At 37.2% G+C, this 144,179-nt stretch overlaps 1 protein-coding gene across 1 annotated transcript; it reads left to right on the top strand.

The window, feature by feature from the left end:
* Positions 1–21,542: 21,542 nt before the first annotated feature.
* Positions 21,543–103,742, top strand: SLC7A11 (solute carrier family 7 member 11). Its single transcript, XM_043568379.1, has 12 exons — positions 21,543–22,391; positions 26,161–26,287; positions 31,101–31,216; positions 39,173–39,298; positions 42,790–42,889; positions 50,668–50,712; positions 77,987–78,110; positions 80,008–80,111; positions 81,001–81,097; positions 82,606–82,755; positions 84,010–84,187; positions 96,344–103,742. Exons 1-12 carry the CDS (start codon positions 22,115–22,117, stop codon positions 96,409–96,411), a joined length of 1,512 nt encoding a protein of 503 aa, XP_043424314.1. The 5' UTR covers positions 21,543–22,114; the 3' UTR covers positions 96,412–103,742.
* The last annotated feature ends 40,437 nt before the right edge of the window (positions 103,743–144,179 follow it).

Below are 144,179 nucleotides of genomic sequence, written 5' to 3' on the forward strand. Positions count from 1 at the left end.
TACAGAAAGGTTAGTCTTCTTATGCGCCATGTGGTAGACTGAATAATATGCCCCAAAGATGTCTATATCCTAGCCTGAAACTTGTAAATATGTTATCTTCCATTGCAAAAAAGAACTTTGAAGATGTGGTTTAGGATTTTTAAGATGGAAAGATGATCTGGGAATATGTGGGTGGGCCCAATGCAATCACAAGTGTTCTTACAGCAGGGAGGCAGGCGATCAGAGAGGAGTGTAGATGTGATGACCAAAGCCAATAGTTGGAGTGAGACAGAAATAGCCATGAGGCAAGGGAAGCAGGTGGCCTCCAGAAGCTGAACAAGGCAAAGGAAATGGCTTGTCCCCTTGGAGCCTGCAGAAAGAACCAGCCCTGCTGACAACTTGAGTTTAGCCCAGTAAAGCTGTTGAACTCACTTCTGACCTCCAGCAATGTGAGGTAATAAATTTGTGTTGCTTTAGCCAGTAGGTCTGTAGTAACTTGCTGCAGCAGTCATAGGATACTAACACACTCCCTTATTTCCCTCCGGTTTTTGTTTCAGTGTCTTCTTATAGGTGAGATTTTCCCTGAACTCCCTATGTAGAAGAGCTACACTCTTCCTACCCACCTGCCATCTCTATGGCACCTTTCCTCTTCATTTTACACTCTGTTGTTGAGTCTCTCCTTAGTACAGGGTTTCATCTTGGAAGGTAGCTTCATTTGGTTAGTTTCAGGAGTCCACAGGGTCTGGATAACTCAGCACAGTCACACGTTACTATGGCCCCTTTGTTCTCATCCATAGATTGGAAGCTGAAGAGCTCCCTTGAAGTTTTGGTGGCTGCTTACAGCTGGCTCTACTAAGCTTTTCCATGAATACCTCTTGGCAATATTTGGTTTCTCCAGTTCTCAGGGCCCTCAGAACCCCCTGTGCCTTACCTCTATTTTCTGCTTAATAGCTTCTGATGTTATGTGGTTCTTTCCACTTTGGGTGGCTTGTGGCCAATGACTCATAGTTTGAGATTTATAAGGATATTCTGTCACTTAATTTTGTTGTAGATATTGTCTGTGGGCTTTGAGTCTTTGCTTGTTGTTTATGGGGGATTTAGGGAGATCCCAAAACTATGCCACCACTGCTATCTCTTCCCAGAATCTTCTAATATCATTTAAAATATTTGAAAATCTTGGAATGGAGTGTTTTTTCTTTTTCTTTTTTTTAAAACAGGTTTTGGATAAATACAGGAAAAACAAATATACATTACTTACGGATTTTGAAACTAGAATTGTTAATGAACACTTAATAAACTACTGTCCCAGTACAAACTTATACTTAACATTTTCTTAAGACAGACCTCTCTTATTTTGAAGGGAAGTCAAAGCTATTTCATTTACTGTATATCAGGCACTGTGCTGAGTAATTTGTGTCCATTTGGTCAAGTATTCTAAATAGCCTTATGAGGATATGTTAGCCACATGTGACAAATAAAGAGCCTGGGGCTGAGTATATTCGATTTGCTCAAGGTAGTAGGTGAGATGCTTACAGAACCCTGGCTTCTGAGTGTGATGCAAAGACAAGGGCTCACAAGAAAGACACAGTCATTGCCGGGCTCTAATTATAGCAGAAGAGAAGATGTGGAGGAACAGATAGAAAATTACTCATATGGACTGGGCTAGCATGTTATGGGGTTGGAACTTCAGTAACAGGATGGACCTGTGGATGAACAGGATCTACTCATACTGGCCTGTGGGGGAAATGGGACAAGACTTTCTCATCCTAACTCCTTAGTAAGTGAGGCTTAAAATTCACTACCTGTCCCGAGTAGCACCTGGGTTGATTAAGAGAGGGAGGAATACTGTGGAGACAAGACAAGGCCAGTATGGGACAAACAGAATGATATGTTGTTGGTTTCTAGCAAGTTTAACAACGTATTAGAAAATCTATTGAGGGGCGCTTGAGTGGCTCAGCCAGTTAAGCGGCTGGCTCTTTATCTCTTCATCTCAGCTTAAGTCTTGATCTCAGGGTTGCGAGTTCTAGCCCTATGTTGTGCTCTGCACTAGGCGTGAAGTCTACTTAAAAAAATCTGTTGAATTGTTGTGTAATTACTCTTAAAATACATGGAATAAAACTACTCTATCAGAGTAAGCGAGGGGTGCTTTGGAAGTTTCCATGCCAAACAAAAGAGCAAAAACAAACAACAAACAAAACAAAAGGAAAACCCCCAAACCAACCAGACAAATAGATAAAAAGACCTTCCTACACATACCATACTATCAGTTGATTTTAGTTAGAAAATATGCCTTTGATGTTTGGGCTTGTATCAGCCCGGTTCATACTTAGTATGAGTGTCTCCAATACGATTGCTTTTTTTGTTATATCATACTTAAAAGAATGGCCATTTTCATTGAAGAAAGGGTTATTTTGTGTTTTGGGACACTTTAGTGAAAAGTGGATTTAGTTGGGGGATTTCAATAGACCAAAAACAAAAACATTTGAGCTAAAAGGAAGGCAAAGGATGACTAAAGGATGCCAGCAATAATTTTTTCCCAATTTATCATTTTCCTAAGTGTGCCACTGGAGCTGTTCTCTCGGGAAGGCTCTGTATGCCACAGATTGCCTGTCCTTCATCTTTGAAACCAGCAAAAATATTTTGATACTACCAAAATAATAAAAATGGTTGATTACAATTTCTTTCCCTCTTATACTTAAAATGTGTCAGAGGAAAATGAGTTCTTGTAATTGGACACTTTCCTCGTGTGGCATTCTCAGTTCAAATGACCACAAAACACGCAGTCGTGTGTATATTTTTAAAAGGATGAGTTTCTTCTGTCTTTCTTCCCTCACTTCTTCCTCCTCTTCCTTTCTTTTCCTTCCTTGCTTCCTTTCCTTCCCTTTCTTCCTTTCTGCTTTCCTAAAATGCAAACTAGTATTGACTCAGTTTATTCGAAAATGATATTTGACACCAACAGGAACAGCTTGAACCCTTATTTCTTTGGCATGTTGAATACCAAAACTTCCAAGCTATAATTGCTCAAATTTTCTACCATTCTTATCAAGAAATCTAAATGACCAAGATGTGGTCAAATAATTAGTTATGACAAATGCACTGAATGTTGCAGACATTCACTAAAATGGCTACGTTTTGACTTGACGTTCGTGGAACGAAACGGTCTCTTTGCCAAATTAAAAACTTGCTTCCAATTTAGAGCTTTGCAAATTTAAGTTATTGTCAATCAGGCTGCATTTGAGTGTGTAATCCTAAGCGTAGCGTAACTACCTGCATTATTTCAAAATTTCAAACATGCTCTGAGTCAGCTTTACTCTCTCATCTTCCCTTCCTTTTCAGCCTTCTCATGAACACCAGTAGAGTCTTGATACTTTTTCCTGTAATTTTTTTTTTTCAAAAAGTGTTGGTTCTGGATTCATTGACACTTTCCTAGGACAGGATATATGCTTTTGGTTAGCTCTAGCCTGGCTTTCTTTCTTGGTTCTTCCACAAGACATTATGCATTTGATCATTGTAGGGTTGGATGGGACAGACTGCTAGGTTGCAGTTTGCTCATTAACTTGGCCAATTAATCAGTCAAATTTCTCTTAGAGTTTCCATGAAGGCAAAACGAGTGCACCACATTGATATGTTTTGCATGATTGTCGCTCGAGTGGCTACTTCAGCGGTTCTCATGTTTACTATCCTTGCCTTTTCAACCAAAACTTCCCTACCCCTCCACACATAGACTTACACAATATATTTAACTCTCAGGGGTCATATCTATGCCTGTATTCCTGAGGTTTCTGCTTATGTGTGCCTGTTAGCCAAAGACTTACCATTCTTTTTTCTTTGTCCTCACATTGTGTTCTGCCATATATTAGACTTTTATTACTATTTTCGAAACTGATTGGTACACACACACGTATACTGTTATCTATAAATTTGTATTTGTTGGAGAGAATTCCATTATAATTATTTTAATAAAGCACTGTTACTATAAGGTACTAGTCAGAACTTTTAAGCATATTTATGACAGCACCTTTCACCTTTCAACATTACTCCTTTAAAATTGATTTCTTCTGTTTGTTTTTGCTTTATTTTTATTTACAATAATGCTTTCCAAATTATAGTTAGGAGGAAAAAATAAACTGTTAGCTTAAGAATTCCTCTTCGGGGAAACAAATGAATTTCTTAAGTGTTGTGAGGAGTCATTTGGTTTGTGGAATGATGTCTCTTGGTGTAAGAGTAGGCTGGGCTAGGAGTAAGGCAAAAGCAAACTAGTTGCTCTGAATGGCAAATGAAGAAGTTTTAATTTCTCCAGGCAGCCTGACAATGAGAGAGAAGATGAAACTAAGTGAGGGGAGACAAGACAGTTAGCAACTTCCTACACAGAAGGAAGGTAGCCAGGCAAATTCTCCAGTGTCAAGAATGGCTAAGAGATTGTAAAAACGGGTATATCTAATGTTTAATTTCAAGTTGTTTTCTATGTTGCCCTGATAGGTAACCCCCACCTCCAACTCTGATTGCACCAAAATTTCACTCTGGTCTGCTAGACACATGTAAAATATACAAGTTTGAGAGGTTGCCATTTGGGTGTGTGTGAAAGGGTTAGGGCAGAGTCCAAATGGGATGAGGTGAAGAGGGGAGGAGAATCAAAATAAAATAATAAGCAAAAGAAGGACAGTAATATAAAATTCAGAAGAATAAACAGTGCTGATGACAGGTGGCAGAAACATAAGCGCTTCCTTCGTCTCATTCCAAATCTGTAACATACAGAAAATGAGAGGTTTGGTCGGTTTTACTTAAGGGACCAGATGACCTCAATACCATGAAGCACTTACTGCATCTGGGGGCTGACTATTGCATTGCTGTGCAATCTATGGAGGAAGGATCTCTGATTATATTAATACCATGATATAAGTTTTAAATTTTTCATGTATGTTTACTGAAAGCCACAGGAGATAAAGACGAACATGGGGAAAAGGTGAAAGGAAGAAGGGAAAGAAGAACAATGAGAGCGAGGAAAGGAATGTCAAAGTTCTCCTATGCTTTTAAAATTGATCATGAACTTCCTGGTGATGTTCTTCTCCTTTTCCTTCTTTTTTTCTTTCTCTTCTTTCATTCCCTCTTCCTCTGTGCCCTTCTGCTCTCATTTTCTTCTTTGAAATCAAAGAACACATTGACAGGTCAGAGTTACATGTAAGAATGTGGGGGAAAAGGTAGCTTGCCATTGGCAATTACTGCATTCTCTTTGGTTTTACTTATATGACAGAAAAGAACAGCACGAGTGCCCATTATAAGTCTTTGTATATTAAGTGGATGAAGTATATTTGCCAAAATTTGGAGCTGGAGGCCAAGTATGGGCTCACCCGTAGAACAGATTAGGATGTGGGAAAGAAAGGGGTAAGAGGGAAGAAAGGGCTGAGTAAAGTCTATAGGGGAACAGCATTGGCTTCCAGAGACAAGAAGTATTACACAACTGGAACAAGATAAGGTGATTAGTGGAAACTAGGAGTGTTCCTGTGCCTTCTCAGGGACATCATCCCTGAATCTCAGATCATCTCCCTGTCATTTTGACTCTTATGGGATTCCTTTTTAGTATTTATTATCATTATAATCAATTTATTAGTTGTTTCTCCCCTACTAGTTTGTAAACTTCATGAAGGTAGGGATTGTAAAGTGCTTATACAGTGCCTGGCACATAACACATCACCATCACCATCATCATCATCATCATCATCATCATCATCATCATCCACTAAATATTCTCACCTAATATAATGTGCAGCACATGGTAAATATTTACCAAATATTTGCTGAAGGAAGAAATGAATGGACAGAGGCATGGGAGAAAAGCATAGACTGAAGAGGTCAGTGAGTTGTATTGGGTCTTCCAAAGTGGCTGTATACAGTCAGGACATGACTTTGTATTTCATTTATATGCCTCCAAATGATGTTCAAGTGGAAAAAGTATTTGTTTTGCAAAATTAATTAAAAATTTACTAACAGAGGGGCGCCTGGGTGGCGCAGTCGGTTAAGCGTCCGACTTCAGCCAGGTCACGATCTCGCGGTCCGTGAGTTCGAGCCCCGCGTCGGGCTCTGGGCTGATGGCTCGGAGCCTGGAGCTTGTTTCCGATTCTGTGTCTCCCTCTCTCTCTGCCCCTCCCCCGTTCACGCTCTGTCTCTCTCTGTCCCAAAAATAAATAAACATTGAAAAAAAAAAATTTAAAAAAAAAATTACTAACAGAAACAGATTTGAAAAGTAATTCAATTTTAGCAAAAGAATTTTATGTTTTTTTGATTTGACTACTTTTTTTTTTAATTTTTTTTTTTCAACGTTTATTTATTTTTGGGACAGAGAGAGACAGAGCATGAACGGGGGAGGGGCAGAGAGAGAGGGAGACACAGAATCGGAAACAGGCTCCAGGCTCTGAGCCATCAGCCCAGAGCCCGACGCGGGGCTCGAACTCACGGACCGCGAGATCGTGACCTGGCTGAAGTCGGACGCTTAACCGACTGCGCCACCCAGGCGCCCCGATTTGACTATTTATTTACTGTTCTTTGTGACACCTGCTATAGTGAGTCAGCCATTTTATTGAACTTGTTTTATTGAACTTCTGGCCCTAAATCTTACATTGAGATTTCCATACAACTCATAATTGAATGAACTAGGTTTGAATTCAGTTTGTTAGTTGTTTTGTTTAATAGATAAAGTATGTGAATTTATTTATGTTAGAGACAGGATTCCACCCTTTCCTCCTTTCAGGAAAACTTTTATTTTATTTGCAACTATTCTCTGGCAAATTCCTTTAATAAGCCTTTTTTTTTTTTCACCCCAGTAAAAGTATGAGATACAGGGCCTCTAACAAATTATTCTCATGAATGTTGACATAAGTCATATTACAGAGATGCTGTCAGTAGTAATGAAGGGTGTATCCTTTTCAGAGATTATAAGATTTCCTGCTTCTTAAAAGGACAAGGAGTGGAAATCCAAGTTGAGACTTGCCTGTAGCTATGTTGTGATGACTCATTATCATGATTGAAATCAAGGCACATGATTTTTTTTTATAGTGTCAATTCTTGAAATGGAAATACCATAAGAATCATGGTGGTTCAGTTGTATATCTGACCCATATTTAAATGTATAAGTTATATTTATAATTTTCCTTCATTGATTCTGAAATTTTCTCTGGAGCTGAAACATTCTATAAAAAATTGCAGTACAAAAATCTGAAGATTTTAAGTACCCTGGGTGTTTTGGAATTGCTCATATATGAATGATTTTTGTTTGTCAACCGTCTGTTACAAAAGAGTACTCTCTGGAATTCCCTGATGATTGATAAGAATTTACATTATAGAACATTAAGTACTCTTCCCCAAATCTCTTTCATGTTACAATTTAGGCTTAGTTGAGTAAAAGAGTTACAGGCAAGACTGGACACATCGTATTATTCCAAAGATTCCAGTGATTCCCTTATGTGTGTGCTATGAAATCTTACTGGAGTTGATGGTGCTCACTGGGACTTTAGGTAGAGTCTGAGGTATGAAAATGTTTCGTTATATAATTCAATTAAATTTTATTGTTGAAATAATTCAAATCTACAGAGAAAGTTAGAAAATATATAATAAATATGGGATGCGATGTATGATTTAGATTTAACAGATATTATTTTGCCATGTTTCCTTAAGTTCATACCTTATTTTTATTTGAAAGAGATGAAACATTAAAGATCCCCACAAAACCTCATCCTTGTAACCCTTTTTTCTTTTGCCTCCTCAAAGGTAACCATTATTCTAGAGTTAGTTATATCCCCATGTGTGTTTTCATTCTTTTACTACGCATGGAATAGATTCATAAACAGTATGCAAAATTGTATTGTGTACTTTTAAACTTTACATAAATGGTATCACACTTTGTGTATCTTACTGCAACTGCCTTTTTCTCATGTGAGCTTGTGTTTTTGAGATATTAATGCATGCAACTTTAGTTCATACTCTTTCCAGTTGTATTACGTTTTATAGGAATAAACTACAATTTATCCATTTCCTTATGATGAATGCAGGAGGCATTTCCACATTTTTGCAGTTGTAAACAGTACTGCAGGGAAAGATCCTTGTACTTGCTTCCTTTGAGCAGTTGCATGGGAATTTCTTTAAGACAGATTTCTGGAAATAAAATTCATAACTCATAGGGCAAGTGCAACTTTAACTTTTCTAGATATTTCTACATAGTTCTCTGAAGTTGTTGTATAAATTTACACTCTCAGATCAACATGAAGGTTTATTTTCTCTCATATCCTCACCAACATGTGGGTGTTATCCATCTTAAATATTTGCCAGCCTGGGAGGGGTGAAACATGAACCCCTCTTTCTCTCATTTCCCTGCATAAAATAGCTGGTTAAGATTTGTTACTATGACACCAGAAGGTACAGTTACGTTCTCTTATTTCCTTGAGGATCTCAAGCAGAAGGAATTACATTTATCATGTTCCTAGGTTCATGATACAAAATCATTAATAGTCCATGCATGATCAGATTTTTATTTGCCTGTTTATTTATAAATAATGCCATGGACACCCTTGAACTTTTAAACCTCTCTCTTTGCATCATATAATCCTGAATTTTATTTTTATTTAAAAATATTTTTTAATGTTTATTTATTTTTGAGACACACACACACACACACACACACACACACACACACACACAGTGTGAGCGGGGGAGGAGCAGAGGGAGAGGGAGACACAGAATCTGAAACAGGCTCCAGGCTCCTAGCTGTCAACACAGAGCTCCACTTGGGTCTCGAACCCACAAACCACGAGATCATGACCTAAGCTGAAGTCGAACTCTTAACCAACTAAGCCACCAAAGCGCCCCGTATAACCCTGAATTTAAAAGTGTTTATCATTTCCTTGCTTTTTTAGGAATTGTGTATTTGTGTGTGTGTGTGTGTGTGTGTGTGTGTGTGTGCATGTGTGTGTTGTGTGTTTGCTTTTTGAACTTCACGAAGACAGTATCATATTCAGTGATTGTGGAGACTTTATTTTACTTAACATTATGTAAGCTTCATCCATGTTGTTGCAAGCAGTTTATAGTCTCATCATAATCACAGTCCATTGTGTGAAGAAAACATAGTTTTTAAAAAAAAATTTTTTTTAACGTTTATTTATTTTTGAGACAGAGAGAGACAGAGAATGAACAGGGGAGGGGCAGAGAGAGAGGGAGACACAGAATCTGAAACAGGCTCCAGGCTCTGAGCGGTCAGCACAGAGCCCGACGCGGGGCTCGAACTCACGGACCGTGAGATCATGACCTGAGCCGAAGTCGGACGCTTAACCGACCACGTCACCCAGGTGCCCCAAGAAAACATAGTTTTTAAAATATTCTCCAGCAAAAGGAATTTGAATTGTTTGTGATGTTTTGCTTTCTGATTGTTCTTATGGACATCTCATAGTGCACGTCTGTAAGCCTTTCTCTTAGCTAAATTGCTATGAGTCAAATTGGTGGGTTGTAAGGTGTGCAAATTGGCAGCTGTACTAATCTTTGAAAGCTTTTGTAAGACTCACTTGGAAAACCATGTTGATCTGTGTTACTTTGTTATGCTTTTGCAGCGTTCCAATTTCTTTAGTAGTTACAGTGCCATTCAGACATTTTGTCTTCACAGGTGAGTTTTGTTAAGTTGACTTTCTCGAAAAACTTGTCACCTAGGTTTTCATTAAGTTTGAATAAAGTTGTTGATAATAGTCACTTATTTTAAAATTTCAATTGCATTATTAGTATTCTGTCTTCTTTATTGTCCATATTATTTACGTATTCCCTGTCTCTTTTTATGCCTCAGTATTCCTGGAAGTTTGCTTTTATTTTGTCACCCTTCAAAGATCTGACTTTGGGTTTATGGAAGTTCACAATTACATGGTCCTATTCGATTTCATTATTTTAATGATCTTCTTTACTTTCTTTGGGCTTGTTGTTTGTTTCTAATTCTTTATATTAGACACTTTTTAATTTTGTAGCCTTCTTTTCCAACATGAGCTGTTAAGGCCATACATTCTCTTCAGTGAGGCCTTAACCCCTGTGTCTAAATTTAAATACAGCATTTTGGGGGTGCCTGGGTGGCGCAGTCGGTTAAGCGTCCGACTTCAGCCAAGTCACGATCTCGCGGTCCGTGAGTTCGAGCCCCGCGTCAGGCTCTGGGCTGATGGCTCGGAGCCTGGAGCCTGTTTCCGATTCTGTGTCTCCCTCTCTCTCTGCCCCTCCCCCGTTCATGCTCTGTCTCTCTCTGTCCCAAAACAAATATAAATAAAACGTTGAAAAAAAAAATAAATACAGCATTTTGATTTTTATTAATCTTTACGAAGTTTAAAATTTCATACCATGCATTTTGTGACCAATGAGTTCTTAATGGGGATTTTATTTTTTCCTGCTTTCAGCTTCTAACTTAATTTTGTTGTGGGCAGAGAACATGACCTGTATGATGCCTTTTATCTGAAAAGTTGTGGGGTTTGTTTTATGGCCTAGTGTGTGGTCAACTGTGGTAACCCTTTCACATGTATTCAAGAATAATGTGTTTTTCTTCTGACTCTATTTTGAATGAGACTATGTTAGCCTAGGGTGGGTGAGGAAGTTGGGTGAAGTTTCTTCATGTCTAGGCATAATGTAGGTAAATTGCAATCAAATTGTAGATTGTATACTTCTGAGATTGATGAGATAAACCTGGCCCAGATGTGGTGGTTTTGGCACTTACCCAGATTAGTTTACATGTAGAATTACTCAGGATTATTTAGGTCAGGTGAGGTCTGGAGAGTAGATGTCATGCTAACAGAAAGTCAGGGGGACCTCACTCATTTATATGTTATGTTCTGCAACCGGGCAACTAGAACCTCCACTGGTGCTGGAGAATATAGCTAAGATCTCTAAGGAATGTCTTGAGTATACTTGCTTCCTCCTCTATGCTTCAGGTAGGTAAACCTCATTTGATTCTTCCAAATGGTGCTGGAAGTGGCAAATTTCTTATTGCCATTTGTCAGTAAAGTAGTCATGTATCTAAGGTGGTACACATTTTCATGTTTCTTGCCAGTTAGATTTTCTTTTCTGTGTATAGTTTGATTAAATCATACCTTTGTTTTCCTTTTCTTATAGATTTGCACATATCTTTATATATTCTGAACTTGAAGTCTTTCTCTGATGGGGAATATAAAAGATCTTTCATATATGGCCTATTTCTACATTTATGAAGACTTTTACAGAAAAATTTCAACTCACTGTGGTAAATTTAGAAATCTTTTTCTTAATTTTTAAATAATTTTTGTAATTCTACAAATGTGATTGACAGCATACTGTGTGCTAGGTACCTGATCTTGGGTAGAGAGGAGTGAACACAATAAAGTCCCTACTCACATTTGAGCAGTGGTATAATTTCTATGATGACAAATAAAGCAGGGTAATAATATAGAGAATATCAAGCATCAAGTATGAGGACTAGTACTCTACATCTGGTGGACAAAGATGGCCTTAACGATAAGGTGACATTAGAGCAGAGAACTTATTAGGTGAGAAAACAAGTCATGTAGATATCTGTATTGTGTAAGAAATCTGTCACTAACTGGTGATACAAAATTTACTTCTATATATTCTTATAAAAAAGATATATATTTTAAATTTGCTTTTCATTATTTAGGGATATATCTGTCTAAAGTGTGTGTGTGTGTGTGTGTGTGTGTGTGTGTGTGTGTGTGGTGTGAGGTAGGGGTATCATTTAAACTTTTTCTGCATGGACATCTTTTCCTACACTGTGCCTTAAATAGGCCACTCTGTCTCCGCTCTTCTGTAATGCTGGCTGCCATATGCCAGTAGCTCCATATATAATTAAGTCTTTTTTATAAACTCTTTGTTCTCTTCCATTGGTCTACTTATTATTATTATTTTTTTTGGAACTAACATCACATGAATCGAATTACCTTGTTATTATAATAAGTCATGATTTCCAGTTGGTTGAATCCTCTTCTTACTAACACTTTTGTTGATTGTTCACTAGATGGAAACAATATATTTTTCCATATATTAGCTTATTTAGTTCTCTGCCGCAGAGCCATCATTTAGCAAGTTTCAATTAATGATACTATTTAAAAGAGTATATTTTATAATTCTTTATGCTTAGAAATGTAAACTTTTTATATAATGATTTCCTATACAGCAACCTTACTAAAACATTTGTCTTACTTTTAATATATTTATTGGTAGGTTCTCTTGGGCTTTCTATTTAGATAATAATGTCATCTGTGAATAACAAAGATTTAAAAAAAAAAAATTCTTATACTTTTAATTTCTTTTTCTGTCCTTTTCTTGTTGGTTAGGAATTCCAATAAAACATTGAATAGAATATGTATGTGTTTATTTTACTATATATGCATATGTAAATATAACATATATAAAGGAAATGAAATTTATAATTTTTAGCATCCACTAATTACATAATTTAATAATTGCACTGATTTTTCATTGTTAAACTAACTTTATATTACTGAGATAGCATGGCTTGATTATTATGAATTATTAAATACATTGTTGACTATAGTTTAATAATATTTTTATGATTAATGTGAATACTTTAGCATGCACTTACCTGTTTCAAGTAAAACTGGACTCTCACGTTCTTTATTTTCACTGTCTATTTTTTGATATCAAGACTACACTAACTTATAAGAAGAGTTGAGATTTTTTTTCTCTTTTGCTACTTTGGGTAACAGTTTGCTTAAGACAGAAAATGTGTTCTTTGTAGATTTTCCTACAAAATTACCTTTATATTTTCTATTCATTTCTCATATATGAGTTTTTAAGCTGTTAATTAGATTCTAACTCTTAAAGAGGTCAAAATTTCTATTCCTGAGTCATTTTGGTAATATTATAAATAATATTTGGAAACATAATTCAAGATCATGTGAATATTCTCTTTTTCAACACGGTTTCACCCAGTGGTGATCTTTATCTGAATCAATTATTGCATTGAATTGCAAAATAATTGATTTTCTAATTCTTCACCCTTTTTACATATTTTAGCTGTGAGTTATTAAAGAAAAACTTTCCTTTTTTTCTCCTCCCTCTTCTCTCTTTCTCTCCTAGGAAAGCTATACCATCATTTTTTTTAATGATTTAAAAATTATTTAAAAATGTATTTTTCCTTGCCATCATTATATTTGCTGATGCTCAAATTATTCCAAGTTTGGCAAATAAGAGCTGCTTCAAGAAAGCTTCTCTTTTTGATCAGCTCTACTTATCATTGAATACATCCTTGATTTATGGAACTGCATTTCTCTCAATATGAGTAAGCTTGAGCATCTTTTCATATGTATGGAGGCATTTGTATTTCCTTTTCTGTGAGTAATTTATTAATAGCCTTTGCTAATTTTCTGTTGCATTGGATATCTTATTTTCCTATTGATTTGTATAAAATTATTAAGTTTAAAGAGATTAGATCTTTAGCTGTAATATTAAATATATCATCCCCATTTTAGTTTTTGACTTTTTGATTTTTTTGTGACATGGATTTTAAAATTTGTATCTTCTTAATATCATCATTTTATGGCTTCTGAATTCTGTGTCAGTTAGATAAACTTTCTGCACTCTTAGATTCTATAGAAATTATACTATGTTTTGTTACAAGACTTCTGTGATTTCATTTTTACATTCACATACACCCTGGGACTATTAGGATTTTATTTCTGTTTATGGTGTGTAGAACTGATTCAACTTTATGTTTTTCTAAATAGATATCTAGCTTTCTTTGCATCATTATTGAATTGTTCATATTTTCATCTCTGGTTTGAGATGACGTTTTTATCATGTGATAAAGCTCTGAATGTATTTAGGACAATTTCTGTGTTTTATATTCTGTTCTATCACTGTATTTTTAAAGTACTAATGCCTCAATTTTTTAAATTTATTTATTTATTTTGAGAGGGACAGAGAGGGAGAGAAAATCTCAATATCTTTTTATTTGATCAAGCTGATTTTTTTAAATATAGGTTTTACCAATTTCTTGTTAATTTCATTATTTGGTTTTAAACTCGTTATTATAAATGACATAAGTACTTTGGTTATTTTATAAAATTGTTTACATATATACATATATATGAAATCTGCTTTTCTATGGATTTATTTTTGTTCATTACCTTACATGTACTTTGATTATAGTACGGATTTTTCATTGTTGTTGTTAAACATTTTGTTTTTTCCAGTAATTATAAAATAGTGAGAAATTTTCCTTTTGATTTTTCGTGTTTTTAATGTATGAGTTCTTTTTTCTTATCTAATTGCAGTGGCTAGTACCAAACAGATAATGTTAAATGATAACAGTGACAGTGAATTTCTTTGTTTTATTCCTGACATTAAGGGGAATGCTTCTAGTGTTCTCAAATACCAAAGAGTTTGTGCAAGGCAGTGCATCCCTTTCCAACTGGTTTTATCCCAGTTCATCTCAAATGAAAGTCTTAGTAATTGCAATACAGCAGCCTGATAGGGGCTATTAGGACTCTACTTGCCACTAGTCTTGGGGTCCTTACTGCCATTTGACAGGTGAGTGAGTAAACTACAAATCTCTTTCTTAGAGTTTGCATTATAGACTACTTTCAATACCCACCATCTTAGGTCAGATTCTCCATAAAAATACTGTAAGATAAAGAATCATATGCAAGTGATCTACTAAAGAATGTTTTAATGACTACTTGTAAGGGAATACAGAAAGCAGGTCAGAGAGAGAAAAGAAAACAAAGATACAATTTCATGTAAAGTTCCAGCCTGATCCTACAGGAAGAACTCTTAAGACTCTTAAATAACTTCTCTAAGAAAGGATTACTTATTTTTTGAAATTTTGGTAGGTTTTACATGTAAAACAAAGGCCTAGTTTTTTCATTTTTGTTTGTTTTTTATTTTTTTTCTTTTTTTTTTTGAGTCAAGTGTATCCTTGAGTACCACTTTTAATTGTTATTCATTTTTTCAATTTTTTTATTTACTCAATTTTTATATTTTTTCTAGTGCCATTTCAGAGTCCAATATTTGTTTTCCAGAAATATGTCCATTTATACTAGGTTTTCATATTATTTGGCACATAGTAATTATATCTCTTTATTACATAAAAACTCTCTAGTTCTCTAAGATAGTTTCTCTTTTTCATTATAGATTTAATTAATTCCCTAATTTTTCCTTGCTCACTTTTGTTAGACTTTTATCTGTATTAGTTTTTACAAATAATTAAAATTTGCTGGTGGAAATGTTTCCTATTACCTTTTTATTCTTACGTCCCTGCCTCCTAGAATTATCATTTTTCTTCTTTGAATATAGTCTTTTTCTCTCAAATTTTGTGTTGGATAATTGGCTTATTTGCCTAAATCTTTCTTTTTAATTTTTAAAATTTTATTTTTTATTAAAATTTTTTTCATGTTTATTTATTTTTAAGAAAGAGAGACAGAGTGTGATCAGGGGAGGGGCAGAGAGAGAGGGAGACAAAGAATCCAAAGCAGGCTCCAGGCTCTGAGCTATCAGCATACAGGCTGACATAGGGCTTGAACCCATGAACCGAGAGATCATGACCTAAGCTGAAGTCAGATGCTTAACTGACTGAGCCTCCCAGGCACCCTTAATTTTTAAAAATTTTTAAACATTTTAATTCCAGTATAGTTAACATACAGTATTGTATTACTTGTAGGTATACAATATAGTGATCCAATAATTCCATACATTACTCAGTGTTCATCCTGGTAAGTGTAATCCCTTTCACCTATTTCACCCATCCCCCCTTCCACCTCCCCTATGGTAATAAGTTTGTTCTGTATAGTTAGGAGTCTGGTTTTTAGCCTCTTTTTTCTTTCTTCCATTGTTTTGTTTCTTAAATTCTGTATATGAGTGAAATCATCTGGTATTTGTCATTCTCTTATTTCACATGGCATAATACTCTCCAGATCCATCCCATGGTGTTGCAAATGGCCCAATTTCATTCTTTTTTATGGCTGAATAATATTCCATTGTGTGTACATATTATCTCTTCTTTATCCGTCTGCTGATGGGCACTTGGGTTGCTTCCATAATTTGGTTAATGTAAATAATGCTGCAATAAACATAGAGATCCATATATCTTTTTTGGATTAGTGTTTTCATATTCTTTTTCAAAATTTTTAAAAAATATTTATTTATTTTTGAGAGAGAGAGACAGACACAGTATGAGTAGGGGAAGTGCAGAGAGAGAAGGAGACACAGAATCCAAAGCAGGCTCCAGGCCCTGAGCTGTGGAGCACTGAGCCCAACCTGGGGCTCGAACTCATGGACCATGAGATCATGACCTGAACTGAAGCCGGACGCTCAACCGACTGAGCCACCCAGGCACCCCTAGTGTATTCATATTCTTTGAGTTAATACCCAGTAGTGGAATTACTGGATCATATGGTAATTCTATTTTTAATTTTTTAAGGAACCTCCATACTGTTTTCCACAGTGGCTGTGCAAATTTGCATTCCCACTAACAGTGAATGATAGTTTCTTAATATTTTGATTAATGCAACTTACAGCTTTAAATTTTCTTCTTATAATTTTTTTACTGAGTCTCACAAATTTGAACATATATCTATTATTTAATTTTAAGTATTTTGTGATTTTTTCTTATGTTTCTTCTTTAATGTAATGATAAATTGATAATATATATACACACACATATAATGTAAAGATAAATTGATAATATATATATACACACACATATAATACACACACATATATATGCGTGTGTGTGTGTATATATTTTTTTAATTTCCAGACATGCAAGATGTATTTTTTTTAGTTTTATAATTGTTATTTTTAATTTTGTTGCATTATGGCAAGGGTGTATAGTATGCATGTTAATTCTTTGGAACTTATTAGGATTTCCCATGTATCTTAGACATGGTTTTTTTTATGAAAGCTTTATATATACTTCAAAATGGTTGTATTTTCTATTTTGTGGACAGGAAGTTCTCTATAGAGATACTGTCCTAAGGTTGTTAATCATATTCTTCATATTTTCTGTAGTTTTGCTTATTTGTTTGCTTGGTCTGCTTTTGAGAGGATATCATAAAATTTCAACTAAAATGTTTGTTTTAATAAATTGAATTTTTATATAAATAAAGTACAAAAATATATGTGTACAGTCCAGTGAATTATCTCAAAGTTAAAAAATGAATGTAATCACTCCACAGGTTGTTAAGTAGCACATTACCAGGACCCTAGAACTGCTTTTGTGCCCTCTCTCAATCACTAGAATCCACTTATCTCCAAAGAAAACCATAAGAGTTCTTACCCATAGAGTCATTTGCTTGTTTTTAAATAGTAAATTAAGTCATATAGTATGTATCTTATTTTGCATGTCTCCTAACATTATGTGAGAGTTATCTATATTGTTGTACACAGCCATTGTTCCTCTTTTATTGTTGTCTTGTATTTTGCTGAATAAGTAAAGGGATACATCTATTCATTCTACCCTTTATGGACATTGGTGTTATTTTCATTATTGGCTATTATAAATAAAGCTACTATGAATATTTTCATCTATGTCTTTTTGCACATGGATATCCTGAATTTGGGAAATGGAATTTATTGGTCAAAGAATACGTGTATGTTTAACTTTAGTAGATTATACTAAACGATTTTGCATAATGAATGCAACAGTTTGTACTCCCACCAGCAGAGTGTTGCACCACACTCTTAACACTCTGGCTATTGTCACTCTTTCTTATGTGAGCCACTATGATGATAGGAATTAATATCACATTGTGATTTTAGTTTTAATTCCCCTAATGAGTAGTATGGTTTTGCAGTTGTTTTAAAAATACATTGAACGGGGCGCCTGGGTGGCGCAGTCGGTTAAGCGTCCGACTTCAGCCAGGTCACGATCTCGCGGTCCGTGAGTTCGAGCCCCGCGTCGGGCTCTGGGCTGATGGCTCGGAGCCTGGAGCCTGTTTCTGATTCTGTGTCTCCCTCTCTCTGCCCCTCCCCCGTTCATGCTCTGTCTCTCTCTGTCCCAAAAATAAATAAAAATGTTAAAAAAAAAATACATTGACCATTTTATCAACTGTCTGTTCATGTTTCTTGCCCATTTTCTATTGGGTTGTCTGTCTTTTCCCTATCAATTTGTAGGAATTTATTATTTATTCTGAACATGAGATCTTTGCCAGTTGCAAATACTTTCTCTTATTTTGTGGTTTGCTTTTGTAATCATTTAATCATGTCTTTTGATGAGCTGAAATTCTTAATTTTACTACATTTAAATATATCTTTCTTTTATGATTAGTACTTTGTATGTCCCTTTTAAGAAATCCCTGCTTACACCCATTGAAGAATATGTTTTATATTTTCTTTTAGATCAGCAGTGTCTATTAGAACTATAATGTGAGCAAGAAATTTATACCACATATATATATTTTTAATTTTAAGTAGCCACATTAACAAATAGAATGAAACAGGTGAAATTAATATGAATAATACAATTATTAAGGAGATTATTTTGTTCTTTTTTTAAAAACAAGATATAAAATTCTAGTGGATATTTTACACTTACAGCACATCCCAGTTGGACTAGCCACATTTCCGATGCTGATAACCACATGTGTCTAATGACTATCATATATTATATACCAGCCCAGTTTAGAAGCTTTAATGATACGCCATTTACATTTAGCTACACCATTCCTGTTGCTGTGTGTGTGTGTGTGTGTGTGTGTGTGTGTGTGTGTGTGTGTGATGAAGTAGCTTATCTAACAAGGAAACTATGTAGCTTATAGGATTGAAGAAAGATCTTCAGGATCTAGAGCCAATCTGGGTCCCTTAGGAACTATACCTGGCCTTGATGATGCTGGGATTTTGTAAGTGTCTCTTATCTCTGCATATTCTCTTTTATGTCATGAGGATTTACTAAACATGGCAGGACACATGGCCACCAGTTGTTCTGGGTCACATCTTTACAACTTTCAATAGTTGAAAAAAGATAAATCTAATTTTGTTTAATAATATCCTGGCTCAGGTCACATTCCTAAACCCTCTAGCCAGGAAGGGTATTTTTTTAACTTTTTTTTTAACGTTTATTTATTATTGAGACACAGAAAGAGAGAGAGACAGAGCATGAGCATGGGAGGGGCACAGAGAGGAGGAGGCACAGAATCTGAAGTAGGCTCCAGGTTCTGAGCTGTCAGCACAGAGCCCCACGTGGGGCTCGAACTCACACACCACGAGATCATGACCTAAGCCAAAGTAGGACGTTTAAGTGACTGAGCCACCCAGGCGCCCCTAGGATTATTTTTTGCCAAGTCATTACGTGTCCATATTTATAATCATGAGACAGAAATTATTACCAGAAAAGGGAAGCTACCACAGTATATCACATCTGCTTCTTATATAAGATAATTTAGAGATCTGGGGTTATCCATTGTATACAAAAAGCACTAAATAAATATTTGTAAATAGGGATAACCTGGGATAACCTCCTGATTTGACAGGAATGCTTAAAATAAGGACTGAAGCAGGTGGAAGAATATAAATGCATTTGCTTGGAATTCGTTTTTATGATACACACATATTTGAAGACTATAAATTTTTAGTTTATAAGTTTAGGACTGTTGATTATAAGGGTTTGTTAATATTGAAGATAACTTAAAATTTACTGTGTAACCTGAATTTTCTGCAAATTTGTGGGTGGCTGGATGAGGTATGCTCATGTCTGCAGCTTTGCAGAATTTTTGAATATGACTTTCTTACATGACAGTAATAATCCTTTTGGCCATTAGTCTGACTTCAAGTTTTCTCTGTACATATGTTTAAAATACTGAAAAGGAGGAGAATGTTATTTAATATTGAAAAAAACATTTTTTTCTTCTTTTAGAATTTGTCGAACTTCCTGTCTCAGTGGGATCTTAGTCTCAGCTTTTTAATTCAGTCATTTAGCACAAAATTTAAAATTGAAGTGTGGTTTGGTGTGAGGTACAGATAAAAAGTTATTCCCTGGGATTTCCAGTGTTCTACTTGTAAGTCCTATTTCTTCAGCACTAATCTATTCTCCTTTTGGGGAAACAAAAAAGCCTCTCCCTTCACTTGTGTGAGGGGAAAAAAGGTAGGGAGGAGGAGGAGGAGGAGGAGGAGGAGGAGGAGGAGGAGGAGGAGGAGGAGGAGAATTTTCCTTTAGCTGTCTCTTTTAGGGATATCAACAAGGTTAAATGAGGGAAACTACCCATTTTGACTTTATGAAAGGCATAACGACAGGGAAAAACTATTTGGGCTGTATAAAAACCCTGACTTGGGATACCTAAAGCAAATTATATAGGAATTAGGTGGAAAATATGAAAAGGAAATGATACGGCTGCCTTCTTTCTCCACGCTGCTTTCCTAGTGGCTATTTCTTTCTTGCATCCTCTGGACCTCCCACCCACCTCATCCCCCACCTCTTGCACACAAGTTTTTTTGTTTGTTATTCTTGTTCAGACATTTCGAAGTATATTTGATGGTGTTTGTAAACGTAGCTTCAGGATAATGATAAGGTCAAATTCTTCCCACTGCATCTAAAACCACCTACAACCACAGCCAAAAGTTGACATCTAGAATGAAATCTGGCCATTTGCAACAATATGGACAGAACTGGAGGGTATTATGCTAAGCAAATTAAGTCGGTCAGAGAAAGACAGATACCACATGATTTCACTCATATGTGGAATTTGAGAAACTTGACGGATGATCATAGGGGAAGGTAGAATTCCTTTTCTGTTGGTATTTGTTTTAGGGACACTAGATTCAGAAAGTTAGTAGGGTTTTAAAGTGTTTTGCCTTTCTTACCATTTTAAGTAAACATTTTAATCTTAGCTTATATTTCCAATTCATTTTAAATTTATAATCATGATATAACAATACTTCATACATGTTAGAAAAAAAATCATACCTAATAGCATCACCTTCCCAAACTATTATTCTGTGTGTTCTTTTTTAAGTTTTTGCTATATGCATAGTTTTATGTCATTGTAACTACTGCTTAATTTTAAAATTACTTTTTTTTTTTTTTGGTAATTCAATGAAACAACATGCAAATGAAGAATATGTATCTTTTACTTTAGGACAACACCTAGAGCTGATGAGAATCAGAAAACAGCTGTTTTCTGGAGTCACTGTGATTTTTAAGTTTGTCACACTCAGGTAGTGACTTTAAATACAAGTTTACTACTGGTAGCAAGAAATAATTTTTCTCTTTTAATGTTGAATAAGTCTCACAGTGGTATGTCTGACAGCAACCATACAGAATCAGTCTCGCTTGACTGTATTGTTCAGAAACCCAAAGTAAAAAAAAAAAAATAAGCAGAAAACATGAAATCTCAAAATGTTTTTGTTATAAAGAATGCAGCTTTGGGTTATGCTCTATTATCAAAACAGCTGCGCGTGACATGTCTTTATACGTAAGTTAAAAAAGAAACTCCTCGCAAAGCAGTGATCATTTCCTGTTTCATTTTTCATTTTCTTTTCGCGCGAAGAGCTTTTGTCCCTCACTAGGAGTTGCTTTAAATCTCTGGGAAGGTCTGTTCCGAATTTACTCCTCCTGGATTGGTTAAGATCCCTTTTAAGTGTGTGCTTTGTTCTCTGAAAAGCTGAGGTCAGTTGAGCAACATGCTGCTAATGTTTGGGGGAAAAAAAAAGAGCTGAGTAATGCTGGAGCCTTCTCATGTGGCTGATGCAAACCTGGAGAATTTGCATCATCATTAAGCTGGAATAAGTTGGTGTGACAGGCAGGAGCTTAAATACCAGCCCATGAGGAAGCTGAGCTGGTCTGTAATGATAGGGCGGCAGCAGCAGCAGCAGCCGCAGAGGTAGAGTCGGAGGTGGTGGAGGAGCGAGAGCACCATGAACACACAGGTGTTTCTGAGCAGTAATCAGAGAGCTGGGAAGGAGAAAAAGGCACCTTTGAGTTTTTTACCTGTGAACACAATAGCCCTGAGAGAGACAATCTGAAAGCAAAGAGGAAGAGATTTGGTCAGTCACACCAAGAGAGACCAAAGTGGAAAGTTTTGGGTTTTGTTCTTGTTTTTGTTTGGTTTTGTTTGGTTTTGTTTTTTGTTTTTTGTTTTTTTTTTTTTCTCCTGTGTTTCCTTTTTCCCCGCGTGTCACTACAATGGTCAGAAAGCCCGTTGTGTCCACCATCTCCAGTGGAGGTTACCTGCAGGGGAATGTTAATGGGAAGCTGCCTTCTTTGGGTGGCAAGGAGCCACCTGGGCAGGAGAAAGTGGTGCTGAAGAAGAAAATCACTTTGCTGAGGGGCATCTCCATCATCATTGGCACGATCATTGGAGCAGGAATCTTCATCTCTCCTAAGGGCGTGCTCCAGAACACGGGCAGCGTGGGCATGTCTCTGATTATCTGGACAGTCTGTGGGGTCCTGTCTCTGTTTGGTGAGTGCAGCTTCTTCTCTGGGGGGGTATGTCTGTGGAGCCGGGCAGTTTGCTCTCTGGGAAAGCAAAGAGTACTTTTTAAGGAGTGAATGAATGGCAAAGGCTACGCCAGAGGCTCTGATTCTTGTTGAAGTATGCGAACTACCCAAACACAGCGTCCACTGTTGGCAGGATCCTGCATTCCACCGACTTGCTTCCACAGCCCCTACTCTCTTCCCCTGACTCCGGCAGACTCCTTTCTGACTTTTCCCTGTGGCCATGAGAGCAAAGGCTCACTTTGATGACCCGGGAAAATAGATGCGAGCTTTCTGTACCGGGCAGTTGTTCTCAGTGACTTGTGTTTGAGGGATCTTGGCAGCTGGCCCGCCGAATGAAACACCTGTGAAGTGAAACCCGGCATGGCCTATTTAGACACAGAGCTTAGTATTCAGCAGAAGTTTGACGGTGTTTTGATTGGCAAAATAAACCGTGGGTGGGGGTGGGGGGGGGGGAGAAGGCAGTCGTCTTCTTTTTAATTTTTTAACTTGGCGTGCTTGTCCATTGCTGCTATTATTTCAAAAGTCCTTGCCGTGGAAACACGTGTGGTGACACATAACTCAATTCCTGTGATAAGTGGGAATATTGCAAGGGTCTGAGCGCATTTCAAAGTTTTTCAATCTCTCGTCTCTCCCTGTCACCCCTAAATGTTTGCAACATGAAGAGTAAAACCGGTACTGGGTGCTAGTGTGCTGTGCTTGCCCAGATCTACTTTCTTCATTTATAGTTCAGTGGGTCTTCGCGGACGTAGATAACTTGCCCGCCGGTTCACTGAGTTACCCTGCACAGAACTAGCAGTAGAAGGATGACTATTCATTTTGCTTCAAGTTCTAGATCTCTTTTGTTGATTTGATATTGCCAGCAAAGAGGTAATAGATACCTTTCGCGGGGTGCGCAAGTTACTAGAAAGCTACCTGAGTTCCTTACGAAGGTGACAAAAGCTGGCCAGTGGTCAAAAAAAATAAAATTTTATCTACACTATGGGGGAAAATGTCCAAGATGCATCTGCTCTTTCGTGGCAACCAGTATGTTTTAATTCCAAAAGGCCCTGCTCTTTAAAGGTACTAACAGAAAGCTTTGTCCTAACTCTAGGACTAAGTACTAACTCTTGGTCCTACATGTACCAATCCATTCATTCTTAAGGCCTTGTGGTGTTTTAGTGCATTGGGTTGGGGATTCATCTAGAGAAGTCAGATTTCCAACAGGAAGAAGTAAAATTCATTAAAACAACGCTGTGGTATAGAAAGATGTGTAGAAGAATTATTTTAGGCTTTTAAAAAGAGTTGGTGGTATTCTGTATGGTTCTGGCATGTACATTTATAGACAAAGAGAAACCTATTCATTGCTCTTCTTAACTGACTTTGTGCACCCTCAGTCTTTACTCTTCTACAAGTACTTGTAAATTGAGAATAAATCAATGTCTGATAGGAAAAACCATAGCCAATTTCCTGGACTTTTCATACTTCTATACATGCAGCTCCCACTATGTGATTCGATTTTTATACATAATAAAAGGTTATTCACAGATAGTAAAATGAATTGCTGTGAGGATTGAACTAGTTAAAATGCTATTCCACTAGGAAAATATGGTTCTGCGTAAGTATATCAACTCAAGCAGAAGCTCAGGTAAAAAAAAAAAAAATGTTAAAAGGACTAGCTCAGGTTACATTTGAGTTGATATTCTTTGATTACTAATCCCAGGGAGCATGCTCCTGTATTAATCTTCTTATCTGTATTTACATTTTATTTGTCACTTAAGTTCCTAGGAGCTTTTTGACAGGAGTGCCTTCCTAACAGGAAGCAAAGCAAAATGTAAGGAAAACAAATACTTTCTCTTAGAACTCTAGAACTCGGTGACTACGAGTAAAGAATCTGTATATTTGGTTTACAATTTTTTTAAAGCCGGGGTCAATACATGGATTTTTACATCTTGTTTTGAACTTTTTTCATCTGGGTAAAATGGTTATGGAGCTTGAGACTTTTAAATGAAAATCTCATTCCTCCCGAACTCAATTTAAACCTAGGGCAACCTTCCTGGAGTTTCAGCAAAGCAGACACAGGTCTAGGTATTGATTGTCTGGCAATAAATTCTGAGGTACTTAAGACTTTCCAATAACATTTTATATGGGAAGCTCTTTTATACAGGCTACCAACATGGGGACTGGTTTCCAACAGAGTGGATTGCAACCAGTTACAATTAGTTACAAATAGGCAAACTATATTAGTGGTCCTCAAATATTAATCTGCAGACTAGGTGTTTTAAAATCATCTGTATAGGGGTGCCTGGGTGGCTCATTTGGTTAAGCATCTGACTCTTGACTTCAGCTCAGGTCATGATCTCATGGTTCATGAGTTCAAGCCCAGCATGGGAGTCTCCTTGGGATTCTGTCTCTCTCTCTGCTTCTCCCCTGCTTTCTCTCTCTCTCTCTCAAAATAAATAAAAAACTTAAAAAAATAATAAAATCATCTGTACAAAATTTAAAATAATAGACTTGTTTGGCTCTCTCTGTTGGAGAGTTTGGACTGACTTGGTAGCGAACAAATTGTAGGGTATGGCCTTAGATTCTGTTTTCGTGTGTATGCTTTTGTGTGTGTGGAAATTTACTCTCAGGTGATTCTGATACAGAGCTAGGTTTGGGAATAGGATCAACGATACTAAGATATAACTGAATATCCAAATTTTATACATGTTGACAATTCTGCATGAAGCTTTACTATAATAATTTCCCACACTTCTAGTCTCTGAAGTAGTTCAAGCAAAAATTTGTGTTACATTTGAGTACTTTGCAGAATGAATAGAATTTTTCACGTAGTACCAAGATGTATTTTTCATTTTCTTGGTAGTTCATTGCTCAAATTAATAGGCGTATTTCATGAGGTATTCTCAATGTATCAGGCCCAGTACTGTCCTTGGAGCCCAATATCGCATTTATAAACACAACTCCCTTATGAGGTAAGAATTGAGATCTCCATTTTATAGATAAAGAAACTTACATTTGGGGAGGTTACATAACTTGCTCAAGCCCATGTGGATTGCATTGCTAAATGTTAAGATGGCTAAATGTTTATAATTAATTTTACCTAATATATATATAAGTTATAGCATCTCTTTTTAAACAGTATGTTCTTTTAACTACTCAAAAGTGTAGTTTTCAAAAAATATCCAAGAAAATCTTTTCTAGAAATAGAATATTGGAGTCAAAATTCATTTTCTTGACAAATCATATCCTACAAATTAAATGAAGTCTTGCAAGGCCAAGTGTCTATACTTTTCTGAAGCACAAATAAATTTTGTTAATTTTGATGTGCAACAGAAATACTATTTATTAAAAGGATTCTTAATATAATAAGGTCAATTTGGGATAATTCCTTGTCTTGGTGTGTAGTTCCTTTAAAAATAGGTTGGTATTATTGGCATCTATCTTCTCTTTTTCTCAGGTTTGAGATTCATAATTCTTCATATGATATTATTTTAGAAGTTTGCTTTACCATTTCAAATAAAATTACATTGTTTGAACAGAATGAACTAGATCTCAACCATGCGGAAGTTAGAAAAGGAATTTGATGGCCCCTAACAATCAGATGACTGTTACTTCTCTTGAAATAAACACCTCACTCAGACCAAAGGATGTAGTAACATGTTACCTAAACATAAATATTGTTTACAACTCTACCTTCGGATGACTAATTAATATTTTAATTTTGTACCTTTTTTATTATGAATACTTCACAGGAGCCTTGTCCTATGCTGAACTGGGAACAAGTATAAAGAAATCTGGTGGTCATTATACATACATTCTGGAAGTCTTTGGCCCATTACCAGCTTTCGTACGAGTCTGGGTGGAACTGCTCATAATACGGTGAGAGCATAGATAAGAAAACAGTTAAAGAAAAATAAATCCATTCATTACACCCTTCTTTAAATCATCTTAATTGTTTTTAACTGATTAGAAATATGTGTGTCATGTGACTATATTGTAAACATGTCTATTTCAGGATGTGAAATCTATGATAAGATACCTCTCTCAATGTTTTTAATGCAGTTTTCTCACTGGCAATAGTTCTCCGTTCCTGCCAAACTTTTAAAGTGTCTGATTTTCTTTAATATTCAATTATCTTCTGACATTTCTAGAAAGTATGTTGACTCGAAAGGATATGAAGCATCAAAATCCACCTTGATAAATCATGCGTTTTGACTGGCCAGACAAAATTAAATGTTATGCTAGTAGGTGGAGTTTTTCTTCTTGTAGATTCCATTGTCTTTTAACTTTCCTCAATTGTCGTGACTAGGAAACTTCTGTGCCTAACAACCTAGTGTGTCACTGAGTTTTATACTTTGCACACAAAAATGACTTGACATGAATGACTCATTTCCTCTTGTTAAGCAAATCAGCCAACTATAGTTGCCAAAAAAAAAAAAAATGTTTTATTGCTGTAAAAAATTGTCTTCGTTTAAAATCCAAACAAATATTGCTAAGTCACTCTGAATAGCAAATTTCCTTTCACATTGTGGGAAACCTGTGATGTCATGTGTACAGTTTAGAGTAACACGCTTCCTTAAGGTAACTGCTGCCATAAGATGTAACTTACACATCCTGATTGTAGAGCTTAATGGTAATAACTGGAGAAACTTGTTCTTATTGTAAACTTAATCAGACATACACAGCTGAGAGCGCCAGTGAGCTTTTATCCTAATATTTGGGGCATAAGTGGCAAATGCAGAGCTAATAAGTATCAATTTAACACTAGCCATGATTTTTATAGTCATAGGCATTTATTTTTTAACAAAGAGCTTAGATTGGTATTTACTTCTCTGTTAAGTCTGTTCTCATTTTAGACAATTCTGCATTATTTCAAACCTGTTGTAACGAAAATAATGTTAAAGAAGTATTTTGTTCCTTTTCTAAAGTCTGGGATTTGCTTAGGATGTACCTTCTGCTCTTTTTTGATTTATCTGAATATTACTCTTCAAAGGTTAGCCTAAATCTTACCTTTTCCACAGTTAATTTCCTGGTTACCCTAGTTTCTATTTCTTTTCTCTCTTAATTCTTCTGAAAAAAATTCAGTCTCCCATTTTTATTTGGCATTCAACATATCTTGTGTTCTTACTTAATATGTCAGGTGTCTTTTTTTTTAATTTTTTTAAACGTTTATTTATTTTTGAGACAGAGAGAGACAGAGCATGAACGGGGGAGGGTCAGAGAGAGAGGGAGACACAGAATCTGAAACAGGCTCCAGGCTCTGAGCAGTCAACACAGAGCCCGACACGGGGCTGGAACTCACATACCGTGAGATCGTGACCTGAGCCGAAGTCAGATGCTTAACCGACTGAGCCACCCAGGGGCCCCAATATGTCAGGTGTCTATGTTCTATTTACCCATTAGAACTACAGGCATTTTAAGTGCATAAGACCAAGCCTCACACTTTTGAAACCATTATATTTCTTAATCAGTGTCCTGAGCATTACAGACAGTAAATTCTTTTTGAACAACAATATTAAATTCTTTTTGAAGAATTTAATTGTTTTTGACTGAAAGTTTAAGGTTACAATATTTTGGATTTGACATTCTCAGCATTCAAATGAAGACACTTGGGGCACCTGGGTGGCTCAGTCGGTTGAGCATCTGACTTCAGCTCAGGTCATGATCTCACAGCTCACGAGTTCCAGCACTTTGTTGGGCTCTCTACTCTCAGCAGGGAGCCCACTTCTGATCTTCTGTCTCCCTCTCTCTACCCCCTCCCTTGCTCTCTCTCTCTCAAAAATAAATAAGCATTAAGTGAGGACACTACTTATTCAGGGTGCTGGGCTGTTAGGATGGTGGGCTTTGGAGCCTGATATAGCTGCACCTGAATCCCTCTTCAGCTAGGTATATGTGGCATGGCTTTAGCTAATTACTGGGCATTTTGATGAATGTGATAATTGTGTTCACAATAGCACAGATACAGTGTTCATTCACTTATTTATTCATTCCTTAAACAGCTACTGAATGGTGAATGGTAAGTTAAAGAGACTGTAAATGGAATGACCCACAATTCTTGCTCCCAGGTAGCTCATAATCAAGTGTTATTTACATTGCAAGACAGCTGCTTCATGGGGTGTGTGTGTATGTGTGTGTGTGTGTGTGTGTGTGTGTGTGTGTGTGTGTATGTACTGACAGAGGAAATTATCCAGATATACTCTAGAAGCTTTTTTTAAAGGGTTCATATATTCCTTTGTAATAAGAGACTCCCATTGCCTGGTTGGTCTTCTAAATAAACAGAGTAATGAATGACTTGTGGAGTGACAAGATACCTAGGTACTTTAATATTTCTCATCTGCTCATAACACCCAGGATGCCTAAATACTTAAAATTTTGCTTCAGGGTAAGTCACTCTTGTCAGAAATAATCTGTAGAACACAGATTTCAAGAAAATAAATACCATATATCAGTACATAGCAGGGTCATTAGATGATTGAATTCACACATTAACCATATATTCAATGTTTATTTGGTTTCTACTTACGATAGATACTATACTAAACACTGGCAAATAATGGTGACTAAGATGGACACAGTCTTGAACTCATGATCCTCAGTGTCATGCTAGGGAAAGAGTTATCAATCAAGAAATCGCATAGTGAAGATAAAGTTGCTACTGTGATCAGCACTATGAAAGGGAAGCCATGGGCCTTCGTAAGGGAGTATACTCAGAGACCTCTCACCCAACCAGAAGGGTAAAGGAATTTCCCTGGGCCAAGAAAGACTGAACAAAGGTATAGGGTATAAAAAACTACCAATGAGTTGTAGGGGCTCCCGGTAAAGGGTGTTCAGCTCCTTCCAGTGAGAAGAAGCAAACTAAGAGGAAGGGAACACATAGACTAGATGGAGCCTTGACGGAAGGATTTTGCATATTCTGAGCATGTTTTGAAAGCACTAAAATGAGGTGATCAGATTTTAATTTATACATCAAAAATTTACAAATGATGAAGAACAGGAAAAACAGTCTTTTGTTGGGGTAAGGGAGAAGAGGGGGTCCTTGGGAAAAAAAGAAAATGAAAAAAAAAAGTGTGGTACTATTGAGTACAAGCAGGCCAAGTTTGGAACATAGTTGTGGTTGGTTTTCTGACAATCTAAGGTGTTGGGCAACTATGGGAAGAGAAGCTGAAAGAGAAGAATGGCATGAGAAACTAGATAATTTCATGAACTTGCCTGTGTATTTAAAGAATATATATTCATACATACATGTATTTATTTATTTATTTATTATTATTTTTTTCAACGTTTATTTATTTTTGGGACAGAGAGAGACAGAGCATGGACGGGGGAGGGGCAGAGAGAGAGGGAGACACAGAATCGGAAACAGGCTCCAGGCTCTGAGCCATCAGCCCAGAGCCTGACGCGGGGCTCGAACTCAGGGACCGCGAGATCGTGACCTGGCTGAAGTCGGACGCTTAACCGACTGCGCCACCCAGGCGCCCCTCATACATACATGTATTTAAAGGCACATGTAATTTTCTCATAGAAATATTTGAAGAATTAAAATAGAATGGTTTCTTACCTATTTACTATAAACCTGCACTTATTTCATTTTCTCATTCATGTTTTCTCAGTTGTATAAAATTACAAGAGCATTTTTACTTTTTGACTTTTACTTTGCATCTAAATATTTCTAAGAAATTAAGAATAATCACTTGCCTCTTCACGTTTTTGTCTGTACTAGAAAAATAAGAACGTAATGTTAAGGACATAAGCATGTATTTTCAATGAATACTTATTAATACTAATTTTTAAATCTGAATTTTGGGGGCCCCTGGGTGGCTCAGTCGGCTAAGCATCCGACTTTGGCTCCAGTCATGATCTTACGGTTTGTGAGTTCGAGCCCCGCATTGGGCTCTGTGCTGACAGCTCAGAGCCTGGAGCCTGCTTCTGATTCTGTGTCTCCTCCTCTCTCTGCCCCTTCCCTGCTCATGCTCTGTCTCTGTCTGTCTCTCAATAATAAATAAACATTAATTTTTTTTTTTTAATCTGAGTTTTGTATTCATTTTCTTGACTGGGCTCCAACTCATTAGATCTACACCCTTAACCCATTCATGCTGTGGCTGGAGTTTAGTTGTTGACTTATTATTTTTTTTTAATGTTTATTTTTGAGAGAGACAGAGAGAGAGACAGAGCATGAGTAGGGAAGGGCAGAGAGAAAGGGAGACACAGAATCCAAAGCAGGCTCCAGGCTCTGAGCTGTTGGCACCGAGCCCAATGTGGGGTTCGAACCCATGAACTGTGAGATCATGACCTGAGCCGAAGTTAGACGCTCAACTGACTGAGTCACCCAGGCACCCCCTAGTTGTTGACTTATTAAGAAGACTGCTACTTGTATAGCCCAGTTCTGCCAGGATCTCAAATAATAAACTAAATTTTTAAGGAAAAAAAAGTCAAATATAGGAGAGCAGGGGCAAAAGTGATAGCACCCAGTCTTGCTTCCATGAATATGTGAAGTGTAAGCTAGCCACCAAAGTTATAGGCAATATTTCATTTGGACTATCTGTGACAACCTAATCAAATGTGGAGTTTGGAAAACTATAGGCTTTCCTATTTAACATGTTCTATATGTTGAATAACATTACCTCAAGGTAGAAAAAGTTTAGCAAAGATGCTATTTATTTTTTCCTTTGTTAACCTGAATATTCTTTTCCAGCCCTGCAGCCACTGCTGTGATTTCTCTGGCATTTGGACGCTACATTCTGGAACCATTTTTTATTCAGTGTGAAATTCCTGAACTTGCAATCAAGCTCATTACAGCCGTGGGCATAAGTGAGTATCATAGGTCTAAATATGAAAAAGAAAAAAAAAAGAGCAAAAGTGATTGATAACAAAGCTTCTTTAGACATATATGATGGGACTGCTTTCCACATCATGCTCTTTTCCGTTCAGTTCCTTGCCAAATTTATGTTGGAAAATAAAGAAAAGATTAAGGATTTGGAGTGATCCCTGGTATTACATTACATGCCAGTTTTGCATTGGGTCAATAGATATGATGGCCAATCTTCTGATATAGGCAAACAAAAACCACCTTATTAGTAAAATAACAGTTCTCGTGGAGAACATGAGAAGAGAATTTTACAGATGAAAACCCAATTATTTCATGGGTTTTTGAATTAGAATTTTATCCTTTCTCACTGATAACATGTTACGTGATAACTCATTGTCACGGAGTGCTGTTCATGTGTAGGGTGTGTGCATTGTGTTGATATATTTTATACTGTTAGCAAACTGTCACGCTCAGTGTTATGGTTTTAGCTGCCCGTTGATGGTCACGATAAAAAGTCTTCTTTTTCATATTCGCGTACTAGTAGCACTTCTCAAATTGGATCTCCAAGTTAGAAATTTGTTCACGTTTATCACTGTGCCCAAATTCTGGATAGTGTTTAAAAGAAATGGAAAAGGGGAACATGCACAACATTACCTAAGCGATATGAAGCCAAACCTTCGAATAGTATGGGAAACAATAATACTTCCAGATGCTAATTGACTCAGTTTGAAGAATCAACATGATCATGTTTGATTAAGTTTGAACTATTTGGAAATAGCAAGCAACGCAGGAATAACTAATTGCGTACTTATGAAGAATTTTCAGTTAGGCGTGTCTAAGGTGTTTCAGTACAACGATGAAGAGAACGATGTACGGTGAGTGGTTCGTTTGCAGGAATTACACGTGAAAATATCTCTAGTGTAGATACATGTATTTTTGAACTTAGGTTCATCCCGGATTTCCTACTTTATCCACCAAACATGTACCCATTCTTCTTCTGTGAAATCTCTGAAGAAAGACAAAGAAAAATACTCAAAGTACATATATCTGAGTTTGGGAGAGGTAATGGCAAGCTGAACTCATCATGCCCTTCATGCACACTGTAGATGTGAGACTCAGGGACAAATCATTTAGCCTTTCACATCTCAGCATTCTTACCTGCAGATCCTGTGGAGTCTCAGAGAGTGTTTTGTGAGGATTAAATGATATTCACTGAGACAATGTATGTGTAGTGTTTAGGTCATGCCCGCAATTTATTCAGAACAATTGCAAATGGTAGCTATTTAGACTCTTGTGGGAAAACATCATTGGAAGTTCCATGAGACCGGGGGCCCTTTTACTGCCATATTTCCACCCCTTCTCATGGCTCCTAGTATGGCGTTTGTGTTCAATAAGTATTTGTTGACTGATTTTTATGCGGAGAGATCTACGAAATTTTCTCTAGCAGAAAAGTCTACTCGTTAAACCTGGAGGATTACACGTCTTCAGTTTTCTCACGCAGCAGGACAATGGTGGGAAATGAAATACACTTTGCTCAATGTGATATTCAGAACTAATACCATGAGCTTTTGTGGGATGAACTATCTTAGCATAGTAGTTACAGCTTAGGCTTTGAAGGCAAACAACCTGGAGTTGAAACTTAGTGTCACAATTTCTTAGTTGTGTGATTTGGAGCTAAATATTAAACCTTCTTAAGCATTACTTTTATTTATTAGTAAGATACCTGTGAAAAGATAATCTGTCTTGGATGGCTGCGGAGAGGTGAAATTACGCCAGGTTTTTAAGGCCTTTAGCGAAGTGCCTTGCCCATAGAAAGTACTTAATATATCTGGTGTCCCACTGAAGGATTGGACTAATAGCCATTGTTGTAACCATTATATTCTTGTCCCTCAAATAACTGAGGCAGAATCATACCGTGATTATTATATTTGAAAAGAAGACAGAGGTCATCTCTTTGAGAGGTTTGTAAATTTACAATAAAAGTTTTAAAAGGTATCTCTCGTGTGGGCGTACGTATTTCTCAACTTAAATAAAGGTTATAATTAGCACGGGTTCAGTAGATTTTACGTAAACATAAATCTATAAATATTACCTGCTTTGGACTTGAAATGAGATAGATAACAGCAATATATTAGTATTTTGGTAAGTCTAGATGACTCTTTTTCCTTATCCCAATGCTATTACACTTTTTTGGAGGGAAAATCTGTATTTTGGAGGAGGAAATGGACACTGTACAGACCAAAATTTTGTCACTATTATAGGGAAGGATAACTACGTGTGTTCCAGTTTACCAAACTCCAGTAGTAGAGATTGGTGGTAAAATAGTTCACAAAGCCTGTGTTAATCTTGGATGAACCTAGACATTTTCTTCCATTTTTGCCATTGTTTATAACATCAGCTTAAAAGTTTTGATGTTCCATTTGCAAGCTTGAGACTGTGAGGAATAGGGTTCATATAATTTGGAGATTTAACTGAAAGAGAAAACAAGGTATTGTTATGACTCAGTGGTAGGTAATGTAAATCAGTGGTCTGTCTGGAACCCTGAAACTAACTTTAAGAAGAATTTAGCTTTAATGGGGCAACAACCAGGGGTGGAGATGGAGACAGAGAAGGAGAAATGTACCGGGGGGCAAATCTTTCACATTCCAGTTGTTACATGTGAGTATGTGCTAAGGGTGGAAGGTTGGTGAGATGTAGAAAATAGAGTTTAACTGCATGAATTGCTTCCGTGTATTCTTTAGGGAAGGAAAGAGTTTGTGATCATTTGGAATGGCTAGTTCAAGTGTAGAAAAGAGAGGAAACCTGAAAGATCTTGCTACAATCAAGTCACAGAAAGAAAGATTTCAAGTTTTGTGAAATGTTTATCAAGCATTTGAGAAGAGACGCTGGGGTAGGGGTGGGCAGTTACTGAATGCTAATCGATCTGCCCTTTGTTTAAAGTACTGGACTTCCTTGCAGCAAATTAATAAAAATGAAAAGGTTTTGCTTATCCCAAATCCTTTCCATTCGAGTAAACATGTCAGGCACAGGGAAGTCAAGCTGGGAAATCTTAGGCATTCGCATCAGGTGCTCTCTGCTAGCCCAGTGTGACATTACTCCCTTCTGTGCGACACCATCAAGTTTCGCTGTCCTTGTGGCTTTGGTAAAAATTGAAGGATGTTCAATACTTAAAATGATATCCAGTCTTTTGTTCTGGTCTCCTGAAACTATTCCCTATGTAGGTATACAATTCAATGGCAGAATATTATGGCAAAAATACTTTCTTTAAAATATGAAATCTAGTGCCAGATCCATTCCTAACAATCTTCAATCCCAAGCTCCTTCCTGGCTTAGTGTGTATAGGTGAGTAAAGAGCCCCACCCTGCTTCTCATACCTTGCGGGAATAATTAGAGGAAGGAAGAAAATAACACCGTGAGCGCATTATAAGAACAAATTAGCCACTTCCATTACTATATGACTGTACTTTCTTTTCCCAAACTGTTTTCCTGCCATCACTGGATTGCATGAAAGAAAATCCAGGACCAGTTCTGAGCTAGCATTTCAAATATAGCTTGTGGAGTGGTTTTGCTTAAATGTTCTGAAGACTGGCTATGCCTACACCTTTTTTCACCATAGCTAAATTGCCAAGACAATGAGTTCTTAGGTAGGTATACATGGTATTGATATATATAAGGACTGAAAAACAATAACCATATCCTTCTGGAGGATGACAAACAAAATGTGGGAAATTGCTGCCAAGGTAAACATGAACCTTAACAGCGAGAGACAGAGCCACTAGGAGTTTGAAAGGACTAGGTATATTAGTGAGATCATGTGTTTTGAGCTATTTATTCCTGCATTATCACCTGTGAGCTAGGGGTAAAAGTGTGGACTCTGAGGTCAGTTTACCTAGGCTCCAATCCTATCTTCACACTTACCTGTGTGAACATGAGCGAGTTAAATGCTATCTCAAGTTTCAGCTGCCCATCTGAAAAATTATGCCAGCAATGATGGTGACCACATCATAGAGAGATAAGGATTAAATAACATTATCCACGTAAAGTCTTGGTACATTATCTGCCATATAGTAATAGTTTACAATTATTTGATGCTTGCATTTTTATCCCAGGCATTGAGATTCTAGATCTCTCTGGTTTTTAAAGATGTTTATAGCTAGAGGGGCTTATCCTCTCAGAAATTAGTACGTTCAGGCAATGAATGCTAACAAAGAGAGTGGTAACTCAGGCAGATGTTATGAAAACCAGTGGACTGATCGACTTTAACTCACCATGCAGCATCCCTATATTTTATCGATTTAGCGTGAAACAGTCAGAAGCCAGAAGCCAGAGAGAACCTAAACCTGAGAGAAAACCCAGTATACCCAGCTGCAGTAATCTCACTCTGCAAATCCAAAGATAGACGTGAATAGAGAAGTACAGACAGAAAACCTTGTCAGTCCTTAAATCCCAGTGTAAGTTTTGCGTTCCCCTAAACATCTTCTTCAGATACAGCTCCCTTCTAAACATGTATTTCTTATCTCCAGGGCCGGTTGGTTGGTGCGTCGGTCAGTTGGTCGGTCGGTCTGTCTGTCTACCTATCTATCTGTCTTTCATTCTTGCATTTCAGTTCTTAGCAGACTGCACTATAAGTAAGTAAATAAAAATTATATATCACGGTATTTTCATTTGGGCAAGAGAAAAAGCCAAAGTTGATATAAATATTTTCTAATTGTGAAATTTACAATTATTATTCAAATGAAGTAAAGCTAGGTAGGACCACAGAACTTACTCAAATTTCTTTTATTACAATGTGGGTAGATAGTCTGTATAAAAACAAAGAAGGTATGATGTGTTTCAGAAACACAGAAAGCTCTTGCATTTAGTGAATCCCAAATCCCCTTTTCAATATTGTTGGATAAGCAACATATGTAGACTTAAATTTCTGTGTAAAGACACATGATGAAGCAGCATTTCTAGACACTTGAGGACCTTCACAGTGCCTCTGTACTTGCTGCCTTGTTACTTGTTAAGCCTTATCCTTCAGGGTCATAAAGGTACATCTCAGCTGGAATTTGGTGTACCAAATAATGAGTGCAATGTCTGCATGTTCAGATAATGTGAGGTTTTGAGAAACCTTTGAGAGAAATCAGTTTTAACCAGAATTTTTTCTTCAGCTGCCTGAGAGGAAAGCAAGGTGAGATTATCAATTCATAAGATTGCTTTGATTTTTCTAAGAAAACTTTGCAAAGTATAAAAGAAAACCCCAAATGCTCACTTTTTTTCTCTTTCAATAGACATTAAGACTTACACTCTTTATGAAAGTAACAAATCCTCTTTCCTCTTCTCAGATAGAGGTTCCAAAAATAAGAGTGCCTCTTTCTCTCTCCCCCCTCCCTCTCTTTTCTTTCCCTTTCTCCCTCTCTCCTTTCTCCCATCCACCTTTATTTTCTCCTTCCTCCCTCCTTCCCTACCTCCCTCTTCCCTTGTCTTGTCTTGTCTTGCCTTGCCTTGCCTTACCTTGCCTTCCCTTGCCTTCCCTTCCCTTCCCTTGCCTTCCCTTGCCTTGCCTTCCCTCGCCTTCCCTTGCCTTCCCTTGCCTTCCCTAGTCTTCCCTTGCCTTCCCTTGTCTTCCCTTCCCTTCCCCTCTTTCTCTTTCTCTTTCCTTTGTACTTTTTTTCCCCCTATATACAACTCTTTTCTATTGTGGAGTACTTTCAGAAATAGTGTTTCAGGTTTTAGGAGCTCTATTTAAAAGAAAGCAGTGCTCTTTTGTTGGTGGTAGGAACATGAGTCCAGTTTTTTTTTTTAGGTCAGTGTTGTCCCTTTAACTAAATAATGCTCTTCATATGATGACTCATTTATCACAGTCATTTGTATAGAAAAAAAGAAAGGGATAAGTGGATGATGAAATGGGGAACAGAGCTGCATTAAATTATTTCCAACATATAAGTGCTTTATGTTGGAGAAAGAAAAATAATTTTATTTTTTATCCTTCCTCTGACAAAGTAATGCACTCTGCCATTAACAGTGGACCTGCTTTTCTTCATGTTTTTAGCTTCAAACATAGGTAAAATATTTCCCTTAGCCTCGCATGGATCCTATATGGGGTTCCAGCCTTCCTGATCATTCTTATCATTACTCCTTTGAGACATTTCTTCATTAGTAGTCTCCTGTTTAACTTTGTGTGGGATCTCCTGATCCCTTATTTTCCCATCTTTGAGATTTTTCAAAAATGAAAATTGCTTTATTGATTTTCACTTTAAAAAGCTGCAGGTCCATTATAAAAATTATTACATGTAGAAAAAGAAATACAAATTGAAAATTACTGGCTATTCCATCATCTATAAATACCTTCTGTTAATGTTTTGGTAAACACTGTTTCAGATTCCCCCCCCCCCCACCTTTATATCTCTCTGCCTTTGTGTCTCCATTCATCCAACCATCCATCCATCCATCCATCCATCCATCCTTCTCTCTGTAACTTGCTGTATTGGTCAGAAATATATCATGAATATCCTTTCGTGCAATACATATTTAACTGCATCATGATTTTAAATGGTTACATAACAAATCATTAAAAAAAGTGTACTTTAGTCTTCCTTTAGGGGTCTAGGTTATTTTTAAATTTTTGCCATTACTGTATATGTTGTACGTCGATAACATTTCACTGATTCTAAAATTCTGAAATGAGCTAGTGATTATATGAAGCAGTGGAAACTATGGAGATAACCGATTACTGTAGAATATGAATACTTCCTATTGCAACTTGAATTATAAAAATCCTGTGTTTTGTTTTATCCCCTGAGAAGTATATTCATACATTTGTGTTATTTGCTTAGGAGGGATACACCTTTTTAAAAATAAAGCTTAAAGATAATAACTGCAAATATCAGGTATGAAACAGCTTTGGAGGGGTGGCTAACACTGAATATTAACTATCAGAAAGAGCATAAAGTTGAATTCCATGGTCTAGAAGAACCTCTAGAAGTTATTCCAGCAGAGGATAGTAGGCAGAGTCTTAGAGTATCGTCATTCATTTCATGCATTCTTGCCTGAAGGTAGTTTTTTTTTTCTTTTTTCTTTTTTAACTAAGGATCCAACTCAATCATTTATTCAATAAAACTGTGTTGATTATCTTTCTGGGTCAAGTATAGAGTTGAACACAAGCAATACAGAGATCAAATATACTTGTTCTAGTCTCCAGATTCTCATGGTCTACCACATGGGAAAAGTGGATAGTTGAGTGCTACTCAGGAAACTAGACAGCATCAGTAAGAAAGGGAAATTATGCTGGCTTCAGACCCAAGGTGTGTCCTAGACTGGGCACTCTTTTGGACTCATTAACTTACAACTTATTTTTCCAAGTCCCCAAACACATTTTGGAAGCCTGTATTTTTAAGGAAGGTTGAAAGTCAGTCGTTCATGTGCTGATTGGAAACTGGAGAGGAAAACCAAAGAATGCTAGATAGGGCTAGTTTTGAGAGTGAAGAATAGAGTTGTAGCCAACTTCTTGACATCTCACCCCTTCTTGAGTGGTTCCATACTGGCAGGTGCATATGGGTAACATCATCACAGGAGGAAATAGTTGCCTGACCTACCAAGCTAGAAAGTCATATTCAGCAATTTGATTGAATATTGTGATGACTTCAGGGTTTTGTTAGAAGATACTTTTATCTGATTTTTAGGAAGCTATAATATATGCCCAATCTTACTGACATATACAAAAAATGAGATAAATTTTTACTGTCCATTGGTTTTATTCAAGCATCTCAAACTTCAATGTGCATAAAACCCACCTAGAGATCTTGTTGAAAGGTATCTATTAGGTCAGGGGCAGTGCCTGAGATTTCACACTTCCAAAATGCTTCTAGGTAATGCCAACTTTGCTGATTAACGGATGGCACTTTGAATAGCAAGGTCTTCATGTCTTCATGCCAATGAGAATTCACCTTTTATAACTTTCATTTATTTGTTTGCAGCTGTAGTGATGGTCCTAAACAGCATGAGTGTCAGCTGGAGTGCCCGGATCCAGATTTTCCTAACCTTTTGCAAGCTCACAGCAATTCTGATAATTATAGTCCCTGGAGTTATGCAGCTAATTAAAGGTATGGACTGGAAAGTAAATGCTTTTTAAAATACGTATCTGCTTTTGATCTCTTCTAGCCCTAACTTTTGCTTGTACTAGCAGAATCCCTTAATTAGTCTCTGCTTGTGGAACTTAGACTCTATACTGTCATCTAATTGATTTGAAAGACGGTTGCATTGGGGTGTGTTGGTATTTACAGCTGAATGGCAACAAGAAGATTAAGACCGGGCCAAGCAACAAAATAAGGCATTAGTGAATTCTCTCCATCTATAAACTCTTTGGAGTGAAACTCGAAGTGGAAAAAAAAATTGCAATTAGTTTTAACTACAGATGCCTATATCCTCTTAGTTTTACTTTAAAATAGTTCAATAATAGTAATGAAGACTAGAGAAGAAAGGATATCTGGAAAATGATGAAAGATGACCAATAATTCTCTTACTCTATGGCTATTACTGCTTTTATCTTGAGAATAGAGTCTTGACAGAAAGGGAGTCAGATATGGGACTAGCATTCCTAAAAACCAAATATTATCTGACAAAAAAAGTTGTAAAACTTAATTTTTATTGTTACATTAACAATAATTAGGAGCTGCTAATTGTCCATTTGTGAATAGAAGATCTTGGAACTGTCCTGGCTCAATGTTTGCATCAAATCCAGCAACTTCAGCCAACTCAGAGGAGATATGATAAAGATTTTAATGCCATGGCTTACACTAAAGAAAGAGAAGACATGAGCTCGCTTTTCCAATTCACATTGGTCCCCATAGAGCTAGCCTGCTCATTTTATCTGATCAATTAGAAATGCAGAGAAAATAATCTGTTTTGTTGCTGCTTTCTTTTTCTGGGCTAACTCGTTAGTCTTCTGTAAGGGGTTTCTTCCATTTGTGGAAAGTGCAGAGACTCTGAGTTGTTGACCCTACTTTAGTGCTAGTTTAGGTTCCAAAAGATGATGTACTGTCCTTTAAAACTAAGATCTTTTTTTTCTTTTTGGTGTAATATAAGACTATAGTCATTTTATTTTCCACCTATTGATATATGTATGAAGTGAGGTTTTCCAAAGGTTATTTTATTGCAAATTCCTTAAGAGCAGAGATCAGAGTGTATTTTTTGGATCGTTTTTGACACTTGAAATAGAATGATCTTTTAATTAATACTTATGCTATCAGTGCTTAATGTGAACAGGCTTCCTCTTCTAGTTCACCTAGTAGAGAAATACCATAAGAATATTACTACATTTTAAGTAAATTTTAATATTTTGGAGATCATTTGTAGCAAGTGTATTTACTCTATTACTACAAAATGTTGATTTTCTTTCTAACTTAATCACATATTTTTCACATTAATTTGAAACTCCAGGAAGAGAAAAGCTTTATTGATACAGATTATGCACTTATTTCCACTCTAATAAGATCTTGAAAATATTTGTGTGGTCTATATTTATTTATGAGGATTAGGTAAACTTTCCTTTGAATATTATGATTTTCATATTCCTGAGACCTCTGTTATGCAGCCAAAATATTCCTGAAGTTTAGAAAAGCCTGTCTTTTGTAATATTTTCAAAATGACATTTTTTAGGATTTATGCTTTAGGACCTGGTTTTTAACAAAGTTTAGTTTCTCTTCTTGATTATTCAGTACTGTACTTTTAGAATATTATCTCTTTTGGCCAAGGAGACAATAGGTCATGATAAAAGAATATTCAATAGATATTTTTATCTGAGCCCCAGTATTTATATTTTCCTTCTATGAGGTATTCCTAAATTCACTGTGTCATTAACTATATTTTGGAACTGGACACTTTGAGGGAAAAATTATTTAGCACACAATTCAACTTTCTCCATTTTTAGTCTCAAAACTCATACTTATTATATTAACATATATTGTTGTCTGGGCAACCCAGGTAAGAACTGAGATTTGATTGAAGAGAGAGGGTCATAATCACATACATCATCCAACTTCCATCCTCTTTTTATTTACTTAAGTGAAGACCAATTTTGAAACAAAGTCACATTTCCCCTTTGGGTGATCTCATTTGCTATTTTCTTTGGGAAAGAGACTTTTTTTGTATTTAACTTTGAATATTGGCTGAATAAATCTGAATTTTGGTAGGGTTTTTCTTGGTAGTTATCCAAAGATACACACGAAAAAGGCCCAGTATCATTCATGAAGTAGGAAAAAATGTTAAGAATTAAAGCATTCAATCCACATGTTGATGCATAATTTGTTAAAATCTATCCATTTTAAAATTTAGTATAATTCCTTTTCAGTGTTTGTAAAAGGAAACTACGTCATTCTCTAAGACGTAGTATTAGTGGACTTTCTCCATAAAGGCCAGACAGTAAATATTTTCAACTCTACATGCTATACAGTCTGTGTCACAACTACCCAATTATGTTGTTGCAGGGTGAAATCAGCCATAGACTGGTAATATCAATCCTAATACACAAACAAGTAGGCCTAGCTGTGCTCCAATAAAATTTTACTTAACACGGAAGCTTTGAAAGGCCAGATTGGGCCCACAGGGTTTACCAACAATGATGGATGCCTAATAGATTACAGGTTGAAAACAGAAAGAAGAAAGAAAGTTAAATGATATGAGAAGGTGGTTCTTGGGTTTTTTTGCTATCTCCTCATTGAGAGTAGACCTGTCGATATTTCTTTCCAAGTATAGAAGACAGAGCAGTCTGCCAGCAAGATGAGACACTTTGGCATGAACATTATTTTGAGTTAAGAACAATCCAAACCCAGTAGATTCAGGAAACACTTTTTACCCCATCCCCCTCAGCTACCTGCTTATACCAGGAAGAGAGATATTAACAGAGACTCTTTTTTACTTAAGAGACTCATCTGCATAACAGGGCAACTTTTGTTTTCCAAACATCTCCTTTTACCTTCCTTCAAATGTCTTTCTCCCCTTTGTATCCTCAGAATGCTACCCCTCTTCTTAGCTCATCTAAGTGTCATATTGTCTCACTGTCTTTGGAATCTCCATGTCTGTGGAGGTTCCCCATACATACGTTTACTAAATTTGATTTTCTCCTGTTAATCTGCCTCATGTCAGTTTAAGTGTTAGTCCAGCTAGAAGGATATGGAAGGGTAGAGGAAATTCTAGCTTCCCAACACAAGCTTTACATTATCTTCATTTAAAAGAATTCTACTATACTCCTATGAACTATAGCTTACAGAGTATTCTTTAGTCTTCTTTCATGCTCAAACTCTAAAAGAGCAGAGGCACACTCAAACAAGGAAATGGTTTTTAAATGCTATTTTCCTCTTTGCTATAGTTTTATTAGAAAAGAAATGTGAAGTAGTTAGTGTTAGTGGTGATCCATATACTTTTGGGCCTCCTTCTCTAGAATGGATAAAGTATTAGTAGATAAATCTGGCAATGAGCAGGGAGTGAGAAATCTGGACCTGGAATAGCATAGTTCATCCCCAACCCTCCCATTTCTTTCCCCATGTTTATGGCTTATTCTTTGAAAAGTCCTAAAATCTTTCTATTCTCATTGCAGGGCAAACACAACACTTTCAAGATGCCTTTTCAGGAAGAGATGCAAGTATCATGGGGTTGCCACTGGCTTTTTATTACGGGATGTATGCATACGCTGGCTGGTAAGTTGACATCTCTAGATCTGGTGGTTTGTATGGTTCATTAATTCCTTCAAGTAGTTTGGCTAAGTGCCAAGCAAGGTGCTAGACAGTGTGAATAACCACAATCCAGCACAATCTACTTTTTCTTAAAGTGAGAAAGATGGTGTGGCTTCCTCCACCAGGGCAATTACTGTGCATATGACTTAACGTAAACATAACTGAGTTTTTCAGTCAAGGTGACTATTAGATTTAGCCTGGTGTTGTAAAAAAACAAACAAGTGTGGGCCTTAATGTTACTGAAAGATCTATCACAGCCATTAAGTCAGGAAACAAATGGGTGAACCCTGGTGCATGTTGCCAAGACCAACTACTCCATCCTGGTGACTCCTGAGGGGGCTGGACAAATTGAAAGTACACCTTCTGGGCTGAACTTACCAACACTGTTGCCGAACAAACTTGGATAAACGTGTCACAAGAGAAGCCAAATGCAATGAGGGTTTGGAAAAGAGGAAGAGAGAAATTTGTTTTGGGTGCTGGCAGCGGGGGGAGGTGACAAGCTCAAGCGTTAACAATCCACCTCTCCACCGGTAAGAAGGACACGTAGAATTTTATAGGGAGAGGTTGGAGCATCTGTGCAAAAGAGCGGACAGTGGGTATGTTTTCAGTCCATGATCATGGGTAGGGACGGGGATGTGTGGGGTGTGGTCTTCTAGGCATTCCGTTGCTATCAGGGCTTTTCTGGTCTGGTGGTTAGAATGTTCTGGTCATTGCAAAATGTCTTTGTCAATGCCTCAAGAAAGTGCGATAAGAAATAAGCACAATGGGTTTTAGTTAGAGCATGAGTTAAATGGTCTTATCTATTTCCGGTTTTAACTGCTGGGGTCTATGAGCAAGAGGGCTTGCTGACAATAAGAACCAATACAAATCACTTAGAAGTCTGTATCAGTGAGGACATAACAGTGCCACGGGAAATTAGAGATGAGTTCTTTGCTTGTCAAAAGGCCTTTCAGCTGAAGCTCCAAGGTTGTTTGTGAATAGTGATTAATTGATTTTTCTCTGCTTTCCCATGAGAATGAAATAATTCAGATATAGAAATAAGTAAGATGTACCCAGGAGGTAAAATGGTACTCTAAAGGCAGGGTAGGAAAACTAAGATAATGAAATCAGGCATAGTAGATAATCTACGTTTTACTGGTTCTTACAAATTCCTTAAAATTTCCTCCACATTTGAAAAATAAAGTATGCAGCAAAAATGATTAGAATCACTCTGCCATGGGTACATTGCCTTTGTGCTTTCCAACTGTGATAACCATTCTGGTTGAAGCATTAGAACTTTGTTTCTAATTTATGCCTTACTTTATTCAATAACTTGAATAACAATACTCATGGATAAGAATGGGATTTTTCTCTGATTAAATTTTATCGATGTAAGATTCAGTTGAAGTGACTATTACGAGAAAGCCTACCAGGTAGCAAAGTATTGCTTAAGCATCAAAATCTTTGCAGTAAAATTACATTTCACAGTTTTGGCATAATTAGTGGCAAAATCTCATTATTATTTTTGGAGCTACTAGTTGTACAATTTTAGCTATGAGAGTGTTCTGTAAACATAAAAATAGTATCAGGAAACCACACTAGCTCAAAAATTATGTAACTGCATTACAAATGCAAATAAAATGTACTTTCATTCCTTTACTGTTTAGATTCGTACCTTCCAGCTAGTGCATGGAATATAAAGATGTATTTCAAAATAAATGGAATGTTTACCATATAAATCTCAATGAATTATGAAAATATAGCATTAGAGGAAAATCAGGAGGGTACAGGAACTTAAAAAACTTTAACCTAGCTTTTGAAAGACATTCAAAGATTGTAGCTCTAAATAGTATAGTGTAAAATATTTGTATATTCAAGAAATATTCTTATAGCCATTGTGTGTGTTAATCTTGAATCACACAGTATGTTTGAAATCTTTTTATTTTCGTCCAAAGCACAATGTGATGCTGGGCAGAGAGAACAGAGTTGTGATCACAGGGTTCGTAGCAGAATCAACTATTCTATGGCCATTCAGCTTGGATCAAAGCTCTGGTGCCCTGGGGCAGCAGCCAAGCTACTGGGAAGGGCACCCGGAGACCAGAGTGAAGTGGGGAAGTGATAGAAGCTTTCAGCTAGAGCCAAGTGTTGGGAGCCCAGCAATATTCACTCAGGAATGTGGAATGTGGAGATAGTCACAAGGGAGATTTGATTAATTCTATTGAATGAAGTTTCTTTTGCCTGTGACTACCATGCATCTGTTCCCACGGAATCTTAAAATACTCTTCTACCCAACTCACTCTCCCACTACCAGCACCAAATATTCAGGTCACCTGCTTCATGTAGAGCAAACCTTCTCCACTTCTGTAGGCTTTTGAGAGCTGATCGATTTCTCCATTTCTCTCACTCTTTTCATTTTGAATTATCTTATTATCTGAATATTTTGTTTGATTGATGCTGAACCCAACATGTGCCTCTCGTTAAAAGGATTTAAGAAAGCAATTTAGGTGATACGGATCAACTTTCTTTAGCAATTCATGAAGTGGGCAGTCTCCACTTTCAAGAGTCCAGAGAAGTGCAAAATGGGATGGAAGACAGGGAACTTTTCTAGGATGGGCTTAAATTAGAATTAATTAGAATTCTTAGAATTGTTTCAAAGAATAAGGAACAAGAAAGAGAAAGATAGAAAATGAATAAGGAACAAGGAAATAAAGATAGATCCCAGAGTTGGTGTTTGGGGACTGAGTGGCCCTATCTTGGGCCTAGAAGTTTATTTCAATTTCTGTTTACAGAGAAAGTGGGGTTTACGTGAACTTTTGTTTATACTTTTACACATATAATCCTCATATCCACTCCCAATTTTAAAGAACAGAAAACTGTTGATTTTCTCATATTCTTAAGGGATCAATTCTAGTACTAGAAATTAAGGCCAGGATTTTAAATGGAATGTTATCTGATACAAGTGGTTTGTGGAGAGACAGATAAGTAACTGTATTTCTATAACAAGGTTTTTATGCTACCTGAATGCTGCTTTGTGGATAGGCAGAAATAATCTGGTTGTTAATCTATGGCCATCAGTCTTAGAAAAAGGAAGCTGTGTTTAGAAGAAACAGTCTGTCGGTTTGGAGTTCCAGAGGAAAAGTTAATATCTGGCTGTAAATGGAACAAGATGGAGACTAAAAGAGTTCACAGAGAGGGGTATTTATTCCCTTCCCAAATGTGATCCTGCCTCTCTGACCTCTGTCTGTCTTTCACGGTATAATTACAAGACTAGGTGGCGGAATTATAAATGAGGCCCTGTAAATGAGCCTCTGCTCTCTGTGCTGCTGCTGTGACAACGTTTGATGCAAACAAAAAGTGTGGGGGGCATTGCAAATAAGTCAGACAGAAGCAGCCACTGTCATCAGAACTCAACCACCTAGGGTGTAAGTAAAAGCAGCAAGACCTTTGTTGTCCAGGAGGCCTTGCTCTGTTAGCAATTCAACTCCTCCATGGTGAATGGGAAAAAGATCCTGCCAAACCTTGGGTCTGAATAAAGTAGGCTTTTGGCCATGAGGAGTGCAGAACCTTTTTAGAATGATGAAAACTCCTTCACAGAAACATGATTAGGGGGAAAGAAATCATTAACCCAGCCAGGTCACAGAGTTGGGTCAGAGCAACTTTAATATCATCGCCAATGTCTGCATTCAGAGAGATAGGTCTGCCAGTGTTCCCTGTGGCCCAAGGGAACTCAACCAATTTCAGTCCCATATCCTGATCCAAAGCTAAATATTGCTTGGTGGGATTTTTTTTTAAACTGTGTAATAGAAAGTTTTCCGGTGTCTTTCTTCTTCCTTTTAAATCCTATCCTCTAGTGGATTTAGTCTTTCGAAAGCACCTGCTGGGATTATTTTGTACCATTGTGTCAAATCTAATCTAAAGAATAAGCTTCTTTTTAAAATAATTCACATAGTTGGGTACTGGGATGCATTCACAGCTTTGTGGTGCTTTTTATACACAATTATGGAAGAGCTGAAACAATAGATCTTGTGAACATTCTCTAGAGGCCTTGAGGAGATGTACAGCAAGGAGAATGCTGTGGACTCATTGCTGGAAACTAGGAGAGCATAAAGGTGTATTTCCCATAGGATGTGAATGTTTGGACCAAAATAGGAAGCTTTCTCCTTTGCACCCACACCCAGCCTTTTCCTTTTCTCTATTCTCTGGAGGTATGGCAAATATTTGAAATTGTGGCCTCCCCCCCCCCCCCCAAAATATTTCCTTTCTTGCTGTAAACATTGTTGGGAAAACACCAGTTTCTAAAACACCTATTAAGAAGGAACTGGATATTTTTGATGTGAGAAGCCTGGAAACCTCTCTCTCTCTCTCTCTCTCTCTCTGTGTGTGTGTGTGTGTGTGTGTGTTTTGTTTCATTTTGGGGGGATTTTTTTTCTTTTTTCCCCCTGCATGTTCTTCCTGTATTTCCCATTGCTTTGGCCTTATAACAAACACATGAAATCCCTCAGAGTGCATATTCCAGATATAAGTATTGATTGTTACTTGCCTTCCTGGTATAACTACAGCCTCTATTTTTAGAAACTTACTCTCCAGTCATTAAAAAATATCCTTGGCTGCTAACTTTGTAGATCACCTTTATTGCTACTGTTCTGTCAGCTATTCAAATGTTTCTACTTAAGACACAGTTCTTAAAATATTAGATGTCTTCACCTTGTTAAAAGATAAACTGAAGCGTATTAAAATTTTTAAGACTTTATTTGAGCAAAAATCAATTTGAATCAGTCAGCATTTAATCTAGCAGATAGAATGGAGCTCAGAGGAACTGTACAAAATGAAAGACTTTTACAGGCAGAAGGGAGCAGGAACAAAGAAGTTAGTGTAGGCAAAAAAGCAGTTGGTTTTTGCAAGGTTACTTTCATTTAAACAATGACAGAGATCTATCAGGCAGATTACCTAACTAGTACTAATCAAGTGATTCCTGAGTGGCTGGTTTAAAGTTCCATTACTGGGAGAGTTGAAACTATAATTGCCTTGGCTTGGTGTTGTGGAGCTTAGCATAAGTGACTCCATTTGGAGCTTATTGTCTAGTGTTTAACAACCATGAACATCAACTTTCTACTTGTGAATTTAGATGGGTTTTTATAAAGATGGGATAAGACAGGTTTTCTCATTCTTGTTTTAAGCTATGACATACTTGATATTAAAGTCTGTTGGGCTAATATTCTAGCCGTTTGGTTTTAGGTTATAGAAAATTCATACTTATAGACCCAAGCTTCTGTGTACCTATATTAATAGCTATTTTATCTTCCATGGAATAAGAGAACAGAAAAGTGTTTTGAAAATATGACTTTTTTTTAATTTTGTGGAAATGACCTAAATGTATGAAATGAAGAAGAGAAATGTCTTTGTCTTCATATGTTTAGCTCTCCCATTATGATCTCTTAGCTTTCCCATCTTCGCAATTAAATTATCTATATATGCTTGTTTGAGGATGGAGTCTGCCTCGGTCATACATCTTAGAACCTTGAAAAAGAACTATAAGGGCTTAAAAGAGTATCCAACAATCCCTTTAGATTGGAAAAAGAAGTCAAGGTTGCAAGGTGGTAGGCATTTCTGGGTGGGGTGAGTAGAGTCACAAAGTCAAGGAAAGGAATCCGAATTTCTTTCTCTAGGGCCATAACTTTAGGGGGATATTTGTAATCCTATCAAACTTGAAAGTGAACTATTTTGTGCCTAGAATACTTTTTGTCATGTAAGGGACCCAGAAAAGCATTCAGGACTTGGGAAAAGTGTCCAAACTGTTCTGCTGTTTAGTTATCCACTTACAGTGTAATGACTGTATGTCTAAAAATGCAATTTCATAGTCTTGTGACTTGAGGATCTGGATAGGCACATACCAGAAAACAGTGAATTGAAAGGAAGAAGTGAAGATTAAGAATCTATTATCTTTGATCCTGTTGTCGGTTCCTACTTGCCCTTGTGTGCAAGTATGAAGCCATGAACTCTAAAACTGAGAAATGCTAGTGTCACACTTCTATTGTCCTATAAGCTTTGATTGACCTGCCACCACTACTAAAATCTGGATTCCTGAAGCCTAGGGCCATCTGGTACTTAAAGTCTGTTCTCACTACCCCTGACACACTTTGAGCTGCAAAATACTAAACTGTGGCTTCCACCCCTGTGCTTGTGTGCTATACTCAGTCTGGAACGTTCTTACACCACTTCATTAGGGCTAGACGTTAAGCATTTTTGAGGACTCAACTTGGGTGATGGCTACTCTAGAAAATCTTCCCTGACTTGCCAGTCTGGGTTAGACCTTGCCTCTGGCTCCCATGGTACCCTGTGCACACTCCAGCACCGGCTCCTATGCTACATTGCATGAGTCTATGCTCCACTGTATATACTATGAGCTCTTTGAGGAGAATTAGTGTGGATTTCCCACTTTGTTTTCCCTAGTGGCTGACACCTGATAATCTCCTATATTGCTGGGAATGCAAAAATGGAAAAAAATAGTTTGACTGTAAACATACATCCACTTGTTGACTCAGTGATTATATTCTGAGTATTTGCCGAACAGAAATGATTGCCTGGTCCCCAAAAGAACATGCATAGGCATATTTATGGTATCTATTCATAATAGCTATGTATTGGAAGTAATCTAAAACCATCAACAGTAGAATATATAGTGTAACAGTACAATAGAAAACATCAATAAAAATAATGAATTATTGTTACATACAACAGCATGGGTGAGGCTCATGAAAATAAAGCTCAGAAAAAAATCCAGACACAAAATAATAAATATTGTATAATAGTTATACAGGCAAATATTAGTCTAGTGTGATGAAACAAACAAAACTTAGCAATGGTCATTATTCTGACTTAGCAAAAGTCAGAATAATGGTTGCCTTTACAAGAGAATGAAAGAGATGATATTGACTAGAAAAGGTGATAAGGAAACCTTCTAGGGTTCTAGGAATGTTTTATCTCTTGATCTTTTTGTTGGTTCCATGGGTATATAAATATGTAAAAATTCACCAAATTATAGATTAAGATTTGTGCACTTAAATATTCATATGTTATACCTCTGTAAAAATATTAAAAAATAAAAAATAACTGGGGAAGCCTGGGTGGCCCAGTTGGTTAAGCACCTGATTCTTCTTGATTTTGACTCAGGTCATGATCTCACGATCGTGAGATTGAGTCCTATGTCAGACTCCATGCTTAGTGTGGAGCCTGTTTGGGATTCCCTTTCCCTTTCTCCCTCTGCCCCTCCCCCATGCGCTCTCTCTCTCTCAAAATAAATAAACATTTAAAAAACCAAAAATAGGGGCGCCTGGGTGGCGCAGTCGGTTAAGCGTCCGACTTCAGCCAGGTCACCATCTCGCGGTCCGTGAGTTCGAGCCCCGCGTCGGGCTCTGGGCTGATGGCTCAGAGCCTGGAGCCTGCTTCCGATTCTGTGTCTCCCTCTCTCTCTGCCCCTTCCCCATTCATGCTCTGTCTCTCTCTGTCTCAAAAATAAATAAAACGTTAAAAAAAAAAATTTTTTTTTAAAAACCAAAAATAAAAAAAATAAGAAAAATAAGAAATATGGCTTAATAGAAAAATGATTTGTTGGGGCTTTTGAGTATTGGAGATTTTCATCTCACAATAATTATTTGTTTATCATTTTTTATAATTCTGAGTTTGATTGTAGATATTTAACTTGAAACTTTGGTTTATAGTCATAAAATATATTGATAATTTATAATTCGTTTATGTCTTTTTAGGTTTTATCTCAACTTTGTTACGGAAGAAGTAGAAAATCCTGAGAAGTAAGTGGCCGTATTTATTCTGAAATATTTATGAGGAATAAAATGTAAGATTATAGAGTTGAAAAAGTAGACCTAAAGAAGATCCTTAGTGTGGGCTAATTAACTTTATCATCATCATCATTATCATTATCATCATCATTTTCTCAGGGAGATAAAATTTTATTTGACTTTGCTACAGATTATATGTAAACAACTTTATTGTATATTCCACATTCAACACTAAATTATCTGATAACCTGAAAATATAAAGTTATCATATAGTTATGTTTTAGATAACCAATTTCATAAAAGTCTACATATGTTACATATATTAGCATATGATAAGTCAGCTGCCCACAAATGTTCTGTAAGACATGAGCTCCAAAAATGGATTATTTCTAATATTCATGTGAGTTTTTTCATAACTATTCTATTAAAGAGAATAATGCAGTTAATGAACAATTAGTTATGAAAGCCTAGAAGTGACTGTAGAATATTATAAGAACTTACAAATTTTAGTAGCTAGATGATTGCTTTTACTTTTTGTTCCTAGGTAATACTTTTGGTGATTAAGTAATTTGATGATGATTTATATAATATTCCTAAAATGAATTATTTTTAATTCAGGACTTAGACAAATGAATTTTGTGATTTGCATACAAACGCTTGACTTTATACAGCAAAACAGCATAACCTATGGGCAGAAGAGGGAAATTTTAAGAAGTACAGTGTAAGATATGGACAGAATTATAAAGTAATTTAATTCATCTGACATTGATTATACATCTACCATATTTCAACCATTGTGGTAGAAATTTCTTACATGACGATAAAACTTATATTTAAGATTTTATGGTCTAGTCACTTAGTCAAATGTGTAAACAAATGAAAGTGACATAGTATGATGCCATCATAGATTATTTACTCATCTGACAGAGAGTAAAGGAGGAAACACTTAACTCTGTCTAAGGGGATATACCTATACCGAGTCTCAAATGATAAACAGGTATTTTTCAGGGGAGGAAAAAAACGGGAAAGAATGAGAGAGAGAGAGAGAGAGAGAGAGAGACAGAGAGAGAGAGAGAGAGAGAGAGAGAGAGAGAGAGAGAGAGAAAGGGGAAAGGGAGAAAGACTTCTGAGAAACAAAACATGTACAAAGATGAGTCAGTATAAAATTGCCTAGACATCAGAGACGAGGCTCAAGTGTTCAGCATTCACTTTAAGGTGGACTGAGAAATCCTGGGAGTATGTCTGTCTGTCAGGAGATGGTAAGCCAGTTAGATCTGGCGAAGTACCACGTCAGAATTTTGAACACGCACACCAGCAACTAAGGTTGAAATGACATCTTATACCATCTGATTCAACCGTGACACAAGGAAATATGTAATTTAAACATGTGAAAAGTTTATTTTATTGAGAAATTTGTGATAGTACTTTCATATTTAGAATTGGAATTGTGGTACAGTACACGCATTTACCGGGAACTAGTATCTTCTAGCATTCCTTTGAAATGATAAGCCACTTTCTGGCTCTAAATCTATTGATGAGACAGATAAATAGGTTGCCCTGTTTTTACTATTTTTGAGAAGTGTGTAAATGGCAACACAGAGAAAAGGCTGTTCTTACTAGATTTTATATATGTAAAATATTTATTGGATTTCCATTGCAAAAAAAGAGATTACTATGGTTTATGTCTTTTAAGTTTAAAGGCATTATAAAGAGTCTAGTTACTAAAAACTAGTATTGGAGAATATTTCTTATGAAAAAAAAAGGCAAACTGTAGGTTTGTGGATGTGACCTATAATGTAACATTTATTGTATGGTACATCGATGGCATAGAGATAGCTCATGTTCTCCTGTAATGGTATTTAACGGTTTAAATATAGGTCTATTTGCTGTGTATACACTACTCTTGTGTATATTGAGTATATTTTAAATTTTTTTATGCCATAATTACCCTGATCTGAATTTCTGATGTATTCTACAAGAATAGTATGCTTTTCAAGATTCTCTCTCTCTTTCTTTCTTAAGGGTCTTATTTTCACACATTGATAATGTCTGTGATTCAGTATGTACAACTACTAAAGAACAGTGATGTATGGATTCAGTGGTTTTTTGTTGTTGCGAAGAAGTTTCCTCATCTCGAAAAGTGAGAATAATTGTAGCGCTTACCTCATTGGGTTGTGGCGATGAGTTAATACGTATAAAGTACTTAGTTTAGGGACTGTACTTTTTAATCACTACATAATTGGTTATTACTATAATTATATTTCCTGATTGTAAGAACAACATAAAATGTTACTCACAGAAGAGTATTTCCTAAGCGACAATATCCTAGCCAATTCTCTCTCTTCAGTGTTTTTGAAAGAAAAATGAAAAGTATATCACACCTGTTGAAGCCTGTTCTATAAACTTTCAGCACTGAAATTGATCTCTCCTATTCTTATGTACAGATTTAATATAACATTTTATATTTAGAGAAAATAAGAGGTTTATAATAATTTAAAAGTAGCTATCAAAACTGGTTTAGACTGATTATTATCACTGGTTATACCAGATGAAATGTTTTCATTTCCTGGAAATTATGATTTTGCAAACTTCATTAAATATTCCTAGAATACTTTTAATTTGATATTTTAAGGTCTTAAGCTAAGGAACTTTTCCGGAGAAATTAAGTAAGAATCTGTGGAATTTGGGATTAAGATAATTAATAATTGCTAATACTTAAGGTGAATAAGGAAACCTCTGGTACCTTTTTGTTCTGTTATACAAGGTACTCAAATATTCAGTTTTTGTCTGAATGATTCTGTGTAAAATTTAGCTAACAAATTTATTTTCTCAAAGTCAGAATATGAGAAATCCACAAAATCCCCTTAATGAAAAGTAAAGATTAAATTTGCACTGTGTATTTATCAAACCAAAGAAGTTCAAGCTTTTAAGCAACGTATTCAAGTGTCTTAATTTAAAAAAAATAACATTTCTCTATAATGTTGGCAATCAGTCCAGGTCTTTTAAAACTAAATCTTATTTTTTAAACACAAGGAATGATTTGGGAAATATTTATGGTTGAACATAGAGAACAGATGGTAAAATTATGTGAACCTCATCCAGATGTGTAATTTGTATTATTTTGTAGGTAGATACAGCTCCAAAATGTATTTAGTTACAAGGGAGAGTAATTAGAATTCCATCTCCTTTGTGACATGCCAAGATAAATGTGTTTCCCAATCAGTCACGGGTGCATGTGTCCAGGTGTGCTGCAACGTGTAACTTTCTGGCAGCTGGTGAAATGAATCATCAGCTGAACATACAACACCTTTTACTATCCTTCTCCACCTAGGCAATAAAATTTTGCTACAATTGTGCCCTAATAGAAAAAGTGATCATTAATTTAGATCACTGAAAATAACAACGTGATTTAAAATATATAGGATGTAGAATGAGGTTTCATGATCACAATTGACTGCCCTTTACATATACTTTAATTTCAGTGGCGATTTTTTCAGATTACCTAACATCACTCTATGGAGTCATTTCTGAACTGCTATTATGAGAATGACTTATAGAACAGCTCCCTAAGTGTTACCACAAGTGAGAGGTAAACTGAGAGATTCATGGAATCAAAATAACTAGCTCATGACTTCTTTCTTCTGTTAGGTCTCAGTTCCTCTTTAAAGCTTGTAAAGCACTAATCCTAAAAATTGGGGCAAAATCCCTGCTATATGATTACATTTATAATGTTAAAAATGTTGCCAGTGTCCTTTTATAATGTTTTCTTCTCTAAGAGTGGCTTTGGATCTATGGGAGTAGCAATCTTTTAAGAGGCATTTAACATATTTATGTAAAATGACAGTAATTATCACTGAAACTTTTGTAATAATATAAAAATATTACATTTAAAAATTACCTATAGCATGGTGGCTGACTCTCTAAGAGTAAAAATAGTATTTTGAGGAGTTGGAATGTCCAAAGTTTGGATCATGAAGGTGATAGAATCCCAAAGAATCTCTGAAATTTAAAATGTCCCCCCATGAAATGAAATGGGTAGTAGTAATGATTGGTAATGTGTACATTTGTTTTTAAAAATCAGTGTTTTTATTTGCAAATATAATGAGTTTTGCCTTATGACATTATTTGTGTGGCGACAGTGCAATCTATCATTGTTCGCAAAGTTACACAGTGCAAAGAACATATCATTGAGATGTATAATGTTTGTAATCCTGCCCTTCAATTGATAAATCATGTCTTGTGTTGATGAAAGCCAAGAAATGAATTGCTTTTCTTTGACCTTGGGGGTCTGAGATTAGTCAGTTTGTCTATTAGACTTGTTCCAGTGTTCTTCTCACTTCATTTATTCCTTCTGTCTTGAAGAGTTGGAAATAGTAGACTTGGTGAAAGTCAGTAAAGCTTGATATCATCAGTCATTTTTGAAGAACAGGCTATCAGCATGGTCTGAATAATCAACTTTAATAGAAGGTTTAAATAATCAGAGTGTCATGTTTAATTAATACTTTGCCTGCTTTCAATTTATATTAATTGATGCCTGAAAGTCATCGCACCTTGTACCAACGATAACTTAGAAGAGAAACTTGGCTTGGGAAAAATGCCCAAAGACCTTTAAGGCAGTGTAATTGATCAGACTGATTCATAAATGGTCGATAATCACGTAATTTATATTCAGTTCAAATGTTGCCATTCTAAATTCTTAGTATATATGTTTTTATTCCTATTGACTTGTATTAAGCCAGTGTAAAGGCATTTATTAATAATATCATACTGTTTTATAAGGCCCATTGCTTATAGGACATGTAAAACTGGTAACCTGATTAAAAAAACACGGCAAAGCAAAACAATCTAAAAATCTTGTCCCAATGTGCTATAGCTAATTGCATGACAAAACATTAAAGGTTGATTTGAGGTCTTTTATTTTGCATTTTTGGCATTTTAAGGATGCAGTTTTCTATTAGAGGCAAATTTCATCTTTATATGCTTTATAGCTTTCTAACAGTTGCTAGAAAATAGCATATAATGTCTTGACTATGTATGTGTAGATTATAGTAATGTTATGATTTTTTATTACAAAGCAAGGTTCTCTGCATTCTTAGACCATTTCTAGAGTTTATTTTACAAATACTCAAGTGATATATGTTCTTAAGGTATATAAACTAATTTCCCAGAAAATTACCTCACTGTAAATAAAGGCATTTAGAAAAATCTGGACTAGTAAGCAGAATTAATTTGTAAAAGTATTTGCTGGAGGAATCTCTCAAAAATGATTCATTCATTTTATGCTAATTGAGTTAATACATAAATTGAATTTATACCCAACTTAACAAAGATTTCTTTGGCAAAATGAGGCATCACTTTATTAATAACAATAAGGAATTGTTAGAATTATCTTAATATGTGACAGTGCTTCTCTTTAACCATTGATAATTGATACCTAAGTTAAGCTCATTCAATTTTGTGCATTTCTTCTGGAAATACATGTGAAAAGTTTTGTGAATCCATTTTTCAATATATTTCAAAATATGTGTACAATTATACTGGTTGAGCAACTGAGGCAGTTGGTCGGTATCTGGCCAGATGTCACAGAGAAGAGATGGTCCTATGTTCAGAGAACAAGGTTACCAAGTTACTCTTCCTTGCCTTTGCTCAGTCTAAAAATTTCTCACTGATGGGACATGTAGTTGATATTCCCTAGGATCGAAATTCTTGCATTTCTCAGTTTCACATACGTCTTTATTAAGGATGCTAACCCCATTGTGTGGCCAAAAAATTTGAAGGTCAATGCTTTTGATTGTTTTACATCCTTTCATAGTACTTGTATCTAAATTTGAATTTGAATTTTATTGGAGCTTATATTTTGAGTTTAGAATCATGAACTCATGTTTTAGGTACAATAACAGCAGCTGTCTTAATTTTACTTTATGTTTCTGTTTCCTTTCATTATTTACAAAATAAGAGACCACAAATGGTATAATGAGTAGAATCAAAGAATTTGAGAATTAGAGGGGACCTTGAATACTATGTAATCTAGCTTTCCACCAGATGCATGAATGTCTTCTATAATATCTTTAAACAGATGTAATTCATATAACATAAAATGAGAAACTGACTATAACTTCCCTGAGCTGGGCTACAATTATTTTTAACTTTCACATGTTGATTAGGAACCTGCTAATTTCTATGACCATTTTAAGGTTTGATGAATGTTGGTTGGGTGGCATAAACGGAGTAGGGCAAATGTTTGACTGTAATAGGTACAACCCAGATGAGAAACTGAATGACATTAAGTCAGAGGTTACAGAGTTAGAATCCTTTTATCGGAAAGGAATTAGTTTTGCAATCAGAAGTAAACGTCAGTCATTACATTGTCTCCTGTTTTTGAGTTCACACTTTAGCGACTCCCCTCATCCATATTCTCATTTATGGAAATCAGCTACTTTTCTCTGTGCCTGGATTTGAATATTAATGTTTGTACCCATAAAGTGGCTCATAAATACCTTTTACATTCTGGGTTATACTTGGTGAAAAATTTCTTAGACCACTAATATCTAGTCTGTGGCCTGCTGCTTGGCATTCATTCAGATACAACGTTGTTCAAGATCCTCACAAAAATAGAATATCCTGTGTTGTTCTTTAGGCACAGAGACAATATGCATCCAGGCCATTATATCTGCACTGGCCAAACACAAGAATGGTTTTGTTAATTTTGTTCTAGTCATTATCAAACATTGACTCAGTTTATCGATCTACTCAGGAAAATGAGCAACTTTTGAATTTGTATAGGCACAAGCTAAAACAGTATTGCCAATGTAAACATCTAAAATGAGTCAAATGAAGTTGAGACTTTCCAGTAAAGAAAGATTTCCTTCACTTTTATGACCTGTGGAAATATTTACTTACTGAGTCTTTGAAAAGAGTACTCATTTAGAAAATCAAAATTCTAATGCTGTCTCCTCTTAACTAGCTGTTTGACCTTGGGCAGGCCTCCACATTGCTTCTGAATCTTTGTTTACCAGTTTTAAATAGAGGGTGATAATCCCCATATTAAAGTTCTCATGGGGTTGTGAGGATAAAATATGTGAAATTCAAAAATGTTAATGAGTTCGGCAAGTAATACACAAATGCCATCTGCAACCAACACCCATATTCTTGAAAGATTACAATATTCATAATTTTTGAAAAAAATGAGAGGATTAGCATAATTGTTTTATGAACAGGGGTGCCTCTTCTACACACATGACCTATTAATCAGCTTGAAAAGTTGTTCTGCATCATCAGCAAAGAACCCAATCATTAGTAGTTAAAAGGTTCAAAAGATGATGAGAACTGCTTTTTATTTAGTAGTCTCTGATCTCCCTTAGGTGGCAATATGCTCACTCATCATAATCAGAATATATTTCTTGGCAGATTTTTTTTTCCTTCGAAACCAAATATTTGTATGCCCACACCCACACTGTCACCGCCACACTGCTGGCTGATGGTGCGGATATAATGGATGGACTATTTGTACTTCCACTGCAGCGACTTAATTTTAGGTTCACGATCTTACCAAGAAACTCCTTTATGAAATCTGCCAAAGAAGGTTTCGACCTGAGTGGCTGGTGTCATGTATTTAAATTTTTATTTTTATTTCCGGAAAAGAAGCTATGGGATTATTCTAAAACAGGAGAACAGGTGTTAGTTTGTGCCCCCCCCCCATATGTTTTTTTTTTAAGATTTATGCCTAACTTAAAAATGCACAGCCTTCATTAAAAATATAAACAGTGTTTGTTGTCTGAGTGATAGATGGATTACAAGGTAGCACTTCAGATTATTTTTAATAAGATGATGTATTTTATTTCCATTCCTCAGTTGAGAAAGTTAAAGCTTTGAGAAGTGAAGTAACTTTTCATGGCCCTGTAATTAGTACATGAGAAGATTAGGATTATAATCCATGTTTGATATAATGTGATATCATGCATGGATTGTTTGGCTTCCGAGCTTGTCAACTAGTTCCAGCATGTCAACTAGTCTCTTTGAGAGGCAAAGCAGAAGTGACCCATGGGTGTACAAAGTGTTGTAATGACTAAGAAAGTAACTTTGGTGTGGAAGAGGAAGTTGGAAGAGTAAGATTTACAAAGGTAGAATAGAGAAATAAAACTATTTCAACAGGGGATGGGTGTACACAAAGCCATGGTTTCAAGGAATAATGTGTAGGCTGCTCTAGCTAAAGCAAAAGATTGTAAAGAAGAGAAGACAAAATGGCGGTACGATGTGGATGCTGGTATGGGATGAGCCTCCATTAGAAGGATTTTGGACCTGATCCAGTAGCCAATGGGATGTGGTGAGTGGAGGTATGGTACAAGTTTTTGGTATATGAAGTTGTGTTTAGGGAAGATGAACCTGATGGCAGGTTCAGTGGATTTTCCTTTTTTTGACATATGTACAGTTTAAGGAGAGCTATAATCCAAAAGGTCACATTTAAGTCTTGTTTTATGTTTATTTTCAATAAAAGCAAATGTCTGTGAAAAGTTAATTGCCCCCTGGACATAACCCATTATTACAGTCAGACATGGTGGCAAATCATGTGATAGAATTTTCTGGCAAATAGCATCATAATGGCCACATTGTCCCAGCTCAAAGATATGAACTAAACTGCTTAGAGAACATGGATGAGTCAACGTGGTGCTCATATACTCTTGAAAAAATAGAGTTGTCTTCTTTTTTTTTTCTTTTAATGAAAAAGATCGGATCATTTATTCTCTATGCCAGAGGAAGAACAATTGAAATCAAGTTAAACGAGAAGAAAGTTCATTTTCAGATACAATTATATTCAAAAGTATGGAAACAAGAGAATTGCATTAGGCATTCCCAAAATAGAGAAAAAAAGAACTTACCATTTAGCCGTGATTCTATAGATACTGAGGTGGAAAAATGAGGCAGACCAATGCCTAAGTTTGCTTCTAATTCTATATTTTGGTTCTACATTTAAGTCAGTGAATATATACGAACCAATGTGGGGCATCATGTACTGTGTTATGGTCTGTGTTATTGGGGAGGGATGTCACATGCTAGGGAGATGAAGGAAACCCTTTCTTAAATTTTAAGGTCAAATAGAATCCTAAGTCAAATTTGGAAATATTTCAAACAAGGTGTGTCAAAAACCTGACTTTCACATATTAGGTATTCGAGGGAAGGGTGGGTTAAGGAGGAGAGGGAAATAGCAATGCCATTACAGGAGAAGATTTGGGCTGGGAACCAACAAGCACAGTGAGATTCACGTTGGTGTTGTGGAAAGAGCTCTGTACCTGCAGTCTAGTGACTAAAGTTCTAGTTCTGGTTCTAGAGTTATGTAATTTTGTGATCATAGCTATATTATTTATCCTCTCTGAGCCTCTGACTTCTCAGCTATGGAAAAAGAATGGTAGAGTATCAAATTATCAAATGTGTGTGATGATGAATCCTGACTTTTGTTTATTGTTCTTTATAATATGTGCCTAGAAGGTATAAAATGGTCTATAAACTTGTGTGCTGCAGGTTGTTGTTAGTACTAGTCTTTTTCTATGTGTTTCTTATTTGTCTCAAGAGTCTAGATATATATTATGAGGGAATTGCCTATGTAAAGAGGTATCTTCTCTGATAGGTCTATTACTTTAAGCATTAGACATTTCCAACAGTCCAGATGGATTTATTTATTCATAATAATAAATATTTTATGTTGCCTACCTAAGGAGAAAAAAGAGGGAGAGGGAGAGGAAAGGAGGAAAGAGAAAGAGAGAGAGAAAGAGAAAGGGGGAGAGAGAGATGTGTGATAACTTTAAAATATATATATTCATTGCTTTAGCCATCTGTTAAATGGATATTCTAATGCTTACCTTGCAGAGTTTTTATGAGAATTAGAAATAATATACTGATGCGTCTGACAATACTTTGCTCAGTGAGGACACTTATTTAATGATAAACCATTTACTTCTTATTTTTGTTATGAAACATGTCATTAGCTCATTTGTAATCAAAGAGGGATTATCAGATCAGGATTTGTGAATTTGGCCAAACTGTTTGTTTGTTTGTTTGTTTCTTTCTTTCTTTCTTTCTTTTGCACTACTTAAATGTTGGGTTTGAAATCCCATCATTATAAGGTAAAAGACACCCTTGTTTGAAATACTTTGCCACGGGAATCACAAATTCTCTCAGTCTCAGAGTTAGGCATTTCTAATCTCTCATACTGGAGGTTGTTTTTCAAAAACATATAGTGCTTTGTTGGTTTTCTAAGGAGACATGTTCATAGCTTTTAATGGTCAGATGGTTTACCCGGATAACTGTTTACTACTGTGTCATTTTCTCATTTGTCCCTTTTCTCATTCTCTCTCTCTCTCTTTTTCTCTCTTTTAAAGTTAGATGTGTGAAACAGGTAGGGAGAGCTATCTGTGGCAAAAGCTTTATTATAATCGATACTAATGCATAATAGTTGAGAATGCAGTGATCAAATACCATGGCCACCGTTTCATATAGTGAGATATGCAATATTACAGGGAAGATAATTTATGAAATTAAGTCTGTGGCATAGCACTCAGATATTTCATAATATGTTACACTAAAGCTTTTGACATATATTCATATATCACAAAATAAGAGAGACTAAAGATTATAAAGCATGACTTTGTGAGCAGAGTCATTTCTAGAGCCTCGTTGGTTGCCTCATCACACAGCTTTATATAGACCCTTCATGTCTCACTTCCTCCAGAGTATCTCTCCTGTTGGCCTTTCATGATGGCACCTTTTTATTTTTCCCTGACATTCTACTGTCACGGTCATTCTTTTAGGGATAGATAGCAAGGGATGCGAAGATGTCTCTAAATTTCCAAGTTGTTTCAGTTTTCACGTTACCTGTGTGCACATAATAACTAGTTCTCCACTCGTTTACCTTCTTCCATTCACATGCTGGCATGGCTGGCCTAGTTTATTAGACTAACTCACTGTTACAATTAAAAACACAGTGAACTTGACCTTGAGAAAATATATCACAAAGGCCTGGGATTTTTGAATCGGGAGGAAAGTAGCCATCAAATTTCCTATCCCTTTCATTGTAAAGATAAAGAGTTGAAGCCAGAGAGATGGATTAATTTGTCTGTATTTACATTTGTTTATATTTAAAATACTGATCCCTTTCTAGTCCTCTTTTCAAACATTTAGCCTTGTTGACTACGGATCTAAGAGTGATGGATATGGCAAGATTGTAGCCTCGAAATTAGCTGGGGGAAGAATGTAATCATTAGGAGTGACCTGTATGTTATTTGAGAATGGAACAAAACTGCCTTTTAAAATGTATAAAAGCATTAACATTTGCCTGCATTCGACTTTCTAAAGCTGTTTTTCAAACACGTAATGAAAGGGGTCCTAGGCTAGCTGAATTAAATAATCTATTCCAGGTCGTTTATTGAAGGTCATTTGGTTACAAGATTAAAACAGAAACTTTATGACTAGGAAATGCTGAAATGTTAGGATCCTGTAGGGAAATAGCTACTTTTTATTTTCTCTAACATTTTTACAGATAAAACCGATTCTTAAAATAGTTCTGATATCTCTTTGGGGGGAACAATATTTAATTTTTCTGTATTGATATTGTCAAACAATCAAAATCTCACTTCCCATATTCTGGCCGGAGGCAAGCAAAAGAGAAATTGATATAGAAGACACGATTAACTTCATTTTGAGCCAGAAAATGACAAAAGAAATGAGTGAGATAGATAGCAAGAGGAGATCATGATTCGAAAAAGCTGTTTTGTAGCTGCTCAGGGTCCGGTGGAAGAAAGGTTAAATGTATTTTAAATGTATGTAAGTGTTTAGCTATTCGATCCTCGTAATGCCATGGCCTCTGGCCAAGGAGAGGTGATCAGTGGCAAATGCTGAGAGAAGACAGCTGCAGATTGAACTCAGCAACGTCCCTCCCTGGTACACGGAGCCCTTTGTCTTTTTGGGCCACAACCTGAACTCTGAACTGCAGTGAGAGAGACAGCTTCAGCTTGGATATGTAGGTGCTTTCAAACCACCAAGTTTATGATGCAAGTCTGACCAGGCAGGGCCAGAGTTTCTTGTTCTCCAAAAGACAGGCTACTTCTGCTCCCGGTGTTGCTGTTTCTAAGGCATCTCCCTGCACACTTCCCTCACCTCTTGGCCCGGCTTTCCCAGCTCCACATCTCCCATCCAAGAGGCAGCCCAGAGCACGGGACATCCTGACTATCTTGTTCTCATATTTCTCCTAACAGACACATCTTGTCTGTCCCATTTTTAAGTGTCTAGGATACAAATTTCCACCTAGCAGTTACGGTCAGGTGATCCATTTAATCAAGTAATTGAAAGGGAAGCTTCTTTCTATGTATCCTGTACCCTATTAGAAAAATTAAAACTTTCTGATTTTCATAGTATTTTTTCATGATAGTGTGTGGTCTGTCTTCCTTTATTTTAATAATAAATAATAGTTAAATTTAGAATACCAAAAATTATGTGGAAGAAAAGTAAAACCACCTATTATGTTATGATTACATAAAATAAAAACACTTGTTACTCTGATGTTTTGCTTCCCCCCTCCCCCCATGGGTGTATGTGCATGTGTTTGTTCCATGCACGTCTGTATTGCATTATATTGGGATAAATGCACATATGCATTTTTCTTTGTAACTTTGGCATTACATTATAGATTTATGTGTTTATTTACTGTCTGTTTCCCCTGTGGGGGCCAGGGGGTTTACTGACACAGGACTCCATCTGTGTCATTCACTGTGTATCCCCCGCAGCTCAATGGCGCCATGAAGTCTGTCTGCCTCCAGATTTGCTCAGCTTTAGCTCTTTGTTTTTTTAGGTTTATTATTCATTTTTGAGACAGAGAGAGAGAGAGAGAGAGAGAGAGAGAGAGTTGGGGAGGGGCAGAGAGAGAGGGAGAAAGAATCCCAAACAGGCTCCACGCTGGTCAGCTTAGAGCCTGTCAAAGGGCTCGATGTCACGAACCATGATGCTTAACCGACGGAAGCACCCAGGCACCCCAAGTTTTTTGCACTTATTATTCATCTAGACCTATACTGCTTTTTTTCACTTAATGTCATTTCATTGGATTTTCCTAGATCTCTAACATCCTTGTAAACGCCATTTTTAATGGTGGTATAATATCTCATTGGGTAGGTATACCAACAATTACTCATGTTTCTGGGAGCATTAAAATGTTTCCAATTTCTTTTAGGGTGAAAGTGATGTATTATACACATAATATAGAAATCTTTTTGTATATTCAATTATTTCTTTAAGAAGATTGCTGAAAGGGAAGTACTATGTCAAAGGTGATGGACTCTCAAAAAAGTCTCTTTTTGTGTTGCCAAGTTGCTTTCCAAATTGGGTACATCCATTTCCTCACTCAACAGCAATAGTTAAGAACACTTAATCAGCATTGACTATAATTTACAAAAATCTTTGTTAATTGAAAAGCAAAAGTGATAGCTCATTGTTTTAAATTACATTTTTTAAATCACATATAAGGCTTAATACCTGTCCCAAGTTTAGTAGCTGTATGTGATTGCCATTTTGAGGCATGAATATTTGTGATTCAACAGAATTCTTTTTTTTTTTTAATTTTTTAATGTTTATTTTATTTTTGAGAGAGAGAGAGTGAGAGAGAGACAGAGTGTGAGCAGGGGAGGGACAGAGAGGGAGACACAGAATCTGAAACAGACTCTAGGCTCTGAGTTGTCAGCACAGAGCCCAATGCGGGGCTTGACCTCCTAAACTGTGAGATCATGACCTGAGACAAAGTTGGATGCTTAACTGACTAAGCCACTCAGGAGCCCCAACAGAATTCTTTATATATTATGGGTACTAATTGCTTATTATATTGATTGCAAAATTTGGCCTCAGTTTTTCATGTAACTAAATTTTCTTTATGATTTAGCTTATAGAACTTTGAATTTATATGTAGTAATTTAATAAGTTATGTATTTATATTGATTACATTTAAATATGAGTTTTTTAATATTTCTGTATATTGGTTTGATATCATAAATCTTTATTCATCCCTGGATCATTTAAATATCACTCACATTTTCTGTTTGTTTCTTCTTTTTGACATTAAGCCTTTTAACTTATCTGGCATGGATTTCTTTAGCATGACATAATGAATGTAGGCTTTTAATCACCCCCCCCCACCCCCCCACCCCCGCCGGCCAGTTTTCCAATATCCTAGCATTTACTGAATAGTCATATCACCCCTTAGTTTATGATATTTACTTACTTAGTTTATAATACTCATAAAGTATGACAATTGTTATATATTGTTTTTACATTATATACTGTTGTATTTCAAAGTGATCTATTCTGTTCTACTTGTCTTTCTATTGATACATCAGCCAATTACTACACAATTTTTACTGAAAGTTTTAATATTGTTATCTGGACAGAAAGATGGCCTTAATTATTACTTTTTTTTCTCTGAACAAATTAATATAAATAATAAATTCCCTGAATAAATTAGTATAACGTATTTATACGGAGGTGGCTTTTCATGAATATGAGGCAAAACTGTATCATTCTTAGAAATTTAAAGTTCATAATTTTTAAATTATCTAGGTAGCATTATTTTACAATATAATTTGCCCTAAATCAAATTATTCTACATGTATGGTTAAATCCTTTATAGTCCCAAAATTTCCTTCCCTGTATCCTATAGTTAATTATTAATTTGTTTTCTTCTTTCAGATTTTGAAAATACTAACTAATTAAAGTAACCTACAAGGCATCTGCCAGTGATATGAGTCTTACTTTTCCCCTTTTGGCCTTTCTTTTTTAATCCCTGTACTCTACTAACAGAGTACTTTTTATAATGAAATTCTGTTTTCCAGAATATTTTTTAACTGAATACCAAATACCAAAATATTAATGGAAATATCAGTGGAAACATGAAAAAAAAACCATTTCCTTGTGATCCTTATAATTGCTGAAACTTCCCTATATGGGATTAAATATGGATGAAGTTAATTATTTTATATATCTCCAACTAGTTGAATTTATATTCCTGAGAAGAAATCCCTTACCACATAGGTTATAAACATGGTAATAAACACAGTTCCTAAGCAAACATACATGAAAAAGAATAAGATACTTTTTTTCCCCCTTGACATCTTTCTTACCTTTGAACCAAATACCTGTTGGAAAATATTTGAATCATATTTTTATGCATCTTTTAGATGTTTACTACTTTTTTTGCAGGATGAGAATGACAATGTTGGATTATTTAATTACTAGCCTTTGTTTTCTCGTGGTGGTTTCCGTTCCTTTGGTATATTCTAAATTTATGCATAAAACTCAACACAAAAATACACTTGTGCTGTTCTCTCAAATGTCACAGTCAACCAGGAAGCTCAGTGTTCTGGCCAGAAGTGTGAGCTGACTGCTCTAATATATTTAGAAATGAGTCTTCCTTGAACTCCTCTCCCTTCCTCATTGACATCATTTCAGCCTGTGTTTCATTTCTATTGGCTGCTTTGTCTAGATTGTGAGGCCTGATCCCTCCCATGGTTCAAACACCCTGTTTGTTTGTATTGCTGACGCCCCACTGATGGCTGGCAGAAGATTGTGCTGTGCTGTGTTTGTGTTTTATGGGGAAATGTTCATGTGTGGCTGCTGTGTTTGATATTAAATCTGAGATGAACTTCAGGAGGTTTCCTGCTTTTTATTAAAAATGATTTTGGCTAGGGGCTGTGTTATCCTGTTCATAAATCAGGTGAACTCAGAGATTTAATAATTTAGAATTCTCATGAGGGTTTGGTAGAATAAATATTTCTTTTCTGTGTTAAAGCTGCCTCTTAACATTTTTCCCCCCTTTTTTCTCTTCGTGGCTTGATTTATTAATTTTTTTCAAGTTTTCTTTTGGGAGGATTGTGCAGTTTTGGTCTCATGGCTGTGAAAACAAGGTAAAAGAAAGAGTCAAGATGATAACATAGTTTGGTTGAAGTAATTTAAATTTATAAGTTTTATGAGTCCTCCCATCACTATTGTAAACAAACTTCTATTCAAAAAATTTCTTAAATCCCAAGTTGTATCTTCCGAAATGCTTACCTTCTCTCACTGTTTTAATGAACCACATGTCTTAGAAATAAAAGATTGATAAAAAGCAAAAAGAAATAAAAACAAAAAAACAAAACAAGAACAACAACAACAACAGCAACAAAACCCAGAAACCAAGGAGGCCAGGAACTCTCTCCCTATGTGGTTACAAGCTACACAAAAAGCAGAGGTATCTTTGAGGATGACGAACAGTCCTGGCAACAGCTCTAAAAAATGTTTGCACTAGAGATTTAGAGGCAATACTTTGAGGACACTTCGTAATGCTCAGTGAATGGCCTCCATTTCTTTGTAGGATTTGGTGTATTATGAATGCATAAAGATATTGAAAAAACTATTAGGAGTTAGAAGACGTTTTGTTTTGTTTTTCTTCATATTGAAAATGATAGGGAATGGGTAGTTCTGGCATTGGGGGAGGCATACTTAGAAAAAGGAGGGAAGATTTCTCTGAGGGGAAGACTTGGTATGAGCCTAACTGACAGGAAGGAGGCAACCATGTTAAGAATGGGGGATGGGGAGTCCTCTGTGTCTTCTTTGAATTTTAGATTCCATCCATGAGAGAATAAACTTTTTGTTGTGGTTGATGTCGTTATCCCTGTACTTACAATGTCTGGCATAAAGAAGATATTTGATAAACATTGATGAAATGAATGAAATCTTTATAAAGAGCTTGATGGATGCAAATGACAATACTGCTACAAATGTCCTCCTAAAATTCAGATGGTTTTTAAAACTGTGTTTGCAATGAAGTTAGGATAAAAGCTGAGGCATAAAATATAGTGACTTGCAAAGACATTCCATGAGTGCCTAGGATAATACGACCTTGTAATGTGGCCTTCCAGAGGTCTGACCTGATCCACAGATACCATTTTAGAATCTGGAAGAATGGACGGACCACTTTTCCTTTAAATGATCTTTTGTAATGATCAATTTTTTTCAGCCAGGCTGACACTTTGAAGTTTTAATGATGGAAGGTGCTTTGATGTGCTGGTATTCCTGGTTGAGAATAGAATCATAATCTTCAGTGTTCAGGAGAAGAGATTGTAAAGTCAGCATCCTATTTCTTCCTCTGAATGACAGAACAAGGCAAAGGCAGGCATTTCCTTAGAATGCTCTGGTACATGAGTTCCACTGAGTTTTTAAAGTGTTCTGTTAAACAATCTCTATGGATTAGCTTTATTTGCCAAAGTGGTTGAATAATGAACTTTCAAGTAAAATGGACTTTAGACTCTATTAACTCAATACCCTCTTTAACTGTTAAGGAAGTTTAAACCTTGAGAGATCCAGTGATCTCTTAAGTCCCTTGCTATAGTGACTGGAATGTGACTAGACTCCACCTTAGGATTGGAGTCCAGAAAAATTTTCAAAATTCTATGAAGTTAAAACAAAATCAAAGGTAAAACTCCAGAGGAAAGATGTTGCTAAAAGAAAATTTACACCTGGGATGGTATGTACAATTTTTTTCTTGGTTGTAGGTATTTGGGGAATAGGGCCAAGAGAGCAATTATGAAGGAGAGGGTGGGTAAATGTCAGGATGACTTTAATTTTCCTAGTCCCTCAGTCACTGCCCAGTGTATCTGACTTGAAAAAATTATCCCTAGTGAGAGGTTTGCCTATGAATGCTTGTAGCCTAAGAAAAGGTGCTAGTAAATATAAACTAAAGCACAAAAGCTTATTGTTGGAGGGGATTCACTTTTGAGCAGAAAGATAAAAGATCATGAAATTTCCATTTCTGCTGAGCGTATGAATCTTTGTGAATAGACAGCCTGCGGAGAGGAGAGGGAGGGCTTGTGGGCAATTCTGACGTTCTGTGGACCTCTGTGACCTCTTCAGGGAGCTATGAACTGTTCCAATCTGGCGTCTTCATCACCACTTTCTTGACGGTGGCACGTTCTCTCTCTCAGCGGGCGAGGCACTTAGCCCCTCAACCCTACTTCTTCTCATCCTTGCCTGTCCCTACTGCTCCCTCAGGTTGTTGTGTCATGTTCTCTGTGGCCCTACCATGTGGATTTGCCGCTTACTAAAGCCAGGCCATAGCTATTGGCTCCTCTAAGAATTTTTCCTTCGGGACACCGGCGTGGCTCAGTCGGTTAAACGTCTGACTCTTGATTTTGGCTCAGGTCATGATCTCATGGTTCGTGGGATCGAGCCCCGTGTGGGGCTCTGTGCTGATAGTGTGGAGCCTGCCTAGGATTTTTTTTTCTCTCTCTCCTCTCTCTCTCTCAAAATAAATAAATAAACTTAATTTTTTAAAAAAAGATTTTTCCCTCAATCACCCTAAGAGTATAAATAGGGACTTGTTGCAGTAAAAAAATTATTTTCAACTTTATAGGGTCGAATATATATAGACATACCTATATAATCAGTCATATATGGCTCCTTTATGAAACCAATTCATATATTTTCAAAACTGTACTTTAAGAAGCCAGTATTGGATCCAAAAAAAATTGATCCAAAGACATAATTTGACTTGTAGAGTGTATAGCAGTGATGTTAAAACTATTTGAAAGCCTCTGTTGTGTGGCAGAACATCAGTGCATAAACTAAGTAAAAGAGGACTGATCTGGTTGAAGCGAGTGAGACCGGGGGGGGGGTCTGTAATCTTACCAGTTGTCCAGTATCTGTTTCGACTCCCAGAACACCCAACTGGAAACTCAGTTATCTACCTGACCAGCAGATATCAAATGAAATTATTACTAATAATTAGCTTTGTCACTGTTGGTTGGAAATGTTGCAGACAATTTTTGGTGTAGAAGCAGTAGTTTTTCATCACGGTTGAACGTCTCCAGGTTGACCTGTTCCATTTCTTACCGTGAGACTGATCAGAAGTGTGACCGGACCTGATTTATGCACAGAGTAAGAGAAATAGTATCAGTTCCTTCTAAGATATGTGTTTATGGCCTGAGTGGGTTTTGACTCTAATTCCCATTTACTATGCCAAAGTGGGTATATTTATTTTATGTTGCCTTGTTCTTGGCATAAGATTACATTTATTTAACATTGCACTGTCTTGTTATACGTCCTTGGTCAAAACAAGAGGCAATTGTGCTCTGACCTTTGTTGAATTGGTGGCAACTGGCAGAAGTGTAGGGGATTTTGTATTTTATTTTATTTTATTTATTTTATTTTTTTTAATTTTTTTTTTTAACATTTATTTTTGAGACAGAGAGAGAGCATGAACAGGGGAGGGGCAGAAAGAGAGGGAGACACAGAATCTGAAACAGGCTCCAGGCTCTGAGCTGTCAGCACAGAGCCCGAGACGGGGCTCGAACTCATGGACCGTGAGATCGTGACCTGAGCCGAAGTCGGATGCTTAACCGACCAAGCCACCCAGGCGCCCCAAGGGATTTTGTATTTTAAAGTAGAGAGCGGTGGGGTCTATCTTTGCTCTATTGAATAATGATGAATTTTCCCTATCCTACTGTTTTCAGATATGAATGTTTTTAGTTGATTTTTATAATTTGGGGCCTTATTTTAAGGATTTTATATCTTAATTTTATATATTATACAACAATATAATGTAGGATACAATTTGGTGACGACCAATTTTAAGTCTTATATGAACTAATTAACTGAGATCTTGATATAATGAGCAGCCTTTCATTCCTTTATTAGGGCAATGCCAGCTGCTACAGCAAACAAATGACAAATTTTCAAGGACTTTAAAAAATCAAAAATTTCAGTTTTGATTTCCAGTTGGTGTCCCTCGCTAACCAGTGGGCTTTCCTACGCATGTTGATTCTGTGACCTCGCTTCCTTCCTTAGTGTGGCTTTGCCACTGTATGGATTCTCTGCAAATGGCTATCCATTAGGGAGGGGGGTGTCAGGTCAAGTCACTTACAACCACCTTGGCCTTTACTTGCCACATCAATCGACACCAAGAATGAGTCCCATTCCCACCTAGATACAGGAGAGTCTGGCAAATGTAGCCTATCCGGGTAGCTGCTTCTTGGGAATAACTTCTGCTCTGGAAAGAGGGACACAAAATTGTGGTAGGGAGTTAAATGTTTCAGCCATACATCTGAATCTTGGGAACTCCGTTATGATAGAATGGTTCACTGAGATGTTGCATTCTTCTAGTGTATGTCAGGCCAAATCCTGAGGGAAATAATGAAATTTTAAAAGGCGGGTTGTAAAAACAGTGTAACAGAAATAAGAATTGAACATCAGTGTGAAATTCATTGTTATTTAAATAATGTATCTTTTTGGTAGTTTAATTGCTAACATCTTATTGGAAACCAATTTTGGTTTTGTACGTTCAAACGTGCCTACTAATATTGTTATGCTTACGATAAATACTTATAACTGTAATATATCTAGAAGACATACCATAAATCTCTAGAAAATGAGAAAAAAATGAGATGTAGACAGTGTTAATTTTTTTTTGTATGAAACTCAGGCAAACGAAAATCTACTCTCAAGCTACATTTTGCTGAATAATTTTATTTAGTGATGAATTTATTCTAATAGGATAAAAAAGTGAAGGGTTCTTTTAGGGATTAAATGCTTATACCAATTCTTCTGATTGCTTATCACCCTATGTTTCTGAATTGTAAGTTTCCATGTTCTTTTTTCTATTTGGTTTCGCTGTACCTTTCTCCTTACATTTTCCCATGAGCCTTCTTCAGCCCTGCCGCCTTTTAATCTGTGTCTGTTCATTTCTTACGTCTCTCTACAGGTCTCTCTGTCTTCTCTTTCTGTTTATGGAGTTCTTCATCCGTGGACAATGGAGAATGGTGAGATTTAGATTAGACCTCAGCGGTATTGAAATTTAAAGTGTCTCAGTGAAAACATCCATAGCCTTGCTGTGATACTTATTGTAAGGAGCAGAGGGCAGGTGTTTAATGCCTGAAGTCAGTGGGATCGCCGTGTACCTTTATATGACAATCTGCTTGTCACATCTCTGTGTTCATCCTTGGCCCAGAAATTGTCATTAAGTTAGAACATGAACGTGGTTCTTCCTCTTGCTACATTTTTTTTCAGTGACAACCCACACCTTTCCCCCCACTACTTACTATGTTTCCTCAAGTGCATTTCTTTCATGTTATTAACAGCCCGATTCCCACTCACAGTGGATAACTAGAGATACAGTGATAGCACTAAATGACAATGAGGCAAAATCATTGAAAACACACAAAGGAATTTGTGATTCCAGCCATCTGTAATCTAATTGTTTCAAGTCCTGGAAAATTATCAAATACACTTATTTGTAATTCAATCCCTGCTAGAAATGTCAGAAATCACATAGCCATCTAGTACAATTATGTGTCCAGGGCTCTTTGGAGAGTTCGGTATGAGCAGGAATCAGGGAGAGTGTATAAAAATGTATAGAAGAAAAACCATGTGAATGAAAAATATGGATTGGTTTTCTTTAAGGTATACTTTTTACTTGTCCATAACGTATGACTGAAGTTTGAGGAGTGAGATGAAATTAACAGCAGTGTGTAAACAGAGTGATTCAGCAAAAAATAATTAATTGATCAGTGGATACAAAAAAGGGAAATAAGAGATGCTTGAGTCATTTCTGTGTCAGTTCTACAGAAAAGCTTTCAAGGTCTTCATAGGGCAATTATAAAGAAAGTGTGAAACAAGTATGATTCTAAAATAAAAACTTGGAATCAAAAGGTACTTGGGGCGCCTGGGTGGCGCAGTCGGTTAAGCGTCCGACCTCAGCCAGGTCACGATCTCGCGGTCCGCGAGTTCGAGCCCCGCGTCAGGCTCTGGGCTGATGGCTCCGAGCCTGGAGCCTGTTTCCGATTCTGTGTCTCCCTCTCTCTCTGTCCCTCCCCCATTCATGCTCTGTCTCTCTCTGTCCCAAAAATAAATAAAAAACGTTGAAAAAAATAAAAAAAAAAGGTACTTAATATAATTTTATTTTTTATTATTACAATTTTTTTAATGTGTATTCATTTTTGAGAGAGAGAGAGAAAGCATGAACAGGGGAGGGGCAGAGAGAGAGGGAGACACAGAATCTGAAGTTGGTTCTAGGCTCTGAGCTGTTGGCACAGAACCTGATGTGAAGCTCGAACTCACACACTGTGAGATCATGACCTGAGCCAAAGTTGACGCTTAACCGACTGAGCCACCCAGGCGCCCCTGGTACTTAATATAATTTCGAATACTTGGTGTTGAGATGAATCACAGTTATGTTTCAATTATATATAAATAAATAGTGCCTAGTTTATTAATAGAATTAAAATATTCTGAAAATTAATGTTTTAGTTTTTTTTTTCTATCTCACATATTGAGAAGTTTACCATTTTCTTGTTCTTCTTAATCCTTCCTTTTCTCCCTCCCTCCTTTCTCCTGCATGTCACAAGTGCATGTTAAAATATTAATGATTTTTAAATAGAAAGTGTGAAGCATCAATCACTTCTCGTAGAAGATTCTTGAACACAAAAGAGTAGGCTTTAACAGAACTGACTGTCATCATGCCCAGTTCCACGGCTCAAAGACAATTTTAGATGCCCTAGGATCAGTGAATTCTGTGGTCCCCACTGTGTGTATCCAACACAGGGGGTTGTGTGAAACTTATTTTGGTTCACACAAATCTCAGAAGATTTTGATCAAGTTATAAAACAATTTTAGGACTATCCCAAATTCAAGCGATTACCGAATTACTCATATGGTTTGAAAATCAGAAATCCCTGTAACCTTCAGGTATCCTCAGGTATCTGGAGAATCAAGCTAGATTTACTCATTCTGTGTTTGTAGCAAGAGTTTTATTTTTAGCCAATGTAAAGCACTGGAAACAATGGTCATTTCTGACGCTCTGTCATACAGTTGCAAAGCATATTAAAACATGCGTTCTATGCTGCATTATTTGCAAGTTTATTTGTGATCACTGTTTGGTGCATGAAGAAATACACTTGGCTTAAAATGTGTCGCATTGTTACATTCAGCCTTCTGATATTTGTGCTACTTACATAAAATATAACACATCTTTGTCAGCATGTAAGAATCCTAGGGGTCTTGTACAGGGAGGTAAAGTAGGCACAAAGCAGCCATGGTATCATGGCACGATATACCGTGAATGTGAAACTTAGAGCTGGAAGGTTCAAGTAGCAGCCCTCCCACTTAGGATTTTTGTGGCCTTGGCCACAGCACTTAACCTTTCTGAGCCTTGGTTTCCTCATTTGGAAATGGTGGGAATCATTTCAGGAACCTATTTCATTCGGTTGTTGTGAATTTTGTTTGTTATTTGTTTATATTCTCTCTCATTCCACAAAGGATTTGAAATGGCATGTGTATATTTGAAGATAAAATGTATTTGTCAGTGCTTTGTAGATTATACAAATGTAAGCTACCAGCCATTACTTTGGGGACCTTTTGGGTTCCTGGGGAAGTCTATTCCTTAGAATGAAGCATTTTTAAGCAGATGTTCCAGACAGTTCTATTTAACAATTTCAAATAAAACAAATATTTATCCATGTGTGACATAGACTGGTTATAGGTGCCAATTTAAAATAAACCCGTGGGAAAAGAAGACTCTCCAAGGCCTTTTGGCTGAAAACTAAGTGCAGCTAATAAAATTATTGGATTCTCACATACTTAATGGCCCTTAATTGAGAAGGTTATGTACAATGACTAGAGGTCTTAAGGAGTAACGCTTCAAAATACATTTGTGTTTTGTTAATCATCACAAACATGCATAAACATTTGAAAAAGAGTAGAGCTCATAGGTGCGAGTCATTTTTCTTCAGCTTAAAGACAATGCTTTTGTTGCACTTAGAGTTGAAGGATACCTCACAAGAACACAGAGGCTTTGAAATACCAGTGGTCTGCTAGTTCCTTTAATTCGTTTTATTATCATGTGCCATTTGCCTTAATCTGGAGTTGCTAACCGTGCTTATCTGCCCTCTGCATCTAAAGCCTCCAGAAAGATTGCTCTGGCATGGCCTAATAGCTTTTATCAGCTCACCCAGTGGCTCTTAAGCTTTGATGCTTGAAACTCAGGAGTTAACCACACGGTGCCAAGCCCTTCTGAACACGTCAACTGCTTTCCTCCGTAATTGATTGCTGTTTATGCCAAGGCAGCCACAAACCCTTCTCCTCCTTCCCTTTGTCAAAGTGAAATGGAACCTAAGGACAGAAGATAGTGGCTCTTTTGCCACACCCCCTCCAATTCTCATGGCCTAATTTGCTCAGAGAGGAATTACTTCTGGACATATGCATTGCCACAAGGTTGGACCCTCTCTCACTTTTGTCTTCTGCTGTAAGCGCCTTTGATTTTTCGGTCTAGTCTCTATATAGTATATCTGAGCTGATAGTAAAAGTGTTAATAATCTATACATTTTGGCTTCTCTGGCAGACATGCTTGCTTTTCCTCCTTTTCTGTAAAAATTGTCTAGGGAAATTTACTTATTTAATTTTTTAGAGAGAGAGAGAGAGAGAGACAGAGCATGAGTGGGGGAAGGGAGGAAGGGCAGAGAGAGAGAGAGAGAGGGAGGCACAGCATCTGAAGCAGGCTCTAGGCTCTGAGCTGTCAGCACAGAGCCCAATGTAGGTCTTGAACCCACAAACCGTGAGATCGTGACGTAAGCCAAAGTCGGATGCTTAACTGACTGAGCTACCCAGGTGCCCCTGTCTAGGGAAATGTATTAAGTGAGCCTCTATTGTCTTTAAAATCTAAAAAAATACCCCATTTCTAAACATTGAAACTTCTGAAAACATTCACTTGACATTCCAGTTCATGTTGCACAGAAAAATTATAAAAATCATGGAATAAGTTTTTTTCCCCACCCTTATAGTAAATAAAGCTGCATTTTCAATGACTGCATGAGACATACAGGCTTGAGAAGAGTTTTGCAATAAACGTTATATTCAGCAATTATGATTTCTCTGAAAATGAATAGTTAAGAGGCCAAGGGTCCATATGAATAAGAGAGAGAGTACGCTTTAGTGGTTAAAATGCTCTGACTTTAGCTAGCATGGATCAGCTGAATTCTGGGTTCCCATTTACCAGTTGTCTATCCTCAAACAGTTATTTAAACTCTCCAAGACTTCATTTCCTCACATATGAAATGGTGATGATGTTCCGAACTCACAGGATATTCGGGAGATAAAATGAGGCGAATATGTAAAGCACTTAATAAAATACTGGGCACATAATACCCACCAAGTTAATGGCAGCAGCTATTGCTGTGATTTTTGTTGTTGACAAGCTGAGAAAAAAAGTTGCTTTTTTTTTTTTTAGTGTTCCTTCTGCTAAAGTCAATTTAGAAAACTTCCCTCAGACATACCATAATCTCTAAGCAGGAAACAGGCAGCCTTGGAAGAGCAGAGTTTGGAGACTGGATTCTGTGTGGGGAGGGCCACAGCCCAAGTCTCAGACTGCCTTCTCCCTGCTAATTTGTAGCATCATATGATGTGACTGTACCACCTGTCCTGGAGAGGTTAGTGACTCCTCTGCACCTAACAATGGCACCTCAATTTTTATTAACAGGAACTTTACACTTCTTAATCGCATTCTTGCAAGGAAAAGAGAATCTTTTTCCCCCCTTCTCCCTCCCACTTCTCTCCCCCAGAGAAAGAGCTTAACACACCATTTGGGATGTTATAAAAATGGAAAAGACTCAAGTTTAAAATAATATAGCGAGTGGTTGAAAAGCTGCACATCTACCTTCACGTTCGCCTTCTTAGTCCTTTGCGTTTACATGTAGCCTTTCCTTCAAAGAAACAATTCATCTTTAATATGTCTTATGCCATTCACTCCTTTATATCTAATTGGCCCAGTGATTTCCTCCGCTTAAATGTAGCATTTATCAATCACAACTAGCAATGCATGTTATGGTGTTAACAGAAAATTCCACAGGACCCTCTTCACACTGGGGAAAGGGAACATCTGCTACTTTCATATTAGGATGCCAGGATTTAGAGGTCAATGTGTTTCCCCATCAAGGCTTAAGGCTTTGGGGATCAGGGGAAGTGTCAGGCTCCAAGCAGCATAATGAATGGCAGTTGCTGACTGGCGAGGTTTGCCTGTTCTCAACGGGGGGATAGTGCTGTTCAGCATAATGAGCTGGGTCTCTGTGTGCTAAACGTACCCAGCTTGGGGAGGGAGGCAGACTCTGCCTCCCCCACCCCCACCTCCAAGTTCCGAACTGTATTTTCATCTTGGAAGAAATTATATTGAGATCTTCATTAGTGGCACCCAGCAGGGTTAAGGCTCCATGAGGGCTGATAAGCTCTATGGCTAAAAAACCCATCAGCCTTTGAGCAGGGAGCTGAAGGTTTAAGTTGCTTGAACTGGAAAGAGTCTGAAGAGGTGATTATGTTAAGCAAGTAATGTGTATCGGTAACATGGAATCAAATTATTAGGGTCAGTAACTCCTGGCTTTCCCAGTGCATTAAATGAAGACATAACATTGCATTTGTGCCGGGTTCTTCTTGATGCCACGAGTGTCAGCACTGACCGGTCATATGTACTTCACAGCATGTCACCTCTAATTTCATGGGATTATCTGCACTGTTGCTTTAATAGATACTCATGATCTTCAGCTTCCTTTGAACTCACAGCAGGGCAGTGCAAAGTCATTATTGTGAGCACTTCTGTGCTTTTTGTGTTACATATAAAATTATTATTACTATCATTGAGAAAGGGAGATATATCTTGCTCTCATGCTTCCAAAAGCGTGCAACTTATTTGCTGATGAGGGAAGCTACCGAAGGGGAAAAACTGAATGGGAAAGACCTTTCTGAAGGTTAGTGTTAGAGAGGTGTCAAGGCAGTGACTTAGTATTAGAGAGGTATAGAGGACCATGGTTCTCAAAGAATGGTCCCCTGGCCAGTCACATGGGAATTGCCCAGGAACTTGTCAGAAATGCAAATCCTACTGAATCAGAAACTCAAGGTGGGTTCGGCAAACTGTGTTTTGAGAGGCCTTCCAGGAGGTGGCTGTATGCTCAAGTGTGAGAGACCCTGCTATGGCATTTACGGGGGACCAGAATGGGATAGACCCATTTGTTCTGGGGGTAGAGAAGTAGAGAAGACAAATGAAGTATCTGCTCCCATGGACCTTATCCAATTACAGAGGAATATGTAGTACTTCTCCCCAGTAAAACACACAGACAACAACAGATCCTGTAATTATCGTGTGTACCATTTTAGCCTTTGTCTGAATCAGCCTGTTATCCTATCGTCTTTGCTTTCAGAGAATGACTAACAAAAGATGACTAAGAAGCAATTCCTTTGTGCGTTTCAGAACCATCCCCCTTGCAATCTGCATATCCATGGCCATCGTCACCACCGGCTACGTGCTAACAAATGTGGCCTACTTTACGACCATTAGTGCTGAGGAGCTGTTGCTTTCAAATGCAGTGGCAGTGGTAAGTCCAAGTTGGGAACATGCCAATTTGAATTTAGGTTAATGAGTTGATGCAATTTTACAGTAGTTCCCTCCAGCAGAAAGTGTTTTGAAATTCAGTAATCTTTTCTTGACCTGAATGATAATGAGTATATAAAAAATTTAGAACACACCTTAGCAATTCCATTTAACTGAGACAGCCAAAGTCCTCTATGGTTTCCTGCATTGTTCGTTTCCTGTAAAGCATTTCCACATATACGTGCTGGGAAACACATTTCCACATGTGCGTGTTGAATAGAAGATACTTTTCCAACGTGACTTTAAGGATGGGTGGGCAGTTACTGAACTTAAATGAATGTATTTTTTGGCATGCAAATCGTGATTTATTCTTTATTCTTTCCTGTTCATAAACTTTTCAAATGCTGAGTTCAAATCTTTTTTCCAAAGTACCACTTAAGAATTTCCAAAGGACCATACGTATTTGTTTTTTCTAGTCTATCCTTTTGAATACCAGTAATGGGATATTATTAATTTTAGGAAATACTGAGTTATGCAAAGTTAAGCAGATGTCATTGCTCTAGCACTTCTCAGAATACTAAAGATGCTAATGTGCATTTTAACTCCCTAAGAAGTGGATACTTATAATTTTACAACACTTTCCAAAATTTATTTGACCTCAGGACCATCTTTGCTCTCAAAGGTCATGTTACAGGAATGTTATTCTGTGACACATACTTTTATTTTGCATCAAAACTTAGCTGGTAAAGGAGCATTTCTTTGTGACCTCATGACAATGAAGGGTGAAAATATAACTTCCCATCGCTAGATGTCAGTTCCTTTTAAAATAGTCACTATTACCTCATATCGGCAACATCCACAGGGAACAAATTATCTCATTTCGTGTGAACCTCCGTGCGTGTTCACTGTATTAAAACAAGACTTTGCCGCTGCTGTAAGTCCTAACAGACAACCAAATGTACAAAGTTTGCTAATGCCGGGTCAGTCATCTCATCTTCCCAGACAAAGGGCAGCACTTACTCTTTGAGTGCAACATGGCCCATTAATTACATAGCACCAGCTGCATCAAGGACAACTAAAGAATCCCACATCGTGGTTGTTGGGTTTTTGTTTTTTGTTTTTTGGGTTTTTTTGGAAAATACATCCTTCATGGAAATTTGCAGTGTTGCATATACTATGGCATGAAAGGAAATTTTGGAAGTTTTGTTTCTCTTTCATATTTTCTGTGGCTTGATCTTCTCAAGCTTGTATTTGTATTCTAGCCTTTTTATGGGAAACCACAGAAGGAACTGGCAGATCCCTGAGAGGGAGGGAGTGACTCAATACAGGGAGATTCAGCTAATGTGATTATTCTAGGCACAAGATTTTTGGAACTGCTCATATATAGGTGAGATAAGCGATTAAGTCATCAATTATTTCTCACTATACTTTGTGTCCTAACAGGAGGATTGGGATATGAAACAAGTTATCTGTAATACTTCTCAGTGTACATTTGTACCTCACTATAAAAATGTGGCTTTCCAGGTTGAAGAGAAGGCATTGAAGGATTTCTGTCTCCAGTGGGAGAACTTCTGAACCGAGCTTTTTTTTACTTACCAGAATCAGAGATGATAGACATCGTAGTTAATAAAGAGTCAATAAATGGATCGTTGCTTTTTGGAAGTAGAGAGAAGGTGCTTATTTAGACCTTTGGCCATAGTTTTGCAAAAAGCAATGCCACGATACTGCTTTTGATTATTGTCTAAGAAGTTAGCCTGACCCTCACCACAAAAAAAGATTATAAAGCATACACGTATCACCAGACTAAAAAAGAAAGTCAGAGAGCGAGTTTGGACTAAATTGTTTCATTTTATTCCACTTTCTGGCAGAGCATTAATTTGCTTCGTTCTGTCTCTCACTAGACCTTTTCTGAGCGGCTACTGGGAAATTTCTCATTAGCAGTTCCGATCTTTGTTGCCCTCTCCTGCTTTGGCTCCATGAATGGTGGTGTGTTTGCTGTCTCCAGGTGAGCGAGTTCAAGCATTTCCAGAAATGCATTTCTGTTTTTGAGATTGGATGTGATAAGAGTAGGCTTAAAAAGAAAAGAAATAGTGCCTCCAAACCTGTTGTTTTTAAAGAGACATGTAAGATCGAAGTCCTCGTCCAAGTATCAGTAGCATGTCTCATTCTGCCCAGTAGAGGGCACTGCTTGTCTACTCATAGCCTACACTGAAGCCTGGCAGGGAACTTTTTTCTTTTTCTTTTCTTTCTTTTTCTTTTTCTTCTTCTTCTTCTTCTTTTTTTTTTTTTTTTTATAGTATGTCTACAGAGTCTAACAACAGCATTTTATTTCTGGTGATAAAATCTCTGTTTCTCTAAAGGTGACAAGAGAAAAAGTAAAGCCAGAGACGCCAGTAATCACTACCCCACCACGTGCATCCCTTTTGTTTTGTTTCATGCCAAAGTCCCCTTTATTTTAACATAAGATTAAAATCCAATCAGAAAAATACAAATATAAGGTCATACGTGTGCATGTCTGTGTGCGCGTGCACGCGTATGTGTGTGTAGGTGTGTGTATTGGGCTGGATCGGATTGACAGCACGCATACGATACTAAGAATCTAGAACTAGATTCACCGTCAGCTATTTACATGTAGGGAGAGCTATGCTGAGTCGAATGTTGCTATTGTTTCCCCTCAAAGCATAATGTAATGTGTTGGTAGATTTTCTGAAATTCGAAGTCAGATTTCTCTTGAGTCTCTGCCTTATCTGAAAAGCGAAACCGAAGTAATCTCCTAAGAAATGACAAACCATATGGTATAAAATTAGATGCAAGTGTTCTCTTAGGTTTCTGGATTTTTCCCTTTGAAATGATCAATTATCCAGTCAACTCCATCCACATTTTTCTCCCATCAGGTTATTCTATGTTGCGTCTCGAGAGGGTCACCTTCCAGAAATCCTCTCCATGATTCATGTCCGCAAGCACACTCCTCTGCCAGCTGTTATTGTTTTGGTAATGCATATTAAAAAGTATACCTAGATAGAAGCTTGAATAATGGGTTAGCAAAGAGGAATTCAAACCAGACTGTAGCTAGTGCTTTACTTTCTATTCGTTGCTAAATCGGATCTATATATATCTTGGTGGAGAGTGAGAGGCAGGATATTTTCCATCGCTTCCCAGTATTTCTTATTCAGTATTTCTGATGCGTATTTGATGCTATGGGACAATAACCACATCACTTCTTTTGCACCTTTGTAGAAATGCGTGACGTCTAAGGGAAGTGATTACCTTGGCTTCTGTCATCGACACAGAGTCTCACAGAAAAGAATGTAGAGCGAGTCCCATTTCTACATACTGAAAGTGGAGCTAAGAGCCACAGTCCAACAGCACCAAGATGTCATATCATAGGCCCCTTATAATGAAATGCACGCAAAATTAGAGGCAAAATTGGATGAAATCCTAGACAGTGCAGTGATTCTGTGATAAAAAAGGGAGATATTTGAGTGCACCTCTAAAGGGAAGAAATAAAAGCACCAAACCTGAGATGTGAGTTATAGAATTCATCATGCAGAGAAAAGTAGTTGTGAAGGGTCGGGTACAGAAGACTGTGCAAGGTATAAAAGTCCTCAAATACCCATTGGCAATGTTATATTCACTTTTACCTACTACTTTGTAACATTTTTGTCAAATGGAATCTGCTGTCAGGGAGCAGAGTAGAATACATCGGACACTTTGCTCTATGCATTTAATCTGTTTCAGAATGTTTCCTTGAAATTTCTTTGTAAAGTATGCATCCTCTCTGTGCCGAATCTGGAAGTTAACGTCACTTGTGGGAACAGAATGTATTATTCGGTGAAGAGGGCTTTCATTTTAAGCCTCTGCTATCAGTGGTGCTGTCCTTGGCATGTGCAGCTGCAGAGACATTGCTAAGCTGGTCTCTGTGCTTCATTCTTTTCTGCAGTCTTGAGGGTCACACATGGCAAGCACACGGGCAGAGTAAGTGTGGAGGAAGAAAAGGTCAATATTTTGCATTCGGGAGACGGCAGAATCCCCTAGAAGTGGCTGTGTTTCATGTGTGTGCATAGCCAAGGGCCTCTCAGAAACCATTTACAGAGCCCTCTGCGCATTTTCTAATTGGGTACACTTTTGATCTGGGGCATTAGTTATTTACCAATCCTCTCAGTCTCTAGATCTTTAAATTTAAGTCATTGACTATCCGGTGTTTTACTCTTTGAAAACACATTCTCTTCTCTCAAATGAAAAAAATAAATAAATAAACCGACTAAAAACTAAACATCCACATAGAATTCTCTCTGATTAAGTGGTAATGGTGTTCTTCTCATGCCGCTACTGGTGCGTAATGGAGTATAAGAGCAGAAAATACAGAATATCAGTGTGGTAGATTATCAGTATAAATAATCATGAAAAAGATCATCATGATTTGTAGTGATGTTATTGTTTGTTATCAGCTGTGTTCTCTCTTAACTCAGTGAGTGTGGTTTTTCTCCCCCTTCCCCCAGCACCCCTTGACGATGATAATGCTCTTCTCGGGGGACCTCTACAGTCTGTTGAATTTCCTCAGTTTTGCCAGGTGGCTTTTTATTGGGCTGGCGGTTGCTGGGCTGATTTATCTTCGATACAAACGCCCAGAGATGCATCGTCCTTTCAAGGTAACCTCAGTAATCTTGATGGGTTTACATAAATCTTTCCCCTAATACCTAGTCCTCCCTTAGTCATAACTTGATGATGAGGAACTTGGGCGGGGGGCAGCATCCTCTGGAATAAAATGCTTAAGTCTTGCAGGCAGTGCCTTCTTATCGGATTTATTTTAGCTTGGAAAAATAATTCAGCAAGTTGTTTATGTGCGGTGCCTAACTTTATATGTCACATTTCTGAAAAGTAGTAGATACATAGGGCATTTGTCATGTTGCTTTCTCTTGAATGTGTCTAATGACCTGATGTGTTCAAAGTACGGGATACTTGTGTTTTTATGCTGAGTAAGTGTGGATAGCCATGCTGAGAAAGACAGAGGCAGATACATATGGAATTGTCACTAATTGAAACTCTAAAAAGGATGCTGCTTTACAAAACAGGCACTTTAAGTATTCTTAGATGTTAGGACTTGTTATGTTGCTCTTCTTATACGTTCTAGCAGGTATATTCTAGAAGGAATAAAAATGTAAAATAAAGAGGGAAAGTGAAGATGTATCAACATATCCTTAATAGAATACCCTTTACTGTGACTAAGCATTTCCTTTTGCGAGAGTTGATGAATATGTTTCTCATCTCCTTTAGCCTTGAACGTTCATGGATTGATTTGACCTCACTATCTATTTGCTTTTAAGAAATAACACAGATAATGTTGTCAGTCATGTTGTCAGAATTTGTTTCTAATTACATCCGTTGCCTAATGCTGGCAACATCTTTATTAGCGGTTGAATAGGAGTTGGTCTGTTTTATCCCTGTCAGTTCTTATTGTGAGTCTCCCAAAGAAAATCAATATGCACTGAAAGGCTTTAACACGTAACAAGCAGCCCGTGCTCTTGACTCTACATTCAAGCAGATTCTAGTCATAATTATCAAAGAGCCAACCTTTTGAAATCAAAAACATAAGTCACACTGGTATTTAACTAGTGAAACAATTCAAAGAAAACATCTCTCATGAAACATACTTCATTATCTTAGGTTTGTTCTTTTCAAAGATTTTTTAAAAAAGATTTAAGGGAGTAGGTTTGCTACATTCTCTGTGCCCTATTAAAGAGCTGTTGCTCTTACGGTAAGGTGGGATGGTGCCTGTAACCTGCTCACATGACCAGCGGGGATCGTCTGATCGTATGACTTGACCGACACACTCTTCTTGAACCCATCTTCTGTCTCTGGAACTGTTTGAAGTGATTTTTTTTCCCCCTTGTGCTGTGTTCCAGGTGCCACTGTTCATCCCGGCTTTGTTCTCCTTCACGTGTCTCTTCATGGTGGCCCTTTCCCTGTATTCGGATCCATTTAGTACAGGGATCGGTTTCATCATTACTCTGACTGGGGTCCCTGCATACTATCTCTTTATCATATGGGACAAGAAGCCCAAGTGGTTTAGAAGAATGTCAGGTAAGACTCTTACACAGTTTCAGGACCTCTTGAGAGACTATATTGTAGAAGACCCGTCTATGTGTACATACACACATGCACCTTAAAAGTATAAGTAAGGTAACTGCTAGTTTAAATACATTATTACATGTTAATTAGAACTAGGAGAAGAAGAAGCAGGAAGGATGTTTAGGGTAGAGCCACTCAATCCTTTCAGGATATTTAGTTTGAGCTGCTCTAATCACTTCTTAAGAGAGCTTTTTTAGATAGAATTTTATCAGCAGTTCTATAAATGACCTAATTGCTTTCTCGAATCCCTTACTAACCTAATTATTTTTTACTCTGGGTTGAGCTCAGCTTATTGATTCTATAGCATAACCTGCTCTTGCTGAGGGATAGGGAGTTAGGCAGAGCCCTAAAAAGGCCTCAAATATCATGATTATGACACAACCCTATTTCATTGGCATGGTGAATCGCTAAAGGGTCGTAAGAAGAGCAAGAACAATGAAGAGAAGAATTATACCTCACATTTATGTTGCGATTTCTATGTGTTAGCACATATATGACCTTATTTAATCCTTGTAACAACCTTCTGAAGTAGGAAAAATCATTATCTCCATTTTCCAGATACTGAGTTATACAGTAGAAGAATTCGTATAACTTGTTCCAAGTCATGCAGATATTAGGTAGACCAGCTAGAATTCAAATTCAGGCAGTGCTGTATTTTATAAAAATCGTTGTGGGTACAGTGAGGATGGATTACAGAGGGTCAAGGCTGAAAGGGCCCAGGACTGGTAGTTACCACGGTAACCCTGCATAAGGACTGAGAAGGCTCTGATCATGGACGGTGCTGGCAGGGTCCAAGAGAAAGTGAAAGATATTAAAGAGGAAAACCTAAAAGGTCTCAGGGACCAGGTAAATTGCGGGGAGAGGAAATATAGGAGAGGAAATATCGGGGAGAGTAGATAGAGGGGGTGCTTAGGACAGCCTCTGTTGACAGCCTACCTATCTGTCAGGGCTCTGCTGAGTGAGGTTTTTCCTTACCTCATCTTGTTCTGTCTTGCACAAGCTCCATTTGTGAGATGGTGCTTATTAGTCCTATGTCTGATGGGAAACAGGACTCAGGGAGACAGAGAATTTATTTTTGAGTGTAAAGATTTTAAACCATTGAGCCAGGATTTGAACCCACATCTGCTGGACGTCAAAGTCTACGGTCTTTCTAGAGTGGGCACCTGAAGGACATGAGAGAAGTGAAAAATATAGCCAGAGGAACAACCATGTTCTTGCTACTGAGTTAGGGGAGTTTAGAAAACAACTTTTGTTCTCACCCGCTTGAATTTACTTCTTTTACTGTAATTAATTTTTAAAAACCTGGTAAAAAGTTCAGGGAGATTTCTGATATCTCTGATAAAATTGTGAACAAATAATGTCAGTGTTATTAAAACTCAAAAACGAACAAACAAACAAACAAAACCCTGCAATAATATGTCTACATATTGACTCTCTAGCGTGCTACAGAAACTCATTTAGAAGTCAGCCATTTAAAATAGACTTTTGATACTACTCTTTATTAGCTTTTAATTGGTATTTGGTATATTTAGACCTTACACTGCTATTTATATCTGAATTTTGTTTTCTAGCTGGTAACACTATTCCCTGAAGAGGTATTACTATAAAAATTGGGTTCCTCAAGGCTAACACGGGCACACTGATTGTCTAGCAGGGTATTTAAGCTCGATTTCTTGTTAGATCACACCAGTTTTCTGTGGGATATTTTTAGTTCCGTTTTCTCCATGGTAGGCAGCAAATATAGAAACTTTTCTGAAAGGAAAAAGAATCTTGTTGAACAATAACTACCATCCTGATGACCAACGTTTAAGACGAATTAGCGTTCATCACTGTGAGGACTGGGTCTATCTCAGATCCTGGCCAGAGACAGTTCAAACCCCTGAGCACCATGGAAAAGCCAGAGAACTGAGGAAGAAAGAGCTAGTACTCCTACAGTTGGGCTATGATGAGAAGGAGCATGATGAAAGAGCCAACTCCATGCTTTCCCCCACATAGTAGGGATTGTGTTCTTCCTGTTGGGAGGCAGGCAACTCTCAGTGCCCTTTCCTGTTGCTAACATGCACGTATTTTGCACCATTTCTTTGTCAGTGCATACCAGCTCCCCACTTTTCACACTTGACCCCTCTTTGATGGTTTTCCACGCTCATGTGATGCTGAAGTTTTTTTGTTGTTTTTCTGTCTCTAATGATGTTTCAAACATCTCCAAGGACTCCAAATTTAGTGTAGCCATTTGTGAAAGCAGCCGCCATGCAGTAGTCCCCTAATGGTTATTTGGATCTCAAAAATGCCATTAAGTCTTACCAGGGAGCATGGCAATTCTGCCTTTAAACTGTGAGCCTTGTAACCCTTTATCTTTATAGCTGCCTTGAAAGTGAGTAGCAAAAACAACAATCCTCCATAATTTTGTTTGATTTTCCTCTTAGGCGGCATTCTTGTAGTAAAATAAAGAAAATTCATAATATTTATTGCTGCGATAGCAAGTATTTTCCTCGCCTTTGGCCAAAACAAAACACTCATACACAGACACACAAACAGCAGAGTCTTGCCCACTACCTTGCCTCTTTTCCCAACTGCCTCCTCATTAGGAAAAAAAAAAAACTCAGTGTGAACTTGGAGAGCATCTGTGATTTGATATCAAATTTTTGTTGTTGTTGTTGGGTAACATTCTTTAGACCTTCTGTTGTCATTTATTTTCACCCTAATATACATGAACAGGTTAGCCTTCCGAAATGATAGTTGACCAAAATACATCTTGCGTAAGGTGCTTCCGCAAACAGTGTGAGGTAACCGAACAGCCTTCAGAAAATGGTGAAAAAAGCCACACGGTACAGATAGCCAGGAATGTTCAGAACCAGAGGATCTGAGATTTTCTGAGATTTGATGAATTTCTCTGGCCACAGGATGCCAGTGTTGAACCACATTTTGTTTGATAGCATTCCTAGGGTGAAAAGAAAATGTGCTCTTAAGGGAATAGTCAGATACACAGAACACATTTTTCTGCCATCTGTGACAGAGTAGTGAATTTTTCTGGGTATTTTTTTAAATGTATTTATAGAAACATGAGCTTCTCACCCAAGGAAAATGGGGCAGACACCCCACTGACATACTCAAATACACAGAGGTAGCTAGACGTGGCCAGCCCTGGCTAGGGCCAGCAACAGCTGTTTTACTTGGCTGCCCCTATTTATCAGCCCAACTGTGTCAGGGCTGAGATGAGTGGGGTGACCGGAAGTTGGTCCCTCTTGTCAGGGCAAGATATGGAGGGAGACTGTATTTAAGCAACATCTTTGATTACGAAGAAGGGTACTTGGGAGCACCAGCAAAATGATCCTAGTCCATCTTTGTAGACAAGGACTTTGTAATTCTGGGGTCCTAAAAGCATATGCTTCTTACAGTCTGTCACGATAACTTCGTTTATGATACCTCCTTGAAAGCTGTGTAATGCATTTGACTGGCTGTTCAAGAAGACTGCATTGCCATATTTTAAATTAGTTAAGCTTGCCTACATTTCTCAGGGGCCCAGACCATCTTCACTGTAAGGCTGAAATGAAACCATGCATGAGAAATGTTTTGGAAGCTGTTTTTTTTTTTAAACAAAACCAAACAACAACAAATAAACAAACAAACAAACAACAACACACATACTGTTATTTTTACTATGGCTTGTGGAGAAGATTGGTTTTGTGCTAATACTTCACAGACTTAGCCCGTTTTGGCTACAGGTCCCCATACTTGTACCAAGTGTTCTTGGGTAAATCAGCTTTTGCAAGGTTAGTTGTTTCAGCTGATTTCAAAAATGACTGAACGTGAAAAGTAAAGCTAAAAATACTGCAATTGCTATTTGCTCTTGGGGCTTGCAGATACTGAAAAAACCCAATGCAGACTCATTGGCTCAACTTTGTTTGAAAGGATAGTGTCATGGAGTTGATTATCTCCAAAGGCAAAAGCCTTAAATGAGCATGGATGCAGCTGAGTTCCACGTGCTCTGCAGCTTTTCTGGGCAAGCAGGAAGCTTCTATAGCGGGTTACTTGGGTCTGCTGAGTACCTCTGTCTGACCCCATGGATGTAGATGACCTAGAAGGAAAAGATGGTTTAGCTCTAACAGCTTACTCAGGCCAAAATCAGTCACTTCTGCCCAAACCTCCTTTATGATGACAATTATTCAAATTTTGAGATGCCAGGAGAGAATATGAGAGTCAGAAGAGAGAATGTAACAGAACTGATTGAACACGGAAGAAGGGAATGGGTGTGCAGAACCAGTAGACAGATTCTTTGCCCCTCTGTGTGCTGCTGAATAGAAGATCTAAATTGAGCTTTCAGAAAGGAGAATGTCACACTAGCAAAGCATCAGGATCTCTAAGTTGTTCTCCTTTTCTCTGAAACTGATGCTGTGTTGTGACATGGGTAAGTAAGAGGTCTAAGAAAGCAAAGGGCTGGGGGTCCCAGAATGCAGAAACAGACTTTTGGAAAAGGCTTTTGTTCAGTAGATAAATGTGAGTAGGCGACCCTCCCCCTGCATCCCCCCCCATGCATGGAAGTGAGTACACACACACACACACACACACACACACACACACACGCCAGTCATGGGAGGAAGAGTTGGAGAGGATGTAAATTTAACCTCACTGCTTTGCAATCCACTATTGCAGATGCCTGAACTCTCCTACTGTTTCAACCTACCAGATAGCCCTGGTTCCTTCTCTGCTTACAAAAGCCATATATCCCATTCTATTGATGGATACTTACCTTCCCACAATCTATTTTTCTTAGGTAATTTTACCACTTCCCTTTTCTGTAAACATGGATTTTTATTACCCTTGAGCACTCCCTTGTGTTCCACACACATCTCAGTGTAGAATAGGCTGTTAACAAATGTAATTTATTCAAGAAAAATTTACATGGAGGTTACCATTTGCCAGAACTGTGCTGGGCTCTTTATAATTAATGTATATTATAAAAATTAGTGCGTGAAGGAAAACAACTTTGAAGAACACTATTGCAAAGCAAAGGATAAAAAATATACCTTTTGCAGTGACATGAAATAGTGCTTGGAAGGGACTATTACAGTTGACAAGTCATGAAAGGGGAGAAAGATTGTATGTCTGGATGAGAGACGATGCGGGTCTGAAACTCTCAAGAAGATAGGCTCTAGAGGCTCCAGCATCAGTACAGTTTGAAGAGGTTCTGTAGGGATTGATTACAAAGATCAGAGATGAACAAGAACTAACACGCTGAGAAACTAGCATTGCTGAGTTCTAGGATTGCCAAGATAAAATAACCTTAGAGATCATCCAGCCCGCTAGTTTCTATATTTTAGTGTCTAGTAGAATCACAGATTTCTGGGCCCCACCTTCAGTTTCCAACTTAGTAGGTCTGGAATAAGGCTTTGAAAAGTTGCACTTCTGGTATATCAGCCTATGCTAGTGATCCCAGTCCAGTGATTACATTTTGGGAACTACTTTCTAATCTAAGCCCCTTCTTCTTTTAGTTAAGTTGTTTTTTTAATTGAGTTATACTTGACGTTATGACATTGTATAAATTTCAGATGTAGAATGTGTTGGTTTGATACATTTATATATTGCAATATTACCACACTAGCATTAACACCTTTTATCATGCCACATCTTTGTCATTCCCTCTTGTTATTGAGAACAGTTCATATTTAGTCTCTTAGAAATTTTTACAATACAATATTGTCGACTATAAGCACTATGTTTTGCATTAGATCTCCATAACTAAGTTTGTACTCTTAAACAATATCTCTCCAATTCCCTGACCCCCTAAACTCTGGCAATCATCCTTTTACCATCTATTTTAACAAGTTCAGTGTTTTAGATTCTATAATATAAGTGATATTATACAGTATTTGTCTTTCTCTGACTCATCCCACTTAGCATAATGTTATTGCAAATGGCAGGATTTCCTTCTTTCTCATGGCTGAATATATTCCATTGTGTGTGTGTTTACGTGGGTGTGTGTGTATAATCACATCTTCTTATCCGTTTTTCTGTTGATGAACACTTAGGTTGTTTCCATATCTTGGCTATTGTGAATAATGCTCCAATTAACTTAGGTATGCATGCAGATATTCCTTTGAGATATTGACTTCAATTCCTTTGCACAAATCACCAGGAATAGGATTGCTGGATCATAGGTAGTTTTATGAGGAACTGCCATTATGTTTTCCATAGTGGGTATAGCAATTTACATTGCCACCAGTAGTGTATAAGGGTTCCCTTTCCTTCACATCCCTACCAATATTGGTTATCCCTTGTCTTTTTGAAAAAAAAAAAAAAAACATCCTAACACGTGTAAGGTAATGTCCCATTATGGTTTTGATTTGCATTTCCCTGGTGATTATTGATGTTGAATACCTTTTCATTTACCTGTTAGCCATTCCTATACCTTGGTATGACATTTGAAAAAAATGTCTATTCAGGTTTTTATTTGGATTATTTTCTTTTTTGCTATTGAGTTGTAGGAGTTCTTTATTTTGGATAGTAGTCCCTTATCAGATGTATGATTTGTGAATGTTTTCTCCCATTCAGTAAGTTGTCTTCTCAACTCGTTGATTATTTCCTTTGCTGTGCAGAGCTGTCTAGTTTAGTATAACCACCCTTGTTTTAGTTTTTGTGGCCTGTACTTTTAGTGACTTATCATTGCCTAGACCAATGTCAAGGATCTTTTCCCCTATGTTTTCTTCTAGGAATTTTATGATCTTGGGTCTTACGCTTAAATCTTTGATCCATTTTGAGTTAATTTTTGTGAATGGTGTAAGATAGGGGCCCAAGCTAGGGTTTCATTCTTTTGCATGTGGATATACAGTTTTCCTAGAACAATTCATTAAAGAGACTCTCCTTTCTCCATTGTGCGTTCTTGGCATTCTTGTCAAAACTTAGTTTACTATATATGTAGGGATTTATATATAGGCTCTCTATTCTGTTCCCTTGACCTATGTGCCTCTTTTTATGCCATTACCATACTGTTTTGATTACTGTTGCTTTGTAAAATGGCTTGAAATCAAGTATTTTGAGGCCTCCAGTTTAATTCTTCTCTCTCAGGATTCCTTTGGCTATTCAGGGTCTTTTGTTATTCCAAACAAATTTTAGGATAGTTTTTTTCTATTTCTGTGAAAAATGTCTTTGGAATTTTGATTGGGATTATATGAAATCTATAGATTACTTTGGGTCATATGGACATTTTCACAATATTAATTCTTCCAGTATAGGAACATGAGATATATTTCCATTTATTTGTATCTTCTTGAATCTCTTTCATCAATGTCTTATAATTGTCAGTATACAAGTATTTCACCTCCTTGGTTAAATTTGTTTCTAAAATACGTTATTGTTTTTGATGTAATTGTAAATGGAATTGCTTTCTTAATTTCTCTTTCAGATAATTTGTTGTTACTGTATAGAAATGCAACTGATTTCTATATGTTGGTTTTGTATCCTGCAATTTTACTGAATTCATGTATTAGTTCTAGCAGATTTTTAGTGGAGTGTTTAGAGTTTTCTATATATGAGATCACCATCTGTGAGCAGAGATCATTTTATATCTTTCTGATATGAGTGCCTTTTATTTCTTTTTCTTGCTTAATTGCTCTGGCTAGGATTTCCAGTACTATGTTTAATGCATCCTTGCATCCTTGCATCCTTGCATCTCATTAAGCCCATTTAATGATAGGTAAATGATCCTCTTATTAGGTTGTTGAATTTTATTTGCTAATATTTTGTTGAAAATTTTTGCATCTGTATTCATCAGGAATTGGTCTGTGGTATTCTTTTCTTATAATGTCTTTGTCTGACTTTGGTATCAGCATAATGCTGGCCTCATAAAATGAATTTGGGAGTGTTCCTTCCTTTAGAATTTTTTGGAACAGTTTGAGAAGGGTTGGTGTTAATACTTCTTTAAATGTTTGGCCAGTGCAAACCATCTATTCCCAGGCTTTTCTGTGTTGGGAGGATTTTTATTAGTGACTCAATCTCCTTACTTGGTATTGGTTTAGATTCTTTTACTTTATGATTCTTTAGATTGTTTAGATTCTTTTACTTCATGGTTTAATCTTAGGAGGTCATATGTTTCCAGGAATTTATCCATTTATTCTAGGTTATTCAGTTTATTGGCATATAATGGTTCATAGAAGTCTCTCATAATCCTTTGTATATCTGTGGTATCAGTTAAAATGCCCCCTCTTTCTTTATTATTTTAATTTTTGAGTCCTCTTCTTAGTTAATTTCACTATATTTCTTGATTTCCCTTTTGATTCCTTTTTTGACCTATTGGTTGTTCAGGAGAATCTCTACATATTTGTGAATTTTTTAGCTTTCCTCTTGTTATTGATTTTATCTTTATGCCATTGCAGTTAAAAAGATACTTGGTATAATTTCAATCCTCTTAAATTTGCTAACAGGGTTTTGTGACCTATCATGTGATCTATCCTAAAGAATGTTCTGTACGTGCTTGAGAAGAATGTATTTTGCTGTTGTTGGATGGAATGTTCTATATATGTCTGTTAGGTTCATTTGGTCTAAAGTATCATTCAAATCCATTATTTCCTTATTGATTTTCTGGTCTGGATAATCTATCCATTGTTGAAATTGGAGTAGTGAATTTCTCTACTATTGCTGTCTATTTCTCCCTTAATAATTGCCTAATATATTTAGGTGCTCCAGGTTGGGGTACATATATGATTAAAATTATTGTATCTTTTGATGAATTGATCCTTTTATCATTATGCAATCATCTTTTTTGTTTCTTTTTACCATTTTTAGTTTAAGGTCTATTTTGTCTGATATAAGCATAGCTACCCCTGCTCTCTTTTGGTTTCCATTTGCTTGAATTATCTTTTTTCATCCCCTTACTTTCAGCATGTGAATGGCCTTATGCTTAAATGTGTCTCAGGGCGCCTGGGTGGCGCAGTCGGTTAAGCGTCTGACTTCAGCCAGGTCACGATCTCGCGCTCTGTGAGTTCGAGCCCCGCGTCGGGCTCTGGGCTGATGGCTCAGAGCCTGGAGCCTGTTTCCGATTCTGTGTCTCCCTCTCTCTCTGCCCCTCCCCCGTTCATGCTCTGTCTCTCTCTGTCCCAAAAATAAATAAATGTTGAAAAAAAAAATTAAATGTGTCTCTTAGAGGTAGCATGTAGACAAATATTGTTTTGTTTTTTTTAATCCATTTAGCCATACTGTGTCTTTTAATTGGAGATTAAGCCATTTATATTTAAAGTAATTATTGATCAATAAAAACTTACTACTGGCTCTTTGTTAATTATTTTCTGATTGTTTTGTAGTTCCTATGTTTAGTTCTTCCTCTCTTGCTTGCTTTCTTTATGAGTTGATGATATTTTTGTAGTGGTTTGTTTTGATTCTTTTCTCTTTAACATTTGGGTATCTATTATAGGTTTTTACTCTATGGTTACCATGAGGCTTTCATAATACATCTTATATTTATAGCCATCTATTTTAGGCTGGTAACAACCTAACTTCAATTGCATATTAGAGTTTTACCCATTTACTTGCCTCCCCCACACAATTAATTTTGATGTCCCAATCTGCATCTTTTACATTGTGTATCCATTAACAAAATATTGTACCCATAGCTACTTTCAACAATTTTGTCTCTTAACCATATTGCAAATCTCAAAGTCATTCACACAATACCATCGCAATACGAGAGTATTTTCAATTTGACTATCTATTTACCTTCACCAGTGAATTTTACACTTTCATATGTTTTCATGTTACTATTTTTTTTATCTTGAAGAACCCTCTTTAGCATTTCTTATAGCCAAGTCTATCAGCTATAAATTCCTTCAGCTTTTGTTTCGTAAAATATTTACTCTTCTTTATTTCTGAATGACAGCTTTTCTGAATGAAGTACTCTTGGTTGATGCAGTTTTTTGTTTTTTGTTTTTGTTTTGTTTTGTTTTGTTTTGTTTTTCCTTTGAGGCCTTTGAATATATCACCCCATTCTCTTCAGGTCTGCAAGTTTTCTGCTAAGAAGTCCGCTGATAGCCTTAGTGGGATTTTTTGCCCACAGAAGGAAATTCTAGTTAAGGAGTCCCTCCTTGGCACCTGGTCTGACATGCTGGCACTCAGAGCCCCCAGAGTAGCATTGGAGCTGGCATCCTCAGATAAGACCACTGTGCCTGGAACCTGAGGCATAGGTGTGCTTGCCGTGGCTGTAGCACTGATGTCTACAGTGTGGGCATCTGCAGATAGCCCATGCAGCTGGTGCCTGGGTCTCAAAAGTTCACCACCGTGGCTCCTGCTGGCAGGAGGGAATGCAGCAGTGACAAAGGTCCTGGCATAACAGAGTGCAGTGGTGGCTTGGGCCCAGAGGGGCAAAGTGTGGTAGTAGAACAGCCTGAGGATGTGGTGAAAATCTCAACTCTGGCACCAGTGCACTCACAATAGCAACAGCATAACTCTGATAGTGGTCTGTTAAAGGCACATGTTGGGACCCAGGGATCCGGGCACAGAGCAGTAGCAACACTGCCTTGGCAATGACATTTCAGAACTACAACCAGAGACCTGGGGGGTAGGGTTAAGGGCAGCGGTAGCCTTGTTCCAGCAGTGATGGATCAGAGCTCTGCCTTGAAGCTTGAGGGGTGGGGCCCAGGGTAGTAGCAGTGGCCCTAGCGATGATAGGTCAGAACTGTGACCTGGAACCCACAGGACAGGGGTCAGGGAAGCAAATGCCCATCTTGGCAATGACAGTTCAGAGTCCTGGGATGGGAGTTCTCAGAGCAATAGTGGAACAGCCCCAGTAATGGTAGCCAAAGTGTGACTTGGGACACAGGGAGTGAGTGACACTTAGGGTAGTGGCAGTGCCCCTGGCAATGATGAATCAGAGCCAGGACCTGGAACCTGGGGGCAGGGGGCAGCACAGTAAGAGTCTGTCTCTGAGCAGCAATGACAGTTCAGAGTCTTGACCTGGGCGAGTTGTGAGGGGAGAGCTCAGGGCTACAATAGCACAGTCCCAATAATGATAGCCAAAAAGTAGCTAGGGACTCTGAGGTTGGGGCTTAATGGAGGGGAGCTTGCCTGAGTAATGATGGGATAAAGCCCCATTCTGGGGCTAGAGTGGACCAAGAAAAGTGGCAGTTCCAGTTTAGTGCATGGTGCTGTGGTCAAGCGGGGTAGGTACATCAACAGCCAAAGCCCGCAAAGGCAAGTCTTACCTCAGCAGCAGCCCCAGCCTCAGGGAGCAGATGAGGAGTGGGGGCACTCTAGGATGCTGCATCAACTGGGACCAGCATCACTGAGGACTGTGGGAGACCTCAGTAGCAAAAGCTGCAGTCATTCACAGGATGAGGCTTGCTGGGGTTCTCCAGCTTCTGACTGGGGATGGGGTGATACAGGCAAAATGCTACATTTCTATGTAGACATCAATTTTTGAGCTCTGCCACACTTTTGTTCCTTTTTCTTTGTTGTTTGGAAATCTCCCTGAGCTGTTTTCTTCAGTTTGTAGCTGTTTATTTATTGTTCTTGGGTCTCTTCAGTTTGCGTGCATGCGTGCGTGTGTGTGTGTGTGTGTGTGTGTGTGTGTGTGTAGAGGCAAGTGTTAGGACTTCTAGCCCTCCATGCTGCTGATGGCACTCCCAAACCCCTCATTCTGCAGATGAAGTAATAAAGCCCTGAGACATAAGATGTTTTACTCAGTAATAGTCTACAAGTTTGAGACTGGACATTACAGTATGAGTCAGTTTGATTTTGCTGAGGAATTGGTTGTAATCTCACAGGTACTAAAACAACAAAACAACTTGAAACCGAATATGAAGTGTAGTTTTGAATGTTTATTTATATCTTCCTTCTGTTGCCTCAAAATATTTTCGGCTTCCTGGTCTATGAATTAAAGTTCCTATTTGAATACAAAATATTAATGTATTCTTGCCGAGAAGCCATCATGGGAAGTTGCAGAAGTGACAAATAAATTAATTGAGCATGATGGGATTCTAATGAAGTAAATAATTCTTGAAAGCGCTCTGTGAAATAGGCGGTTGTGTATTTTCAGTATTCAACCCCAAATAATTCTCATGTTGCTGTTTTGATACATTTCTGATTTCTGTACATTTTTAATTTCTCTTCTTTATTCCTTTGTAGACAGAATAACCAGAACATTGCAAATAATACTGGAAGTTGTACCAGAAGAAGATTGTCATAAATTATGAATTAATGCATTTGAAATCTTGGCAATCTATGCTTGGCCTTGTTTCTGCCCAAAGGGCTGAAACAAAATGTGGATCTTCACTTCATTTTATGAAAATCCAGAAGATTTCAACTTTGGTGATGGACTAAAGGAATCAGTTATTTCTATTCGTATCTTTTAGTGTATTCAAACTGGTTTCTAAGAAATGTAGTTATAACTCCATGTAGTTATAGAAAGTGGATATGCAAGCCTTCCATGAGCTCACATGATCTTTGAATCCCTGATACCTATATGAAGTTAGAGGAAAAAGACTACTGCATGAAACATTACTTCAGTGGTCTTTATAACATATGGCTAAGAACCTTCAAACTGAACACCAAGATGTTTTCTGTATACATGGGATCTATAACAGACAATTTTTGCATACTGTAGTTGACTATACTGTGAAAAGTGTTTTCTATTCTTCTGGGGGATAAAAGGCACGCGTCATCATTATGGACCAAGCAAAGGAAGAAATTTATTTCACATCAGCATTGTATTGCTTCCCCATAGATACTAACTTAGATACCATCTTGTAATGAATTGTACCCAGAGCATTTTGAACAAAGGGCAGGGGCGATATGCCCAATTTTAATGAATACATTAAAGAGCTTCTAGGGGCTGTTGTTCATGAGAAAAATCCAGGAATTATGTCTAAAAATTATTGATAATTGATGATGTTAGGGTGTTTTCACTCATTATCAGGAAGCTCCATGGTTATGGGCCACTTTATTTTCATGGCAGCCCATTTGATCAGGAAAGGATGTAGCATCTTTCTTAGCAATACTCAGTTTGGTATTAAATACCAGTTTGGTATTAATACTAAGCAATACTCAGTTTGGTATTAAATCATCTGAAGCACAGTCACTTGTTTCGCTAATAATTTGCCCCTTGATAACATATCTAAACATGTGCATTTTTGAATCTTCAAATTGCCATGTCCATGAAAGACAGAAATCACCAAGAAAGAAAACACCCAAAATATTATGTCCAACACTATAATCCCATCTATATGCAGTGTTAGTAATTATGAACATTTTTTAAAAATTTCATAGTTATTTTTACATGGTGATAAATTTTGACAGTTTATACCTTTCCTTTATATATTTTATATTCTGTTAAAATATCTCTTCAGATATAACTGTCCAGATTAATTAGGAAAAGGCATATATTTACATAAAAATTGAGGAAGAAAATGTCACAGTTAAATAAGTTTTACAACTGATGTTTCTAAAATTTCCCATTCTATATCTCAACGTTGTCAGTAATTTCCTCACCTTAATTATCATTCAACTTGCAAAAGAGATAACTGATAACAAATTCACCGAAAGGTGAAAGTGTATGTGTGTGTGTGTGTGTGTGTGTGTGTGTGTGTGTATTCAGACAGGTGTTTTAATGCTAAGTTTGGAAAATATTGTAATTTTCAAATAAGTGTCAAATAATGGTAGAAAGCATAAATTATTATTTACATACAACCGAGATCAAGTAGTCCATCATACCTGAGTATGTTTATCCTTTAATTTTAAAAGTAACAATTTTGGAAAGAATTACACTGATTAAGATAATCAAGAGCTGATAGTTCATAAACAATTGACCAAAGTAGAAATTATGATTTATAATATGAGGCAATTCCAATTCACTAATTTCAATTTTTGCTCTTGATAACATTTAATACACATCCAAGATGGACATTTTTTTTTCAGCCAAACCTGTGTTTGGGTCTCTAAGTGAATTCATAAAAATTCCTTCCTTCTTCTCTTACCATATGGTTTTCAAATTTTGATCTGTAGTCTCTGCTTCCTGTATCCATTTGTCTGAATCTCTCCCCACTATATTGTTACTGAGGTAAAAACACGTTTTCTTTATTTTCCTTTATTATTATTATTATTATTATTATTATTATTATTATTATTATTTTACAGTTTAGGCCCATATATATAAACCAAACTCTTCTTGAGATTTTTTTTTCCCTAATGAAAAGAAAACTGATAAAATCTCATGGAGAGGTTTGCGTAGTTCTTGATTATTCTTGAGAATAATGTGCCTATATCTTACTGTGGCATATAGGTCTCATTTTGTTTATCTTTTTAAAAATTTTTTTAATATAACATACAAACTGACTAGGATACATATTCATTATTTTTCCATCATTTTCAAAACTGATTTTTGCATTGTTAAATTTCTAATGCTACCGTCATAACGTTTTAACCACAGAGAAAGTCAGCCAGTAGTTTTTTAAAAAGTGATGAAGATTAAGTTGTTCTTCAGCTTACTGTTAGGATACATCACAGCAAGATGCAAGGTTTCCGAAATCAGCAAATTGATATTCATTAATTATTATTCAGATGGTATCACATCAAGCCAATTCTAGTTGAAAACTCACCTGCGCACTAAAATGTATATTTTTATTTGTGGTAAATAAAATTTTCTTTCTCATATATTTAAAATTATATATAGAGAGAATTATATATAAACCAGTATATGCAATATACTCATACCAGTGTGGATATTCAAATGTTTATATACATATTATGAATTTATTATAACACAAAAACTCAAAGTGGCCCATACAGTTTAAGACAACTAATATACTCTCTTTCAAATGTATACTCTTTGGAGAACATAGTCTCAAGTATTTCATTATGAATTAAACAGATCTAGTGAAGACTCCTAAAACTAAAACAGTTTGATTAAAAAATGGACTGATTCTCCTTACATAATTATGAATATTTCAGTAAATGTTTTTGACTCATTTTTAAAAATGTTGGATTATTTTCCCGAGATTTTTCTTGGATCAAATGAAGAAAACTGGACTATTGTAAATGATTAGGTTACCTAGAAGTAGACCTTGTTCTTGTCTCTAGGAGATTAAAGACTTGGAATAGAAAAGATGGCAGACTCCATACCGAACATCAATGTTAAGTGTGCACACGTACAAATACATGCATGTGTTTATACTGTATCTGCCCCATCCCTGCTGGCACAAAAGTAGGACAGGTTCTTAGGTTACGTTAGCAATGCATAGCGGTTTCTTGAACACTAAAATATGTACCTTGAAACAAATTTCGGGATTATTTTCTGTGTCTAGTAGAATTGTTTCTCCAGTTGCTATTTGATAGATTAACAGATGGTTAACGCGAGTATAATTACTTAACATAATTTTTTATGATCTGTAATCAGTCATCAGGAAACTCATTATTTTCTCTCTATTTATAGATGAATGTAGTGCTAACCAAGAAAGGGGGCATCTTTGATTGATAGTGGATTTCTTATAATTGAGGTATAGGTTATGAAAAGATAGAATACTGAACGTCAGAGTAGCAGGAAATGACAGCACGTGACTGGAAGTGATGATATTTTGGTGTAATTTATTGTGCAGCATAGTCAGAGAACTGTTGGATGTTAATTGTTGTGGAAAGGTGGATATCCTGAGTAGCTAATGGGATGTAGCTTCAGTGCCCTTAGACATGCCCCTTTCAAGTCTGTACCTAATTTTGCATTAAGAATTTCTCATTAATTTTCTTGACGGAGATCAGAAAAAGTATATACATTTCTGGCCCTACAAAATCTGCATCTATCCCTGTGAGTAAGGTAAAATAACTTCCATTATTTTTTCTATTAGAAATAAACATGGGCCGTTTGTAGAATGTTTTTAAATAAAGTTTTGAGTTAATTTAAGTATCTATATATAAAACTACAGATGAGTTTCTCATAATGTATATTACTTGATATAAATGGAGGGAGTTCATTTTTGACATTTTTTTTACGTTTCAGTTCTGAGTGATAGAAAAACAATGAGTGGGGTTTTCATTGTAACTCTTTCTTAGGAAAGAACTCTCGAGAGATTTGGGATTTGAGTGCAGATGAGTAAAAGACTGATTTTACTTAAATGTAATCTTGCTTCATTTTACCCTACATGATATGCTGTATGTTGGTGCTGATGATGTTTACAGAGTCGCATTTTACTTGCTAAAAATTCAAAGTCAGGAATTAAAGTATGACATTGTGTAACTGGCAAGAAGCTTGTGGTGGATATAGAGTAGATAATGAGTCATCTTGACAGCTTCTGTTTACATACTTTACACATAAGGTAAAAGAATTGATTACCTATAAGTGTATTTTAGGTTTATTTTCTCATAAACAGTATTTTACATGTATCTCAATATATATAATACCTAAAAGTGTAACCTCTAGGTAGTATTATTAATGCACTTAAAAAGGTATTTTAAAAGCCAATTTTTGAAGATAATCCTTGCTTCTTTTTGTTGCATTTTCAAATTATTTGGTTTCTAAAAAATGTTTGGCCTATATTTAGATCCTATACAAAGTCACAAAGGCATAAATCATGGTCTCACAGAAAGTTCTCCAGGTTTCCATGTTGTGAGATATTGTCCTTCTTTAGAACTTCCTAAGGATATTAGCTTGATATTTTTTGAATCATTCTGGGTTTTTTTTAATGGATCGATGATTTCCTTTATTTTGTCACATTTTGGCATGATATCCTTTCGATGGGAGTGAGTCTTAGTTTGAATTTATACAATTACCTAGATATGCTTAGTGTGAAACTACCACGTGGCTTACATTCCGGAAGTTCTCATTTCTCATCTCTTTGTTACCATTGGCTTTAAAATATCACTGGGAGGTAGTTATATGAAATAGTTATCTGTTACATGTGTGTATTTCAACTACTTGGATCAAGGGTACATTTGTGGTATAAATCTCTCAAGAAAACTGTGGAGCAGTAGGCATCTGAGAGCCATGCAGATGGGTGCACTGGTTTGAAAGTGAACATACTTGTTTTTCCCTCAACATACACACTACTGACTTTTTTCAAAGCATGACTTTCAAGTGAATTAATTTATTGGTTAGCAGGCTTGCTTGCCGAGTCCTTATTACCTCTTGAAGCCTCTAAAGGTCATGCCGAACGCTAGAGAAACAAAAAAGACTAATGCACAGTTACGTCTTTTGCAGAAGTGACTGTATTTTGAGCACCTTGGGCGACAGTGTATTTTGCACAGAGTCTTGTGGGAAAACATTAGGCTTTTGGGTGTTGCATCTGTATAATTGGTTGGGTTGTGAGGGATCTGACTTGCATGAGGATTGTGAAGATAGACCTCACTTACCCTACTAATTAACCGTCTTCAGCACTTGCTCAGAAGCTCATTTGTAATCACACCTGGAGGCAATGCAATGTGGTTCCCTGGTTCTAGGTTTGAACTGTCTTATTTCAAAGGATTTCTGATTTATTTTTTCCATAGAATTTCTCCTTCATTCCAAATTTCCATATACTGACTAATGCAATATAAAGAAATATTATATTCAAGTAAAATAATGCTTTGGGGAAATAAAACAGATTGTTTCAAATGAATGTATGCTTTTCACAGAATAGAGGTGATCTACATGAAACTTTGTGTTTTAATGATTTCAAACACTACCGTATAGCACTTTTGAATTGCTTTGGAAGCAAAAGAACAATATATATCTAGGGTTATTACACAAACCACAAGAATCCTTCAAAAAATTTAAGTAGTCTTGTATTTTTTTTTTATCCTCTCCCGGGAGAAGTTTTTTAGCTAATAGTTTCCCTTTAGAATTATTACTAATGCTGTAAATCTGGATCTAAACTTTTTGATTCTTACATCTTGAAAAACAGATTCTTCTTTTGACACTATCCATGTACAGAGACTGAGATATGGCTTTACTCTTTTAGGATATTTGGGGCCAATGTTATTTTGAACACAGGCATGGGCCTCAAGTTTCTATTCCTTTGTAGATGGGTTGCAATACAATAGTAATGAGTTTTCAGTGGTACCCTCAACATTTTGAGAACTTTGCAAATGTACGCATCAGTCGTGTTAAAAGCGCATTGCTTAGTATCATGAAATATAGTGTCTTCTCTCTGTGCCAAATTGGTGAGCAGACATGTAGTTGTGTTTTACTAATGCTGAAGTTGGCTACCTGTGGTTTTATAATAAGTACAAGTCAGAAAAAGGCAAGACAAATGGCCTCTCGTACTGAATGCTTGGCGAACTTAATTTGTCCTACTTTTCTGACGAAGATTTGACTCTAGATTTCATAGAACTTATTTTTTTTCTACTTATCGTAGAGTGGATTAGATGGTAGTGATGCACTGGTAGAGATAGTGTTTAGTTATTGACTCAGAATTCATTTCATGATGAATTTTTTGCGTCTTCTTATTGTATGCGTATCTGTATTTACTTTATAGGAAATGGGTTTAGTGAGCTTTGTGTTAAAATCTGACCTAGTAACGGTGACTTCTTCTTCAATTATCAAGGGGTAGAAAATATGTGTGGTGGTATGTTTGTATCAACACATTATTAGGTACTGGATATGAATGTATTTAAATGCCTCTGACATTCTATGGCAAGCATCAATAATTTGCACTCATGGAATCAATTAGCCCAGTGAAAAATGGTAGAGTACTCTGGAGGGTTGTGCTGGCAGCCATCTCTTTGATCTATGCTTAAATTGTAATTTACAGACCAGCTCTGTCCCTTAACTTGAATCTGGAATTCATCTGTCATGACCTTGTACCATTTCCCTAAGTAAGGAGCAGGGGGAACAGGGTTTGGTCTGGTGATCTAAAGTACAAGAACAGAGAAATCCAGCTGAGGAAGAATGAGCTTCAATATCCTAAATGGTCCTCATCTGTGGTGGGGTTTCTTCACTCTGGCGTTATGATGATAAAACTTGGTAGAGGGGTTTGTGCATCTTTTATACAAATTTTATACAACGTCTTATATTTATAAATTCTTAAATAACAAAATTCCTTTTCTGCATCTGTATTCCAACCATATTAGGAGTACTGATTTATTTAGATATTTGATATAAAAATATAAATGGTGTAAAGGGACTTTCATGTGTGAATGGTGTTGTGTTGCTTACGGTTCTCTGGCACTGATGCCTATGCCATCATATAAGCATCAGATGTGAAATAAAATGGATTTTTCTATAGTTTAATGATTTCCCTCTGGAGAGAGTTCTGCTGTAGCAATCACACTGCCAGATGATGTTTATGGGCTATTTGTATAAGTGGTAAGATACTATGAAATAAGAGTGCTTTCATCTGGTAGAAACATGTCTTGACACATGTGTTTTGGATGGAATAAATTTTGGTGCAATATGATGTCACTCAATTTTGCAATGAATTTAATTTCAATTGTATTTATGTATATGCATACCAGTCATGCTTCTAGTTGCTTCAACCTTCATATATGTATTTTTGTCCATATTTTTACTTGAAAATATTTTAAATGGAAATGAAATAAACATTTTATAGTTTGAATAATAAAAGTCCTGCTTTGCTTTTTTTTTTTGTAATTTTAAAGCAGTATACATCCCAATAAATTGAAGGCTTTCATTTTAATGATTGAATTTATCAATCATTGACTCTGATTGCCCCAGGATGTTCTTTCTGAAACACAAATATATTAAAAGTCTTCCATGGTTTCACATTTACGTATTTATTTTTCTGGCTGGATAAAATCCAAAAGCCTCTGCACAGGCAGGACTTTCCATAATCTTCCACCCTTCTTTCTCCAGCTACAAATGACCACTTCTAACATTCTCTGCAGCCATATTAAATGTTTTATCAGTAGTTTAACAGCAACAGCAACAAAAAGATGCTATTATTTCATTCGACATACTGTGGATTCTTATAGGAATTATATTTTCCTCCCCCATTCCTATCTTCTGCTTTCCACATAGCAAATTTCTATCCAATGTTCAAGACTGAGTCCAAAAGTCTCCTCTTCCAGAAACCTTCCCCAAGACTGATCCCAGAATACCTCCACCATCTTGGATGCACCTTTTTTGTAGAACTCATTACACCAGTGTAATCAATAGACTTGACTCCCTTCTCTGCCTAAATTTGAAATGGTGTGTGTGTGTGTGTGTGTGTGTGTGTGTGTGTGGTGTGTGTGTGTGTGTGTGTGTGTGTGTGTGTGTGGTGTTTTTGTCTTTCACTGACTAAAGCATAATAGGTATTCAATGTTAATTAAATTAATATATTCAGTGAATGAATGAATGAACAACTTTTATTCATTAGGTTTCATGATAAGCTTTTCTTAAATGCATTTTTTATTACCTCTAAATTTAAGTAATCCATTAGATTCTATGGAAAGAATATTTCTATGGAATACCTTAACTTCAGAATGTAAGAAAACTAGAGAGTTTCAGTCTCTGTCCCCTCTTCCACTCTTCTCCCATCTCATCATCCCCTCCTCTCCCCTCCCATTCTCTCTTTTTCTCTCTTCTCCCCCTGTTCCACCCCCAGTTCATGTAAGTGAGTCTTGATGGAGGAAATAAACAGTGAAATGACCTATACTACAAACTTTTCCTATGAAAAGACATTTAGGCTTTTATATTTTCAATAATATATATATATATATATATATATTATTTATGTGTTTCTATTTTCATAATAATAACTTAAAAAATGCTCAGACATGTAGAGCAAAAGGAACCTAAAGTTCTGATGACCAAAACTCTCTTTGAAGTAGACACAGGAGATTGAGTAACATTTTCCCTGGTGAAATGCTTTGGGAAAACAATAAAAATATTAAACTAATAACTTTGGCGCCTGTTAAATTTAAACAATTTTGAAGAGAAATATAACCTATGGTATATGTAGATGTACTTACTTTAAAATTAATGAATATTACTGGATATATGTTTAATAAAATATATGGAAAATTGGGAGAATACATAATGTATAATAATTTGCTTTTAACGCTCATTAGGCTGTTACATATGCTGGTTTAGGTTCACAAAGACTTTTGCTGCTGAAACACATCTAAAATTTTTCTACTTGAATTTGTAGCCTATGTCTAACTTATAAAGATTTGAGATCTTTATAAGCTGTAATAAGCATTACGTAAGCTGGGATGGGGTGGGTGAGCCATGGATAACTACTATTGCTTTTGCCTCCACATGCCCTAAAGATTATATTTGCAGACGTCCTAGAGCTCTGACTTTGACAATCAAGTCTTCATAGCCATCTTGTTGTTTTTATAGTCTTAAGCCTAAGAACACCTGGTCACCAGCAGGCATGGGATAATGCTTTCAAAAAATGTTTGATGTCTGAAAGAATTCAGAAACAAAAAATGTAATTAGGATTCATTACCTTTTAAAACTTAAGCTTTGAAGATTTATTAATCTCTGAAAGATGTGAAGCAGGACTTCAAAGTTGTTAATTCAGGTTAAATACTACAAAAATTGAAATACCCTCTGGCTATAATAAAATAACTAAGTATAAATGAGTATAACCCTAGAAAAGTGTGAGAAAGCCAGTTATTTTCCTCTCACTTTAATTTTTCTTATAAGAAAATCTTGCTTTTGTCACAGTAATTAACATTGTAATTACACAACAACATGTTACGATCATCATTCCTTCCCTTTCCTAAAAGCTAAAGGCACCATAAAGATTTGTTTCATTTTCTGGATTCTGCCTTAAACTTATGTTTACTTCTTATTCCCACATTGCTACGTTTCTTTCAGAATTTCTTGCTTAAGGAAGTAGTGAAAGCAGAAGCACCTCCCCAGCCATATAATGGGTAAGGGGTGCTAGAGATAGAAAACGGTTAGCAGTTTGTATTGTGTCTGCTTCATGAAGTTGGGGCGCCACTTTTTTCTCCTAATCGTTCAAATGTATTGATAACATTAGGGCCTCGGGTGCCATAAACAGTATACCCAGATGTGATCTAGTCCTAGGACATTGGGAAGGGTTTCCTGAAGATGCAGTATGAAATGATATTGAAGGATGGGTGAGCGTTAACCAGGTAAAGCGGAGGCTGGATGTGGAATGTTGTAGGCAAAGCAAACTGTGTGATAAAGGGCCTGAGCCAGAAAAAGTAGGGCTTGTTTAAGGAAATAAAAGCAAGACCAGTGCAACCAGAGCACGGAGACATCAATAATGCATCTCTAAGAGAGAAGTAATTGTGGAGGACTTATTTGTCAATGTTCAAGATTTTGGTTTTTACCCAGTATAATGGAGATGGCAGAGACAAATGAAATTCACTTATAATATGAGCGTTCAAGTTTACCAAAGTTTCAAATCTTATCCTCTCCTAAAATCCCTGAAAAGAATCATTTCAAATAGTAAAAAATCATTTCCATTTACTTCTTTTCATTTTATTTTTTTCATATTTGAGAAAGAGAGACAGAGCACGAGCAGGGAAGGGGCAGAGAGATGGAGACAGAATCTGAAGCAGGCTCCAGGCTCTGAGCTGTTAGCACAGAGCCCAGTGCGGGGCTCGAACTCAGGAGAGGTGAGATCGTGACCTGAGCTGAAGTTGGAGGCCCAACTGACTGAGCCACCCAGGCGCCCCTACTTCTTTTTTATTATTGTTTTATTCTATCCAATTAGTTTATATCGCCAAATAATAAGCTTGAGACATATACTTTGCAGGAATTACATAAGCAACAAATACAGGAAATCTTTTTTTTTTTTCCAGAAATTTTATTGTTTTCTCTCCTTAACATGTTTTCCCTCCTCTCCTCCAAGTTAGATTACATCTGACCCACATTGCTGAGTGCTCATCAACATTTATTTCAAGGACAATCTGTGATTTTTTTTTTTGAGAAATATTTTTCTGGTGCTATAGTTTTTTAACCTAGTGATAATTTCTAAAATGTATTTTTTTGCCCAAATGAAAATATTAAAAAAAATATCTTGCATGACATATTATTAAACAGAGTTACTATCTTAGAAGAAAAAAAATTCTTCATTTGAATGTAATGTTTTAATATGAAAAATGCCAATAAAGTAAATTACTTCATTTTTTTCCTGGTTCTATAGAAATAGAATGAATTTTTAGTTTTTTTCTACTCTTCATAATTCACAATGTATGACAAGTGACTTTCCTGGCAAGATAACCTGAATTTTGTTTAAAGAATTAGAGAAATAAACATTATTTGATATCATTTTAAAAACGCTTACATGGAAAACAGGGAATTATCTGATATCCCTCCCACCCTAGCTTCATTAAGATATAATTAACAAATAATATTGTATAAGTTTAATGTATATAATGTGATGTTGTGATATATGTATATATTGTGAAAATGATTATCACATTAACATTAGGCATCACATCCATCACCTCACATAGTTACCACCTTTTTCTCAGTGACAACTGTTAAGATTTACTCTCTTAGCAAATTTCAACTATACATGTTCATTATCCATTCATTTGCCATCAGGCACTTAGGTTGTTTTTATGTCTTAACAATTGTGAGTAATGCTGTAATGAACCAGGTTGTGTAGCTATCTCTTTGAGATTCTGATTTCACTTCCTTCGGTTATATCCAGAAGTGGGGTTGCTGGATCATATTATAGTTCTATTTTTTTTTTTTGAGGAATCTCTACACTGTTTTCCATAGTGACTGTACCAATTTACATCCCTACCAATAGTGTGCAAGGACTTTGTCCACATCCTCACCAATACTTGTTATTTCTTTGAAAAAAGCAATTCTAACAGATGTGAGGTGGTATCTCATTGTGGTTTTGATTTACATTTCCCTGATGATGAATGATGAGCACATTTTCATGTACCCATCAGCCATCTGTGTATCTTTTTGGAAAATGTCTATTCAGGTACTCTGCCCATTTTAAAAATGGATATTAAAATGGATTTTTTTTTGCTATTTATAGGAGTTCCTTACATATTTTGGATATTAGCCCCTTACCAAATATATGGTTTACAAACACTTTCTCCTATTTCACAAGTTGCCTTTACATTTTGTTGATTATTGCTTATGTGGTGCAGAAGCTTTTTTGTCTTAATGGAGCCCCACATGTTTAATATGCTTTTGTCACTTTATTTTTGGCAATAAAATTATTGCCAAAACCAATGTCAAGAATTATTTTTTATTGTTTTCTTCTAGGAGTTTTATGGCCTCAAGATTTACATTTAAGTCTTTAATCCATCTTGATTTCATTTTTGTGAGTGGTTCCAGATAGGGGTTAAATTTCATCATTCTGCATGTGATTGTCCAGATTTCCCAGCACTATTTATTGAAGATTGTCTTTTTTCCCTATTGAGCATTCTTGGTTTCCTTGTCAACTACTAGTTGGCCGCATATGCATGGATGTATTTCTGGGCTCTTGATTCTGTTCCATTGGTCTATGCAACTGCTTTCATGCCAGTACCATACGGTCTGATTACTAAGCTACATAATAAAGTGTGAAATCAAGACGGGTTGTCCCTCCAGCTTTGTTCTTGTTTCTCAAGATTGCTTTGGCTATTCAGGATCTATTATGGTTGGTTCCACACAAGTTTTAGAATTTTTTTCTATTTCTATAGAAAAATGCCATTGAAATTTTGATATGGATTGTATTTGATATTATTCCATTTGATATGGAATTCTGATAGGGATCGTAGATTGCTTTGGGTTGTAGGGTCATTTGACAATGTTACTCCCTCTGATCCAATAACACGGGGTATCTTCCCATTTATTTGTGTCTTCTTCAGTTTCTTTAATCGTTGTCTTATGGTTTTCAGTGTACAAATTTTTCATCTCCTTGATTAAACTTATTCTTAAGTATTGTTTTTGATACTGTTGTGAATAGGATTGTTTTCTTTATTTCTCTTTCAGGTAATTTGTTGTTAGTACATAGAAATGCAACCGATTTTTATGTTATTTTGTATGCTGCAACTTTATTCATTTATTAGGTCTAATAGTTTTTTGACAGAGTATTTAGAGTTTGCTGAATGTATGACAGTGTCATCATCAGACAAAGAAAATTTTACTTCTTTTTGATTTGGATTACTTTCATTTCTTTTTCTTGCCTAATTACTCTGGCTAGAACTCCCAGTACCAATATGAATAAGAATGGTGAGAATGGTTGTTGGTCTTAGAAAAGCTTTCCACCTTTTACCATTAAAGGTGACAGCTACGGTGTGTCACATGACAACCTTTAATAGGCCGAGATATGTTTCTTCTACACTTAATTTGTGGAGAGTTTTTATCATAAAAGGAATTTCAATTTTCAAATGCTTTTTCTGCATTTATCGAGATCGTATGATTTTTATCTTTAATTTTACTAATGTGGTTTATGGCATTTATTTATTTGCTTATGTTACACTGTCTTTCCATCCCAAGAATAAATCCAATTTGGTCATTATGTATGATCCTTTTAATGCTGTTGAATTTGGTTTGCTAGTATTGTGTTGAGAATTTTTGAATCTGTGGTCATCAGGCTAGGCTCCCCAGCCAGATGGTTCCACTAGCTAGACTCTGTGTTCAGGCTGAACGGCAGGCTGGGCTTTGTGATTAGGCAGTCAGTTGGCTGTGATCCACTCTTTGGCAAGGCCTTTGCCTGGGGTCCCTAGTCAAGCAGGGTTCCCAGCTGTACCTTATAGTTGGGTGGGACTGTTGGCTATGCTCCATGATTGGGTGGAGCTACTGGCTGGGCTCTGTGCTTGGAAGACACCACAGGTTATATGGGTAAATACTGTTGGCTCAGGTCCAAGTCTGTCTGGGGTCGCTGGCTCCCTTGCGGACAAAGCCAGAGGTTAAGCTCTGCAGTTGGGCAAGTCTGCTGGTTTGACTCTTCCTGAGAAAGGCCCTAGGATGGGCTCCACAGTTGCCCAGAGTGTCTGGCCAGGCTTGCTGGTCAGGCAGGATTGGAGACTATTCTCAGCAACTGGATTGGGCACTGACTTTCTTCTCTGCCTAGGAGGGCTCTAGGATGTGCCCTGAAGGTTTCCACAGTACCCCAACAAAAGATTTAAGTCTTTGAGTTTTCCTCTTGATTGGAAGAGATGTATAAATTTAGGTATTGTATAGCAGAGGCCAGTACCTGGAAGAACAGAACTATAATAGTATAATAGTCACACAGTGCACAGAGATAAGAAATAATAGTCACACAGAGCACACAGATAAGAAATGGAGAGAGAATGTTGCCTGGTTTCCTGTAGCTTTCCAGTTCAAAGTTTGTAGTTTCCAGTTCAAACTGCATTTCTGATAAAAGATTCTTTAAGACATGGTTATTTCCTTATCATGTTTCCTCTTTTACTTTAATTACTTGAATTAGTATTTGTTCCTTGCAGCCCAAAGAGTTTTAGATACTAGGATATAATACATCATCACAACCTTTAAGGCTGAAAAGTATGTTTTTGACTGCTTCTGGGAGCAGAAGACAATACAGCAATCATCACCGGACATATTTTCAATTACCACATACCTGAAACCACAAGTCCAGGGTAGCTGCCAACTTGAACAAAATATGAGAAATAGAGACTAGCATCAATGGACTACCATACATTGGGTCATCGTTCCAAACAGACGTTCGTCTTAGATCCAAAGTCTCAGTAGTTCCCGTTGTGGTTTTCCCTTTTAATTCCTGCCTCATTCCATTCCTCCTCAGCTCGTGCAAGCTTGCTCCCTGGAACTATGCTCTTCCCTTTTACATATTCTTCAATGGAAAACCATCAATTCACATAATCTTCAACTGCCAATTTTATTTGCTCATGCAATCAAAAAATATCCGTTGAGTAACTGACATTTTCTAGGCACCATGCTTGAGTTAGATTATGGGTGCAAAGTGCAAAAGACATGTTTTCTGAACTCAAGTTTCATTTCTATGTAGAGTACTCCTAAATGTGATGGGGTAGGGGAGAAGAGGTGGTTTGTTCTTATACTTTATATTTACTTCCATGTGGAAGGAGCCATGTTAGGGAAACACTCTTAGCCTCATTCTAAAGGAGTCGTGTCCTAATTTTACTGGTGAGCTTGGAAAGGAAAACAAAAAACAAAACAAAACAATACTAATTACGTGTGTGTCTTTTCTCTCTTGGGAGCCATCCTGATCTCAGAGGGCATTAATTCCGCATGCCGCTCCATGCCCTTACAGAGTCAGAAATCCTTGGGAAGAGGCCAAAAATGGTACAATGCCCGCAATGGGATGGGCAAATCTTTCTAATCCTAGAGTTCAATATTAGAACGTCTACTGGCCCTTAGCTATGAATCACATTCTTTTACATTAGCTCTATCAGCAATAAAGATGATGTTTTTGTGCCCTTATCTGCCTTAAAATCTTGACTTATGTTTTCTTGATTTATTAATTTAGGTGGGGAAGAGAAGTGGTATTTATCAGCCTCCCCAAGAATATTAACAATGTGTGTCTCGAATCCTCTCCTCTCACCTGAGCTCTTGCCTGTAATCTAATGATTAGGGGCTGTATCCAGATGGAACTTTCACTACCTCAAATTCAGCACTTCATAAATGGAAATGCACTCAAATTTCCAATCATTTCATCAAAAGAAACTGGGGGGGGGGTGGTAGTAACTCAGGGGTAGAGCATTTGCATAAAAAGAAATCAGGAGTTTACCACCAAACCTGCCTACTTCAGTCCCATGCTCCTTTATTCATCAGCTCATTCAGGCTTGAAAGTTAGGAGTTCCCTAGGATTCTTCTTCGTCATCATCCTCCATAAGCCAGGCACAAACACCTGTTGTTTTTTTCTCCTGAATTTCTAATTCATCTGCCTTTTTATCTCCAATCCTAATCTAGACTTTATTGGATTATTGGAAAGCTCATCAGCTAGATTTTGCTGATCCCAAACTTTTCCTCTCAAACTCTAGCAGAGCTAATGATGTAACCTTGCTCAGTAGCCACTTTGACGATATTATTCCCTTCAGAAATACCTTCGATGGCTTCCATATTCAGATCAGACTCACTTTCCTGGCTTACAGGCTTTGCTGTAAGTGGACATGACGCAATCAACACCTCTGTATTTACTAGCCTTGAATTTACTCAGACTTAACTCTTGTAAACCAAAAGCATGGTATGCTTAGCATAAATGTCTTTTCTCAAATTGCAAACCACATACACACATCATTGAAAATCAACTTCTACCCTCTGGACCATCTCCTCCAGATGCTGAAGGACCAATGCAAAGCCCAATACTCTTGACCTTTAGTGCATTTACAGTTATAACACATAGTTTTACATTTAACCACATACTGTATTAAGTTGTATGTTTCTGTGGCTTATCTTTCTTCTTTATATGAGCTGAATTACTATGAGTTTCTAGGGCTGAAGAATCATTGTATATTTTCCATACCATAACATTTATTGTTAATTATACAGCAGATACAAAATAAATATTTAATGACTGATTAACTTACAAAAAAAAAAAAAACCTGTCTTCACCTAAGAAATGGTTTGATTTAATAGCCTGAAATTTAAGAGTGATCTGATAATCAGAATCTCTACTCTGACCTCTTTGACTTTCTGTGTTGCTCTAGGCAAGTCATTTTAGCGATTCTGAATGCATTTTCTTAATACAAAATGGAAATAAGACTTGTCATCGGTCTTATTCATAAAGAGTGGTGAGGAGTATCCTAGTCAATGCAAAGCACATGGCTAATACAAAGTTTAATAAAAGTGATAAATAACACCTATTACAAAATTGAACCATTGTTCAATTTCTTCTGCCCTTTCAGTTCTTTGATTCAATATTCTCTCGCTAAAATCTGAGAGCTTTAATTTGAGAAAGCGTTTTACTAATAATCATAGACTTTCTACATTAACCTTTTCTTATCATCAGGCACACCTGGATGATATCAAATTATTCTTTTAAGGAAATCAATATATCACCATAAGTGCATAGAGAAACATCTGGTAATGAAACTTCAGATAAGGGAAACCTGGGTGTGAAAAATGTTTATTAGAGCAAGATAGTAAAACAGGTGGCCCCAACTTAAGTTCTCTTCACAGAAAGAACAACTAGCAACGACCCATAGATAAGACACCTTTATGAAGATCCCAGAACCTGAGGTTGGGGCTGACGCAGCCCTTTCGATGACCAAAACCAAGAAAAATCACGTGAGAAAGGTAAGAGGACTGATTTTGTTTTGATTGCATCTACTTTCCGATAGATGTTGTCAGTGCCACACCACACGTAGGGGGTCCCCCCGCCCCCCGCCCCAGCCTACGATTTCTCTAGTGGGAAAAGGAAAACCCAAAGTGGACACCCAGTTTCACCAGCGTTCTGAAGACGCTTTCTATGAGCCCCATTTAGGTCTTGCCTCACAGGGAGGGATCGCCAGGGAAACCTGCTAGAGATGGAAAAGGAGAGCAAGGCTCCTAGTCACGGGCGTGCAGACCTTGGCAGACAGTGTTCCTGTTGGCAGAGGTGAGCATATGCAGACCCAAGCTGGTGGTCCTGTCTGGCCATGGAGCTCGGTCAGCAGTTCTGCCCAGTTTGGAGCCAAAGCCATCAGGCCGTCCCAGTGGCAGAGCATATTCTATTGCCCCACTCAGACAATAAAGCGAGCTAGCATCCATTTAACTGATGGACATAGTTTCTACCTCCACCCAACCACAGAGACCCAAATCTTTTGTCTGGCCAGGTACCTTGAGAAGCCACAAGTCTTTTTGTCACAATTATAGGTAACATCTGTAAAATTTAACACCAAGAAGAATTCAATAATAGCCCTCAAGTCCCTTCACAAGTGAAGGGGTAAATGGTTTTTGAGATAGCAGAATGCCCAGAGATTGTACCAACTCGTAAAGGTTTCCTGTAGATGCATATATACTGGTCCCCCTCCCATACTCAGATGTACATGCGTATAGAGCATGAATAAATCAAGAAATTGGAAAAAAAATAGGAAGTTAATTAGAAGTAAAATCAAATGCAGCCAGAGATAAGATAAAAACAATTAATGCTTAACAAACGTATACTGTGTGCCTTTAGCACTGCTCTGAGCATTAAGTATATACCCACTCATTTAAACCTCATGACAACTTTATGAGGTCCACATTATCAGGAAGCAACTGAGGTAAGTTGCAGTCAAATAACTTGTTGAAAGTCACATACAAAGTGTTTGGCACATTTTAGATGTCTTGAAACAAAAACATTGAAAATTATTCCTATTCTCCAAACGCCAAAAGTTTTATCTTTTAGTCTGTGAAGTATTGAAATTTCCTTGCTTACTGGGCAAGAGCAAAGAAACTTCCATCAATAAGAGTATTGATGATGAGTTTTACTGATTCTTTAGGATATCCATAGATCACGGGACATACTAGTGTTTATCTGGACAATTCTTACCTAGCTGCAAGGAGATGTTAGGAGTAGAAGCATAATTTGTGGCATTCTCTCACCACTGAAAAGTCCTGCTAATAGTAAGGCAATTCAGGCCAAATTGCAGGCATCATTTCTACATCCTTTCATGAAGCTAGCAAAAATAATTTTACTTCTTTTTAAAAAAAATTAATGTTTATTTAGTTTTGAGAGAGAGAGACAGAGCATGAACAGGGGCGGGTCAGAGAGAGAGGGAGATACAGAATCTGAAGCAGGCTCCAGGCCCCAAGCTGTCAGCACAGCTGACAAGTTCAAGCTGTGGAGCTTGAACTCACAAACTGCAAGATCATGACCTGAGTTGAAGTTGGAGGCTAAACCCACTGAGCCACCCAGGTACCCCAAAATGACTTTATTTCTAATTAACGATTCCAGATTCCTCTTAGTTTCTTGGTCTCAGAGTTTCCCTTTTTCTTTCTTTCTTTCTTTCTTTCTTTCTTTCTTTCTTTCTTTCTTTCTTTCTCTTTATTTTGCCATTTTTAGTGGGAAATTTTAACACTTCCTCAGAAGTTACTTAGTTCAAACCCACAAGACATTAAGATACAGAATGTTTGAAAATCATGGGGCACCTGGATGGCTCAATCAGTTAAGCAGCCGACTCTTGATATTGGCTCTGGTCATGATCTCACCATTCGGGAGATTGAGCCACACCTTGGGCTCTGTGCTGACAGCATGGAGCCTGTTTGGGATTCTCTCTCTATCCCACTCTCTCTGCCCCTCCCCTGCTCATGTGTGCACTCTCTCTCTCTCTTTCTCCCCATCAAAATAAATAAACTTTAAAAAAATGTTTGAAAATCACAATTGTATATAAGTAATCATATATTTACATATAATTATATTTATATAATTAGTTTTATATGTTATATATAAAATTATATATGTGTAATACCCATTAGGCAAATATTACTTTTGAGTATCCATGGACCACTCATAAAACCTGAGTTTCTATTGGGACTCAATGAAAACCTACTAAATCTCAAGGAATCAATATCTTGGAGACTATGACAATAATATAGCAAATTTGGAAATCAATTATAAATGGATAGCTTTAAAAAGTTTGTGTATCTTAGGGCACCTGGGTGGCTCAGTTGGTTAGGCGACCAACTCTTGATTTAGTCTCAGGTCATGATCTCACGCTTCTGAGATGGAGCCCCGCCTCCGGCTCTGCATTGACAGTGTGAGCCTGCTTGGGATTCTCTCTCTCCCTCTCTCTGGCCCTCCCCTGCTCATGCTCTCTCTCTCAAAGTAAATACACATTTTTTTTTAAAGTTTGTATATCTTAAAAATAACCTGCTAAGAAACTCCTGAGTAGAAGCCATGTATGAAATACTTGGAAGGAGAGGATAGCGAAGAAAACAACAATCCAACCCTCTTGGGTTGCAGCGAAGCATTCTAAGCAGGAAATTTAGGAGGCGAGGGGAATGTAGATGTCGGTACAGCAGAAAATAACAAGCACAGTACATCAGGACAGCGGCCACAAAAACAGGAGATGAACTGCACCCACTGATTGGGTGAAGGATCATGAACCGAGGACCAGCCCAATCGTATTTTTAAAAGATAATAGTTTTGAGTGAATTAACCATAATAAGGCAACAATGTGTTCCACTAAAATCGGTTTTTAAAAAGGAAGGGAAGTTATTTAACAAGAAATTTAAATGATGTCAAGGCACTTGACAGAATGGCGTGTCCCAGTGAGATCATTGTCAAGGCGTGTTGCAAAATTCCCCAACTCTTTCAGTCATTTATGCATCTGAGGTTCATAAAAGAGAGGATAAAATAAAGAAGAATAAGGATGGTTAATCTATTTTATCCATAGATTAGTGCTATCTGCTATTTCACTGTCCAGGGAATTCACTACTATATTGAGGATTCAGAGAAAAACCAAGTGTATAACAACCTTTCTGGCTTCTCAGATTGCCTGGCAGAATTTCTGACCTAATAATTGGAAGTTTCCATGTGGTGTGATTTTTAAGTACTAATGTCATATGAATCACAAGATATTCTCCACAAAGTTTTTAGAAGTTTATTTATTTATTTGATGGGGGGGGGGGACAGTGAGTGAGTAGGGGAGAGGAAGAGAGAGAAGGTGAGATAGAGAATCCCAAGCAAACTCTGTGCTGTTAGTGCAGAACCCAAAGCAGGGCTCGATCTCACCAAACGTGGGATTATGACTTGAGCCAAAGTCAAGAGTCAGATGCTTAACCAACTGAGCCACTCAGGTACCCCAGATATTCTCCACAATTTACCTTTAATAACCTTTTAGCTACACGATAAAATAAATGTGGCAACGGAAGATCATTTCACTGACTTTCATTTGAGTTCCAATATGAATATGGATTTTAAATTACTGATTTATCCAATAAAATCTTTTTCCTTCATTCACCAAATGGGAGTCTTATCTCCATTATACAAGTGCAAAGGTAATTTACGCTTTTAAACTGGAAATTGACTATTGCAACCCTGATTTGCTTTATACAACGTTTCCTGTCTTAGCTGAATTTTCCAGGTTATAATAAATGAATGATTGTGATGTTTTATAACATACATTAAAGTTTCTTTTACTGGTGGCATATGTTTCTATCATAGTTCCTCAATATTGTTAGTTCTATCATAGTTCCTCAATTTGCTGTTAAATAAGTCCCTTCCCTTTGCTAGAAAATGATTTTTATAAATGTGCAAATTATGTAGTTTAATTCAAAAATTTAATTCATTCAACAAAGAATAAGCAACCACAATGTGCCAGGTTGAGTGCTGTGTAGTTAAAGATAAAGCACAGTTTTTCTCAAGTAATTAAGAGTCTGATGATGAAAGAGACCCATAAACAGATACAAGACAGTATTTTAAGGGCCTTATAGAGGCATGCGTGGGCATTAGGGGAGCATTTAATAGTAACACCGAATTCCAGTTAGGGAGAATAGAGATGAAATCCTGGAGGATTGATTTATAAACTGAGCATTAAAGGTGACGTGAACAAAGGGTCATGGGAGGGTTGGGATTGTGGAAAACGTTTCAGCATGTGCACTGCCATCGTGCAACATGTATAGTGCCAAGGAGCAGGACTTAGAGATAGAGATAAGGGGATGTATTCGTTTCCTATTGCTGCTATAATAAATTACTGCATACTTAGTGGCTTCAAACCACACGGACGTGTTATCTTACAGTTGTGGCGATCGGAAGTCTGAAATGGGTCTCACAGAGCCAGAATCAAGGTCAGCAGAGCTGTGTTCTTCCTGGTGCTTTAAGGAAGACTCTGTTTCTTTGCCTTTCCTGGCTTTCCTGCATTCCTTGGCTCATCACCACTTCTCGGCATCACTCTGACCTCTGTTTCTGTTGTCACATCTCCTGCAGCTGTGACACTCCCGCCTCCCTCTTGTAAGGACTAGGATCCCATTGGATCTGGCTCCCCCACATAATACTGAATAATCTCATCTCAAAATACTTAATTGCATCTACAAATTCCGTTTTCTTATATAAGGTAATATATTCACAGGTGTCGGGGACTGGGATGCAAGCGTCTTTGGCAGACCCTTATTCTGTCCACTGCAGGGAACACGTTAAAAAAGTATTGAGGAGGACTGGTCTCTTACAAACATGGTGTGGGATGAATGAAAAAGAAAGTAAAAACTCTCAGGTGTTTAAACTTATCTCACTTTAAGAAATGTTACCAACTAAAATGGAGAACACAAGGGTTGCCTGGGTGGCTCAGTCGGCTAAGCCTCTGGCTTTGGCTCGGGTCATGATCTCGCGGTTCATGGGTTTGGGCCCCGAGTCGGGTTCTGTGCCGCCAGCTGAGAGCCTGGAACCTGCTTCAGATACTGTCTGTCTCTCTCTCTGTCTCTCTCTCTCTCTCTGCTCCTCCCCCACTCATGCTCTGTCTCTCTCTCTCTCTCTCAAGAATGAATAAACATTAAACATTTTTTTAATAAAATAAAATGGCGAATACTGGAGGAAAAGCCTTTTCCTCCACGTGGAGCATGTGGAGGTTGAGGTGCCTGTGGAAGCCAACAGGAGATTTCCAGCAGGTATGTTGCTTTCCGAACCCGAAGCCTGGAGGAAAACTGCACTGGAGGTTTAGATTTGCATGTTCCCAGCCTTCAGAGAGCAGGGTTGGATTCATGTTGGATGAAAATACACAGGAAGAGATTGAGAATGAGAAGCACAAGAATGAGAAGCTAGCATTTAGAGGTGTTTGGAAAATGGGCAGCTCTCCATGTTGGCTGGGGAGGACTTGTCAGAAACGGAAAATCAGGAGAAGAGAGTATCTCGGCAGCCAAGAGATCAGAGCAATGGTGTTGACACTGTGCTCCCCCAAAGTCCCACTAGGTGTCGCTATACTTCATGGTAGAGAGAGGAGGGAGTAGATGGGACTCCAAGCCTGTCACCAAAATCAGAGAGGCTGCTTTTATTTGAGTTATTGGTCTGCAATATTTTTTCATGGGGTTTAATTTAAGTAAGGGGTTTTGTGATAAAACTGCCTTTATGTTTGGAAAACCTCTAGAGTAGAGAGTTTGAAGTAGAGTGAATGATGAATGTCACATGGTTGTTTGGCTGAGCATCCTGTGAATGTAGCCAAAAACAGTGTGGCTACTGATTACTTTTATCAATCTGGATAATTGATGGTGAGTGCTATTGGTCCCCTGGGTTCTCAGAGCATCTTTATCTCTCATGGTCCTTTTCACACTCTATTTTCATTTTTGTTTTAACTCCTCTGTGTATCCCTCTCTACTCTGTAAACACACTCAACATCATACCAGTGACTTTCACCTTTGTATTGCCAAGTGTAAAAAGATGAAGGGAAATGTATTCATTAGACTTTGTCTTAAGGAGAACACTGCCTGTCTTCAGGCAGAGACGACAGACCTCATAAGCATGCTCGAGCAAAATAGGATGCTTCCTAAATTGCTATGCATGAGAAAGAGAGATAAATGTCTTGTTCCTGAGGCAAAAGGAGAGAGAGAGAAAAGAAGAAAGAACAAAGAATCAAGGAAGAAAGAAAGATCGCAAAGAGAAGGCAGATTGTATGACACAACTCTGTCATACAATTGCCTAAATTGTCAATAATGTTTCGATGCTTATAAACCCTTCTCTTCAATAACTGATAAAAGCTATGAATTTTTGGCTGAGCTAATATAAACCAAAATAGAAACAGTGTGTGCGGAGGAGGTATTTGAAAAAAGTGCCACGAAAATGTAATATACTGAGAATTTGAAGCTATCACGAAGAGGCTTTGTACTATAATAGGCCAAGGGTATTTGAAACGGGACATTTTAGACCCGTGTTGCCCAATAAAAGTGTTATATGAGTTAAAAAAGCAAGCCACATATGTAATTTTAAATGTCCTTGTAGTCACGTTGAAAAGGTAACAATAAGAGTGGAATTAATTTCAGGAATAAATTTTATTTAACAAAATATATCCAAAATATTTTCATGTAAGCATTCAATCACTATAAGAGTTATCAATGAAATATTTTACTTTTTTGGGGGACTACATCTTCACAACCTGATGGGCATTTTACACTCGCAGTGCATTTGAGTTTGAACTAGCCGCCTTCCAAGGGGTATTTCAATAGTCGCATGTGGTTAGTGGCTTCCATATTGGACATCAAAACTCTAGGTCTCCACAATATAGGTAATCTGCAGCCAATATTAAGATTTCATTTTCATTTCTCTTCTGGAACTGCATCTTGGATGGTGCTTTGTCGTTTTCCCACTTGGCCTGTCAATGATTGCTTATGGCAGTCTGTGGAGTTTTAGAGATTGGAATCTATGTATGTGTGGGCATGGCTTCAAGGAAATGTCAAAAAAGCTATTTAGTATAAAATGCAGATATTTCATAATTAAAATAGATTCCTTCTGTGTAAGCAGTGTCATAACATACATTAGTAGTGACCTCATGTATAATCAAGGCCAGAAGTTATTTTGATATGATGAGGAAGCACCGGGAGCCACACTAGGGATCTTAGACTTCACTTTGCTTTGCCTATGCCATGGGTAATTTTAAAACTCAAAATTATTACTAAAGCTTGAAATTCTTTTTTTTTTTTAATTATGTTAATGTTTATTTATTTATTTTGAGAGAGAGTGATAGTGAACAGGGAGAGGGGCAGAAAGAGAGGGAGACTGAGAATCCCAAGCAGTGCGGAGCCTGATGCGGGGCTTGAACTCACTAACCGCGAGATCATGACCTAAGCCAAAATCAAGAGTCAGACGCTCAACTGACTGAGCCACCCAGGTGCCCCTGAAGCTTGAAATGCTAATTAATGTAAGTCTGGTTTGATAATTCAGCCCTTTGTATTTTTTTTTCATTAAGAGGGTAGCATATTTAATATGGAGAAAATGAAGTCTATGAAGATATGCCTAATAACTTGGTTGCTAATACAGCCCTAATTATTAAGCAAGTACTTGATTGTTTGGCAGAGCTTACTTCAGCTAGAGTGATGCAGTCCTACCTGGGAGCTACTAGCCACAGATGGCTATTTAAATTGTAATTAATTAAAATTAAATAAAAATGCAGGGCTTCATTTGTACTACTAGGCTTATTTAAAATGTTCAATAGACATATATGACTAGTAGCTATTCTATGGACAAGATGAATATCCAGCACTTCCAACGTTGCAGAAAGTTCTGTTGAACAACACTGCTCTATAACTTAGAGGTATGATTGAGACATAGAGTGTCACAAGTTAGAAACTTGGTTTTTAGTTAGAGCATTCCAGTAAAATAGGCAGAGATATTAAGAATGTAACAAGAAAAATAATTTGTTTTGGTTCTGAGAGATGAAGGAAGGTTCAGGAAAGGGGAATGTTCTGATGGGGAGAGACGGAGGGAATTGGGGAGCCAGGTGAAGCTATATGTTCTGCCATATCATTCTATATTTGTGGGCACTACGTGTTTAACAGCATTACTGAACTTGAGACTAGGCCAATGTGTGTGTGTGTGTGTGTGTGTGTGTGTGTGTATTTCCTGTTAAAACAACTAAGTTTAAGTTTCAGATATGGATCGGTCTGGATGTAGATGGTACCAAGAAAAAATAAGGCTCTGGAATCCTAGCAATTGTGAGAAAGACCTTGACTTTACTAGTATTGTAGAATTTGTGATTCAGGCCATATATCCAGGTTCCTAAGAGGCACAAGGAAGATGGATTTAATATTTTGATTATATTAGCACATGATGTCTAGCAAGGTGTCTAGCATTAAATAAATCCTCAGTAAAATGGTTGAATAAATGGATTAATCCAGTACCAGTTAATTGCCTTCCTTGAAGCAACTTTTGTTCATAGACAACTATTAGTGTATGGAAGGTTAACACAACCTAATCTTTGACTTGCTTTCATTTTGCAGTGACAGTGTAAATTTAGATTGATGGTAGTTCGGATAGAATTACTTTTAGAAGCTGAAAGGCAGACAATCTTGTACTGGAGGCCCCTTAACCTTTGGAAGTCTATAGTGTTTCTTTATGTTAGATTTACTGCTGCCTTCAAAACTCTGAAGTAACTAAGTATGCACTAATCTGGAGCACATCTTCTTAAACTATGGAATAAACCTTATAAATTGAAAAAGACTTTACAGACACCATCAAGTTGAAAAATGCAGAAAGTAGATGCTATGAAGACATTGACCCTTTTGACACATTCCAAGAAAGACAATTCTGGAAGCGCATCTCAGTTTTGATCCCAGGAAACCAGTCCTGAGGTCTGATTTAAGTGCCAAAATTGTCTTGTCTGGAAGCTGGTTTAAATTCAGTGTTACTAACTGTATAAAAAAGACTTCATTAAGTTGGCTTTCATTCTATTTATGCCTTTGTCATTTCCTTCAGTGTTTAAGTGAAAATAACACATAGGAAATCATTGCTGACAGGCCTAGAATTTATCTTCTATTATTTATTGTGATAGTCTCCTCTCCACCCACCATTACATTCTAACAAGTCAAATATCAGTTAAAGGGATGTTTAAGACCCTGTAATTCACAGCATGGTATCTGTTTTGACTATAGTTAATGGCCAGCACTTACTCCAAATGAGTTAAAGCATATTATTGTGTAAGCATTTATTTTCACTACTTTACTGCCTTGGTAAACAGTTTCCTATTTGTCCACTGCTTTTTCTGTTCTCTTGTAAGTTTAAACCTCAGGATGGAACCAGCTAATGAACAGAATGAGAGCCTACACCAACTAGATTGATAAGTGTATGAAACTGCTATCACACTGATGTGCATATGTGTGTTTATCCATTTGTCAAACACATTTTTATGCATGGCCATAACTAGATGAGACTTTTCTCCCTTCAACTAAACCCCTCAGCGTGGGTTTCTCTCTCATAGAGAATGACATAACCATTCATCTTATTGCTCATGTCAGAAATTTGGCTATCATTTTTGACTGTTGCCCACACTCTGTCTCCTACATACATTACATTTGGTGACTGTAGATTTAATTGTATAGCATACAAGATAAGTTGAGCAAAGCTAAATTATCTCCCTTGACCCCCTTTTAGAATTATGTAGATTGCATAAATATGTACCATTTACAGGTGATTAATTTTAGAGACCTTAGTTTTTCTTTTATTTACATTACCTTTCTGTTTCACAATTGAATTCATAGTGACCTTGGTTTTGTGAAATCACATTTTGTTTAATAGCTTTAAGTTATTGAATGAGAGAAATAGGAAATTGGACATATTAAAATATTGGCTTTTACTGTTTTCCTTCAATTGTCTTCCAAAGAATTCTGATGAGACCTTGGCCATCTATGTCAAATGTAGAGTAAAACTCAGTCCACATGCTGGAATTAGCTTTCCTCAAATACATGTAAACATTTATGCAGTTAGATCACCCATTTAGCAGCTACTGTTAAGAAAACAGTCCACCATCCTTTCAGTTGTCCCTATCAGAGTCAGAGAAAAACATGTTTTTGCTCTATTGGGTTAGTTGGCTAGTTATAATTATTATATGTATTAGCTCTGTGTAATTTACTGGAATAAGTATCAAGGGAAATTAAGAGAAAATAATGAACATAATATGTGCATATAAGGAGCTACAGTCTCATGCAAAGGACAATACAAAAAGATATTTTAAATAAGCGAAATCTAGAGTCAACTAAGGCCATAAAATTACATTCAAAATTTGAGTGTCAAAATGAAGATGTTTTATAGTATCATTGGTGATGATAAATCATAGGTGGCAACCTAAATATCTTTAGCACAATAAGTAAATCAATGATACAGAACATCACCATTAAAAATGTTGCTTTCCCAAAGTATTTAAAACATGAAGAATTCTCATAATATTATGTTGAATAAGAGTACTGTATGAATCAAAATCAAATAGTGCAAACCCCGAGTCTGTGCAGCTTCCAAAAACGTGTCTTTCACTCTTATGTAAAAAAGAAAATCTTTTTTGGCAGGCTCAGTTCTTACAGCTCTGTTTTGCTCTATCCCTTATTATTGGTGTCTTCTATTACATCCCCCATCGGTTTGTGAAAGCTTTGGCACCTGGCCTGTGTCCATCAGAAGAGGTTATTCTGCCTTGCGGTAATGAACAACACAAAAATCTTGTTAACTTGTAATGATAAATTATTATTTCTCTTATGCTACTGTTTATTTCTCCTTCACTGTTTAGCACTAGTTGTATTCTTGTATTTCCTCTGGAACTCAGAGTGATGGAGACATCTCTCTCTGGAAAGTTGTCACTGCAGAGAGAAAAGAGACAAGGCAAGCCACACACAGGTTCTTAGAGCCTTGGCATCTCATCCACTCACATCACTTCATGCACACTTAATTGGCCAAAAAAAAGTCCAAGCTCAGCAGAGTGAGTATGTGAAGCACTCTTTCAAGAAGGACACTGAAAAAAGGGAAGTAATAACATTTGATCTCACAGTAAACAGCGACCTCGTCTATCATTTCTTCCAGTATCTCCTATTAAATAACTTTCACCACGACTCCGATTTTAATGATCCATACTCAAGTCACATCCTATGCTATGGTTTCAGCCTCTCAAAGGAGCTCAAATCCTCTTTAGCCACACAACCTCCTAACTTCTGATTCAAGAAGAGATGGAAATACTTCATTTAATGAGCCCCTAGAGGGTATGTTGCTGGAAGCCAAAGATGCGTTATCATCCACTTGAAAATGGTTAGGGGATTTCTTTGTGCTGAACTAGAGTGGTTTGGTGCTGTGGGTCAACTCAAGCATCTTCTTTCTTATAGATGGCTGGACCATTTAGATTTACCTTCTCTCCCCCTTTTGGATTTTTTCCCCACATAACCAGGTAGGATAGGCGTGTGAAATGGGATAGAACCAATTATCCTTAATAAAAATAGAGGTAACTATTCTTTGTCTCTTGAATATCTTTCTGCCTGTTTTTGAGATGGTGGCTTTTCCCTACATTTACTGTGCAAAACATGTGGCCATTATTTGTGCTTTGGTCTAGAAGTAGAAAGAAATTTCCTATTTTCCTATTTAACACTTTAGCTGCAGAACTTTTAGACTTAACACATAGTAGGTTCTCTCTAAAATGTCGTGATTGTCTCTGTCTTGTGGCATTATACATGAGCTTTCATTTCTCTTATTTTTGTAGTTTTCCAAATTTTACTTTACAACAAACCCCTCACTACTGTCACATTCAGAAAAAAAATATAATAATTATTGTGCATTTAAAAAAATACAATAAAATTATAAAAAAAAACATAAGAAAAAAAAAAGTACTGCTAGGAGAAACTGGCATCAGGACAATCAGAACTAATTCAAGGTCATTTCTGGGTATATATAATATCTAGTTCATTTTTATATTTTTCATAATTCCCAAAGTTGAAAGATATTCATGTGATCTTATGGTGGTAATAGTCCTAGGGACAGACTCAAGAAATACTCCAAATCTACACTAGACAAATCAGCCATTTTTTTTGCACTTCTGGGGAAAGATAAACAGAGAAGCTACCACCAGGGGAAAAAAGCAAAACAAAACAAAACAATACTGGAGATTACAGGGCTTCAGACTCACACTCCAACATAGAATTTGTGTGAGTTATCCTGAACCAAATAGTTGAACATTTTAGATGTGGTTTGTCCAGCTAAACTATCTAGGTTCTAGAACCTAGAAGTAAAGTAGACTACCTGTCCTTTCTTCTTACTTGCTTATTGAAGCATAAAATGTGTTTAAGAATTTGTAATCAAAAGCATACCCACCAGTCAGCAGAAGAGAGTGCAGGAAACAACATACCAAGACTTGGCTGCTTGTTTGAATGTTTTCTTAGGCACAGAGAAGTTTTCTATTTTTGTATCTATTTGCATAACAGAGGTAATATAAGGAGGGATAGAGTCAATAGAGTCAAAGACCCGAAGAAAAACACACAGAAGGGGCAGGGGGCATGAGAGAGAGAGACAGAGACAGAGAGAGACAGAGAGTGAAAGGGAAGGAGTTACTGATTTTCTCAAGGGTTTTAGGTTATGGGACATTATTTTATGATCCTGGAAAAAAAAGCTCTAGGAAAGGTATACCCACGTGGGTTCACTAATAAAATGTCCAATAAAATATCCCAGGAACTGAGCACTTCATGACAACGCTTTCTCTTTCTTGAAGAAAAGTAAAACTTGTTCAAAACAGTCTGTAGTCAAAACTTGACACAATTGTAGAAGCTAGTCACCCAATGTTGAAATGAAGAAATAGAAGTTAAAATGAATGAATCTTCCAATATTTCAAATGGGTTGGAGGTAGATTCTGGTCTTTTTTCATAGAGATACAATCTTTGGCTTTGATTCGTCACAACATTAAATCTTTACCCCAACTAAATGGAAGATTTATTACCAAGTTTTCATGCATACAATTTATGAATAATATTAATAAATCCTAACATGTAACAGATCTTCTGAGGAATATGTATCTGAATTATCAAATTAAGGATCATAAAATGGACACACTTAACACTTCAAACATATAATCCTCTGCCATAATGACAGCTTTGCTAATACTTGCATTATTTTACAAATTGCTTTTAGGGCTGTTGTGGTTTACTGGAGCAATCTGTATCATCCTGGCTTCTCTGGCTCTTACACAATTTCCTCTGAAATGCTTCAGAAAATATTTCTGACAAAAATAGTCAGGTGAAATTATGAAAATTAAAACAATTCTAAGGTTGAATCTGACCATGTAAGAAGTGAGTAAAATTTGGGATGAGAAGAAAAGTTAAAGCAATCTGCAATCTCCAAGAGTTTAAAAAAAACTAGTGTTTTTGTATAAAAAGAGAATTCTTTACCACCTTAATCCATTATTAAAGGTGACCATTCATCCTTAGTAATCAGATCAACTTGTGCTGAAAATTTAGTTCTATATGCGTGAATTGGAAGTGATCTTATTAGTGTTCTAGTACATCAAGTTTGATAAAATCCCCAATCCATTTCAGTTAAGTTTCTATTGATCCACTTAAGAGATCAATTTGGACTTGTTCGATTCTTTTGTCAAGGGATTTCATCTGGCTTGAGTTTAGCATTATGAAATAAATGTGATTTAGGAATGTAAGATGAAATAAAAAAGAATCCAGATGAGTGTTGACAATTATTTGAACTCAGATTTTTGCACTTGAGCATTTGATAGGGTATTGCCATTTAGAAGTGGACTAGAAAAACAATAGGACAAAGAAGTCAAAGAGTGCCTTTCAAAGTAGTTAGTCATACCTTCCCTCACTTCCACCAGCGATTATGTTTCCTGTGCCATTTAACAGTTTGACATCTATTTGCCAATCAAAATACAGTGTTAGCTTTATTCTTAAATATATTTTTGAGAGTTGCGGCAAGATGGTGGCTTAGGAGGACGCTGGGCTCACCGCACGTCCTGCTGATCACTTAGATTCCATCTACACCTGCCTAAATAACCCAGAAAACCACCAGAGGATTAGCAGAACAGAGTCGCCGGAGCCAAACGCAGACGAGAGGCCCACGGAAGAGGGTAGGAAGGGCGGCGAGGCGGTGCGCGCTCCACGGACTGGCGGGAGGGAGCCGGGGCGGAGGGGCGGCTCGCCGGCCAAGCAGAGCCCCCGAGTCGGGCTTGCAAAAGCGGAGGGGCCGGGCGGACTGTGTTCCGACAGCAAGCGCGACTTAGCGTCTGGGAGGTCAGAAATTAACAGCTCTGCTCGGAAAGCGGGAAGGCTGGAGGACAAAGGGAGGGAGAGCTGCTGAGCCCCCTGACAACAGAGCTCAGTTTGGTGGGGAACAAAGGCGCTCGCCAGCACCATTTCCCCCGCCCATCCCCCAGCCGAAATCCCAAAGGGAACCGGTTCCTGCCAGGGAACTTGCTCGCTCCGCGCAAACACCCAACTCTGCGCTTCTGCGGAGCCAAACCTCCGGCAGCGGATCTGACTCCCTCCCGCTGCCACAGGGCCCCTCCTGAAGTGGATCACCTAAGGAGAAGCGATCTAAGCCTGCCCCTCCTGCCCCCGAGCACCTTGCCTACCCACCCCAGCTAATACGCCAGATCCCCAGCATCACAAGCCTGGCAGGGTGCAAGTAGCCCAGACGAGCCACACCACCCCACAGTGAATCCCGCCCCTAGGAGAGGGGAAGAGAAGGCACACACCAGTCTGACTGTGGCCCCAGCGGTGGGCTGGGGGCAGACATCAGGTCTGACTGCGGCCCCGCCCACCAACTCCAGGTATACACCACAGCACAGGGGAAGTGCCCTGCAGGTCCTCACCACGCCAGGGACTATCCAAAATGACCAAGCGGAAGAACTCCCCTCAGAAGAATCTCCAGGAAATAACAACAGCTAATGAGCTGATCAAAAAGGATTTAAATAATATAACAGAAAGTGAATTTAGAATAATAGTCATAAAATTAATCGCTGGGCTTGAAAACAGTATACAGGACAGCAGAGAATCTCTTGCTACAGAGATCAAGGGACTAAGGAACAGTCACGAGGAGCTGAAAAACGCTTTAAACGAAATGCATAACAAAATGGAAACCACCACAGCTCGGCTTGAAGAGGCAGAGGAGAGAATAGGTGAACTAGAAGATAAAGTTATGGAAAAAGAGGAAGCTGAGAAAAAGAGAGATAAAAAAATCCAGGAGTATGAGGGGAAAATTAGAGAATTAAGTGATACACTAAAAAGAAATAATATACGCATAATTGGTATCCCAGAGGAGGAAGAGAGAGGGAAAGGTGCTGAAGGGGTACTTGAAGAAATAATAGCTGAGAACTTCCCTGAACTGGGGAAGGAAAAAGGCATTGAAATCCAAGAGGCACAGAGAACGCCCTTCAGACGTAACTTGAATCAATCTTCTGCACGACATATCATAGTGAAACTGGCAAAATACAAGGATAAAGAGAAAATTCTAAAAGCAGCAAGGGGTAAACGTGCCCTCACATATAAAGGGAGACCTATAAGACTCGTGACTGATCTCTCTTTTGAAACTTGGCAGGCCAGAAAGAATTGGCACGAGATTTTCAGGGTGCTAGACAGAAAAAATATGCAGCCAAGAATCCTTTATCCAGCAAGTCTGTCATTTAGAATAGAAGGAGAGATAAAGGTCTTCCCAAACAAACAAAAACTGAAGGAATTTGTCACCACTAAACCAGCCCTACAAGAGATCCTAAGGGGGACCCTGTGAGACAAAGTCCCAGAGACATCACTATAAGCATAAAACATACAGACATCACAATGACTCTAAACCCGTATCTTTCTATAATAACACTGAATGTAAATGGATTAAATGCGCCAACCAAAAGACATAGGGTATCAGAATGGATAAAAAAAACAAGACCCATCTATTTGCTGTCTACAAGAGACTCATTTTAGACCTGAGGACACCTTTAGATTGAGAGTGAGGGGATGGAGAACTATTTATCATGCGACTGGAAGCCAAAAGAAAGCTGGAGTAGCCATACTTATATCAGACAAACTAGACTTTAAATTAAAGGCTGTAACAAGAGATGAAGAAGGACATTATATAATAGTTACAGGGTCTATCCATCAGGAAGAGCTAACAATTATAAATGTCTATGCGCCGAATACCGGAGCCCCCAAATATATAAAACAATTACTCATAAACATAAGCAACCTTATTGATAAGAATGTGGTCATTGCAGGGGACTTTAATACACCACTTACAGAAATGGATAGATCATCTAGACACACGGTCAATAAAGAAACAAGGGCCCTGAATGAGACATTGGATCAGATGGACTTGACAGATCTATTTAGAACTCTGCATCCCAAAGCAACAGAATATACTTTCTTCTCGAGTGCACATGGAACATTCTCCAAGATAGATCATATACTGGGTCACAAAACAACCCTTCATAAGTTTACAAGAATTGAAATAATACCATGCTTACTTTCAGACCACAATGCTATGAAGCTTGAAATCAACCACAGAAAAAAGTCTGGAAAACCTCCAAAAGCATGGAGGTTAAAGAACACCCTACTAACGAATGAGTGGGTCAACCAGGCAATTAGAGAAGAAATTAAAAAATATATGGAAACAAACGAAAATGAAAATACAACAATCCAAACGCTTTGGGACGCAGCCAAGGCAGTCCTGAGAGGAAAATACATTGCAATCCAGGCCTATCTCAAGAAACAAGAAAAATCCCAAATACAAAATCTAACAGCACACCTAAAGGAACTAGAAGCAGAACAGCAAAGGCAGCCTAAGCCCAGCAGAAGAAGAGAAATAATAAAGATCAGAGCAGAAATAAACAATATAGAATCTAAAAAAACTGTAGAGCAGATCAACGAAACCAAGAGTTGGTTTTTTGAAAAAATAAACAAAATTGACAAACCTCTAGCCAGGCTTCTCAAAAAGAAAAGGGAGATGACCCAAATAGATAAAATCATGAATGAAAATGGAATTATTACAACCAATCCCTCAGAGATACAAACAATTATCAGGGAATACTATGAAAACTTATATGCCAACAAATTGGACAACCTGGAAGAAATGGACAAATTCCTGAACACCCACACTCTTCCAAAACTCAATCAGGAGGAAATAGAAAGCTTGAACAGACCCATAACCAGCGAAGAAATTGAATCGGTTATCAAAAATCTCCCAACAAATAAGAGTCCAGGACCAGATGGCTTCCCAGGAGAGTTCTACCAGACGTTTAAAGCAGAGATAATACCTATCCTTCTCAAGCTATTCCAAGAAATAGAAAGGGAAGGAAAACTTCCAGACTCATTCTATGAAGCCAGTATTACTTTGATTCCTAAACCAGACAGAGACCCAGTAAAAAAAGAGAACTACAGGCCAATATCCCTGATGAATATGGATGCAAAAATTCTCAATAAGATACTAGCAAATCGAATTCAACGGCATATAAAAAGAATTATTCACCATGATCAAGTGGGATTCATTCCTGGGATGCAGGGCTGGTTCAACATTCGCAAATCAATCAACGTGATACATCACATTAACAAAAAAAGAGAGAAGAACCATATGATCCTGTCAATCGATGCAGAAAAGGCCTTCGACAAAATCCAGCACCCTTTCTTAATAAAAACCCTTAATAAAAACAAACTGAGGGTTGATGGGGGGTGGGAGGGAGGAGAGGGTGGGTGATGGGTATTGAGGAGGGCACCTTTTGGGATGAGCACTGGGTGTTGTATGGAAACCAATTTGTCAATAAATTTCAGGAAAAAAAAAGAAATTGTGGTTTATATACACAACAGAGTACTACATGGCAATAAAAAAAATATATATATATATTTTACATTTTCTTACACTGACTTCCATTAACCACCTATTTTCTTCATAGCTATTTTTCAGTTTCCTAGAATTTTCCGCATTTCATTATAATTTTTCTTAGAAGAGAAAGAATGAGTTTTGATGTGAAGATCTTGGGGACATTTACAGGAGCTCCACATCATGGCCATTTTTTGGCTTCTTTTCCTTCCTTCCTTCCTTCCTTCCTTCCTTCCTTCCTTCCAGAATAGTTGTACGAGTGGTCCTAGAAGACAACTTCCCAGAAGTGTTTCTATTTCATACTTAATTCTGTTCTCTTATTCAGAATGGGTGAGGTACTCGTTTTAGCAGGAAGCAGTCTTCAAGACCTTGTCTTCCACGTGGTATAAAGAATAGATGTGTAGGTTTGCAGTGATTCTGCATGTATTACATCGTCAGGGAAGTTCAAAGTAAATGGAGAATAAAGAGATTTAAAGGTAGGGACTAAATGTGGTGCAAAAGGTCAGAGATTTTATTTGGAGACCGACATGCTCTATAATGCCATTGTACCAATTGGTTTTCAGTTAGGCATAAAGGATTTAGTAGAATTTAGAGAAGAAATTAGACTATGGAAGAATATGGTGGCTTTGCTGAGGGAGTGATGTTCTGGAAGAGGGATGTTGGAGAATTAGAGAAGGAGTTACTAAAAAGCATGAAAGTATGGGTACAAGCAGACAGACTGACGCTTGCAGGAAGCCCAAGAAACTAACCCCTCCTGGTAGCCCAAATGGGACCAGATGTGCTCGTACACACACTGCCACAGGTTCTAATGGTGAAAAAAGAAAAAGGAGAAAGAAATGATGAAGAAAGAAAAGACCATGGGCAAAGAGTCAAATGAAGGTACCCATTTTCACTTTATTTTTATTTAAGTTATTGAGATTATTAAATAATTAAATATAATTAATTAACAATTAATTAATAATTAAATATAATTAAATATAATATAATTAAATAATTATATTTAATATAATTAAATATTTAATTAAATAATTAAATTATTATTTAGTAATTAAATTATTAAATTTAAATAAATTTAAAGCTCTCTGTTAAAATACTTCTTCTGTTTGTGGGTTTACTAGATGAAAAGTAATAGATGAGTTAGAAAATCCCACCCTGACATGTATAGATTTTGGGGTTCAACTTTTGCTTCATTTTACAGATGAGTAAATTAAGAACCGGAGTTCTTGAGAGATTCACTCAGTATGACAGTCGGGGCAGTGTCCCATCAGTCGACGCCTACCTCAGGGCCCTTTCTGCTCAGCCTTATTCCTCTTTGAAGAGACATTTTGACTAAACTACTGGTCAGATCTCATACTTAAAACCCTTTGATCCTGTAACTAGCCTTATTGACATTTACCTTAGCAAATCTACTTCTCAAGGCTTAGTCTTAAGAGGGAGGTTGATCTCTTGCTTCCCAAGAGACTGTATTGAAAGGGGTGGGGGACAAATTGTGATTTACTGTATCTTTACAGCACAAGAATACTTACCTTCAACCAATTTCACCCAGAAATTCTGAGAAATTCTTACATGCCATAGACAGTAGTAGGCAATATGAAGAGGTACAAATAGGGTGAGAGTGGACCCCTTTGCTGTAGGATGACAGAAGTTTCAGGTGCTTCTACTATTCCATTCTGTTTGATTGTGTCACATTCAGCTACCTTCACCTTAGCTTGGTAATGATTGAAAATACTTGCTCAAGTTGATAGATTAAAAATTCAGCTCAAATTTGTGCCAGTAGGCAGCAAAAAACAAAGGGTGTGAAAAGGGGTTAAATAAACTTGGTTGGTTGTTTTTGTTTTGGTGTGCGCGTGTGTGTGTGAGTGTGTGCATGTGTGTGTGTGAAGGATAGATACATAAAGATGGGGGGGGGGGATTCCAGTATTTGCAGACTATTTTAGCATGAGAAAATTTTACCTTTTTGAAAACCAGAACACATTAGGAACCAAAGTCTACCCTACAATTTGACAATTTAAAGTCCAACTCTGCTAGGGTAGTAGTAATGAAAATCGGGATGCCTAGATTTCTGTGCCATTTAATATCCATTTTTTCTTCCATTTTCATGAGCATTCTAAGATCGCCTGAACAAATTATAGCCGAATTTAGTTGTGCTTATTAGATTATTGCTATTGCTCGGTTTATGTCATGTAAAGTAGTAAGTTGCTAATGCCATCAATTAATAATAGTGATAGCAACACTCGAAAGCTTAATCGATCTTCAAAACAATGTATTGTTTGTGCAGCTTACAGTCAATGCTGCAATAGACTGTTCTTTTCATACACTTAAAAGTCACAGAGAAATTACCTTTCTTTCTTCTTAGCGGTATAGGCTGTTCCTTCCCTGACTTCCTAGAAGTGGCTGCTAGGAATGAATTATTGTCAGCCTTTGAACAAGCTACTGAAGATGGAATCAAATTTTCAGGAGAATAGTGGCCATTTTACTATCCTGTTTCTTATGCCAAGAGAGGGTTGAGAGCAAAAGTAGTTTTGGGTGAATAAAAATACAACTAATGGAAGTGATACAGCATCAATTCCTAGAGTGGAGTTATTGAAGAATAGATGAGCCAGAAGGGAAGGGTCGTGAATACACGCTGAACATGCAGAGATGATTCTGTTCCAGACTGTGACATTTGTGCTCTGCCTGCTTCCTTCTGGTCCCTGTTTCTGGAAGCTCTCCACACACTCATGTGTTCTTGCCTCTCCGGCAACTCCACTCCTCTTTCTTGTCGGCTGCGGCAGCTAAATTAGTCCCCTGTGTTCCGTCGGAATGGAGTTTGACAAGCACATGGATGCAACTTGACTACAGGCCTGAGGTGGGCGCCAAGAGTTGGCTCCTTTATTTAACATAAAAAACCAAGGGACAAGAAAAGGTGGGAGAGACTCCCAGTGGAAGGGTCCCCACCCTTTCCACGATGATAGTGTTCCTTCAACAAGCTGAAGAAACAGGGCTTACTCTCTGCTTCATTTCAATTGGCTTTGTGAGATCTCTTCTCTGTTTCATTTCCTCATAGATTTTCTTGATGTTTATTTTAACCATACTTTATAGGGGAGAAGAAAAACCAATTTTGATTTGCCCCGGGTCTGATCCCTCTGCCCTTTTGAGAGCATCATTACACTGAATTTAAAGAGCTTACAAATGGTCAGGGAAGAGCCTAAAGATGATAAAATGATAGGGAAATAGAGCCCTATGAGAAAATATGTTTACAGAAATTGAATCATTTATTATAAAGAAATAAAAGAAGTGCAAGGATGATGAATGCACGGCAGCAAAGATTCCATCCAACGAGCTAACAGGGCATAAATAGAAACATGAAGCAGCTAAACGCACAGGGGATGGAAACCTAAACCCAGAATTGTATTATGGTACCTTCAGTTAGTGAGGCACTGGAAGGGATTCCCTGGTTCTCACACGTCAGAATCACGTTATATTTCCCAATCACATTTTTAAGACTCCTCTCCAATGTTACCTTTTTTACTGTCTCTTTTGTTGCTTCTTCCAGTTGGCCCTTCCATCTAGAGCTCCGAGCCTCTTCTATTGCACTCGTAAACTTCCATCAGTTATTATAGTAGTGTGTATTCAGGTATACAGCTTTCATGGTGACTTTCACGGGGACCCTGAGCTCTGTGAGGATGGCAATCATATTCTTTTAATATTTTCGTAATTGAAAATCTATCACAGTGCTTCCCGTGTAACTGGTGCTCAATGAGTATTTTTTTTTAATTTTTTTAATATGAAATTTATTGTCAAGTTGGTTTCCATACAACACCCAGTGCTCATCCCAACAGGTGCCCCCCTCAATGCCCATCACTCACTATCCCTTCCCTGCCCAACCCCTCCATCAACCCTCAGTTTATTCTCGGTTTTTAAGAGTCTCTTATGGTTTGGCTCCCTCCCTCTCTAACTGTTTTTTTTCCTTCCCCTCCCCCATGGCCTTCTGTTAAGTTTCTCAGGATCCATGTAAGAGTGAAAACATATGGTGGCTACAATGAGTATTTTTTAAATCAGCTTAAAGAAGTTGCTAGAGGAGTGGTTTGACTCTGAAGCAAAGACTTCTGCGAAAGAGGTTTCACATGCATAGATCTCTGTAGAGCACTAGGAACCTTGCATCCCTGTACCAGCCTTGAGTTTTTCCCAGCTTTATTTTTTTCTACCATCCTCTCAGCTCCTTCCCGACAATTCTAACCAGCTACAGAGACCTAATAATTAGCAATCAAAATTAACTCAACCCGAAGTTTTAAAACCCCAACTAACGGGAGCGAAAATGAGGACATAGAAGTCGTCCACCACCATTTACCCACATGATTCATTGACTTTTCAATAGAATCTAGGGCACCATATGGATGTGCTGAATGACTGATTCCCTGGGCAAGAAGACTGAAACAGCAACTCTTTGTGCATCTATGGGGAAGAAAATAGTACGAAGAATATGTTCATTGTTGGAAACTGGTTCACAGGGCCAGAAAGTGTCCGTTTGTTCAATAATCAGTTATTTTTATGAGCAGTCATAATCACTTTCTGTAAGTGACAATTAGCAATCTAAGTATCCCGAAAAATTCTCCAGTCCTTATCCTGGGTCCACATTACCTTTAGTAAAAAGCAAAACAGAAACAAAACACTGATCACTTGAAGTTTGTTTTTGACACTCTCATTGTCTCCTTTTCTTTAACATTCTTCATGTACTACCCTCACTTTCTGCTTTTTGTGAGCATGGCTGCAATGCTTAAAGTACTTCTTCTGTGTAAAGAGTTATTTTTTTTTATTACTATTTTAGAGTCAGAGGGAAGGAGGTGAGGGACAGCAGGAGAGAGAAAGAGAGAGGGAGAATCTTAAGCAGGGTTCACGCTCAGTGCAGAGTCCAATGTGTGACTCTATCCCACAACCATGGGATCATGACCTGAGCTGAACTCAAGAGTTGGATGCTTAACTGATTGAGCCAACGAGATGCCCTGGAGTTTAAATCTTAAGTCTAATTGAGCAAAGGAAAGGCGTATTCCCTTCTTAAGGATTTGGGGGAAAAAAATGAAAAGATCGCACGCTTCAATGAACACATGGAAGAGAAAACAATTTATCACATTGGATGAGGGGCATATACGAGGGCACTAAAGTCTGAGCCCGTAGGTGACCACCTCCTCTGTATAGGCAGGTGACTCATGGCATTCAGAAACCAGGAAAATTTTGAAATACTTGTTCAAGTTTAATGGCTAATTCATTGCTTTGAATAATGGGTTTCTTAAAAAAGTTTTTAATCTGAGTCTTCTTGTATCCTGACTACATGAGGGAATGTGAGTCCCGAAGTAAATAAATAGGCTCTGTATGCTCTAAATGCATGGAATATTGACCTCCACTCTTGCCAGCAGTATGGTGGAGCAGAATGGCAGAGATGACTTATGAGGCTAGTCTACTACATTAATTTCGGTGACATACTCTTCCCTTCACAAATGGCTTCGATGTTCTCTGCCCACACAGCAAGTGCCTTCCTCAGAGTCAGCAGTAATATAACATTTGCTCACTTTCCACACATGTAAATAACCAGTTCATAAACAGGCTCGTGGAGAGTTTGTTTGCACGTATTAAAAAAGGATGGACTTTGCTTTTGTGAAATTTCGTATTTAGCGCTGGCCTTCCAATGACTGTTTTTAGTCAAAATATTACATCTTTGAACATTTTAATTAGAAATGAATTAGCCATTAAATGTGAACTAACAAAAGCAAAATATATGTCAAAAAGGTTTGACAAAATGCTGTAAATCAGCTCCACATCCGAAGTTTTCATCTTAGTTTAGTGGAATAACTACATATTATAAAGGGTCTTTTAAGTGCTGCATAGCCAAGAATGTGTCATATTTATGGTTTATTTTCTTGATGCACTCCCATAGCCTTGGAAAGCAAGTTCTATAATGAATATGACCACTCTGCATTTCTTACCATCTTTCAGCTCTGTAATTATTACAAAGTATTTTGAAAGTCAAGATTTCTCACCTTTATATGTACTTTATGTTAGAATTATGAAAGTAAGGTAGATGGGCAGATGAAAGGTTTATTTATCTTACCCTTTAGAGGAGAAAGTAAGAGATAAAATTAATAAATGGATTCCCTCAATGTTAGGAGCAAATTAGGAGACCAACAGATTTTTCCTGAACCTTTCAGCCGGTTTTGAATTCATTCTACTTTCAAGAAAATGTACTTAAAAGGGTAAATTTCTTTCTTATATAATAATATTATACTTCTGTGTAACATATTTGACTTCAGGATGTCAAAATGTAAATAACAGTGGATCACTTTAATTTTATGTATTTATTATAAATACTGTTGTTAACATAAAAAGTATTGAAAGGGGCTTATAAGATACTATTTATTTTTATAACTTTTTAATGTTTATATATTTTTGAGAGAGAAAAAGAGAGAGTGCAAGTGGGGGAAGGGCAGAGAGAGAGGGAGATACAGAATCCAAAGCAGGCTCCAGGCTCCAAGTTGTCAGCAGAGAGCCCGACACGGGGCTCAAACTCACAAACTGTGAGATCATGACCTGAGCTGAAGTCGCATGCTTAACTGACTGGGCCACCCAGGTGCCCCAAGATACCATTTTTATTAATTAAGAAAATTGGAGAATGAGAAAGTAAGTAGGAAAAATGAGATAAATTTGAGGATAATATTTAATCATAAAATATATTTTATAATACCCAATAGACTTTGCTAGGAGCTTGGCTGAAATTTTATCCTTAATCTTTCTGCAACCAACACAAGGAGCATTCTAGGATCATTTTATTTTGGATACTGCGAGATTTTTCCTTCCTTAAAATATAGATTTCAAACATATACTTCCAAAATGGTGAACTTAATAAAGGGATAATATAGTGAAAAAAGGTTGTTACATTAAGAAAAGCAAACTAGGGGCGCCTGGGTGGCTCAGTCGGTTAAGCAGCCGACTTCGGCTCAGGTCATGATCTCGCGGTCCGTGAGTTCGAGCCCCGCGTCTGGCTCTATGCTGACAGCTCAGAGCCTGGAGCCTGTTTCACATTCTGTGTCTCCCTCTCGCTGACCCTCCCCTGTTCATGCTCTGTCTCTCTCTGTCTCAAAAATAAATAAAACATTAAAAAAATTAAAAAAAAAAAAGAAAAGCAAACTAAATTTTAATGAAAACATAACCTAAATTAGTCTTGGTATCAGACTTTTAGTTGGGATGAAATGATTTCTTGGCTGTGCCAAGAACAACTGAAGAGAATATGAAAGTGGACATTACTATATATCTGTGGTAATATTTATTCCAACATCTTCCATATCCCTTAAGATTATGGTGGATAATTTTATTCTGACAAATTAGCAAATTGGCCCCTGCGGAACTGTAAGTAAATATTGAATATAAGCTAAATGTATCCAGCTATCTCTATAAAACATATTGTAGGAATGCCAATGATACTGGCCAACTAGGAAAACATCCAGAGAAATATTTGGACCTTGATACCTTTTTCCTTGTTCCATAGATCATGCAAATATTTGTTCCCCATCCAGATGTTAGTTAATGTTAACAGTATTTAGTGAGCAATGATTATACGTCAGAGTTTGTAGTTGCTACAGTTGATATTTAAAAAGAGCAGATCCATAATTTGTAGTGCATATAATATAGTAAAGATATGAGACAAATACGCCAAAGACTGTGATCCACAATCTGCCTCAGGAAGGCCACCAAGTATTATCAATGTGTCTGATGGAGTGGCAGAGAGGCAAGGAGGGCCTCTTTTGAAAGGGTAGAAGAGGTTTTCATGGAAGAGATGATATGTGAGGTGGGTCTTGAATCACGGATGTGCGTGGGACTAGTGGGGGGCAATGTTCCATGCAGAAAGAATGTATCAAGCACTGAAGTGGCTTTTAGCTCCACTCACATTCTTACCTCTCTGTCCTGAGCCACCCAGAGAAGCAGCCACTGTAGGAAAAAACATTTCATTTCCCCACTCCTTTGTACAGTGTTAGACTGCGTCTCAATCTCTCCACTTTGAAACATGTCTCCTGTCCTATGTCTGTCCTCCCGGGTCCACCACAGACTCCTTATTTCTGTAGCATTCATCTAAACCAATAACTTATTTAGATGTCTGCCTGATTTTTCTTATCAGCAGCTCTGAGAGATGATCTGACTCAGATCATGCCCTTAGTGGCATGCTAGCTGCCTCGTGATAAGACTACAAGGAGCACCTCTTCCTCCCTATCCCTCTCCCCATCTTCCCCTGAAGCAGGCAGCCAGCACCAATACTTCGGATGAGTTGACTCTGGGACTCTGATTCTCTGCTTATCTGGGAGGCAGAACCAGATAATGGAAACCAGACCAATGATACAGGAACTGCAGGTAATCTGGTTTACTAGGAATAGGAGATTCACTCAGGAGATTGGTAAAACACAGGCTGCAAAGATAATCTAGGTTCATATAGTAGAAGTCTTTGAATGACAGGCTGAGGAAATTGTATTTGATTTGATAAGAAATGGGAGTCCAACAGAGGATTTTGAGCAGGGTCTACTGTTTGCATGCATTTCTCCCTCTCTAGATGGTGCATGTGTGCGTGTGTGAGTGTGTGTGTGCATGCGTGTTTTCCATGATACGCTCTTATAGGGGAAAGGATGGGGTCTATTAGATTTTCTTTACGGTGCCATTCACAACTGTGTGTGCACCAGAAAGACTGTGGTGATGAGGATGATGATGAAAGTGAGGAAGTTTGTTATGCCACAGTGCCTTTCAGAGTGTCATCTTCATAAAAGGTTCAAGCATCCTTGAAAGGGAAATGTATTGCTTATAAAAGAGAGTAGACAATGCCAGCAAAAATGGAAACATGTATTTACGTGGTGGAAGTCTTTAGTTTTAACTGGCAGAGACTGGATGGAAACTGAAACAAATCTCAGAGTTTCATGCTCTACTGACAGCAGAGATGTGGTTCAGTTAGCTTCTAGCCGAGTGTTTAAAGGATATTGAAACCCTTCCAGTTTACAGTACATTTGGCAGCTCTCTGTTGGATAATCTTTTTTTATGTGTATTCTGTTTGGAAGTGAATTGTACACCAGTTATTTTAAGTAGTATTTTTTAATCTGCTGCTGTGTTAATTATAGCAAGGACAACGGCAACACAATCATAGACTGATGTGAATGTTTTATTCAATGAAGCAAAGAAATATCCACCAGGGCTGTATAGAAGTTGCAGTGGACTGAAAATAATCAAATATGAATGGGTTTAGGTAGCCAATGGCACTGACAGCTTATGAAGCCGAGCACCAGATTTTTTTTTTCCCTGCTGCAGTTTATATGAGAGTCACTGAAGACAGAAACCCTTGGCATGATTATATTTTCTTGTGGAATGTAACTAATTTCACAGTGGAATAATTTTGACAAGAGTTCTTAGTTTCCTTCCATATGTTTTATTTCATTTTCTAGAAAAGGGGTCCTCGCCCTGGCACATTTGAGTGCTATCAAGCACCATAGGAAAACTGTTTATTTTTTGTGCACTCATCAGTGGCGGGAAAAAAAAAAAGAAAGAGAGAAACACAAAGGGAAGGTGAGTCAGGGTGAACGCTCTTATGCCACTGCAGGCTAGCACGGAGACCTAAAAACCAAACAAAGCAAGCAGACATCTTGGCTCCTCATCGAGGTCTGAACCAAAGAGACAATTATGGATGACTATGTGCGTGGGGGTTCCATACCTTCTTTCCACCCCTGCTAAAATAACAGCCTTTATTTTAGAGACAGCCTGAGGAGTTGCTGTGTTTTCAATCAACTGTAGAAACACTTGAGAAGCAATAAAATGAGAAGAAGAGGCTGATACAAAAAAAAAAATCAAATTTTCACTTTTTTTCTATAAAAAGATATCCTAAAATTTGTATTTAGGGTACGCCAGGAAGAACACAAAGAACAAACAGATGTGCTCTAACTGATGTTGGATTCATTGAAAGGCCGGTCTCTTACTCTCTTGAATTTTCTATTAATTTACTTCAAAGATATCATTTCTAAACAGGTTTCTGGGACTAGGGATCTTGGCACAAAGGGCCAAGCCAGGAGGCTTTACTCTGGTAAAGCCTATTTTATAGACTAAAAAATGAAACTTTATTTTATTTTATAGACTAAAAAAAGAAATTTAGGACCATAAATGGTTATGTGGGCCTGCCTCCTCCACTCTACCCCATACACATATATACACACACACACAGTCATGACATTTTTGAATTGTACTCCAGATAGAAGTCAGTCTTCTAAATAATCGCTGCTTGCTATTATTCAGTTTAGCATCACAGAACAGAGGGCGCTTGGGTGGCTCCGTCGGTTAAGCGTCTGACTTCGGCTCAGGTCATGATCTCGCTGCTCATGGGTTCGAGCCCCACGTCAGGCTCTGTGCTGACAGCTCGGAGCCTGGGGCCTGCTTTGGATTCTGTGTCTCCCTCTCTCTCTGCCCCTCCCCTGTTCTCTCTCTCATTCTCTCAAAAGTGAATAAATATAAAAAAAATTGTTTCAAGTATCATAGAATCAGGAAAGGAGATGTAGAGCCACAACAGAGCAGTGCTGTAAATGCTGTTAAATGTAGCTAACACCAATTTAATCATTCCAATTTAGCAGCAGTTTAAACTCAGAAGAAAAAAAATAAGCAAACACTAAAGATTCATTCACAGAAAATTTGTTGCTGAATTTTAGGCACCTGGCATTGTGGTAATGAAGAGAGGCCTGAATAAGACAGCTGAATAAGAAACGATATCTGCTCTTGAGATTTTCAAAGGCTAATAGCAACAATATTTGTGCCTATATAATAGCAAACATGGAAACATTTATGACATAATATAATGAGCTCAATAATAAATGAATAGTTAATAGGCAGCTAGAGAATGAAGGGGGTTACTATAAACAGAGTTAAAAGCAAATAGCACAAACTGGAAAACATTTGTAGCTCATATAACAGAAAAAGATCCAATTTCCCTAATATATAAAGAGCATCCATAAATGAGCCAGATTACCCAGCAGAAGAATGTGGAAATCATATAAACAAACAATTAATTAAAAAGGAGATACACATGATCCTTAGAAGTGTGCAAAGGTACTCAACCTTAATCATAATAAAAGAAATGCAAATTAGTGTTACACTGAAGTAAGATCTCTTACCTATCAAGATTGATAAAGATACAGAAGTCTGATAACCCTGTGCTATCAAAAATATGGGTTAAATATGTACTTCACGTCTTTCTTGAGAAGGTATAAATTGCTATACACACGTATGTACAGGGCAATGGGAAATGTTTATGAAAATTTCATACTGTCTGGTAGATCAGTTCCAATTTATTCTGTAGGTATAGTAGTCCATATTTGCAAAATGACATTTTATGAGGCTATTAATTGCTACAGGACTATTGCTCATTATAGCAAAAATTAGAAACAAAGCTCCATCAGGAGGAGACAGATTAAGTACATCATGCAATAACTCTGCAGTAAAATACCATACAGTTGTAAGAAAATGAAGTATTAATATGTATTTTATGTATTAATATAAAACTACCGCTCTCCAAAACATTTATCATTAAGTGAGAAAAAAGCAGTGTGCAGAACATATTGTATAGTATGCAGCATTTCTGTAAAACCAGAGGAAAATTATGCTTATCTTTGCTTATTTATGCATAAGTATTTTATGAAACACAAAACTCAATCAACAAGAAGGAAAATTGGATGACAGAAAACGGTGGTGTAAAACAGGCTCTTCACTGCACGCCTATTTATATTTTTGGTTTTTGAATCATGTGAATGCATTACCTGTCTGAAAAACTAAACACGTTTTTAAAAAAGAAAAGAGGAAGGAACATATCATTCCAGTCTGGATGGTCAGGAAAGACTTTAGAAACGAGGTGGGATTTGAGATGAATCTTGGAAGATGAGACGTTCAAGCAGAGAGGAAGAAAGGAAAGACGATCATGAGCAAATACTCAAAAGTATGAAAATATGTGGAGGGTCAGAAAAGCCATAAAATGGCACTTGGAAGGAAGCTTCAAAGAGCTACGAAGAGAGCAGTGATATATAAAACAAAGGGGATGGAAGGTTCAGGAAGGAGGGCATGATCATTAGCATCAAGAGCTGCAGGGAGGTCACTCAAGGCTATAGCACTCCTGCAGTCAGCCGGCAGCTGATTCTGCTTTTAGCTCTTAACTTTTTGCCATTGGATTCTGTGGTTGAGGGTGTTGGTTTTATGTCTAGTTTTGTTAACCAGTAATCTGCAGATTGCTTTCTATAAACACATCCCTGTTCAAAAAAAAGCAACAGGAGGCATAACAACAGATGACCTAAAAGATTTAAAAATCTATTTTATGAGAGCCATTGCACATGCCAAACAAATTGTGGCTGGTTACAAAGCAGTCTATCTAAAAGCACAAAGCAGGGGTGCCTGGGTGGCTCAGTCGGTTGAGCGTCTGACTTCAGCTCAGGTCATGATCTCACGGTTCGTGAGTTCAAGCCCCACCTTGGGCTCACAGCTGTCAGGACAGAGTCCATTTTGGCTCCTCTGTCTCCCTCTCCCTCGCTCACTCTTTCTCCCTCTCTCCCAGAAATGAATAAACATTAAAAAAAAAATTAAAGGTACAAATAATGATTTTCCTAGCATTTGGCTTATTAAGATACTTAAAAATATTTGTTGACCATCATCAAGTGAAGTCACATCCATGTTAATAAACCACTAGGGAGTGCAGTATAACATAGGGGACGATGATGAAGATGTTGATGGTGACGCAGTCATGGTGATCACAATAGTACTGGTGATCCTGAAATGAAGTGACATTTTCACTCTAGCCTTGGATTTGCCTTCACACCTAAGCAAGATCCCTCCAGTACTTTGCTTCAGACTTTGGTAAGTGAATAAAACTGGCTGGGGTTCCAAAAGGGCTCTGTGGATTTATGCTGGAAAAATGAGTAGGGTGCATCCGGGAGAAAAAGAGGATT

This window comes from Prionailurus bengalensis, chromosome B1 (assembly GCF_016509475.1).
Source record: "Prionailurus bengalensis isolate Pbe53 chromosome B1, Fcat_Pben_1.1_paternal_pri, whole genome shotgun sequence".
Taxonomy (NCBI): Eukaryota; Metazoa; Chordata; class Mammalia; order Carnivora; family Felidae; genus Prionailurus; species Prionailurus bengalensis.

Bases quoted from the DNA above. Each gene is read 5' to 3' on its own strand.
- SLC7A11 (XM_043568379.1), top strand. From the start codon at position 22,115: ATGGTCAGAAAGCCCGTTGTGTCCACCATCTCCAGTGGAGGTTACCTG. The intron at 39,299-42,789 runs GTATGGACTGGA...TTCTCATTGCAG, and splicing joins AGTTATGCAGCTAATTAAAG to GGCAAACACAACACTTTCAA. The intron at 50,713-77,986 runs GTAAGTGGCCGT...TGTGCGTTTCAG, and splicing joins GAAGTAGAAAATCCTGAGAA to AACCATCCCCCTTGCAATCT.